Source organism: Mixophyes fleayi, chromosome 2 (genome assembly GCF_038048845.1).
Source record: "Mixophyes fleayi isolate aMixFle1 chromosome 2, aMixFle1.hap1, whole genome shotgun sequence".
In the NCBI taxonomy this organism is placed as follows: Eukaryota; Metazoa; Chordata; class Amphibia; order Anura; family Limnodynastidae; genus Mixophyes; species Mixophyes fleayi.
Genome location: NC_134403.1, coordinates 122872225 through 122974402, shown reverse-complemented (window position 1 = coordinate 122974402; position 102178 = coordinate 122872225). Strand labels below are relative to the sequence as shown.

Genomic DNA, 102178 nt, shown 5'->3' with positions numbered 1-102178 from the left:
AGATTTGGTCACCCCTACTGCTGATATCTACACTGATGATTATGTTAGATTTTTAATCTTATTGTTTCAGATGTCATTTATTTGTCAACTTAAAAGCCAAACTCCACTTGATCTTTCCTTTCCCCACAGCACATTATGCGCCTAACAGGGTGTCATTGTGTTTCTAATACGAAACAGAACCTCCAGGACGTGTTTACGATGTGATACTAAGTCTTGGGAGAAGATATCCTCTAAGTAGATGACCACGAATTGGTACAACAGGTCTTGAAAGAGTTCATTCATGAAACCTTGAAAGACAGCCGGGGCATTGCATAACCCAAAGGGCATGACCAAGTATTCAAAGTGACGGTCCCGGGTATTAAAGGCTGTTTTCCATTCATCACCCTCCTTAATGCGTACCAGATTGTAGGCTCCTCTGAGGTCCAGTTTAGAGAAGATAGTGGCCCCCTTAATACAGTCAAATAATTCTGAGATTAGTGGTAACAGGTGACGATTCTTTATGGTGATGGCATTCAGGCCTCGATAGTCAATACAAGGGCGGAGACCCCCTTCTTTCTTTTTTACAAAGAAGAAGCCTGCCCCTGCAGGAGAAGAGGATTTCCGAATGAAGTCTTTTCCTAGATTATCTTGAACATAGTCCTCCATGGCCTTAGATTCAGGAACAGAGAGAGGATACACACGGCCTCTAGGCACAAGGTCTATACTACAGTCCCAAATTCTATGCGGAGGGAGTCTCGTGGCCTCCTGTTCACAAAAGACATCGGATAAGGTTTGGTAGGGTTCAGGTAGAAGTGCCAAGCGTAATTTCTTGTGGCATTTGGGACTTCCCTTGGGAACCACCTTTGGAAGACCATGAGTAAAACAATGTTGCCCCCATGATAAAATATGATTGGACTGCCAGTCTAGGGTAGGGGAATGGAGACGAAGGCACGGAAGTCCAAGGATGACTGGATTGGTAGATATCTGGATTACGAGGAAAGAGATATTCTCCTGATGGAGTGCTCCAATCTGGAGAAGGAGAGGAGTGGTACGTACCAGGATGGATCCCTCAGGAATTCTTCCCCCATCGATGGCCAGAAGGGATTTAGGTTGTTCTAAAGCTTGTGTGGGAATGGAGAATTGCTTTACCAAAGCAGCTGAAATGAAATTCCCTGCGGCTCCAGAGTCAAGGAGTACGGACTGAGAGAAGGTATATCGTCCTGACTGTAAAGAAATGGGAATGGTAAGGCAATCATTACTACAAAGAACTGAGGGAGACTGAGTAAGGAGGCCCAACGACACAGCTCCCGAACACATTAGGCCCTGTCGTTTCCCGGACGTTTGGGACAGGAACTCAGAAGATGGCCGCTCTCTCCACAATATAGACACAACTTGTTTCGGAATCTCCTCTACCTTTCTTTGGCCGACAAGGGGTCCTCCCCAATTGCATCGGTTCTTCGGAAGGAAGAACACGTGCTTGGAGCTAAGCGAATCATACTGCGCCGAGATTGTTCCCTCTCGGAATTACGCTCCTTGAAACGTAAATCAATCTTAACGCAGAGGGAGATGAGATCATCCAGAGACGTAGGGAGTTCTTGAGATACCAGCTTGTCTTTAATCCGATCCAAAAGACCCTGCCAGAACGTAGCCACGAGAGCCTCGTCATTCCAACGGAGTTCAGAGGCCATAGTTCTGAAGTGGACCGCATACTGCCCGACAGACTGGTTTCCTTGGCGAAGACGCAATAAGCCGGTAGCGGCATTAGACACCCTTCCCGGCTCATCAAAAATCTTCTTAAAGGTGGACAAGAAGGTGGAGAAATTATGCAAAATGGGATCATTCCTCTCCCATAAAGGGGAAGCCCATGCTTAGGCTTGACCAGACAGCAGCGATATCACATAGGCCACCTTAGCTTTTTCGGAAGGAAAATTCCCCGGCAGCAGCTCAAATTAAATGGAGCATTGGATCAAGAATCCTCTGCAAAATTTTGGGTCTCCATCGAACTTAGGCGGATTACGTATCTGCAATTGAGAGGAAGAAGCTGCTGCTGCAGGCAGGGGGTCCAGGGCCGCAATCACCGGTGCAGGAGGTCCAGTAGCCACCAAGGTGTTTTGAATGATGTCCAACCGGGTAGATAAACTCTGGAGAAATTTTAGAAGTTGCTCTTGGTTAGCCTCTTGCTTCTCCATTCTTCCCACTAAATGCTCCAGTAGTTTCTTTTGCCGCTGAATCCATAGACAGAGCTAACTGTAACGGATTAGCTGGATTATGTACTATTCTTGATTAGCGCAGGCTTACCTGAGGTGCGGAGTCTAACGAACTCCCCGGTGTTTACCAAGAACCGCCGCAAGGCGTGATGGGCTTAGCTGCCGGGAGACGCAGGTATATATATAGACTAATAATAAACCGAATACTATCTGCTCCTGAATTACAGTGTAACAGAACCAATATGAAATTATATAAATAACTAACTGTTGTAATGCGAGTGTGTGCGTGCGTATTTTACCGTGCGATCGCATCACGCCACGTAACACGTGGCGTACACTTCGCAATACGCACGGCAATATACTTTCGTTCATCCAATTATACGACTTCAACAGTCCACCCTTTGATACTATAATAAACTATCACCTTAAAGATGTTATAAGCAGGATCTCAGTACCACGTTTCATTGTTATGTAATACAAATCCCCTTTGGTGTATGTCCACGCTGTTTATAGATCTGAACAAGTTATCATAAGAGAGAGTCTTAATCCTCTAAACGATTTCTTTTTTCTTTTTTTTTTAAACCGTACACTTCTGGAGCTTGGAGATAACCTTTTATATGCCCTTCAAGGGTGCAATAAAACACTTAATACATTATTTGGAAAGGTACAAGGTACAGTAGAACATGTATCAGCTATACAGAATTCTCTACTACAGTTCTTCAAGTTTAACAGGTTCTTCTGTCCAACGCATGTCTTTAAGCTCAGAATACATTTAAACACTTCATGTTCATCAATAGCATCATCCTATGTCTATCAATAATGTCATATGCAATCTCCTTCAGCCTGCGTTAAAATACACACTTCTAATAATGTCATGAGTTCTTTTCATCAACACTTGTGGGCGGGCTATTGTCTGTTCGTTCTTCCCAGTCTCCCAATACTCAGATTGAACAGTGATCGGTTTGCAAATCATTGGGAGACTTCAGACTAAGGGACCTAGGTGTCCTACTTTTTCCCTAGTGACCTCCCACCTATAGTTCGGGTACCTCAAGAGTATTTAGTGGAAAGAGAACTAATCCTACTTGATATAATCACTGAGGCACGTGTGAGCACACCCAGCACTTTGTTTGGTCTAAAACCTTACCCTCCCAAGAATGATAATCATTCTCAAGGATGCCTGCTCAAGTCCGAATATTACTGGACTGGCATCGCTGGGTGTATCTCTTTTCTAGCCATGGGGTCACCGTAATTACGGACGTAATGCTACTCAGACAATAGCCCCTTGCACTTTCTCCAAGCTCCAAGGTTTCTAAATTTTCCTTTACCCCTGAATTGAATAGAGTAATTGACTGGACTGATTATGCTACTAACTTCTTCCTCCCCAATACCTCCTCATCATTACCTGAACCAGTCTCTGTCACCTGCTAATAATCAAAAGAATTAACCGCCCTGAGAAGAAAATGAAATGAGAGAACACAAAACAGAAAAAACTACAACTTCATGCTGGACAACAATCTTAGCCTTTGGCTCAGGTGCTACTAACTGCATTCGAGGCCTTCCAGTACAGACTCATGAGTGCCCTTGGACCCTTCTCTGAGTGTTGGCCCCTCTGCAGTGGGTGGAATGGGCACCAGTGTGTCTCTGCTACCCTTGAAGCCTTGACGCTGGTAGCCTACACCTGGTACCTGTCTGTCAAATAAACTAAGCTTAAGAAATTTCTGCTCCACAGCTTACTCTCCTGATCCAACATCCTGACAGTTAGTGTGACCTTTCAGGAAACAGTGTTTTGGACGTTCTTGGTTGCTGTCTCACTATTTACCTTCTGTCAAGGTCTAACCTAGCCTCCCAGTTACAATCTCATCTCACGAGGGGTCAAGAACATTTCAAAAACTGACAGGTTAGGAGTCTGCCCAGGAGTGATCTTTTGGTAGCGGGAAAGGACTAGTGGCCGAAGCTATCAGTCACTTCAATCAAGTTCCAACTCTTATTCTATTCAATTCGTTCTACCGAGTACCATTACTTTATGTTCACACTGGTTTATGGCTAATTGAAAGTATGTGATTTGTTACCACTACTCATACATTATACATCTATTATTAATAACATGAATAACCCTATCATCTATTATAACTCTAGGACTATCACATTGAATAACAAAAGCTTTGAGTATGATACAGTAATACATTAGACACATTTCAATACACCTCTACCCAGACATATTTCATTGGTACACCAGTGTATACTTGAGGATCCTGCATGGTGGTAATTGGATGATGTGTATTTGTTTTACCTGGAGGAAACCCATCAGCAGGAGGGATATGGGATGGCTCTATTGGTCTACCTTGTCCATCTCTCCAGAGTCCACCAGACTCCTCACCACATCTCTTCACCTTCCAGACAGTTTATCCCTCAGGTAACACAAATCTTCCTATATTAACCAATATGTGTATGCGTGCATGTGTGTGTGTGTGTTCACATTTTAAAACTAAAACAATACAACGAAAAACAAAACAAAACATAGATTTGTTAACTGTCACATACAACCCTGCTGTCTATTTGACAGCTATGTTCGCCCTGGTGTGACAGCCATGTATTGGTCGTGTGTGTAAGTGTGGACGTTACTAGCAGCTACTTCAGTTGGTAACTGTGTCACTGTATAAAGTCCTCTATGTAGTGTCCTAATCATGTGCTGGTATTGCTATACAACGATTTCTCAGTCCCCTCAACATCGCCCTCTAGACTAGAAAATGCTAAAGACCAATGTATATCAATCGATTTTCCCTCTGCCAACTCACATGTCATTCTCAGTACCTCATATTCAGCTACTTGACTAGGTGGGAAAGGCAAAGGGGTCTATTTCTATAACACTTTCTTCAAATATAACAGTATCCAGTACATGTCTGTCTAACAGTGAAAAATATAAAACACGAAAATTCTACATTTTCTAGGGTTTCACATTATGTCGTATCTTGTAGTAAAAATCCTACTCCAATGTTCTATACAGAGATGCATATCTGTATGCCTAACCTCTAGCATTCTTCTGTCCTCCTGTCCTTCCCACCCTTTGTGCATCCATATAAAGGCACAATTTTGTACAGGAGGCACGAATCATAAAACACCAAAAAAAAACAACAAACCAGATATGCAATCTTTAAAACATGAATTGTATTTCCACAACAGAACCTTTCTGCTTAAAAGTCAGCAGTTTCTATACACATGAAAACAAAACCCCTGACTGTTTCTGTAACTTATGTCAATCTAGTATGTGTATCTCTGAATTTGTCTTATGTAAAAAAAATAAAAATATGTTTTAGCCCCATTGTTGAGACTGTGTCTGATTTTATCTCTACAAGAGCAGAGAGAGAGAGGAGGGGGAGAGAGAGAGAGAGAGAGAGAGAGAGACTAGTGTTTCTGTAAAGAATGAGAAATAGGAAAGCAATGAATGATGGGAATACAAAGATTTGAATACAAACATACATGTAGAAAGGGAGATTTTTACAACAAAATGACAGCTGGATTGGACTCTGACTCTATGGGGAAATGGCTGTATTCATTCCACTGCTCCCCTTAGCTATTTGCTAACTATGACCCCTCCCCATACTTGACGAGGGGGTCTTAACAGTGCAATCCAGTGTCGTCCGTCATTTGTTCATTAAGAACTCGGTATCTCATTGACTACATACCTTTTCAACGGACTTTTCTAACTTATGATAGAGAAATGTAAAAATTTACTCTTAGTGACTCATATTTTCTCTGAAATACATAAAACAATATCTTGGAGCAAAGTATGTACATATTTCATTGTTGGATAATGATTCTCAGCCAAACAAATTATCATGAGACACTGCAGCCTAAAACAAAAGAGTGTTCCAATTGTCTATTGTTAATTTGTCTTTCAAGAGTGATTCTTCTATTTCTCTATCTCCCCTTTTTATCACTAAGTCTATACTCCTTTTGTGTCCCCTTTACCTGTGAGAAGAAAGACAAGATAGTTATCTTAAAAGAGCAAACAAAACAAACATTTCTATTCTTTGCCATCGGCCAGCGATTTAGGAAAACAAACATGTGACAACATAAAACGAACAAACAAAATCAACAAAGATTACCTTTTTAAAGCCGTTCCCTGCACACTAATACTTACCACAGTTTAACTCTAGAGTCGGCTATATTTCTCCCCCAGAATATTAGTTGTTACAGAGTGTGCAATCAATTGTAGGGGAACCTCTGAGAGAAGTGTACGCCTCCTTTGTGGATGTCTATGTGATTTCCAACCCAGGTATCCATTCTTCTCTCTACACAGTTCCTACTCATGTGTCCCTTCTTACGGCAGTAGAAACACATCCCTGTCATGTCTGCACAATGTTTTGCTAGGTGTCCTATTTTATTGCATTGAAAACACTTCCTCAACTCATGTTGTTTCTCTTCCTTTTTACAATCTCTTGCGAAATGGCCTTCTTCGTTACACTTAAAACACCTGATTTTTCTATGTTTCTTATTATGTGGGTTGTATGCTGGTGGTCGGGTGTGCAGTCCCTCTAGTGCTGGGATACTTACCATCATTACTCTATCACTTAGTGTCTCTTTCTGTTTATTCATACTTTTATCATGTCCTATAACTGACTCCCTGAAAGCACTTACAGTGATTCCTCTCCAGTTTGGTAATGAAGTTTGCACCCTTTTTTTCAAGTTTTCCCTGAGTCCACCCATTAGAACGTTAACAGCAACCTCTCTGTAATCTTCATTATCTTTTATGTTTGATACCCCAGTATATTTGACCATCTCCATCAGAGCCCTGCAAAAGTAGTCTGTTGCATTTTCACTATCCTTTTGCCTGATAGTAAAAACTTTACTCCAGTCCACTATCACTGGAAAATATATGGCCAACCGTGTGATTATTTGTCTGATATTGTCCTGATTATCATCCTCGGTTAAGGATTCATCCTCCTCCAACATACAATCCTTAATGAACTTTTGTATATCAGTATTGAGAAGAAGACAGGTCTTCAATAATACTCGCCAATCGTTATTAGTTGGGTCGTACATATTACCATAATATCTAATAAACTGCTGACATTTGGCCAAATCTTTCCTAGGATCAGGGAAATCAGACAAAATTGAAAATGTTTCAGACCTAGTGCATGGATCATGCTTTGCTACATGTTTTAAGGGAACATCACTATTCCTGTCTGCTTTCCCATTGGGAACTGCTGTTGTGCAGACAGGATGTAAGTCTACCAAATCACTAAAACTAGTTGCTGAAATTGCTGCTGCAGTACAATGGATGTCTCCCCCTGTGTTAACCTTTTCATTATTCTCACCCTGGTGGGACCGTTCCATTTCTTTGTCCTGAAACATTACTTTTAACAATACTTAAAACAACATACACGTTACTAGTTACAGTTTTCACATTTTTGGTATTGGCTGTACTTCCCGCCCCGACTGAATTTATCGGGGGCGTGTTTGCGCTCAGTTCGCCATGCTTTGCAAAGCACACTTCCGGAATGCTTGTTTCCGGTACGCTTACTTCCGCTGAACACGTGTTTTTCCTTACACTCACTTCCGCTGTGCTTTCGCTGCTCTGCCACGTGCTACCTTCCATTTGCCACGATTTTAAACACTGATTATGTGCATTTCTCACTTTCGTTGACTTAATCAACCGTACTTTATCTTTTACGTTATTTAGTACCTCTGCATTAAAACTCCCTATTGTTGGGAAAGGCCTATCAGAGTCTTTGGTCATCTTGACCCACGTGTCACAATACACAGTTGCGTATGCACCATATTTCTTACACATGAGACATCTCGCTGAATCAATAAGGCCTTCTTTAGGCAGTAAATTGGCCATCTCTAGCGTATGCTTAGCACCCATGTTGAGCAATAGGGTTCCAGAAATATAATACAATATCCTGCCACAAAATAGGGTTCCAGAAATATAATACAATATCCTGCCACAAATTTCAACACTACCGCTAGAGATATTTTACCGGCCTGTGGACGTATTTGCTACAAGCCGCGTCCACTCGCTTCCTCTTGTATTAAACAAGGACCCCTAATACAGAAATATCAATGCGGACTAAGGGGTTATCAGCTTCCTGATCACCCCTGACTCTCCAACAAAATCTGTTGAGTTTATTACAACTGGTAGCATCCGGTAAAGTCAATTACCAGCCTTACCAACGTAATTCCTCCCCGTTGCTCCCAAGTCGCAATTACGGCTTTCAATATTCTGCCACCATATCGGGTCCCAGAAATATCCGTGCCGTGCGGTGCAATTGCAACGCTTACAGATACTAATTATCAGTAAACGATGCAATTACCCTTGGGTGCACGTCGCAAAAACTTATTCAGTTTCCGCCCCCCGGTATACCTGCCTTGTATACCGTATACCAGTTGGGCACCTGCCTCGTCAAACAGCAACTGACACTCTATTTTGCAATAGATAAACCCTTAGTGTATTTAAAGTCAACAAATCACACGACATACACCTTTTCTGCGCAGAAAATAAAAGAATTCCCAACAATAGTCATAATGTCCCAGAGGTTTTCACAAGTGATTTATACTATGTATGTATAACTATCAAACCGATTGTTTAACCACGTGGAAAATCTACCGGAAGTTCGCGTACGCACAGCAGGAAATACACATACGCTCAGCAATGCAATACACTTTAAAACATAAAACGACAATAAAAAGAAACATTTTTCTTTCTTGTCCCTAGATTCTAATTAGCGATCCTTCAGTCTATGCAACAACGGACATTCGGTTTCGCAACACACAGTGAACCACAGGTATTAAACGCATTACGTTCTTTCCTGCTTTATGAGACGCGTCCATCAATCCACCCTTTGTTGAGGAACCGAATATCGTAAGCGTTGCATACCTGCCGGTATCGTAAGCGTTGCATACCTGCCGGTAACGTAACTCCTAACTCACGAGCCCCCAAATTATTAAAGTAATTCTATCGTTTTAAAATAAGCATTGCCCAATCAATTGTATGTGTGTCCAAAGCACAAAGTGATTTATTTTAGCAGATGTAAATAGTCAACAATTCAATACATTATTATATTATGATAAAGTACAGTACAGCACAGCCAATACCAAAAGATAAATACATACCAAATGCAATTGCATGCGCTCGCATGCGCACCCACGGGACCCGATGGACAGTAATCTGTTTAGAATACTGTGTCAGAGTTGACTGAGGCCCCAGTGAGATGCAGCATATATATACAGTCAGTGTTTCATTGTGAACAATAGAGATGACGTAGATTGTTTCTATAGGTCCAGATGTTGGGTGGGTCCAGGCCAGACAGGTAATAGGTTGATTCAATCTAAGGAATCCAAAGGTGGGGGTCTTCTCTCCAGGGGGTCTGCTCCTTTCATAGCCAGTATCATATAAAGGTTTACTCTCTAATATCAATAACTAAAGTATGCAATGTGAGATCTCTTCGCCGACTGCACCATACAGCTGCTGATGATTAGGGCTTCAATATGATATCAGGCATGACACCTTTCCTATTACCTAAACCTTTAATAACACTACAATGTACATATAATCACTATATATATATATATATATATATATAGACTAATAACAAACCGAATACTATCTGCTCCTGAATTACAGTGTAACAGAACCAATATGAAATTATATAAATAACTAACTGTTGTAATGCGAGTGTGTGCGTGCGTATTTTACCGTGCGATCGCATCACGCCACGTAACACGTGGCGTATGCTTCGCAATACGCACGGCAAACCAATATTAAACCAATATACTTTCGTTCATCCAATTATACGACTTCAACAGGTTCTGGATCTTGCTTTTTGCCCATTACACAGTTGCTCCAGGGTGATATGGCAGACATGCTTTTACAAGCTCTTGCATCGCCTCGTTATGCATCATTCTGTTTGAATAATCTTTGGATTTGGCTTTCCACAAACATGGGTGAGCATTGTAGGTCCCAATAAAACCCTTTATTAGGTCAGCATTTGTGTTCTGTCCGGAAAGGACATTGGAACAAAAATATTGAACGGTATGACCAACCTAATGAGGCAACAATCGTCCATTTGGGCAAACTTTCGACCATCGTGTGACTGACTCGACTTTCGAACAAGCAGTCTTATGTCGGCTGGTTGAGCCGATTATTGGGCAAAAACCCTGTAGTGTGTACCCAGCTTTAGACAGGTCTAATTCCCAGTGTAGATTATTAAGGAAAATTTCTTGGAAGCCAGGTATCTTAGATAAATAGTCTATAATCACAGCAAGATAACAGAACCACAGTGCAGTGTCATGCATGCATATTCATAAACAGCATCAAACAGTTATGAGTGTGAGTGAATTAGCAGTTTGTGAGATGTCAATATTGTAGGAGATAAATGCAATTAAATATCAACTAGACATTAGCATTACATACAAATGTGTGATATAAAGGTTTCATAGCAATTTAAGTACCATTCTTGGATTGTTAGAAAAACAAACAAAGGAACATTTCATTACTAAAGTCCAAGCAAAAAACATGAGGTGCCTTATCGAGAGTCCTTGAAATTCCCACAAACTCCAGTCTCTCTGGAGACACTGGATCTTGTAAAAGACTAATTCACCGATACAACATGTAAGAAGAATATGCATCACAAACAGTACAGACTTGACATGATGATTTCACTACAAGCTTACTATTACCTCTTAGCTTGCCTCATCAAAATAATAATAAATGTAAATTATTAATTGGTACAGATGATATATTATTTAGAGTAACAGTATATAAGGACTAAAATGTTTTAGACAAAGAGTTTTTATTGTATACATGTGAGGATCCTTGAGGGATCATGAGTTTTGTTGCCATTTTTGTTTTTGTACGTGAACTCATATTGGACTATGCTGCAGCATTATGTGGATACGATGGTCTAGAAAGAAAAATAGTGTAAAGCTGTTATTTCTTTAGTAAACATTTACTTTGATTTGTGTTTATCTCCGAGTCTATTATTATAGCAGATGCTTGGTGGCTTCAGGTCATTTTGAAAGGCATCACAATATAATTCAGTGTTCAATGCAGTGACCCCCTTTTTGCCTCTTGATTGTTTTTAATACTTGTCAAAGGTGAAGAATCAGCAATACTTTATACATTTCTTAATTTCCTCAACTTTTACTTTACTCAGATATTCTGTGATATCTGATTGGAAAAAGGGTCAGCACGGTTGTACTTTGTGAGCAGTAGAGGCAGAGGGTTATTTAGAAAGCTGCAAAAATATAGATCCACAGCGCATTTATTTCTTGTGCTAATTTGCCTATTTGTAGTGTGCATACAAAGGTGTTTCTATGACCATTTGCAGAAATGCGGGTGAAAGGCGGGAATGCGCAAGATGGAGAAAGTAAAAATGCAGGGGCAAACGCAGGATTTGTAGAGGGGGGTTTCCACACCACGCCGCCAGTGGGCATGACCAGCATGCATGGGAGCGTGGCTATAATTATAGACAGCGCTTGGCTGCTCTCCAACTCTTCCTATCCCCATAATATACATGGGCAATGCTGTGTGCACTACTGTTAGGTGCATGCAGCTCTCCCTTTTCAAGCAGAGCTGTGTGAAGCGGGGGCAGGGTCCAGCCACCTCAATTCTACAGTGCACCAGGCTTGGAGGGGGTTTCCAGGCAATAGGAAACCCTCCCTCGGTTTGCCTATGAAATGGCACCTTACAATTCTGCCCATCACTTTGGATCACCTTCTCAATTCAGCTTTTACATTTTCCCTTAAAATGTTTGTTCAAGGCTCATTTCCATCTTTAATAAATTATAAATGTAAGCAAGCACCTAGAATGTGTTACATTGGTGTCTGTATGCATATAATGCACTTTTAATATGAAGTACACTTGATTTGTGCAGAATATGCTGGCACAATGATGTTTAAAAATAAGGTCTCTTTGTGCAGGTAAAGCTCTCTGGTCACCCATTAAACCAGAATAACATCCCCACCTTAATGCACACTTTAAAGCTATTAAAGCTAATTTAAATAACTTATCCTATAGTATCCTATAGTATGAAATCTTAAATTTAGCATGTGGGCCCAGAGGTAGATTTTGTGCATCTAGCTTATATCCAGTAATCTAAGCCTCAATCCATCAAACTCCTCCCATCAAAAGGAACAACATTTTAAACCCTTCAGCCGCCGCTGTCTTGATACAATAAGCCATGCCCCTACAGAGCCGCCATCAGGGGATACAGGGAGTACAGCAGTACAGGGCTCCACCAGGTCTGGGCCCAATCACTTAATAGGGAGAGGGGGCCTCTACAATCAATTAAGGGACATTGCAGGCTCCATTATTAAGCAGCAGCTGATCATGAGGGCTAGGTTGTTTTGAAGCCTCATGCTGTATGTGGCAGCGGGTGCCCTTGTAGGCAGCATGTCCACCTCCACTCCCTTTCTGTCAGGGCCCCATGGCTGCCGCCAATTACTCCAGTCCCAGCCCCCCCAGGTGCACATCTTCCTGAGAGAGGTGCCCGTCTCCTGGACAGAGAGCCACGACAAGGCAAAGAGGCTCCCTGCAACATTGTTGATATGCAATTAATAACGTCACAACGCTGTCAATGGAGAGTAGTCAAATGGAAACTACAAGAAGTGTTGACGTAAGCAAACTACTACAGGGGTTAGATAGAAACTGGAACTGGGGGGGGGGGCAAATGTTAGGTAGAGGACAATTTAAAAATGGGGGTGGGTTGTATGTCCCATTGGTAAAGGGCCCTGCAAATTCTGGTGGCAGCCCTGTGCCTCTAACTATATAAATATGTGCATAACTCTCAAAAGTGGCATTTGTGCTCTGGGGCCACAGTTTTGTAGTTTTGTAAATTACTCTTAGTATGTACACACAACAAATTCTGTAACATTCATTACAATTTTTTTTTTTCATTAATATTATGCATTTTACATTTTGATCCATGATACTATAAAATAAATATAATTTATACCTGTAAAAATGTTTTCTGTTGAAAATGTGCAGCAAAGCATAAATCCACCAGCCATGCAGAGAAGAGCTCCAGCCCACCCTACAAACAGTGCTGTCCCCAACTCATATCTGCAAAAGAAGAACAAAACATGCACAATGTGAAACAGTATTTTCTCAAGAGCCTGTAATCCAGAAAGTTCCAAAAACCAGTAAGAAAAATATGTTTGATGCAATTTGGTGCTAATGCCATGCAAACTAATGTAAGTGCCACCACCAAAAGTCACTAGAAAAACACCTTTAACTTTGCATTGATTTTACTGTGCTCAGTGCTAAGTGTAGTCTGTGAAAGTAGCTGTCTTTATTTTGCCCAAACATATATTTATGTCCTGCCCACCTGTACTTAGCAACCAGATTGTTTCAGGAGTTATAATTGAATGCACCCTGCATCCATCATAACCGATCGTGTATCTACAAACCCCATGGTCCATTGGAAGTTGCATAAGTCATTGTACCTTTTATCTTTAAATTTTAATAGCTTGTTACTTTTTACTCTGCTGTGAACAATTATTATGGCTAAGTAGCTGATAGTGTTATACTGTATGTACCGTAGTTAACATCATCCAGGCAATTTGAATCAAAGGAGCATTTCGGGAAGCAAACAGAAACATATAGAAGAAAAACATGCAATAATATTAACAGAAATAAAAGCAGAAGGAATTATTACTCTTGATAAGTCTGAAACCTAGTTTAATGTGGTATTTTATAACCATGTGGTTAACCACACATAATATTTTAATCTAGAGTGGCACTGCACCAGACATTTATTTTACTTCCTTTACTGCTTGCATATCATTCTTTTTCTGAACTAGACAATAAACAATTACATTATATACAATTTTCTTTGCTCTTCCTATACAAAGAACAACAAACTCAGAGAGCTCATCATTACAGCTCCCAGACAGGTGAGGCAAAGATTACAATACTAATGTAAATTAATATAAAACACTCTTTTAACACCTTCACATGGGCCTTTATGTGCAGTTCCTCGGTAGCAAAGGCCCGATCTTCTTATAGGTCAATGGTCTTGTCAGTGTTTAGTAGAGAAAATGAAAGAAACTTTTCACTTCCCTGCATTATATCAGTGTCTGTAACCATTCTAGGAATAACAGTTGTTCTTGTTATCAGAGACCATGTAGAGGACCATGACCAATTTGCACAGGAAACTTGAAACAATAAATTAATTGACATTGGCCAAAAACTAAAGCTGGATACATACTAATGGTTTTTCACCTAATTATCGTGCCAATCACACTATAACCGACTGTTAGGTCCGATATTGCATTAGTGTGTAAGCATTTACTGAGCGACGCCGGGGACGGAGGACTGCACTGACAGTGCTCAGCAGCATTGAACGGGCTGGGGACGCCCCCGCCCCCGGACCGATCAATAATGCTGCTGAGGACTTTGAAGGGCCCCCTGGATGCCCGAGGCCCCTGGGCTATAGCCCAGTTAGACCTCGGGTTAATCCGGCCCTGATTGTCCTGCTGAAGAAAGAAACCATTTTTCCACAGTTGCGGCCGTTTCTTTCTGACTCTCTCAGCTTTTGCAAAACTTCCTTATAATAATGCTGATTAACTGTTGTGCCTTCTGGAGCCCATTATTCCAAAATTACACCCTTGATATCGAGAAAAACCAATGAGCATTAATTTGAATTTTGACTTGTTTTGAGAAGCTTTTTTCATTCTTGGTGATGATGGTGTTTTCCAGTGGATTGACTATCTTTTGGTTTCAGGATCGTACTGGAAGATCCAGGTCTCATCACAAGTGATTACTTTATGAAACAGGTTTGGATCCGTGTCAAGTTGCAGCAGAATGTCAACACAACATTCCTTGCGACCTTCTTTTTTTGCTCTTGTGTTAGAACATAGCTTTTTTCTGTATTCACAAGTCATACATAAACACCTAGATGTGGAAAGTAATTTCTAACCAGGAACCAGACCCTGAATAACATTCTCAGACTGAAATGAATGTTCAATAACTTAATAATACAATAAGTATTATTTTCTAGTTTTAGAATCTTGGAAAATGTCACTATCATATCTGTGTCAGACGCCGTCCCCGCTGATTCCCTGTCAGACTGGGAACGGACGTCTGATCCCCCCGTCGGCTGCCGCGGACTTCCGGATTGCGGGCGCATGCGCCCTGGCCTCAGTCCCGTTGCTGGACAACGGGACGCTGCTTCAGTTTCCGCCTCCGCTCTCCACCAATCACCTCTGTTTGGATTCTATTTAAACCTGCCTCTGGCGCCATTAGGGTGCCAGAGTAACAGGTTCACCACCAGTGTTCCTGGCTTCCCTATTCCTCCACACTCCTGAGTATTCTGATTCCTGATTACCTGTTGTGACCCCGGCTTGGCGACCATTCTACTCTTCTGTGTGACCCATTCTGTACTGTGATTTCGGCTTGGCGACTATTCCTTTGGTTTACCCTTTTGTACCTGATATTCCTGATTGCTGTGACCCGGAACCGTCTGACCCCTCTACGCTACACTGGTAACTGTCTAATAGGACCGCGACCTGTGTGCTCTCTGCTGCGAAGTCCAAACCTCCTTGCGGGGGTCCCTGGTGAACACCAGGGGTACTTTAGACTCCGCGCCTGTTTGACCAGTGGCACCAATACCGGTTAGTGTGTTATTATCTTCAGCCTCATAGGCCTACAGCGTGACAGTTTACTCTGGCCATGACTGACGGTACCGGAGAACCCTCATCCCGAGACCTCCTCATCCATTTAGGAGTACGGGTAGAACGCCAGGAGGCCAACCAAGCACAACTCTTGCAGTGTTTACAAGGAGTGATTTCCCGTTTGGATGCCCTGAGCACTTCTCAGGCAGCAGCCCCAGTTCCTGATCCTGCTCCGGCCGCTGCTCCACCAAGCGCAGTACTTGCTACCTCTAGAACACTACGGATTCCAACCCCAGAGAAATACGACGGTAATCCCAAAGGATGCCGTGGATTCCTAAATCAGTGTTCCATCCAGTTTGAACTTTCACCGGAAAACTTCGCATCTGAGAGAGCTAAGGTAGCCTATATTATTTCCCTCCTGACGGGACAAGCCCTAGCTTGGGCCTCGGCACTGTGGGAACGAAGAGATGGATCTCTCCTTCATTCTGATACTTTCATTGAGAACTTCCGGAGGGTATTTGATGAACCTGGTCGTGTGTCCTCGGCTGCATCCAGTTTGTTAGCTCTTCGCCAAGGTTCCTTAACTGCAGGTCAATACGCGGTTCAGTTTCGTACCTTAGCCTCAGAATTAGGCTGGAATGATGAAGCTCTCTCCGCCACCTATTGGCAAGGCCTGTCAGACCCTATCAAGGACGCACTGGCTTCGCAAGAGCTTCCATCCAAGCTTGACGACTTGGTCTCTTTGTGTGTCAAGGTAGACATTCACCTTCAAGAGCGCTCTCAGGAGAGGGTTCAAGGTCGTCGCACTGTGCGTTTGGCTCCTCGTTTTCAATCTCCAGCTCTCCCGGCGGAAGAGCCAATGCAAATTGGATGCTCTCGCCTGTCACGGGATGAGAGAGAACGCAGGATCAAGAATCGTTTGTGTTTGTACTGTGGAAAACCCGGCCATCTGCTATCTTCCTGTCCCAAGAGGCCGGAAAACTTCACCGCCTAGGCAACACCAGGGAGGTTGTTCTAGGTTCATGTCTCCATTCTTCCTCTCCTTCCAAAGATAACAGTTTTCTGATGCCTGTCACCCTCACATTTTCGGACTCTTCCCTAAATTGTTCTGCTTTTGTGGATTCCGGATCTGCAGGAAATTTTATCTCTGCCACTCTGGTGTCGAAGCTTCACATACCCTGCACTCCATTGCCGCAACCTCTGGTTCTTACTGCAGTTGACGGTAACCGTGTCAGCAATGGTTCCATCACTGACACTACTGCTCCAGTTCAGTTGCAGGTAGGGGTTCTCCATCAAGAGTGGATTCAGTTCCTGGTTTTCCCACAGTCCGTTAACTCCATCATTTTAGGGCTACCATGGTTCAGGAAACATTCACCACAATTCGATTGGGCTCACGCTCAAGTTACCTCCTGGGGCTCCTCATGCTTCAATCAATGCCTCTCGAAAATACTTCCTCCTAACCAACTTCCTCGTCTCTCTCTGGACTCCCACCTCAAACTACCAGAGCCGTATTTAGACTTTATTGATGTGTTTAGCAAGACCGCTGCAGAGACTCTCCCTCCACATCGAGCATGGGATTGTCCTATTGAGATAATTCCCGGCAAAACTATTCCCAAAGGTAGAGTCTATCCTCTGGCTCTCCCTGAGACTAAGGCAATGTCTTTATATATATCAGATAACCTTCAAAGAGGATTTATCAGAAAGTCTACCTCGCCAGCAGGAGCTGGATTCTTTTTTGTAAAAAAAAAAGACGGCTCATTAAGACCGTGCATAGACTACCGCCGTCTTAATGATATTACCATCAAGAACCGCTATCCGCTCCCATTGATCACAGAACTGTTCGACCGGATTAGAGGAGCCAAAATCTTCTCTAAATTAGATCTCAGAGGGGCCTACAACTTAATCCGCATTCGAAAGGGCGATGAGTGGAAAACGGCATTTAACACCCGTGATGGGCACTATGAGTACTTAGTCATGCCGTTTGGACTTTGCAATGCCCCCGCAGTGTTTCAAGATTTTGTCAACGAGATCTTCAGGGATCTTCTGTATCAATTTGTGATTGTCTACCTGGACGATATTTTGATATTTTCATCTGACTTACATGTTCATCGTCTCCATGTCAAGACTGTTCTTTCTCGTCTCCGGAAACATTCCTTATATTGCAAGCTGGAGAAATGCCTTTTTGAGCGTCCACAAGTTCCATTTCTAGGATACATAGTTTCTGGCACTGGCCTGCTGATGGATCCGCAGAAAGTGAAGGCCATTGTCAACTGGCCATTACCTATTGGTCTCAAAGCTACCCAATGCTTTATCGGCTTTGCTAATTATTACCGGCAGTTCATTAAAGGCTTTTCATCCATTATCTGTCCTATTACAGCTTTAACTTGAAAAGGTGCCTGCAGCAAACCATGGCCTGTCGAAGCCATATTGGCCTTCAAAACTCTTAAAGAAGCATTTCTTTCGGCCCCTATACTCAAACAGCCAGACCAGAGGAGACCGTTTTTTATTGAAGTGGACGCTTCTTCAGTCGGGATTGGAGCAATACTTTCCCAGAAATCTGCTTCAGGAACATTAGAGACTTGTGGATTCCTGTCTAAGAAATTCTCTAGCACTGAACTAAATTATGGAATCGGTGACAAGGAATTATTAGCCATCAAGATTGCCCTTGAGGAGTGACGTCACTTACTAGAGGGTGCCTTACATCCCGTCACGGTCATGACAGATCATAAAAATCTTACTCATCTCCAGGAAGCACAATGTCTTAACCCCCGTCAAGCTCGTTGGTCTCTTTTCTTTGCCAGGTTCCAACTCATTCTCACCTTTCGTCCCGGTTCTAAAAACTCCAAGGCCGATGCTCTCTCCAGGTCCTTTGATAATGATGGTATTCTCACTTGTTTAGACAACAAAATGATTCTAAATCCAATACAAACAGTGGCCATTACCAATTCTTCAGTAACCTCTCCCCCTCCAGGGCGTTCATTCGTGGAACCTCATCTCCGCTCTAAACTACTATGTTGGGCTCACGAGTCCAAATTTGCCGGCCATGCCGGTTACAAGTGAACCAAAGAATTTCTCTCCAGATATTATTGGTGTCCTAAACTGGCTTCAGATGTTCAAAAATTCGTATCTGCATGTTCGGTTTGTGCACGCCACAAGGTGCCTAGACAAAGCCCTCCTGGTCTTCTCCTTCCTCTGCCTATTCCGGATTCTCCCTGGACCAGCATTACGATGGACTTCATCACCGATCTCCCTTTGAGCAATGGCTACAATACCATCTGGGTCGTGGTACACCGCTTTTCAAAAATGTCACACTTCACTCCTTGTAAAGGTCTCCCTTTAGCCCCTAAACTCGCAGATTTGTTTCTAAAGAACATCTTCCGTCTTCATGGATGCCCTCAAGAGATCATCTCTGACAGAGGAGTACAATTTGTCGCTAAGTTCTGGAAAGCTTTCTGTAATAAGATCGGAGTCAGTCTCAAATTTTCTTCCGGATATCACCCCCAAACTAACAGACAGACAGAACGAGTGAATCAAGACTTGGGGTGTTTCCTACGGTGTTTTGCTTCTGATCATCAAACGACATGGAAGGATCTTCTGTATTGGGCCGAATTCGCCCACAACAATCTTCTACATTCCTCCTCTGGGCGTTCTCCATTTTTCATTATCTACGGCAGACATCCCACTCCTCCTCTCTTATCCGAAGCTCCTTCTTCTCTAGTACCAGCGGCTGATACTCTCATCCATGACTTCTCTCAAATCTGGTCTCAAACCAAAGAAGCACTGTCTACTTCTGTACAGAGACAGAAGAAAGCGGCTGATCTTCATAGAAGAGTTGCTCCAGTACTAAGGGTAGGAGACCGTGTTTGGTTGTCTACGCGCAACCTTCGACTTCAAGTTCCATCCATGAAATTGGCTCCTAAGTTTATTGGTCCCTTTTCCTAGCACAGTCATCAATCCTGTTTCCTTCAAACTTACATTACCTCCGTCTCTTAAGATCCATAACACATTTCATATTTCATTGCTGAAACCACTGATTCTCAACAAATTCTTCAGAGAAACTGCTCCCCCTCTACCTATTAAAACATCTTTAGGGGATGAATTCGAGATCGAGAGAATTCTGAAGAGACGTTTCTTCCAGCGCAAACCTCAGTATCTAGTACACTGGAGAGGTTACGGTCCGGAGGAGAGATCGTGGGTCTCAGAAGCCGACCTTCATGCTCCTTGTCTCCTTGCAAAATTTCTGAGGAAAGGCAATCCTTCTCTGAGAGGGAGGAGGGGAGGGGGTACTGTCAGATGCAGTCCCCGCTGATTCCCTGTCAGACGGGGATCGGACGTCTGATCCCCCCATCAGCTGCCGCGGACTTCCGGATTGCGGGCGCATGTGCCCTGGCCTCAGTCCCGTTGCTAGGCAATGGGACGCTGCTTCAGTTTCCGCCTCCGCTCTCCACCAATCACCTCTGTTTGGATTCTATTTAAACCTGCCGCTGGCGCCATTAGGGTGCCAGAGTGTCACGGGCACTAGGAGTCTTTGCCCAGAATATCACCAGATGATGGACTTACCAGAGTAATATAGTTGGTAATATGGTTCTCTGGTAACAGGGTGACAACGGAACAGGAGAAACAGCAGATGGTGAGAGAATGCTTGAGAAAAGTCTATGACTAGCAGCACTGGTAATGAGTAGATGAATGTACACGAGGAACCAGATGGACAAGGAAACGTGAGGAAAGTCAGTGGTCTGCGTATAGCAAGTTGTACCACTGCTATAGTGAGAAGGAATGTCCAGGAGTAGCGAGGAGGTAGTGAGAGTCAGCGGTCTGCGTATAGCAAGTTGTACAGCTGTCTAGGTGAAGGAATGGAATCCAGGTGAAGGTAGGTAACAGGGAAGTCAGTGGTCTGCGTATAGCAAGTTGTACCACTGCTTATGTGAGAGGATACTTGAAACTGGTGTCACAGGGAACAGGAGTCAGTGGTCTGCATCAGCAAGTTGTACCACTGCTATATATATGTGAGGAGGGGCACGAGGAGATGAATGTAATGCAGAGTATACACGGGGCACACAGAACTTGATCCCACGATGATATCCACAATACAACGATAACTGACCAGCACTGCTTAAGTATACAAAGTCACAATAACTATCCAGGCAATAGGAAACAAAGTCAATGGTAACAATAGCCTCAGTGGATAGGAGACTCCAGGGAGGAGAACACAACTCAGTCCAGATGGATATGCAATACACAAGCAAAGTCAATGAGAAGTATGCATACCGCGATTCAGGAGAGCAGGCTGTCAGAGAGACGGGCAGGGATACCTGAACGGCTGAAGGCCGGCAGGAGGAGAGACCACTGGAGGGTGGAAGCGGTAATCAAGTTGGTGCAGCGCACGGCAGGTAAACCAGAATGAACGAAGCAATACTCAGGAAGCAGTAGTAAGTGGAACTGGAAACATGAAGAACACGGGAGAGTTGAGGCGGTCTGGTATCCAGTAGTAGAGATGGAAGCAGCGGAGCGCTGACACGATGAACACAGGAGAGTTGAAGTGAGCAGGAACTCTGTAGAAGCAACGGAGGCAGCGGATAGGAATCAGCTGAGTGCAGACACGATGAACACAGGAGAGTTGAAGTGAGCAGGAACTCTGTAGAAGCAACGGAGGCAGCGGATAGGAATCAGCTGAGTGCAGACACGATGAACACAGGAGAGTTGAAGTGAGCAGGAACTCTGTAGAAGCAACGGAGGCAGCGGATAGGAATCAGCTGAGTGCAGAAACGATGAACACAGGAGAGTTGAAGTGAGCAGGAACTCTGTAGAAGCAACGGAGGCAGCGGATAGGAATCAGCTGAGTGCAGACACGATGAACCCAGGAGAGTTGAAGTGAGCAGGAACTCTGTAGAAGCAACGGAGGCAGCGGATAGGAATCAGCTGAGTGCAGACACGATGAACACAGGAGAGTTGAAGTGGTCTGGAAACCACAATAGCATTAACAGGAATCAGCAGGAGCTGAATACACGAGGAAACACAGGAACACCTTCAGAGGCTCATGGGGAATGAGACTCCAAGATCAGGCAACCAGGTAATGATCACAGGTGGTTTAAATAGGGAGGGTTGCCTGATCATCCAATCAATAAAAAGCAACAGGTACTGAAGGCTTGAAAGGGCTGCACATGCGCAGACCCTCAGGATGGCGGACGGCCACGGTTCCTGAATACACGGGAAGTGGCACTCACAGTCCGGTGAGTGACACAGAGTAACAGGTTCACCACCAGTGTTCCCTGCTTCCTTATTTCTCCATACTCCTGAGTATTCTGATTCCTGATTACCTGTTGTGACCCCGGATTGGCGACCATTCTACTCTTCTGTGTGACCCATTCTGTACTGTGACTTCGGCTTGGCGACTATTCCTTTGGTTTACCCTTTTGTACCTGACATTCCAGATTGCTGTGACCCGGAACCGTCTGACCCCTCTACGCTACACTGGTAACTGGCTAATAGGACCGCGACCTGCGTGCTCTCTGCTGCGAAGTCCAAACCTCCTTGCGGGGGTCCCTGGGGTACGTTAGACTCCGCGCCTGTTTGACCAGTGGCACCAATACCGGTTAGTGTCTTATTATCTTCAGCCTCATAGGCCTACAGCATGACAATCTGTTGTGAAATTCTTATTATTTTAAGACTAAATATGACTTCACTAACTATAATCTTTCTATTTGAAGAGTTATCTGTTTCTAAGTGACCAAAAAGCCAGATGTCAACATTGCCTGAGGGACTGAAAACAACAGACGCCATTTTCATCCGAGACAGAGACAGAGCTTATTGCATATCGTAATTGATTTATTTTTGGAACATTGTATAATTGTATTATCCTTTATATACATTTGTGAACCGTTTTTCATTGTTCAAATGGTATGAAAGCTTCCCTTTGCTGACTATTGGGGGAGATTTCAGTATTGAAGCTCCATGCCAACATATTGGCTTTGCTGCGTAAATTCAATCTTAAAATAATGTTTTATTAATTAAATGTATTAATTTTCCCTTTAGGAAACTGGATTGGATAATCAATTATTGGTCTTTATTAACACATGTGTCCGGTCAGGCACAAAAGGGTAGTAAACATTATCAAAGAAAGGATGAAACAGAAAAAAGACAAAAGTCAAAAATAAACCAAATGCAGTCAAACTAAATGAAAAATAAATACAACAAGCAAACAAACAACTATGATAATTTTTACAAGTACATTTAGGTTTGGGTTCTTTTATAATTAGGTAACGTATTTCTGTAATTATTTTTCATATGCAAATATTATATTCTTAGCATGTCCATGTAAAGGTTAGATCAGTATATATACAAGATAATTTGTTAGTGGGATATCAAAATTTAACCAGCAGTGTTACTTATGGTCACCTAAAGAGCTGTGTTTTATTTTAGATATATAAGATCAGAAATATTGCATGAAAGATCTGAAGCATCATTTGGCACATTCTGGATTAAAATGTTTTACTCCAGATGTCCCTTTTCCTTTTTTACATTGTCTACACAAATAGGCGTACAGGTAGTGAGGAAAAAAAATGGAAACGACAATATCAAGTCACTTAACAGGGTTTTGGGCCACCGCAAGTGGCCAGTACAGCCTGTATGCTTCATGACATTGGGCCTGATTCATTAAGGAAAGTTAAACAAAAAAGTGAGTACGTTTTCTTACTTAAGTTTTCTGGACAAAACCATGTTGCAATATAAGGGTTGCAAATGAGTTTATTATATTGCACATAAGGAAAATACTGGCTGTTTTTTCATGTAGCACGCAAATATTGTATAGCTTATTTGTACACTGAAATTTAAAGTTGATCTAGGACATGTACTATTCCAACTATAAATCTGCCCTCAAATTTATATTTACCTCCCCCTCCAATGCAACATGGTTTTGCCTTACTTACTTACTTTTGCTTAACTTTCCTTAATGAATCAGGCCCATTGCGTTTACCAACATCTGGAATTGTGCAGGAGGGATGCATCACCATTCTTTGCAAGAAAGCCACTCAAATGACGCCTGGTTGATAGCGCTTGTTCCAGAATATCCGTTAAATGGTCAATTGGGTTTAAATAGGGTACAGATAGGGTGACTGATAAGGCCATGATACATGGATAGACACACTTGTGTAGTTTCCTGTTATCTCAAGCAAAGGCACTTAGATTTGCTCTTTGGAATGCACGCTCTGTTTGTAACAAACTTACCTCCATACATGACCTCTTCCTCTCAAACAACTTCAACCTTATGGCAATAACAGAAACATGGCTCACGCAATCAGACACTGCCTCACATGATGCCCTTTCACATGGTGGTCTCCATTCCACCCACACACCCAGACCTGAAGGCAGACAAGGAGGTGGGGGTTTGACTACTTCTCTCCCCACCGTGCATGTTCACAGTTCTACCAAATGTCCCTTCACTCACATTCACATCTTTTGAAGTACATACAGTTAGGATTTTTAACCCGTTCTCTATGCGTGTTGCTGCCATCTATTGCCTCCGTGGACCTCACCAACAATTTCTTGAACACTTCTTTGCATGGCTCCCTCACTACTTATCTTTTGACATCCCCACCATCATCATGGGTGATTTCAACATCCCTATTGCTAATCCACGTTCCAATGCTGCTTTAAAACTGTTCTCTCTAACCTCCTCACTTGACTTCTCCCAGTGGATTGTATTCGCTACTCATCAGGATGGCCACTGTCTTGATCTTGCTTTCTCTAGACTATGCTCAGTTTCTAATTTCCGTGACACTCTTTTCCCCCTCTCGGATCATCACCTTATTAGTTACTTGCTCACTCCCAGTTCTTTAACCTCCCTGCTGTCAAATTCTTCCAAGCCTCCTCCCTGCAGGAATATTAACTCTATTGATTTTCAACAGTTTTTCACCTCTCTCCAACACCTTCTCTCCCCAATTCTCCTCCCTCTGATATGGCAGTTTCTCATTTTCACCAAAGCAACTAGCAACTGCCCTTGATCAAGTGGCTCCAGCGACTCTTCATACTCCGTGTAAACTTCGTTGTCAACCGTGGCACACTAAAGTAACACGAAATCTACAAAAACTTTCTCGTAAAGCTGAACGTCACTGGCGTAAATCTAGTACCTCTAATGATTTCAATGCATATACTGCTATCTATCACTACTATCGAAGTGCTCTGGACACTGCTAAACAAGCATACTTTCACTCTATCATCTATGCTCAGGCTTCTAACCCCAAATGCCTTTTTAACACATTTAAATCTTCTTCTTCTCAATCCTCCCACTCCAAACCCTCCAACTACCATCAGTGCCCAGGATCTTGCTTCCTATTTCAAGGACAAGATTGATAAAATCAGGCTTGAAATGGTATCATCTCCCTCGACTAGCAATCAGCTCAATTCCTTCCCAGCATCCTCTGACACCCTCTTTTCATTTGATCCCATAAATGAAGATGAAGTTTCTACTCTCTTCTTATCTGCCTATTTCACCTCCTGTCCTCTTGATCCCATACCCGCACAAATTGGTAGGTCCCTGTCTCATGTGCTCATTTCACCTGTAACTAAAATCTGTAATTTATCTCTCTCTACTGGTATCTTTCCATCACTATTCAAACACGCAGTGATTACGCCTATTCTAAAAAAAATTAATTCTGACCCAAACTCTCTCTCAAATTACAGCCCCATCTCTCAGCTCCCATGCCCATCCAAACTTCTCGAGCGAATTGCTTACATTCGCCTCACATGTTTCCTTTCTGCAAACAACCTATTGAATCCTCTTCAATCAGGCTTTCGCTCTTAACACTCCACAGAGACTGCGCTGACCAAGGCTGTCAATGATCTGATCACAACTACAAATAATGGTGATTACTCTCTTCTAATTCTCCTGGATCTCTCTGCTGCATTCAACACTGTTGGCCACTCTCTCCTCATACAGATGCTACAATCCCTTGGTCTTCAAGACACTGTCCTATCCTGGTTCTCATCCTACTTATCAAATTGCTCTTTCAGTGTTAATTTCTCTGGAACAACCTCCACTCCGCTTCCTTAATCAGTTGGAGTACCACAAGGCTCAGTCCTAGGTCTTCTGCTATTCTCTATCTATACCACTTCTCTAGGAAAACTAATAAGATCCTTTGGATTTCAGTATCATCTCTATGCGGATGATACACAAATTTATCTATCCTCTCCTGATCTCTCACATTCTGTGTTGTCTCGCGTTACTGACTGTCTTTTCTGACATTTCATCTTGGGTATCCTCTTGCGAACTCAAACTCAATCTTTCAAAAACAGAATTAACAATATTCCCACCCAACAATAGAAGCTTACTGGCTGACATTTCTATTTCTGTTGACAACATGACCATAAATCCCACCCCGCAAGCTCGCTGCCTAGGTGTAATCTTTGACTCGCAACTATCCTTTGATCCCCACATCAACTCTATATTTACATCATGCTGCATACATCTAAAAAACATTTCCAGAATACATACATATCTCACACAAGACACTGCAAAAACTTTAATTCATGCACTCATCATCTCCCACATCGACTATTGTAATTTCCTCCTTACTGGTCTTCCCAAAATCAGACTCGAGCCCCTGTAATATATTTTGCATGCAGCGGCTAGATTGATTTTCCTTGCAAATCGTTTTACATCTGCTGAGTCACTCTGTCAGTCTCTACAGTGGTTGCCTGTGTTTCAACGAATCCAATATAAAATTCTTCTACTAACATACAAGGCCATCAACAAAATTGCACCGACATACATCTCCTCACTTGTTTCAAAATATCTCCCAACTCGACACCTCTGTTCTGCAGAAGATCTGCGTCTTCTACTCTCATCACTTCCTCCCCTTTTCAGTTACAGGACTTTTTTCGGGATACACCCACTTTCAGGGCCGGACTGGCCATCTGGCACTTCTGGCAAATGCCAGAAGGGCCGATGGCTAGATGGGCCGGTCCCTACACTGGCGAATTGGCTGTCACTTATTGTAATACTATATTTCCATGCTGGCTATCGGCATGGCAGTCTGTGCACCCTCTGCGCGCTAGCGGGGCCGGCCATAGCCTATTAGTGGCCGGCTCCGAGATTGACAGGCTTCTGGGTGGCTGGCTCCTCCCCAGGAACCAGCCACCCGACTACATGTCCCGCTCGTGCCGTCACGCCTCCCTTTCCTGGTTCTTCATCCATTCTTTGAGAAGGGGTCACGTTGGGTGCGCAAGACTGCCTGAATGATGAGCTGACAGCTGCGACTCCCGGCGCGGCCTGTAGGAGTACAGTCACATAATCAGGTATGTTAAGATATCGTGTCCTGTGCAATGTATTTTGATTATTTTTTTTTTCCCTTTCAGTTGCGCTCTGACCTGTGTGGTATATGATTTGGGGGACATTACTGTGTGGCATATGATTTGGGGGGCACCACTGTGTGGTATATGATTTGGGGGACATTACTGAGTGGCATATGATTTGGGGGACATTACTGTGTGGCATATGATTTAGGGGGGCAATACTGTGTGGCATATGATTTGGGGGGCACTGCTGTGTGGCATATGATTTGGGGAACATTACTGTATGGTATATGATTTGTGGTATATGATTTGGGGGACACTACTGTGGGGTATAATATGATTTGAGGGCACTTTTGTGGCATATGAATTGGGTGCACTACAGTGGGCCATAATATGAACTGGGGGCACTTCAGTGTGGCATAATGTGAACTGGGGGCACTATGTTGTGGCATAATATGAACTGGGGGCACTATGTTGTGGCATAATGTGAAATGGGGCACTATGTTGTGCCATAATGTGAACTGGGGGCACTATGTTGTGGCATAATGTGAAATGGGGCACTATGTTGTGGCATAATTTACAATTTGGAGATAATATTGTGGAAAAATATGATTTGGGGGCACTACTGTATGGCATAATGTACGATTTCAGGGCACTACTGTGTGGCATAATATATGAATTCGCGTCCCTATAGTGGCTTAATATCATTGGAGGATATGTACTCAGGAGTGAGGGGTGTGTGAGGGAAGGGGGGTGTTAATATAATGTGGGAATGTTTCCGCGATGATACCGGGAGAAGGCCAACACAGGGCAGGTAACAGACAGCAACCAGTTGATCCACAGAGGACTATAGTGACATACCCCAACATCCTGTAGCTCTCCAGCTGCTGTGGAGCTAGACGTCTCAGTATACCAGAAAGCCTAATGTGGGGCATGCTGAGACTTGTTGTTCCACGTAAACTGGAGAGCCACAGAAGGCATAAGGGGGCTGTTTCTTAAGCATATTTCTATTTGACAGCAGCAGGTTTTCATAGATTCTGTGATTGCGATACTTTGCAAAAAGTACTGTGTGCTTTAAATGCCAGGGTCGATTTTTTTGTCCCAGTTCGGCCCTGCCCACTTTATGGAATTCACTCCCTCGCACCACAAGACTTTCCTCTAGTCTTCAAACCTTCAAGCGTTCTCTGAAAACCCACCTCTTCAGACAAGCTATAGTATACCTCTGCCATCCACTTAATATCCCTAGGGTACCCTATTATGACCCTCTACACAGCTAACACAAGACAACAACCCTCCGACCAACATTGTTGTGTGACTGAGCATACAGCTCACTAAATACTTTGTAACCTTTGCATTCTAGCTAGACAAATATTCAATATGATGTAGCACTTACCCAAGTGTATCAAAGCATTGTCTCATAGACTGTAAGCTTGCTAGCAGGGCCTTCTTACCTCTACATATGTATGTATTACCCAGTATTGTTTTGTTACTGTTTGTTCCCAATTGTAAAGCGCTACGAAATATGCTAGTACTATATAAATAACTGTTGATGATGATGATGATGATTTCCTTTCCACTACACACAAGTAATTATTCTGGATAAACAAATTCAGATAGAAGTGATACATTACACAGTCTGACACCCAGGATCTGAGCTCTGCAGTCAGCAAGTTGTTTATGGTGTGTGTGGAGGAGTGTCACAAGTTTTCACAGGCTGAAAATACCTGCTTACCTCAGTTGCTGTATTGGGATAATTGGAGGGGCGGGCGCCTATGCATAAATCAGTGTGAGCGGAGTGTATCCAGTGGCGAATTGGCCATAGAATCCGCCGGGATTTTTCCCGGTAGGACGGTGGCCACAGGAGGCCGCTGAATGCTATTTAGGGGGTGGTGTTTAAAAAAAATAAATGAAAAAAAATAAAAGATATTTATATGTAGCACGATTAACATGTGGGATTGGTACTGGGTGGACTGGGTGCCGGCTGTGAGGAGAGGGAGCAGTGTAATGGTGGGTGGCTCGCCTGTCCATCACAGATCTATCCATCCGTCCGTCCGTCCCCCCTCCAGTGTGGCCTCCTCCGTCCAATGTGGCCTAGTGCAGTACCCGTTCTGGCAGATGTCACATGGGATGTGTACCACGTGACAGGTGCTGTCCCATGTGTAAATGCTGCAACGCAGAGTGAGGAATCTCCAGCAGCGCTTCAGTAAGAAGGTAAGTATGAGGGAAACGGGAGGGGGGATTCCTTAAATTTTTTGCTGGTGTAAAAAATATTTTACCCCTGCAAAAATTCCTTTTACTCTGGTAGAAAAAAATATTGTCCCAAATCTAAATCCAATTTTCAAAGGATGTAAAGTAAAAGTACCAATAAAAGTAATATTTTCCCCCCTCATCTGCGGAGAGGCAATTATTTAGCTAAATTTGAAGGCCATAAAAAGGGTATAATTATATGAATTAATTAATACAAATGTGGAAAGCATATCTAAAAACCACATTTGTGTTTTATAACTGTTTCCAATACAGCCTTAATGTAAACAGCTTGGGAGGACTGGGGGAAGGACTACTGAGGAAGTAGTAGTGGTATAATTGCTGTTGACATTGCAGTTATGGGAGCCCTGTTGACATAATTGTTATGGGACAATGCTAGCACATCTTTTATGATCAGCATATGAGGACAGGTGGAACAATGAATATGCAGGAACTTGTGACGTTTATCAACGTGTGAAGTTGTGATGGCAATTGTCATGATGGGGCACTGGTGACATATTGCTACGAGAGAACCTTGTAGTAATGATTACAAGAAAAAGCATGATACAGCAAGCAGGTATACAGTTAGGAGTATTGTAGATTGGGTGCAGAATAGCTAAGAAGATAGAGGTTGGTAGGTGGGCTCAACGTTTGCACTGTGGCTCTAGGGCTTCAACCCATGTCACTGCCAGGGACATGTGTTTTCCATGCATTACGCAGAGCACCATGAATTCATTCTCAGAGCATCAAAAGAGTATTAATAATGCATGTGCAAAGCTATTGGTTCACTTTTTTACACATTCATCAGGACTCCATTCAACTGACGGCTGAATGCGTTTATTATTAGCTGCCTTCTTACTATGCATTGATTTCTCTTCAAAAAATGATCTGCCCCAAATCTGATTTGAGATCCAGAATCAGCAAAAGTCAGGTGAATTTTTAAGGGGGTGCTGCTATAACCTGTAAAGGAAATGTGTGATATGAGGGAAGAGAGGAGGCTCTCTTAATAGTACATGTGTGGTAGGCTATTAATATAATGGTGGAGTTCAGGTGGGGGCTAATTATTTAATGGGTGCTAGTTTGATTGTGGGGTGATTGTGGGGCAATTTTATTTATTGGTGGGTTATTTAAATTAATAGTGGGGCCTATTAAATTAAGATGGAGTAAGTTGGGGATATTAATTGAATGTGGGGCTGAGTTTTTGGAGGAGGGCTATTTATTAAATGTGAATATAAATTATTTTATGCCGGGGATGGTTGTGGGAAATGGTAATATTAAACGTTAATGCTATTCATTTTTTGCTGGGAGGGAAACATCATCATCATCATCATCATTTATTTATATAGCGCCACTAATTCCGCAGCGCTGTACAGAGAACTCATTCATATCAGTCCCTGCCCCAATGGAGCTTACAGTCTAAATTCCTTAACACACACACACACACACACACAAAGACTAGGGTCAATTTGATAGCAGCCAATTAACCCACTAGTATGTTTTTGGAGTCTATTTATTAAACAGGTCTATTTATTAAATGGGAATACTATAACTTTAATGTCAGGGCTGGTTGGAGGGAAATAGAAGTCCAGTCCAACTTACAGTTTGTCCCAATATTGCAGAAGGCTTTTATTTATCCTTCAGTGTAGCTGTTGCTAAGCAACGTAACTGTGACATCACCAGGTCATGAGGCTGCAGCAGTCACATGGTTTACAGTGAAGCCGGACTACTGGAACTTATACTGCTGTGTAACTGGAACTGTCACTTGTGAAGAAAAAAGGTAAGAAGAAGGGTAATGTAATGAGGAGGGGTATGTGTGTAAAGTATGTGTACAGAGGGGGCTGGGCAGATGTATGTAATGCATGTGGGCAGAGGGGGCATGTGTGTAAAATATGTGGGCAGAGGGGGCAGCTTGGGAGGACTGGGGGAATAACTACTGAGGAAGTAGTAGTGGTATAATTGCTGTTGACATTGCAGTTATGGGAGCCCTGTTGACATAATTGTTATAGGACAATGCTAGCACATCTTTTATGATCAGCATATGGGGACAGGTGCAACAATGCATATGCAGGAACTTGTGACGTTTATCAACGTGTGAAGTTGTGATGGCAATTGTCATGATGGGGCACTGGTGACATATTGCTACGAGAGAACCTTGTAGTAATGATTACAATAAAAAGCATGATACAGCAAGCAGGTATACAGTTAGGAGTATTGTAGATTGGGTGCAGAATAGCTAAGAAGATAGAGGTGGGTAGGTGGGTTCAACTTTTGCACTGTGGCTCTAGGGCTTCAACCCATGTCACTGCCAGGGACATGTGTTTTTCATGCATCACGCAGAGCACCATGAATTCATTCTCAGAGCATTAAAAGAGCATTAATAATGCATTTGCAAAGCTATTGGTTCACTTTTTTACACATTCATCAGGACTCCATTCAACTGATGGCTGAATGCGTTTATAATTAGCTGCCTTCTGACTATGCATTGACTTCTCTTCCAAAAACTATCTGCCCCAAATCTGATTTGAGATCCAGAATCAGCAAAAGTCAGGTGAATTTTGAAGGGGGTGCTGCTATAATGTGTGAAGGAAATGTGTGATATGAGGGAAGAGAGGAGGCTCTCTTAATAGTACATTTGTGGTAGGCTATTAATATAATGGTGGAGTTTAGGTGGGGGCTAATTATTTAATGGGTGCTAGTTTATTTGTGGGGCGATTGTGGGGCAATTTTATTTATTGGTGGGCTATTTAAATTAATAGTGGGGCCTATTAAATTAAGATGGAGTAGGTTGGGGATATTAATTGAATGTGGGGCTGAGTTTTTGGAGGAGGGCTATTTATTAAATGTGAATATAAATTATTTTATGCCGGGGATGGTTGTGGGAAATGGTAATATTAAACGTTAATGCTATTCATTTTTTGCTGGGAGGGAAACATCATCATCATCATTTATTTATATAGCGCCACTAATTCCGCAGCGCTGTACAGAGAACTCATTCATGTCAGTCCCTGCCCCAATGGAGCTTACAGTCTAAATTCCTTAACACACACACACACACACACACACACACACACACACACACACACACACACACACACACACACACACACACACAAAGACTAGGGTCAATTTGATAGCAGCCAATTAACCTACTAGTATGTTTTTGGAGTCTATTTATTAAACAGGTCTATTTATTAAATGAGAATACTATAAATTTAATGTCAGGGCTGGTTGGAGGGAAATAGAAGTCCAGTCCGACTTACAGTTTGTCCCAATATTGCAGAGGGCTTTTATTTATCCTTCAGTGTAGCTGTTGCTAAGCAACGTAACTGTGACATCGCCAGGTCATGTGGCTGCAGCAGTCACATGGTTCACATTGAAGCCGGACTACTGGAACTTTTACTGCTGTGTAACTGGAACTGTCACTTGTGAAGAAAAAAGGTAAGAAGAAGGGTAATGTAATGAGGAGGGGTATGTGTGTAAAATATGTGGACAGAGGGGGCATGTGAATAATATATGTGGGCAGTGGGGACATGTGTGTACGGCATGTGAGCAGGGGGACATGTGTGTGTAATGCATGTGGGCAGAGGGGGCATGTGTGTGTAATGCAAGTGAGCTGAGGGGGCATGTGTACATACTTCCTAACTCTCCACACCCTGCTATATCCCCCTCTGCTCCATCTAAATATATTCTCTACTCCTAATGTATCCCTTTCTACATACCACTGTACTCCTATACATGCCTCCCAACTGTGTTGCTCACAGCCCGTTGCCCAATGAGAGGTGAGGATTGTGGCAAGAGGTGGGGCCACGTACAACACTGTGTACTGATCGAGGCCATGAGTTTGTAGAAGAGGCTGTAGCCTGGAGTGGCCATAAAGCGTGCTGTATTGTGCCCTTTGACCAGTGTTTCTGTCCAGGGGCGTCCCCGGGGAGTCTGTGGGCACAAAGTGGTTAGCATGGTGTCAAAGTTAAATAATTCTATGAAAGAAACTATATTGATTAATATTTGTTTACCATGCAATTGCGATTGCAATCCATCCGTCCGTCTCCCCCCCCTTTCCAGTGTGGCCTCCTCCCTCTAATGTGGCCTACTGCAGTACCCGTTCTGGCAGATGTCACATGGGAAATGTAATATGTGACAGGTGCTGTCCCATGTGTGAATGCTGCGACGCAGAGTGAGGAATCTCCAGCAGTGCTTCAGTAACAAGGTAAGTATGAGGGAAATGGGGGGACTACTATAATGTGTGAATTTTCCCCTTAAATTAAATTAAAGCATATCCAAAAACCACATTTGTGTTTTATAACTGTCTCCAATACAGCCTTAATGCAAACAGCTTGGGAGGACTGGGGGAAGGACTACTGAGAAAGTAGTAGTGGTATAATTGCTGTTGACATTGCAGTTATGGGAGCCCTGTTGACATAATTGTTATAGGACAATGCTAGCACATCTTTTATGATCAGCATATGGGGACAGGTGGAACAATAAATATGCAGGAACTTGTGACGTTTATCAACGTGTGAAGTTGTGATGGCAATTGTCATGATGGGGCACTGGTGACATATTGCTACGAGAGAACCTTGTAGTAATGATTACAATAAAAAGCATGATACAGCAAGCAGGTATACAGTTAGGAGTATTGTAGATTGGGTACAGAATAGCTAAGAAGATAGAGGTGGGTAAGTGGGCTCAACTTTTGCACTGTGGCTCTAGGGCTTCAACCCATGTCACTGCCAGGGACATGTGTTTTCCATGCATTACGCAGAGCACCATGAATTCATTCTCAGAGCATCAAAAAAGCATTAATAATGCATGTGCAAAGCTATTGGTTCACTTTTTAACACATTTATCAGGACTCCATTCAACTGACGGCTGAATGCGTTTATTATTAGCTGCCTTCTGACTATGCATTGACTTCTCTTCAAAAAACTATCTGCCCCAAATCTGATTTGAGATCCAGAATCAGCAAAAGTCAGGTGAATTTTGAAGGGGGTGCTGCTATAATGTGTGAAGGAAATGTGTGATATGAGGGAAGAGAGGAGGCTCTCTTAATAGTACATGTGTGGTAGGCTATTAATATAATGGTGGAGTTTAGGTGGGGGCTAATTATTTAATGGGTGCTAGTTTATTTGTGGGGTGATTGTGGGGCAATTTTATTTATTGGTGGACTATTTAAATTAATAGTGGGGCCTATTAAATTAAGATAGAGTAGTTTGGGGATATTATTTGAATGTGGGGCTTAGTTTTTGGAGGAGGGCTATTTATTAAATGTGAATATAAATTATTTTATGCCGGGGATGGTTGTGGGAAATGGTAATATTAAACGTTAATGCTATTCATTTTTTGCTGGGAGGGAAACATCATCATCATCATCATCATTTATTTATATAGTGCCACTAATTCCTCAGCGCTGTACAGATAATTCATTCATGTCAGTCCCTGCCCCAATGGAGCTTACAGTCTAAATTCCTTAACACACACACACACACACACACACACACACACACACACACACACACACACACACAAAGACTAGGGTCAATTTGATAGCAGCCAATTAACCTACCGGTATGTTTTTGAAGTCTATTTATTAAACAGGTCTATTTATTAAATGGGAATACTATTAATTTAATGTCAGGGCTGGTTGGAGGGAAATATAAGTCCCGCCCCAACTTACAGTTTGTCCCGATACTACAGAGGGCTTTTATTTATAATTCAGTGTAGCTGTTCCTTAGCAACGTAACTGTGACATCACCAGGTCATGTGGCTGCAGCAGTCATATGGTTCACAGTGAAGCCAAACTACTGGAACTTATACTGCTGTGTAACTGGAACTGTCACTTGTGAAGAAAAAAGGTAAAAAGAAGGGTAATGTAATGAGGAGGGGTATGTGTGTAAAGTATGTGTGCAGAGGGGGCTGGGCTTGTGTATGTAATGCATGTGGGCAGAGGGGGCTGGGCATGTGTATGTAATGCATGTGGGCAGAGGCGGCATGTGCATAATATATGTGGGCAGAGGGGACATGTGTGTAAAATATGTGGGCAGAGGGGGCATGTGTGTACTGCATGTGAGCAGGGGGACGTGTGTGTAATGCATGTGGGCAGAGGGCGCATATGTGTGTAATGCATGGGAGATGAGGGGGCATGTGTACATACTTCCCAACTCCCCACACCCTGCTATATCCCCCTCTATTCCAATTAAATATATTCTTTACACCTAATGTATCCCTTTCTACATACCACTGTACTCCTATACATGCCTCCCAACTGTTCCTATTTTGGCGGGCCAATCCAATTATAAGACCACAAAAGGGGTGGGGCTTAGCATAAAGTGGGTGGAGCTTTACAGGAATGTGTCATTTGTGGATGGAATTTGGGTGGACCAGGGTGGGGCTTATTTTGTGCCTCTTTTGGGATTCTAAATGTTGGGAGGTATGCCATAGCACCATCTTGCTGTATGTCAGCATGGACTCCTTTGTGCCAGTCATGCCCTGTGCACAGCTCTCCTGTTCTAACACCTCAGGGGTGAAGGATTTTGTAATAGTGAACCAAAGTGGTTTGTTGTTATGCTAAGCGACAGCAACCAGGTCTAGCAGCTGTATGTCTACAAACGGTTATGTGAGTAAACTTCCCCCTCTCGCGGTATGTGACGTGCATCACCTCTTATTAGTGGAAGGTTCCAGCACGCAGGGTGTTGTTCACAGCCCGTTGGACAATGAGAGGTGAGGATTGTGGCAAGAGGTGGGGTCACGTAGAACACTGTGTACTGATGGAGGCCAAGAGTTAGTAGAAGAGGCTGTAACCTGCAGCGGCCGTAAAGCGTGCTGTATTGTGCCCTTTGACCAGTGCTTCTGTCCGAGGCGTCCCCAGGGAGTCTGTGGGCACAAAGTGGTTAGCATGGTGTCAAAGTCGAATAATTGTATGAAAGAAACTATATTGATTATTGTTTGTTTACCGTGCGATTGTGATCAATACGCCACGTGTCATGATGCAATCGCACGATAAATAACGCACGCATACTCTTACACTTACACATTCACTTGTACATAGTTCATTTTATAATAGTTCCAACCCACAGTTTTTTATGAACAGATGTTATTGAGTTTATAGTTAAATATAATAAGGTTATATGTACTTTAGTGAGATCTAAGGTTCAGGTTACAAGAAACATATCTTGTTTGGTGTCATTTATCCCCTATTTATCCTTAGTGATCCAGTTCCATCAGCTATAAGATCGCACTTCGTGTATGCTAGTTATGGAACATAGGGAATTAGTGATCAGAATGGTATTGTGTGTATAATGTAAATAGACCAGTTTGAACTAGCTGTTGGTGGGAAGATTAGTTTGCATCTGACCCCCACCCTTGGAGGGTGTTGTTTGAACTGACCTATGAACTACACTATACTGGACTGTCCTGGAGCCTGAACCTATGAAAACATGCTAAGTCATCTGTATTGTATTTACTGTAACACCAAATGTATATGGATCCAGCAGCAGGGCGCAGCATATGTATCGGCTGTACTTATTTATTTAATTTAATTAATTGTTATTCTTTTGCTTTTGCTAATAAATTACTTTGTGAGTTGGAACCACACAATTCGCATAGACAATAGTTATTGGTAAACGATAAAATAAGTTTAATAATGGAGCCTGAACAGAAGGAAGGAAATCCAAACCCCCTGCAGACTGCTAACTTCTACTCCAAACTCTTCTCCTGGTAAGGAGCTTGTGATTTGTACGTTTAGTTCTGTTTATTGCTATATTTATGGTTAATGGGTCACAGGGAAAATCTGTCAGTTTTAGGGGCTCTTTCTGTAAAAAGTAACTACAAGTCCTCAGTAATAAGACTAACTGCTGTCTTTATTATGAATGTTATTGATACGGTTTTATGTTACCTGTGCCCAGTGCTTTTTTTGTAAAAAAAAAAAAGGTGGTGGAACTCACATCTTGTTAATATTTTATGATTTTTTTTTTTATATTCATGTCTTAACATACCTTTAATGTATTATATGTATTGTATGTCCCCCTTCAGCTTTCATCCTGTGTCAGTGCCCCTAATAATTTTTTACCTGTGTCAGTGCCCCTAATCATTATTTGGTCCCCCTTGAGTTTTTATGCTGTGCCAGTGCCAGTGCCCCTAATCATTTTTTTGTGCCCCTTGAGTTTTCATCCTGTGGCAGTGCCAGTGCCCCTAATAATTTTTTGGTCCCCCTTGAGTTTTTATGCTGTGCCGGTGCCCCTAATCATTTTTTGGTCCCCCTTGAGTTTTTATGCTGTGCCAGTGCCCCTAATCATTTTTTGGTCCCCCTTGAGTTTTCATCCTGTGCTGGCCTTTTTCTTTTTTTTTTGTCACCATTTATTTTTCTGACCACTTTCTTTTAAACGGCGCCCCATGTTTCCTCTAACTTACCTTGCTATCTATTGCCTCCTTTCTCCTTTTCACTTCTTTTCAGTTTTCTTTTCTGTCGCTGCACTCCTCTTCTTGTTGATTGCTCCTCACAGCTCCGTGAATGACTGTCGGGCGCGAAGTGCGTGATGACGTCACGCCCGACAGCCATTGTAAATAGAGAAGGGAGGAGGGCGCGGCCGCGCCGGACAGATGGTATTGTTTACTTTTTTTTTGCATTGTGTGTGTTAAAGGCCGGCGGAGAAGCCGCCGCAAAGCCAAAAAAAAAGGTCCCGAAACGCCATTCCCAGCGTTCAATGGGAAAAAAAGCACTGCCTGTGCCCTTTTAAAGTCATACAGTTCTCCAGGTGAGAGCTGCAGTTTTATAAACACTCTTTGTTATTATTTGCGATGAAACGTTTTACAAGTTATTTCAGGTTGCAAGGAGTTAAAGAGTCGTGAACACAAAGTTCAAATAGCAATCTTTTATTGCAAACAAGTAAAAATATAATAATAATTTAATTAGCTTTGATAGTTCTCTTAGAAATATGTTTAATCAGAAATTATGCAGGGCACCACTCTCTCCCGCTCGAGCTGGATTGGCAAATGTCTGGCACCGTTACCAAAAAAAGCAGCTTTTATAGAGAGGAAACTAAGACGCAAAGCACTGGACTTTCCAGTACATGCACAGTTAGCACTGGGATAACGTCTAGCTGATATTTGTATATAGACTTATCCCGGCTTTGCCTTGGTTACATCAGCATTTCATAATACACACAATAAAAGTACAACAACAATAAAATGGAGTTCAGCGGCCATTTTGCTTGGCCTGTCACAATCCACCCTTACTTTTATAGGTGTATGGCATCATATTTTTTTCACAGGTAACACCTTGGAAGAAACATTTTGTCACATAATTTGGAGTAAAATTCATGAAGTCCCAATTGTCAATAGTATTCAATGTTTCCTCTGACCAACACAAGTTCGCTACCAGTTTTTCTACTCTAGCAGAAATGCCCATCATTATCAGCAAGATCCCGATACTCAAACAATTTTTCCCGGGATGTAGCCAAGGGCTTCTTCTAATCACTTGCCATTATGTGGTTCATAGGTACAACCTTTGGGACGGAAAATAGACAGGAATAGCATCACCTTCCAGTAACACATAATATGTCTGTCCTAAACCTTGAGCCACAATTTCTCCCTTCAACTTCTCTGTCTGCTGTCCTGCAGTGAGCACCCAAATCTTCCCACCAGGTATTGAGTATTCAATCTTAAGAGATATGCACTGTTTTGGGTATAACCAGTATAGAACCTATGGGCTCTCCCACTATTAACTGGAGGTGAGCATGAACTATGAGAGTAATACACCTCATTATGTGTAGCTCTATCTTCCGATTCAAATGTTATCTTTATTTTTGGCATGGGGATGAAATACAAAACCTCACTGTCCTCTACCTGTAATATACCTGTAGCAAAAACCAAAGCAAGTACTCCTTTATCCCTGAATTCCCCTGGAGGTATATCTTCCCCGTATGTTTGTGTAAACAGTGAATACAGTGAAATTGCATGTTGACAATTAACGTGTAAATGTTTCTTTCTACGTATGATTACAGCGTGTGGGGGCCTAGGATTTGGAGGAGTGAGTAGTCTTTCAAAGGGTGAAATGTCTCCTCCCACTGACCTTTCATTCAACAGACACACTGCATCCTGAAGGACCTTATCCCACCCCTTCAAAGCATGCATGGGCATTCTTTTCTTAATCTGGTCCTTCAGGAGTCCATTCATTCATTCATTCATTCAATTAAGCCTGCTGCATGAGAATAATAGGGAATGTGGTACAGCCAGTACACTCTCCGATCAGCTGCCCATTGCTTGACTTGTCTGCCAGTGAAATGAGTTCCATTGTCAGATTGGATTTCTTTCATAATGGTCTGTCAGATCTTCCAGCATTTTGATTGTAGCACCTTGATCTGCACTGGTAGAGGGCTTGACAACTAATACCCTTGAGTAGGTGTCTACTGCAGTGCAACAGTATTTCACTCCCCCTCTGCCTGTTGGTAGTGGTCCGATGAAGTCGATTTGTCACACCTGTCTAGCTCTTTCTCCTCTATATTTGGAGCCGATATCACCAGTGAATTTCTTTCTATAATTCAAGAGTTGACATGTTTCACACTTTTCCACAATTTCTCTTGCCATTAACTTGGTCATTGGAATACCTTTTCTTTGAACCCAGACACACCTGCCTTCTGCTCCTCTATGGCCACATTGAGCATGAGCCCATTCTCCAAGGTTGTACAGCTCTGTCTTTTCTTGAGGTGACAGTTCTACTGTCTTGACTTCAACCAATGCATCAGCAACTTCATTTCCTTCAAGTCCAGTGTGAGCATTGACATGGCCCACTGACACTTGTCTCTGACTACACTGATACCATATTTCAGTCCATATCTTTGTTCCTCCCCAGATCACCTTGTCATGGACTTTCCAGCTGTTTTGTTGCCACGTTGGCATCCAGGTTGTCAGACCTTGGAATACTTCCCAGCTATCGGTGTAGATTATCACTGGGCCTTCTCTTTCTTCCAATATCATCAATATAGCCTTAAGTTCTGCATAGTGGCTGGAGCTTCCTTCTCTGATGATCTCTTGTGTCTGTGGATGGTAGGCTGCTGCTGTCCAGCTGCGGCCATTTGATGTCCCTACGGCCGAGCCATCTGTGAACCAAGGATATTTCAGCTGTTCTTCTGGAAGTATAGCAAATGGCTTGGCCACTTGCACTGGCCCTCCTCTTAACTGGAGTTAAGGTAACTTTTTCTCAGTGCTCTCAAAGTTCACCATTCCAGCAATATGTGTGGAAACCTGTGAAGGTTATTGCCTTGATACTCTTCCTCTTTCTTGTAGGTACCATTTCCACTTCTGCAGAGTCTGCTTCTGATCTACAACAGTATTTGCTCCCAATCCTTCTTGTCTCACCCAACCAGGTACTGGCAATTCTGTTCTTACAGTCACTGGTTGTTGTTTAGTAGTACTATCAACATGTTGTAAGGCTGTGTATGCTGCTAGAAGAGTCTTTTCGAGATTGGTGTATCTTCTTTGTGAAGATGCAAACTGCTTGGCCCAAAAACCAATGGGTATCTTCTTTTCTCCACTGTTTGCGCTCTTCTGCCATAGGTCCAAGGACATACTATTATCTGTTACCGTCATGTCCAGGTAGAATGGCTGATCCACATGGGGCCCTGGGCGTTATGCGCCTGGATTGCTTGCTTGTCTGCTTGGAAACCATCTTTTTGTTCTGCAGTTTATACAAACTTTCTGGTAACATTGTATATAGGCCAAAAGATGAGGCTCAAATGAGGAACAAATGATCCCCAGTAGCCAAGTGTACCCAACACTTTCTGTGCTTCTTTGGCACTGGTGGGAGTCTTCATCTGTGATATTGCTTTTCGGACTGGCTCACGTATTGTTCTCTTTGGTCCTGTCCAGATCATCCCCAGAAACTTTACAGACTGGGTTGGGTCTTGCACTTTGTCTCTGTTGATTGCCCACCCTCGGCTCTCCATGTGCTTGATCAGTGTCTGTAGATCCTCTGCGACTTGCTCTGCTGTATGTCCTGACAGCATGATGCCATCAATGTAGTGGTAAACATTGCAGCTGAGCTCCTGACTGACCTTTTCTAAATCTCTGGATACCAGCCCATGACAGATTGTTGCACTGTGTTTATATCCTTGGGGGGCTAACTGAAAGGTGTATTTACTTCCCTCCCAGGTAAATGCAAACTGATCTTGATACTCTGGTGCTATTGGGATAGAGAAAAATGCATTAGTCAGGTCAATCACAGCATGCCATTCTCTTGATGTGTCTTGTATTTTCTCCACAATAATTATCATGTCAGGAACCGCTGCTGCCAGAGGGATTGTTACTTTGTTTAGCCCCCTATAGTCGATAGTGAGGTGGTATGTTCTGTCTTGTTTGCGGACCGGATAAAGAGGTGAGTTATAGGGGCCACTTGTGTCTCTGAACACCCCGGCTTTCAACAAGTTCTTAGTAGTCTGTGTCATTTCTTCATGACCTCCATGTATGCGATTTTGCATGAGGTTCACTGGTGCAGCTGGTGGTGGAATGTAAATTGGTTCCCATTTAGCATTAACTACATGGCCAACGCTATTAAAATGTTGTGTGGTTCAGATAATTGTTTGCTTTTGTATAGGAGAAGCCCATAAGCAGCTTTTTAGCCTAAATACATGACTAAACATTATTCTATAGATGAAACCGGGATTATGTCAGTGTCAAGACTTTTTTCATTCTATACATCAGGTGAATACACATAAAAATAGTCTTCTTGTCTACAAATGTAACAGCACACAAATCCTCGTAGCCTTCCAATTTTTCAGTCAGTCCAGCGGGAGCCATACCTCCTCGCTAGTCCTGATGTCCAGCTCATGAACGCCTAGGAGAACAAGATGGTACACACACAATTCAGCAACTTGTGGGCTTTTTACAGAGCCAAAACCAATCCCGACACTTGCCATAAATTCAAATAAGCACTTGAAATACTGTGCAAATCCTAATGGATGTTTGAGTATGGTAGCCAATCTGGTAGAGGGTGTAAACTATATTGAGTCCACCAATCAGGAGTAGACTTGACTGGGCCAATGGACAAGGCCTTTATGAGCATGTGTGGGTAATTTCTTCCTTTGCTTTGCAAAGAGACACATCTCTTTTCCTTATAACAGCATATCTTAGCTTAACACAGAGATCATTGCATATTAATGTTTAGTGTCAGATGGAAGCTCTAGTCATAGGATGCAATGAGTAATTAAACTTAGATTCAAACAATGTAAATAATAATAGTAGAATATGAATTGCACTGTAGTTTAACAAAGAACTGCATCATTCGAACATTTCCCTACTGTCTTAAAATAGGCACAGAAGGTGGTCTGGTGTGAAAGAATGCAGTTGTTGAGATGATCCCTCACCACTACTCCCAGCTCAGGAGAGATGCTATTTTACACATGACCTCCTGTGCTCAGCATCACATAATATGTTGTTGGTAGATCATCACCTATAGTGTAGACCTGGTACTTGCGCAAACATAAATTACAGTTAACACCATGTATAGATCCCATGGGCAAACATATATTGTAAAAGGTAGGAAGTTGTGGTCTTATTTTGCGCACGCTATCTCCGAATCCTGGTCCTAGATACTCTCGATACATACTCGCACTTTTATACATTTTTGCTTATATATCCTCACCTTCTCCAGTCCTGTCACCACATTAAATAACATTAAATCCTCACAGAAAAACTCATCCAATACTTATTGTATCAAAGGGATATTTCACAGTATATACATATAAACGTTATTAATAACCAATGCCCATACATGAGTATTCAAATTAAAGTATTTTACTGTTAAGCATTTGTATCTTTAAATGTACATATAAATGCAGAAAACCTTGCACTTCCAGTTTACACTTATGTCTATTCTAATATTGTTCAATATACACTATACACTATACACTGATAAACCACAACATTAAAACCACCTGTCTAATATTGTATAGTTCCTCCTTGTGCTGCCACAACAGTTGTGACCCGTTACAGCATGAACTACACAAGACTTCTGAAGATGTCATGTTGTATCTGCCACCAAGATATTAGCAGCAGATCCTTTAAGTCCTGTCAGTTGCGAGGTGGCGCCTCCATGGCTCGACTTGTTTTTTTCAGCTCAACCCACAGATACTTGATCAGATTGAGATCTGGAGTATTTGGAGGCCAAGTCAACATCTTGAACTCTTGGTCATGTTCCTCAAACCGTTCCTGAACAATTTTTTACAGTGTAGCAGGACGCATTAGCCCGCTGAAAGAAGCCACTGCCATAAAGGAATACCGTTGTTTAGGTAGGTGGTACATGTAAAAAAAAAATCCACATGAATGCCATGACCCAAGGTTTTCCTGCAGAACATTGCCCAGTGCATCACACTGCATCTGCCAACTTGCCTTCTTTCCATAGTACATCCTGGTGCCATCGCTTCCCCAGGTAAATGACGCACATGCATCCGGCCGTCCACATGATGTAAGAGAAAATATGATTCATCGGACTTGGCCACCTTCTTCCATTACTCCATGGTCTAGTTCTGGTACTCATGTTAGCATACACACTCTGATCAGTCTGCGGCTAAGCAGCAAGCTGCAATGCACTGTGTATTTTGACACCTTTCTAGCATAGTTAGCATTACGTTTTTTAGAAATTTGTGCTACAATAGCTCGTTAGTGGGATTGAACCAGACAGGCTAGCCTTCGCTTCCCACGCGCATAAATCAGCCTTGGGCGCCCATGACACTGACACTGGTTCAACGGTTGTCTTTCCTTGGACCACTTTTAGTAAGTATTAACTACTACAAACCAGGAACACCCCACAAGACCTGCTGTTTTGGAGATGCTCTGACCCAGGCGCCTAGCCATTACAATTTGGTCCTTGTCAAAGTTGATCAAATCCTTATGCTTACCCCTTTTTCCCTGCTTCCGCTTCAACTTCAAGAGCTAACTGTTCTTTTGCTGCCTAATATATCCCACCTTTTGGCAGATGCCATTGTAAGGAGATAATCCATGTTATTCACTTCACTTGACACTGGTTTTAATGTTGTGGCTGATCGGTGTAAGTAATACAGGATAAAAATACCAAAGTTAGAACTTTCTTCAGAACAGATTTTGAAATTTATTCTATATTCAACACCAATGCGTTACATTACCCTTGATGCTATCCTTTATCCTATTCTTACTCTATAATTTCTCTATACGTATATGTGAAGATAATGGATTTTCTGGCCCAATTCTACCCACTTCACTCTGGCTGGCCACCCACAGGTGCATTCCTATGCCAGGGAAGTCTAACCAGTACCTTGTAAGACTCTTATTAGTCACTCAGGCAAATGCAGTTAGAAAACTACAACAGTATATTTATTGTAATAAAAACAACGCTAGATTATTATATACACACAGTAAATAAATGCCAGGCATCATCTGTCCCTTACCCCACTAGCTTAAGGAGCTACAGTCACCTTGATGTCCTGACTTAAAGGCCCATGGAGTTCTTCTCTTAGCTGCAGCTGTAGTCCATTGGTAGAGAACGAAATACTCAAAACCAGCTATACTGCACCTTTCATGAATCAATCCTCACAATGAATATCACCTCCCCCCCTGGTGTGGCTCCTTATATCTAGGGTCATATTTCCACAGTTGTTTCCCCTCCCTCTGGGTCTATCCTTCTTAACCATTTGTGGATGCTGTATCAGAGGGTTGGAGCGGGAGTGGTGATGAGCTGAACTTCCACAAAAGGTCCCCTGCTGGGCTCTAGACAAGACGTCTGAACTAGTCTTGTGAGAACAATGGACATTAATTTATTTTCCCCCTCCAGTATCTTGCAACCTGATCTCTACCGATAACCCCCTGTCTTCACTTTAAGGACAATAAATTACAACCTGACTAACACAACACTAATATACAATAAACAATATACATATTTACAATGAGCTACAATGTCCCCTTATCCACATGTAATTAGACACTGCATTTGTACTCTGTTGGGCTGAGGATCAAAAGCAAGGACAATAAAAATTGCATGCTATAATCCACATTTTGTGAGAACGAGGGGCAGGCTGATTAGGGTGATATTAATACCTCGTTTCACCACATTCCTCCCACACTTTTTTAGCCCTTGTTCCCCAGTGGCTCACTTGCCCCAAGTAAATCTTTCTCCCCTAAGTCCAAAGTCTCTGACCTGCTGTGGTTTCACCTGGGTCTGATGGTAAGGTAGACAGCAGTTCACAGTTCCTTATTCTCCCCCCACGGTCCCATGGGTGCGGGCATATTATCCCACCCAGCTGGAGTGGGGCTTTATGTTGTCCTGTGTCATAAGGTGAGACAACAATAAAACTGGACCTCTCCTGTGCACAAATCTGAGAGTTGTAGTCCAGCATCCCTTGGGTGCCTTGTCCACCTTTAAATGCCCAATTACAAATAGTCCCTTGGCATGTCCTCTGTTTCTGTAGACCATGCTCTCCTTCACCACATACTTGAGTGAAAAATGCCCAGAGGCAGGAAAACTTTGGGGTGCCTTGTCTTTTTTTTTCTGGCAAAGATCCAATCCCCCCTCCCCCAAACACTCAAGGGACAACTGCCAATTGGCAGGCAAACATGGGGGCTCCATTAATTCTTTGCTGCTCGTGAATCCTCTGTCCCCCTCCCAAACCACATGTGGGTGCCCCTGTTTGTATGTTGGAGGGCATCTCCCCTCCCCCGCTACCACATCCAACTGTTGCACTACTTCCCTCGCTTCTGGCACAGGGACTTGTCCTCCTGGCAACAAACCAGAGTGGGTGGTCCAGTGCGATGCTTTAAAGCTTGTGGGGCTGGTGAATCTTGCTGTGCTGGTGCCCTCTCAGACACCCACTTAGTCAACATCTCCTCATCTGCCAATTCTGCATAGGGAAAGGTGCAAGAGTAGTCTTCCCAGGACCACATGGTAGTGGCCCCTGACATGACAATTCCTTTATCCTCTCCCATTAATTCTGTCATACAGTCTGTTATCATGATTTCTGCTGAGATCATATGTTGAGCAAGTTTATGTTTCTCTTCTGTCACAATTGGGTACAGCTATACATCACTTGCATCGGAGAGCACACATGTGGTATCTTCATTAGATAAAACATTTTCAGACACAAAAGGGTTGGATAGCTGGCCTTTTATGTAATTCTGTTCTAACTCAGACACAGTCTCAGTTGCCAATAACACTGGCAAATTATCAGAAAATGCTACTACATGGCACTTACATGGTAGCTCTTTTTCATCTACGTCTCCAAATGGGAGGATTTCTCCTAATCCTTTCTGAGTAGTCAGAGGTACAACATACTCACAAAGCAGTCCTTCTCCAGCTTCCTCCAAGATAGTAGCTTGGGCAGCTGTGTATAATCCACTGAGATGGATCTCCCCCTGATTAACAGACTGAGCAATGTGACAAAAGATATTGAAATTTACATTTTTCAGAATTCATTCGATAACACTGATTCTGCCACATTTCAGTGTCAGTAAGTCCTTGTCGCCATACCTCATCCTCTGCTTCTTCAAAACTCTGTTGCAGACATTGCATTTGTTCCAAGAGAGGTATGTGTGGACCTAAAGTGAGCATCTATTTCCTATAGACACTAAAGGCATTGATGGGATTCTCCTGATCTTTTAAAAGACGTTTGAGTATATCCCTGTGCGTGCAGTACAGGTATGGTACACCAGGAATCTGGCATTCCACCATCAACTCCTCCATGCTCATTGTCTCTAGTGGGTCTGTAGAATCTGCTAATGGGACAGATTCTATTAGTACATTTGTAGGAGATTCATCAGGCATGTCCATGTGTTGTAAGAGTCCATTTTTGTCTTGTTTGTACTAATGATTATTGTTGTAACTGGATTTTCCCTTGGCCAGATTCTGCATAGTACAAATAACTTCATCTGTAAATGTCCTCTTTCAACATTAGGAACACATCCAACAGGTTCTCCAATTACTCCTGTAGACTGGCTCATTTCCACATAACAATCTTTGGGCACTCCTCATCCCAATAATCCAAAATGTGCTGCATTGTGGTGGGGTGGTACAACATATTCATATCCCCATCCTGCAGACACTGCCGCAGTCCTTCATCCCAGAAAACCTTTCTCGTGGTTGCACTAGACTGTTTCATCCCTTCGTTTGGGACCTTTTTCAACACTGGACTGTGATCTGCCCTCTTCTTCCCAGAGCTCACACCCATTCTACTTCCAGGGATCACCTCACTGTGATTTCCCCTCCTTGAGACACGATTCCATATTCTGGTCTCCACTGGTAGGGTGTGCCTCCCCATTACAAATTTTGCCCTTAGGCGGCATCTTCCCTTGCCTAAAGCCCACAATGCTTTTTGTGACACTTTCTACCTTAAAGTCTTTAGAAGTAAGTTCAGGATAATGTGGTAACCGGTTTCTAGTGCTAACTGCTTTGCAGAGCCCTGGAATGTATCACGATACAGTTCACCTGCAACGCTACACAGAGAGGACCTGGGACTGGGTGACCCCTCTGCTTGCCACCAGAAATGTGAAGATACCGGGTTTCTGGCACAATTCTACCCACTGCACTCTGGCTGGCCACCCACGGGTGCCTTCCTATGCCGGGAGGGGGGGTCTACCCAGTTCCTTCTAAGGCTCTTATTAGTCACTCAGGCAAATGCAGTTAGAAAACTACAACACTACATTTTTTGTAATAAAAACAACACTAGATTATTATATACACACAGTAAATGCCAGGCAGGTTTACCACATCATCTGTCCCTTACCCCACTAGCTTAAGGAGCTACAGTCAGCTGGATGTCCTGACCTAAAGTCCTATGGAATTCTTAGCTTGGTAGAGAGCAAAAAACTCAAAACCAGCTACACTGCACCTTCCATGAATCAATCCTCAGAATATCACCTCCCCCCCCACCTGGAATGGCTCCTTATATCTAGGGTCAAATTTTTACAGTTCTTTCCCCTCCCTCGGCAAACCCCTGCATCTCTCCTTCTTAACTATTGGTGGGTGCTATATCAGGGGGTTGGAGGGGGAGTGTAGATGAGCTGTACTTCCACAGAAGGTCCCCTGCTGGGTCTAGACAAAACGTCTGAACTAGTCTTGTGAGAACAATGGACGCTAATTAGTTTACCCCCTCCAGTATCTTGCAACCTGATGCCTACCCATAACCCCCTGGCTTCACTTTTATGACAATGAATAACAACCTGACTGCCACATAACCAATATACAATAAACAATATACATATTTACAATGAGGTAAAATGTCCCCTTATCCACATGTAATTAGACACTGCACTTGTACTCTGTTGAGCTGGGGAACAAAAGGGCTATAAAAAGTACATGCTATAATCCACATTTTGTTAAAACGAGGGGCAGGGTGGTTAGGGTGATATTAATACCTCGTTTCACCACAGTATATCTTTAAATTCCAGAAATTAGTTATAATATCTATATTTATTAGTCTTTTGTAGTTAGAATTATAATAGATATATAGCTCGGTATAGATTTATAGCTGTATTTAGTTGTATAGTTCGGTATAGGAAGTTCATATATAGATATATATCCATAAATGTGGGTGCCAGGTAATATATAAGCCATGAAATTTTCATCCTAGTAAAGTCCATGAAACCAGCACTCCTATTCTTTCCACATTTATTGACAATGTAACATTACATAGGCAGCAACGAAAGAGCAATGTATACTCATCTTGTGCAATGTCATATACCAAAATGTTGTACAGCCATTTTAGTGCTCCCCTGGCAGCCATTGAAAAGGTGCCTGGGGAGCACTGAAATGGTCGTAAACTGCTCCCTGTAAAACGAGGGTGAGGAGCACAAATATGGCAGTAGGGGCTCGATTTTACTAGTATGAATCCTACATGGTGTGTATTTTACCATTTTTTTTTTTTTTTAAAGGCAAACATCATGCAGGTTGTGGACAAACATGAGGCCCTTTTGTGTCTGGTTTCCCTCTGATATGATAGCTCATACTTACAAGCTTCTATAGGACTTTAGGGTTTTTCCCCCTCCAGCATGCGTCTTAACATCGGAGAGGGACTAAGAGAAACAATATGCACACCTCCAATGGGCTGGATGCTTTTGTTCTATCTATAAGAGCTCAACTAATTAATTAATTATGAACTAATAAGGAGATTGTCCCGATGTCCCACAATGCTCCACCAGACATTTCCTCATCGTCCTGAATAATGTTGGCGATGTAATTCTGCCACAGGTTCATACATCCATATTTGCTCATGTCCTGTTATTCAACAATTTTGCCCAAATTAATAGACATAGTCCTTGTGTTCCCAATAAAAGCTACATAAGTTATAAAATAAATAACTTTGGTGGTTATAGTTCAACAGGTGAGTTTTCAGTCTAATAGCTAATATTTAGCTGTATAAAAGTGGGCTAAGTGGCTAATGTTCCACTTTAATTTCCTTGTTTTAAATCTGGTATCACTTCCTAGTCTTGCAGCAACTTTTGTGGATGTGAGTTACTGAGGAAGTACAAACAGGAAGTGTACAATTCTGAGCAGGTTAGTTGAAGTTTTGACATTTCAAAGAAGAACCTGGCTTGCAGTTTGCAAAAACCAAATGAATGTGTCTAAATTTGGCCAAAATTCTAGAAAGAATATGGTTTCAGATGTAGTCAGGATAGCATCAGTCTAGCCATGTCATATATCTTCATGAAAGCCTCTTAAATTACAGACAAATCTTGTAAAAAGAATATACAATTTCCTTAAATGCCTAGTCCCCCTAAATTATAATGACCACAGATCGTTATTTATATGTTTCTCAGGTAGATCAATTCCTCCAAATAAAGAATCTTCCAACAAGATTGTAGTTTCATATCAAGTACTTCTTTTGCAACAGTTGTGTATTTGTATTCTCAATGTAGTTGGTAGTATCGATAAAATATTTATATTTAAAATAAAAAATTGTCCTGTGTGTTTTATTTAAAGAGTGATGCTTGTACCCATTCCATCCTGAATACAAAATCAATAACTTTCTGCTTCCTTTGCAAAGTTTTCAATAACTCCTAGCACAGCCCACTCCTGTGAGAGACAGAGGAAACTGCCTAACAGTCTTTGTCAGCACCTCACAGGTGCAACTCCTGATTAGACTGCTGTGAGACTGGGAGACCAGAAGACCCAGACTGGGCCTTATGCATGGAGCCCACCATTCTCTCTCCATACATAACCCCAGGTGCCCTTACCAGTTTTTCCTGAAGCTGAATACACTCTTTGGGAATAGTGTATTCCCATACATGATAATCTCCCTGGTGTTTTAGAACATACAAGACAGAAAGCCTGGAACATATACTTCTGCCATTCACCACTTGCCGAGTAGTTGTGTCACATATCCCCCCCTTTGTTTCGACCTATGGGCAGAACACTTATAATGCCTAAACTTTTGTCTGATTTAAGTGGTAGGGATTGACTTGGGGAATATAAATATATATTGTATATATGCTATTTTTCTGTGTGCGTATATGTGCATGCCTCCCGGCCATGTATTTTTCGCAGGATTCTGCAAACTTCATCTCTACAACTGTTGGCTGTGAAGCTACTACTAGTTTGCTTGTACGGATAGTTCCACAACTGCTAGGTACCTTTCCAATTACTAAGCTATACACAGATGCCCACCCCTCACACTGATTTATACATAGAAGCCCGCTCCTCTTACTGCCGCAATACAACAACTGAGGAATTTTCAGCCTGTGGAACCTTGTAACACTCCTCCACACACACCAGAAACACAGCTCAAATCCTGTGTGTCAGGGCTGTGTAATGTAGCACTTATATCTGGATTTGTTTATCCAGAATAATTACATGTGTGTAGGGGAAAGGAAATCTTAGTATCTCTGCCTGAGATCACAAGAAACTACGCAAGTGAGTCTATCCATGTATCATGGCCTTATCCATCACCCTATCAGTACCCTACTTGAACCCAATTGAGCATTTATCGGATATTCTGGAACAAGCACTATCAACCAGGCATCATTTGAGTGGCTTTCTTGCAAAGAATGGTGATGCATCCCTCCTGCACAATTTCAGATGTTGGTAAACACAATGTCAGGAAGCATACACACTGTACTGGCCATTTGCGCTGGCCAAAACCATTATGTGACTTGATTATTATTATTATTATTATTTTTTTTTGCTCACTACCTGTACACCTATTTGTCTACACAATGTAAAAAAGGAAAAAAGGGACATCTGGGGGTAAATGTATCAAGCTGCGATTTTGAAAATCCTGCGATTTTCTCGGGAGGTTTGAAACTCGCCGATGTATTAACCGGAGATTTGATATAAAATTGCCGGAGATGAGTTATTGTAAAAATCGCTGGTTTCAAACTTGCAGCAAATCGCTGTCCCGATTTTTTCCTCACTCTAGCTATACAACTCTCCAAATGTATAAAACTGTGATTTTGATAACCCGAGGAGTTTCAAATAAAAATCGTCAGGTACAACACGTCGCTTTCTAGATACGAGATTGCCAAATACATCACTGTTACACTGCTCCGGCTATACAGCCGTAGGTCCTAGCGGCTGTCAGAAGTTTAAAAATATATGAGTGTTTAAAAAAAAAAATGTGTGGGATCACCCCCGTCCGAGCACTATTAACCCTAGCCTACTGCTGGTTGTCTGACAATCGGGAAAAATATTGCATGAGGTCCCCCCCCCCCCGATTTTCACACAACCAGCACTAGGCAAACCAGCTGGGGTGGTTAGCACTATAACAATGGGATACTCGGCACGGGTCCCCCTGCCATAATGACAAACCAACCCCAGGCGGTTCAGTGCTGAGCTGGATTCCCTAGGGAATGGGGCCACACAAAAAAAGCACCCCCCCTCTAGGAATAGCCAGCCCAGTGCTGAAACAACTAGGGCTCTTCCTACAGCCTTGGGCGCTGGGTATAAGCTAATAACGGCGATTAAAGTGTAAAATAAAAACAAACAGATGCCATTTTTGTATGTGGAACTACAAGTCCAAGGCTGGGCTGCCCTAAACAATGTGGGCATGCTGATTATTATAGAACTACAAGCACCAACATACCCATGGCAGCCAGGTCTTGCTGGCACTTGGAGAACCACAAGTGCCAACATGGCCTGACACCCATGCCTTGCTGCAACCTGTAGTTCCACAAACAAAAATGTTAAAAAAAACACAACACCCTCATTAAAACCACATCAATTTCTTAAAAATAATAAAACCCCCTTATACTCACCAATATGTGTATTTTCTTTGGACAGCAGCTTTTACTTCAAAGCTGCTTGTAAACCATGTCCATAGAAAATTATATTCCAAAATAAGGTCCATGAAAATGTCCCCATAATATTTGTATATCCAAAAGTCCATGCTTGAATAAAATCTTCTGATCTTCGGGTCATATAGACCCCCATATTTAATTTCACATGTCCATGCTTGTAAACAATCTGCTGACAAAAGAAGAAGACATCATATAAGTGAGTATATAGGGTTGTATTATTTTTAATAAATAGATGTGTGTGCTGGGACCTGTAGTTTCACAACACTTGGAGAGCCACAGCTTTGCCAGTCCTGCCCTAGGAAATCCAGCCCAGCGCTGAACAGCCTAGGGTTGGTTTATCATTATGGCAGGGGGACCCCTGCCGCGTGCCCCCCTGCTATAGTGCCAACCACTCCAGCTGGTTTGCCTAGTGCTGGTTTTGTGAAAATTGGGGGGACCCCACACCAAAAATTTTCCCGAATTTCGAGCAAACAGCAGTTGGCTGGCAGTGCTAGGGTTAATAGTGCTTAGAGGGGAAACCACATGCATTTTTTTTTAAATATATTAAGCATTCATATTTTAGAGATCACTAAATCGCGCTACTTTTCATTGTAAAACATTCAACCAATCACAAATGATAAGTGGATTGTAAATGTCAATTTTCAGCTAAACACAGCAAATGAGAGATGAACAGTGGTTTTGAAGTTCAGACATTAAATTTGCTACTTAATACATCTAGTGACTTTGGGACTCAAATCACCAGTAATCTCCCACGATTTGCCACGATTTTAAATCGCTGAAAAATTCAGACCTGGATACTTTAACCCTTTTAAACCAGAATGTGCCAAATGATGTATCAGATCTTTCATCCAATATTTCTAAAATAATATAGCTAAAATTAAACACAGCTCTTTATGTGACAGTAAAAAACACTGCTGGTTAAATTTTGAAATCCCCCTACCAAATTATATTGTACATATACTCATCAAACCTTTACATAGACATGCTAAGAATATAATAATTGCATATGAAAAATAATTACAGAAATACGTTACCTGAATAAAAAAAGAACCTAAATGTATTTTTAAAAACTGTCACAGTTCTTTGTTTACATTTATTTATTTTTCATTTAGTTTGACCATATTTGGTTTTAGTTTTGACTTTTGTATTTTTTCTGTTTCAGCCTATCTTTGATAATGTTTACTACCCTTTGGAGCCTGAGCGGACACATGCATCTCCTGTTTTACTAAACACTCCACGGGTGCCACATTCTACAACACCTACCAGTATGCCTTCCTCCAACCATGGCACGCTGTTCAAATTCAGATCACGCCATGAAGGCGTGGACTGGAGAAGGATTGGAGCTATTGATGTGGACAGGCTAGCAAATGAGTTGGACTTTGCAACACTTCAGGAAAACATCATGGGTATCACTTTTTGCTGCATAGAACGTGAAAAGTGCCCACACTGTCACAACAGCCTGGATCCTATACTGGTTAAACTGTTTAGACTTGCTCAGTTCACCATTGAGTACCTGTTACATTCTCAAGAGTACTTGACCTCTAATGTGCAGAAATTGGAGGAGAAGGTCCATGCAAGCCTATGCGAGGCAGAGCAAGTAAAACAGAAAATGATCAAGCAGTCTGCAGAAATGAAGTCACTCAAAGAGGAGTGTAAACGGAGAAAGAAGATCATTGCCACACAGCAATCACAAATGATGGTCAGTGCTGGTGCTGGATCCTATCACAAGGTACAATTAGAAGAAAATGACAAGTACTACTTATGGGAAAGATCCAATCCATTTAGCTTAAGTAAACCTCCATTTTCTTCTGGTTCTAGAGAAGCCTTTTGCTTTCATGCTGCACGGGTACTGTTGTGGATATCCGTCTGCTTGGAGTAACTTTGCGTCTGGTGTGTTGTTTTTTTATAAAGACAATTTTAAATCACAGCATATGCTGTTACAAATTGTCTTCATAAAAGAGTAGGACACCAGGAATACAGCTACTCCAAGCGGCCACATCAGTACCGTGCAGCACAAAAGAGAAAGAGGTTTAGATAAGATAAATGGTGAAGGACAGTTGACAGCAATTGTTTGTTTTAAGATTTATATAGTGACTGGTTTATGTTTCGTGTCTCCGTCTTCCGCTGTCAATTCGTGTTCCAACTGTGACCCCTCACTGTTAGCTGCACAGAAATGACAATCGCTAATGACTGCTTTATTATTGCCGGCTGATAATACATCTTCCTTACAGTAGTCACAAACACTTATCACCAGCAACTACAATTGTTATTCTGCTATCTTATGTTTAATGTGTTCCACACACCTCTTAGATTGTAAGCTCGTTTGGGTAGGACCATCTTTACCGTCAGTTTCATGTCAATGTATGTAATTTGTGTCATGATCTCCTCAATGTACAACCTTGTGTGTTAGGTCAGCGCTTTATAAATAAAAACATAATAATAATAATAATAGTAATTTTGTACTCCACACGATTTAAAGCGTTTGTATTTGTCTGTATAAAGTGATGGTATGTGTTATATCTAACACATCAAATTCTACTAAATAATATTAGTAGCAGAATTAAAAATTATTATGATTATCATTAATATTATTATTATTTGTATTCTTTATAAGGTGCCGGTATATTATGTAGCGCTGTACAGTGAGGGGTTTGTGTTACATACAAGTTTTGTAGAATGACATGAAAAAGAAGGTGGCCTTGTGCAAATGAGCTTACAATTTAAAAGGTGTGGGGAACACTTAATACAAAAGGTAGCGGAATAACAGTTGTAGCTGTTGATGGAAAGGTGTGTGGCTACAGTAAGGCAGATCAATATTAAAGCTGGCAAAGGCAACTGGCATTTTGTGCAGCTCTCTCTGGTTTGTACCATTGAGTGGTGGAGAGTATAAGGTGGATACATGGAATTGAAAGTTGTGACGAAAGCTGCTACCAACATGGAGGCTGCGCAGATCACCAAAGTGTGAGCTCAGCTGCCCATAGGTGATCCGTTCATCAGAGCATGTAGAGAAGGGGATACAATGCTTGTTCTGTTGATTGGGGCTCTATGCATTCACTTCTGGGGGAATCATTGGTCTTTAGTAAACCATTATGTAGTAGAATACCATTCACCTGCTACCCAATGCTGTAATCTGAGCCCAGGCAGTATGCAAAATCCCTGCTCCCTTGGCTGCTCATATATACAGAGCCGAATTTTCCCTGACTGTGATGACTTATAAATAAAGCACATTCTGGATTGAATGCTCCATATCTAACCACAGATTGTATTTTCTAGTTGGCAGCAGGCAGATAAGATGCCCTTAGATATCAAAATTATGTACAGAGATTGATAGCGCAGATTAGTTAGGTTTGTCTGTCAGCATGTACTGAGACTCAGTGAGTCCTGCGGCCTAACATAGAAGGGAACAGCAATGATCATTGATCTCTATGAGTCCAGCAGTTGAGCAGGGACTGTAGTCCAATAGATCCTCAAAACAGCCCTGCCCTTGGAATGAGGACACCCTCAGTACCACTATGTCACCTCTCCCCGTTTTCACATATGTGTAACTGCTTTATAGTCGGAGTAGGGTGTAATGCAATGTAGTGTAATAGTGATAAGACCACAGGCCAGTAGTTGTTTCAGTTTTGCACCACTTTTTGAAACTTTCACAAATAACAGTATATTTCTTGTTTTATTTATTTTTTAATGATTATTTGGAAAAATAAAAACATTTTTATTTCTATCATCTCATTTGCTTAATATTTAATAATTACCGACCCAGTTGTATTTTTATTCAGTGTTCTACAGAGTCGCTTAAAGTTTAATTATAATATATTTTCTTATTTAAAAAAATATATATCAGTTTTCTATACTTAGTTGCCTTCTCTTCTGATTTCTCACCATAAGCTGTTTTCCTGGGGCTCTGCCGTTTCTGTCATACAGAACTGACTAATCTATTTTAAAAAATGGGGCAGAGTTAGTAAAGCTTGATTATTAATAGCAACAATAATATTCATCAGTTGAGAAACCTAATAACATTCATACAATAAGTACAGAACTATAAATATATATAACATTTGATTTAAAAAGTTAAACAAGGCATCATCCTGCAGTTAGCACTGATTCAGGTGGAAATGAATCCTCTGTGGAATAGGAAGGTAAATAAAGAGTTGATCTCTGCTTTCCTGCTTTTGACTATACATAGGCTTTAGTGCTAACAATTGCTGAAAGACTGTTATCTAAACAAAAACAATTATATATCTGCAAATATTTGCTCATCTGCAGCAGCTATTTATATAGCTCCACTTATTCCGCAGCGCTGTACATTGAACTCACTCATATGAGTCTCTGCCCAGTGCTCCAGAGGTATTGCCGAAATATTTTAGAATTACAGCCTTACAGAATATGGTATGCTTGTAAGCCATCTTTAAAGACCATAGTAGGCATATAAACATCTATACATTTGTTTTATATGTGGCACAATTTTATCATGTGTCCATTGTAAAGCGCTGTGGCATATGCTGGTGCTATATAAATAAATGATTATAAGGATATATCCCACTTTCTCTCAGAATTCACAAATACAACTTTTTCTATTTCACTGTTACACAAAAACATTTTATCTGAATGATAGCGTTGTAGTTTGATTTTAAAACTAATATCTTAATTAAACGGAGGTATGTACTTTTCTTTTTTCGATTACAGTGTCAACATTGTGAGAAGGCTTTTATGAATAATTCATATCTACAAGATCACATAAAGAGAAGGCATAATGAAGGTACTACATAGGATAACAACTGTTGATTTTTACAGGGTTGCAAATGAGGAATGATATGTTTTGATTTTTTTATTCGGGGGGAGGGGGGACGATAAAATATAATATAAATAGAATATAGAAGGCCCATCTAGAGTGAAAGAAATATTTTGGTGGCTGAACCAATTTACATGGAAATACAGTCTAACAGCCCGCTAGGAATTAGTGACATCAAGGAAAACACATTGGCACAGCTAAGGGCCATGGACCTTATGCAAAATCCAAGCCAGTTCTCCCCTGACAGTTTCTCACAATTGGTAACATCTCCCAAACATATCGCACCTTCCTCTTTAACAGACGTTCTGCCCACCCTCCTAATGGTATTGGACACTTGACTGGTAACTAGCCCATACAAGTGTTACAGACCAGACCCGGCATCCGCCGTTCTTCTCTCCTTCATTTCGCTGCTCTGCTGTATAGAGGAGGGCTCGCAGCCTTTTCGCTTATTTCCGACCGCTGATGTCAGGGTTCACCAGTGATTCAGACCTCAACTTGTCAGACTACTCTTCCAGTTGCTGATTTGGTACCTCACTGTAATCATTAGTGATTCAGTGTCTTCATATCTTTCTTAATATCCCCACTCAAAGGTTTCAGGAAATTCCCAAGTTATAGCTTTGGTGGGGAAGTTATTAAAGCTTGTCATACAGTACAGTTGTGCCCAGTCTGTAGTCTGGTATTAGAGTCCTCAGCTTTCCTCCTAGAAACCAGTATACATCATCACCTATAATGTGTTTTATGGGACTCCGCCCACCTTCTCCAACCCACCAAATGTGACACTGTGATGGCTGAAAATACTGCATTGAATGATTGAGGTTTAACAGTGGGTTTGACAAACACATGATTGTGAAGTCTGCATACAAGTGAACAGATTTTGAGTATTAGACCTTGGATTTATTTAAAAGCGGTATACACTATGACAATTGTCTTTCCATATCCTGACTTGTGCTGGGTGATTTCTGTGAATACCCACTATTAGTGCAATACTCTGAAAGTGCTCTGGCTAATGGTTACTAGTGAAATGATAGACTTACTTTCCAATTTTAATTCAACCCTCAAAATATCTGCCTTGACTGTGGGGCATGTTTAAAGGAACATTATATTAAAAATATTTTTGAAAAGTCAGTGGTATTGTTCATTGGAAGCTGTGAATGATATGATACTTTAAAATAAATAAGGTGGCCTGTTATTGCTGAAAACATTTTCCTCCAACACCTAGACATTTTTAACGTCCTGTGCCATTTGCACGAACAATACAGTGTCAGTCAAATGAAGTGAGGCATCCTTCCTAAAGTGTTGCATGAAAAATCTGCAATACAGTTGTTAGTACTTTCTGTAAGAGTTCTGCTCCATTGGCTGTCTTCCTCATATCAGACATGAATGCTCCCTTTGAGGAAGCAGAACATTTCATTAGTTGTCTGTCAGCCTTTCTCGGCCGGAAGCCTAGTCACTAGTTGGCAGCACAAAAGAGATGAAAAATATGTCAGGAGAAGGTAGATCTGGTTGTGCAGATAACTGACATCAGAGGGAAAAAAATGTAACCTCTGCATATCATTTAATATGTCATGGTGTGTTATTCACAAGGAAACTTTCATCTTCACTCTGTAAAGTGTTCGTTTTGTCAAACACTTATGTTTCTGTCAAGTACATCAACTCATTCTTGGAAAGACATTAAAAATATATTAATATTGACTGCACCTACAGTGTGAAATATAAGATTATGCCTACCTAGGCTGGGTACACACTACAGAATATTTCTCCCGATGTGATATCTATAATGATTTTACCAACGGCTGAAAAAAAAAAAAGTCCCGATCAGAATGCTGATTTTACAAGATTTACCTTCAGATCTGTGCTCTTCATCTGTCATAACCATCTGCTGAAAAGATTGTGACTTGTGTGCACACTCCACAGAGATCTATGGACTATGGACACGATCGTGAGTGCATACACACTGCCGAATCGGCACAACCTCGTTCCAACGTTGAAAGAGATTTCTAGTTCAGTTGAAAAATCAAATGAAACTATACGATGTGCTTTGGAGCGATAATCGTTCATCATAGGAGCGTACACACTAAAGGAAAATCGGGCCGAACGATCGTTTATCGTATGATGTGCACGATAATCGGCTGAAAACACTGTAGTGTGTACCCAGCATTAGAGCCTCAAAGAGTTAGAAATAGTAAAAGAGTGGAGGGAGAAAGGAAGTGATTTTGCAAATGTGATGATATTTGATAAGCTAAACCCAAGGGACTTTTGGCAATGTGAAAATAGTGTTGTGTTGTATTGTGACAATTGTTTTAAAATAAAGTCAGGTCTTCCTTGAATTAATAATAAAATTGTAACACTGTGGCATGCCTGACTATTTTGTTTTATATGCAATGTAAAAAGTAAAAAGAACCTATGATGCATTATACACCCCTCTATTAGGGCGATTTATTTACTTATTCAAATTAGAGATTTGGGAAGTGTAATGGATTTTCATAAAAGGATGGCAGCATGTAGTAAGCAAGTGATTGCTGATATTTTTGCAAATAAACAAAGCAGCATACACACTTCATACCTCTGGCATATCATAAATGTATCCTTCTTGCTCTGTATTTCACAGCGAACTTAAGCTAGTGGTGAAAGGCATTGTTTAATTATATTGTTGACATGTCACAACTTCCCACATGATCAGCACACACATCTTCATCATCATCATCATCAACTTAATCATTATCTTAAGTATTCTGTGTTGTTGTGAGTATTCTGATTATCTGATTGGCTTCAGAATGTTTTATGCTCAGCCATTTCAATGTGGCACACACTGATGAGCAGGAAATGAAGAGTGATAACAAAAAGATGCTCAGACCCTAGTCCAATGCAGGGGCAGGCTTGGCTGGAGGGGCGGGGGGGGGGGGCATCTGTTCACCGGGCCAGTCCCACAGTGGGCAACTTTGGGCTGGGTCACTGGGCCATCTGCATTTTTTACCTTTAAAATAGGATGCTGAGTCGAGTCTTGCACCCCGGGCTAAAATTTGCCAGCCCTCCCCTGGTCAAATGTACCTTACAATGGCCATTCAACTTCTGTTTTCTGAATGTCTTGAACATTGACTGACATAATACACAGAATAGTTTTTCTGCTTATAGGCCAAATTTACAACTCTCTTTTTATTTTATGAGAGCAAACATTCTGTTGTCATGGAAGCTTATTGTGATGGGAACATTATATAATATATGTGTGTTCTATCATTCTTTTTAAAAAAGTAAAGGACAATCTTCAATCAATTGAGAAATTCCAGTATGAAATAAACTGTCTGAAAGAAGAACTACAGACTGCCAAAACTCAGCTGGATGCTGAACACGCTGCTCATATTGAGAAACTTTCACAGGTAAGGTGAATTCAACCAGGTACATTAAACACTCCGAAAATACTATAGTACTTGTGTTTGGGTTCTTGTTGATAAATGTGACATTCTACTATTTCAGTAAGATAAAGTGCTTCTTATGTAGCTAATATAATATATACAATAATTTATGCTGCAGATAGCCATATAAAGATTTGGTAAATATAAAAATTAATTGTATAAAAATAATTGGCTCAGTAATAATAATAATGATAATCTGCATTTGTATATAAAGTCTGCTAAGTAATGTTTAAAGATCACAATCATAAGTTAGAGTTTTATAAACTTTATTAAGATACAGGACCACATATTGAGTCAGGCTACAGGAGAAAAAAAAAAGTTTCTTCCTCCCTGTTATGGACAAGAGCAAAGTTCTTATGGGAATCCACGCTTCCCTTGTGTCAGTCAGTATGCTGCCAATGGGAATAAATGAACGGGGAATGGTCCCAATCCCCAGTAAAATACACTAATTCCCAGGTGCAATGTAGAAATGGACGTGATGTTAATGGTTTGGTGATAACGTTAGTATATAGCAAGTGTGCACGGTAGTTGTGTGGATGGAGAGAGTATACCAGTACAAATAATTAATGCGCAATGTAATAAAAACAAACAATATTAAATGGATAAGTTCAGTGCACTAATAAACACAAGAAAAGAAAATGAACAAAGTAAACAAATCTATTTAAATTAAACCAAATAAAGCAAAAGCCGGTAATATGTCAGTCCAACAACTAGTGTTGATTAAGTAATAATGTCCAAAACCAGATGAATATGCAAACTAACAAAGCAGATGTGTCTGAATACCATAAACTAGGCTTGGTTGGCACTACCAAACAGAGTAACAGTGTCCAAAACCCAACAAATCTATGAGGCCAAAAAGAGAGCCAGAATGATCCATATTCAATGATGTGGCTCTTAATGTTGAAAAAACATGCCAACAGTCTAGAGGCTAGGTAGTGGATGCGGAAGACTGCAGTCTCCAATATATCAACCACCTCTGTTAATGTCTCTATGCGAGAAAGGTTTTTCTTTATGAACTTTATTTGTGTCATCCACATCTTCGTAACCATCTATTTGTGTCATCTGCTATCTTCGTATACATATGAGAAGTAACCAACACGTGGATTACATAAGGACTGAAAGATCACTTCTACCTAGCCTCTAGACTGTTGGCTGGGTGGTGAATACAAACAGCTGGGTGGATCACCCGGAAAATATGTCCTGGGGAGAACACTGAATATATCATCTGCTTTGCAGTAGGGAGAACGATCAACCCCATTGTCTTAATTTAGGTGTTGAAAGCTATGTGTGCTTTGGTCTACCTTTTATTATCAATTTTGCGAACATTGACTTTTTTTTACCATTTGTTGTTTTATTTTTACTCTCACAGATTGTTTGAACTCCATCAAAACGTTAAATTTAGTTTAAGCTAGAAGTTCACTATGTTTTAATAAAATATGTCAAGTTTGTCTGTATCGCTGATAAAGCATAATGTGACCAGATTGAGAGTGCAGTGGTGAAACAGCTTCTTGTGCCATCTTTCAAATGTGTATGACTCATTTTTATACAGATGCAGGAAAATGAGCATAAGAAATATGAACAAGAAATTCTAAACAAATTTGACAACTGGAAAAAAGAAGAAAGAAACAAATTTGAAGATGAATTAAAAAAAGTAAAAGAGATGTTTATGAATGAGCTTAAAGAGTTAAAGGCTAAGAACAGCTTGTTAGAAAACGTAAGCGACAACTTTTTTTTATTTTATTTTATACTCTAACACTTGCCAGACATATGCCCTTATGGTCGGCTTATTTGATCTTTATATATTATTAGAATATAGAATTTTGTGTATTCTACAAAACCATTAGTTATTACACATTTAAATTGTGACTGGGTTTCATTGTGCACAGTGAAAGATCTGTAAGGCAAATAATCACTGTGGCATGATCGTGGTAAATGGGGCATCTTGTAATGGGGACTTTCTTCTCAGCCACGATACAGCTGGATCTATACAAACTTGAATTCTTTGTGTGGTCAAATTGGAGAGAGAACTGGTCATTCAGTAACTATACCACAGGACTGCATCCACATATGTATGGTGCATCATTTGCAGCTACTCCAGTAAATTACTCTAGTCACTTTTTTAATTTGGTGATCAGGACTATAGACATTGGGCAGCAAGCATAGGAACACATAAGTTGGGATACTATATTTCAGTCCAATCATACATTATAACAGGGGTAGAGGTATGAGGTACATGTATTCTCGGGTATGATCACAGTAAAAGCGAATATTAACAGATTTCCCGTCTCAAGCAATGTGCGATTTTGAAATGTAATATGCAAAAACTTACTATAATGAGAGCTTCTCCATAGAGTACTACATTATGGAGTTATTGTACATTGGACTTTTCCTAACTAGCCCCTTTTAAAAACTATAATTTCTAGACCACAGCTTAGGGGAAAAAATGTTCCCAAACTGATAACAGCCTTTGTGTCTTATGAAATACAGTCATGCTGTGAACAAATGGGTTTGTATTCATTGAAACGTGATTGGTATGTTAACTGCTGAATATTAACCAAGGTTTAGCAGTGGGTGTACTGTACATTGTAGGTTTTCTGTAGTTAAGCACATGGTAGACACTGAAAAATAAGATCTCCTACAATCCGGTTACTGAGAGGTGAAATATAGGATAAGATGGGGGTATTGTTATTGTCATCATACTTGTAACATTCTAGTTTAATATTTACTCTTAAATTGCATACTGACATGAAATCAGTTTGATTCATAAAATACAGTGGTACAAAATGAATATGACAAGTTAATGTTTTCCCCTTGTAACTTTGGAATGTGCGTGACAAATGTCTCCTTACAACAGTTTTGGAATCCTTGAATACTTCAGCCAATGACTGCGGCCTATTAGTGTGGTCAGAAGATGACTGCACACCTAAGCTAATAGCTGTCATCTGCAGTCATTTTCAGACCACATTTGGCAACTTCCCTCATCCAATCTGTTTCAATTGGATTATTATATTGGATACTAGCATGACAATAGCAACACGTTATACTATATGAGGCTATTTGTCAGATATGCCGCTATTGCAGCATGTGTGGTCAGCATAGCAGGGGGATGTTTCTTGCTTCGGGTTAGTGGTAAAATAGATACTTATTATTTTGCAGCACAGTGAAAGATTGCATTAACCAACGTGGTGTACTAATTCTCAGCATGCTAGCCACAGGAATTTATGTATATAGTAACTTTTATGTACGGTATTATAAGGACATAGGTAAACTTTGTTTGACAAAGGGGAAATTAAACATAGATATTATGTCCTTGTTTCAAAGATTTTAATATCTAATTATTACCTTTAATATCATTTTGGCTAATAGTGATCTTCCAGTTGATTTTTTTATGTTTTGCCTTTTTCATTGATAGGAACTGCATGAAATGAAAAAAGATGGTCTACATGGGAGGTCCGCCTTGGGTACACTACAAGAAAGCCCCAGTGACACAGACGAGGGCAAGTCTAAATGTACACATGATATTCAGTCTGCAAAGGAGCTTTTAGAAATGCAGGTAGAGTTATTATTTCACATTTAATTGACACCCATTATATTTAGTTTACATTTTTCCATCCATGTTTTTGCTTTTCTTTTTCATGAAGGAAAATAAGTGGACAAAACGCATAAATCGACTTCAGAGAAAGCACGAGAGGGAAATAATCCAGGTAATAACAAGTAATTTTGTACTACTGGAAAGTGAGTTTTTCTGTGTTTGTTTAAAATTGAAATGTAGTACTGCTGTATACTAAAAAGAGTCCTGAAAAAGAAAACACACACAAAAATTACACAAGACCCTCACATTCACCCACCAATCACTAGGCCATTGCTAAATAAATTACAGAGGGATTCCCATTGAACACCGAGCCAACCAATCAAAACATTGGGAAAGATCTCATTCATTTAGTGCGACTACAAATTCGGGTACAACTGAATATTTAAGGCTGTGTGCATTTAGGCCTTTGTGTGCAATTTGCAGGACATCTCTGCGATAGCAGTGCGTCCTGTATGCAGCAAGTGTCCTCACATATTTAAGATCAGAAACTTTGCCATTTAAATTATCATTAATTTATCAGCTGTAAACTGGCTGCACAAGTGTCTATATGGTAATTAGCACCATTGCTGAATAACTAGATCTATGGCTTATTTGGCCACTCGCAGTCCAAATGACTGCATCATAGGGTGCTCATTATTTTGGCCTCACTCTGTGGTCATCCATCAATTGTTGTTTTTTTTTAACCCACCCAGTCTGATCACAGTTTAATTCAGCAGATCCAGCCCAATTTGATAAAAGACCTACCAAATTCACTCACTACGTCGGCACATGTGTAGCCAACATTATTCTCTAAATATGATGCCCATTCATCTACCCTATACACTCTTATCTATATTTTTAGCTCAAACTCCAAACTGAGAAGCTGCAAATATCAATAAATGAAGATCAAAGGACTTCTAATGATTTCTGCAAGAAAAAATTAGATGAAATTGGACACAGGGTTCAAGAACAAAAGAAGTTAATTAAGAGACAAAAAGACCAGGTATGCATGTTTAAATCTTCATGTATCATAGTGAAAGTAAAATGTAGTTGTTTTTCTATTTATTTTGTATAAATATTATCATTTGTTTGTGGTTGTGTAAAAGGCTTATTACAAGAAACAACTACAGTGTCCTTGCACAGCATACACAGCCATCTTTGTGGACAACAAATTTAACCACAGTTGACCTGTTCATATTCAGCAATACCTAAAGTATCACAGGTTCAACAGTTATGTCCTAAACAATGGCTTTAAAAATTGCATAAATGCCTAGATAAGCTATTTTGTCCATCCAATGTTTATATTTAGTTAATATGTCTACAGAATATTGACCACTGCTAGCATGTGTTATCATTACTAATTGCAGAAATACTCAATTATGTATGCAAATTGCTGATTTGAAAGGCAAGTACACCTAAAGTATTAAAACAGCTGTTCATAACAATCACAAATATATTATGTAAATGTTTACATACTGTAGAACTTCTAACACCTTGTGACACTGGCACCCCGCAGACATCAGACACCGACAGCTTCTTGCATGAAATATAAGGGTGTTATATTGTTCACATCACAATAACAGCATACATTATTTTCAGTATGACACCATTAAACAATACTAAGTTACACCTCCTGGTGACCCTAATGCTAACTATCACAAAACCGCTGTTTATCCACTGGCCGACTTGTTCAGCATCAGTCACACCTAACAGCTAAAAAGACAGGCTTATATACACAAGTCTCCTCCCTTTGGTCTAATTACCTTATTAGACCACCTGTGTGTGTGCAGATTAAGAGTTTGTCTGTGTACGGATATAACCCTGTACGCAGCTTTCCCCTGCAGACTTCCCTTGACCTCAAATGTCTCTATACAGGAGAGGTGTGGCAAATAGGCTTCTTTGCCACAATACCTTGACAGAAATGGGATATATTTGACATTATATTTATATTGGCTACACAGATGAGTGCCAGCTTGCCATTTCAGAGAATGATATGCTTGCAGAGTCTTGCAGTTGGACTCTTGACAGAAAGTCTGCTGCACAGAGGAAAATATCTCCCCACACTATAATCACAAGTTTATGTCAGATATTTTTTTAAATATTACTACTTATATTTTAGATATAGTAGTTCCTTTAAGTTTTAATCTGATTCTCTGTGATATTAATGCTCTTTATAAATTGACACTGGGATGTTATCAGCACTTTTCATCTTCAGATAAAAGAACTGTCCATGAAACCACCACCAGCTGGCAAAAAATATTCAGGTAAGAAATGTCAACATTGTCTTCAAATTCTATATTGATAATGTAGTTGCTGACATAGTCAAGTAGAAACACTTTTGCAGCTGTTGTACACCGCACCCCTTTTTCTCAGTTTTACTTGCCCATCCCAAATTTAGCAATTGCGGTTCCCCAGAATCCCCTCACACTCTGGGAACTCCTCATTACCCATAGCCATGAGTTGCCAATCCGTATAGCATTTCGTAATGCAGGGCCGGTGACACTGAAGCTCTCCAGTTCTCTTAAATAGAACGAAATAGGAAGCTCCTATTCAGCTGTGTTGAAAAGCAGTGGAAAGGTTTGTCAGTGAGATGCAGAGTGATACAGGTAACCAGGTGGCTCTAGTAGAGAGATCCCCTTCCTGTTTGCTACATGGATGGCATGTAAAGTGGACAAGTGGATGATGCGAGTCACAGCGAATCGCGTCATTTTGTGACGGCACTAGCGGGATGCGGGAGATTTGCCAGCTCTCCTGGGAGTCCGTGAGACTGACCCGAATTTTGGGAGTCTCCCAGACATTCCAGGAGAGTTGGCAAGTATGACATTAAAAGGTGAGTCTTTGTTTCTTTACCAATACAATTTTTTTTACAGTATCTTAAATAGTCTGTTAAAGTTTGCTTCATCTCCCTGTTCATTGGCAGAAATGCCACTTAAGCTTTTTGGCCCTTTAGTGGGCCAAATTAAGATTAGAGATGCTCAGGCTCTGTTTCCCGAGAACCGAACACACCTGAAATTAGCAGATCCGAGTCGCGCGCCCTCGGAATTGAATACGAGGCAAAACGTCATCGTTACGTCGTTGGATCTTGTGAGTTTTGGATTCTATAAGTACCGTCCTCCACGGCGATCCAGCGCCATTTCACAGAGGGACACAGAAGGAGTTGCACTGTTCTTGGCAGTCTCTAGTGCAGTTGGGCAGCGTCATAGGTAGAAGAGAAAGAGGAGGGGTAGCAGTGTTCTTCAAAGTCTCCAGTGACATTCAGGAGAGCTCCATTGCTCCATTGCTAATTGTCATTGCTGAAATACAAATAATAGAGCCGGCAGTCTTGGTCTCCTAAATCTGCAGTCACATTGTACTGTGTTATATAGGTAACACACAAAGAGGAGAGTTCCATTGCTAATTGTCATTGCTGAAATACAAATAATAGCGCTGGCAGTCTTGGTCTTCTAAATCTGCAGTCACATTGTACTGTGTTATATAGGTTACACACAAACAGGAGAGATCCATTGCTAATTGTCATTGCTGAAATACAAATATTAGGGCTGGCAGTCTTGGTCTTCTAAATCTGCAGTCACCTTGTACTGTGTTATCAAAATGGATTCACATCAGTACACAGAAGACCAGGAGCACCAAGCAGCTGCTGGCACCAGTCATGATGATAGTAATCCCTCTATGTCATCTGCTAAAGCCTATGTTAATGTGCATAATGTTTTTAAGTCAGGGTAACAAAAATGTAAAAAGCACCTTTCACCTTGGTCAAGAAAGAAAGACCTGTAATCCAGGCAAAGTTATATGCAGAAAAAAAAAAAATTGCCAACGTGCCATTCTACACACGCAGTGGCAAGGAAAGAATGAGCCCTTCACCTTTCTCTATGAGTGGTAGTTCTGCAACTGTCACTAAGGCATCTTCTTGTAAGGTCAGTCAGGGCCAAGCAATGCATAAAGAAGGCTCCTTTCAGCATTTCTGCAGATGTGTGCATGAACAGCCCAAGTGTAGCCGGTGATATACAAATTGAGAATGCCACTTGGGAATTGCAACAGGATGAGGGGGATATTTGTGTAGCTGACAAGGGCGCTAATGAGGATGTTGATGAGGATGATGCTGTTTGTGTAAGTCCTGCACCAGTGGAAGGCTGTTATTTTAAACAAAATCCTGACAACAGTAGTCTAGCCATTTGTAGCGTTTGTAAAGCCACAGTTAGTAGAGGTAGGGACCATAACCATCTAGGAACCTCATCCATGTTACGCCATTTGAAGCGGGTTTATGGCAAGCTGTTTTGAAAATTGGAAACTTATGCTAAAAAAATAACCGCAAGCAGTCCAGCATCAGCTAGGTCTCTTCTCTCAGCTAGATCCCGACACCTGCAATCTACACCCACAACACCGTCCTCATCAATATCCTCAATAGCAATCGGAGTTCGACCTGCATCCAAGTTGCTAAGGCTAGATCACTCCTCCACTATCCTGGATTCCTCAGAAGAATTCTTGAGGGTTAGTCCCACTGCTGCTGCTGCTGCTACTGCTAGGGGTGAATCTTCATCCCAGAAGCAGACCAAGAAGAAGACTACTAGTAGTTTACAACAATTGACTGTTAAATAATCCTTTGCAACAGTAAGCAAGTATGAAAGCTATCACCCAGTCGCAAAGCGGATCACAGATGTCATGGCGACTATGCTAGTATTAGATCTGCATCCAATATCCACTATTAAAGCAGCTGGTTTTAGACAGTTACTTGAGGTCTTGTGTCCCCGTTACCAAATTCCATCACGACACCATTTTACTAGAAAAGCTATTCCTCACCTCTACCAGAAGGTTCATAAAAATGTAATTATTGAGCTACAAAATGCCATTCTACCCACTGTATACTTAACCACAGATATGTGGACAAGCGGAACTGGGCAAACTAAAGTTTATATGATTGTGACAGCCCACTGGGTTGGTGATTCGCCTTCAACAGCAGGAACAGCAGCAGCATGTACCCAAGTACGTCACATTTGTCAGAGGCAGGCTACTCTGTGTATCACCGGCTTCACTAAGAGGCATAAAGCTGACAATCTGTTAAAAAAATTAAGGGATGTCATTGCAACATGGCTTATCCCGCTTGGACTCTCTTCAGGATATGTCATTTCTGATAACGCCACCAATATTGTGAGAGCATTACAGTTGGGTGAATTCCATCACATTCCCTGTTTTGCTCACACAATAAACTTGGTGGTGCAGAGCTTTTAAAAAATGACAGGGACGTGCAGGAGATGTTGTCTGTGGCCCGTAAAATATCTTGACATTTCTGGCATTCGGCAACTGCATGTAGGAGATTGCAACAGCTACTAGAGCAACTTAATTTGCCCTGCCACCAACTGAAGCAAGAGGTGGTGACAAGGTAGAATTCCACCATGTATATGCTTCTGCATATGGAGGAACAACGGAGAGCCATCCACGCTTACTCCACAAGCCATGACATTGGCAAAGGAGGGGGGATGTATTTTACTTAAGCGCAATGAAGAATTCTTTCCATGCTGTGCAAGGTGCTGAAACCATTCGAAGTAGTCACCTGTGAAGTGACTTCAGACACTGCTAGCTTGAGTCAAGTGATTCCTTTAATTAGACTTTTGGAAAAGCAGCTGGAGAAACTGAAGGAGGATATGAAACAAAGCAATTATGCTAAGTATGTTGGACTTGTAGATCAAGAACTTTATTCACTTCGCCAGGATGCAAGAGTTATCAAAATCTTGAACTCGGATCACTACATTTTGGCAACTGTGCTTGATCCTAGGTTTAAGAGCTATGTCTTCTCTTTGTTTCCAACTGACCCAGATCTGAAGAGATGCAAGGAGCTCCTGGTGAGCAAGATTACAGCTCAAGTGTTACGTGACAGGACGGCTTCTCCTCCTTCAGTTTCTGCTGTTAGGAAAAAACTTAGCTTTCCCAAGAGACCCAGGGATAATGCAGATGACTCAACACAACATTTTGAAATCTGGTCTGGTCTAAAAGAATTGACCAAAAAACGTGACACCTCTGCTGTAACTCCACCTGATCCTGCTATCAACATCCAAAGGATGGTGGAGGATTATTTTAATGACGGCATAAAAGTCGACACATCAGACAGTCCTATTACATTCTGGGAGGAAAAAAAGGGAATTTGGAGACCCATGTACCAACTCGCTTTGCACTGCCTAAGCTGCCCACCCTCCAGTGTGCACTCAGAAAGAGTTTTCAGCACAGCAGAGAACCTTGTCAGTGATTGGCTTAGGAGGCTGCTTCAATTTCCACGAGGAAGGCCTTTCCCGCCAATTACATCAAAATACTGAGACTTCTGTAATGGTGGATTCCAGCGGTGATGAATTAATTAATAATTTGTGAGGATGATGTACAAACTGATGAGGATGAAGCTGAGGCTGATGACAACAACATCTTGCCACAGTAGAGTTCATTAACAGCACTGTTACCTTAGGTGCCTTAAGGCCATTGTTAGCTTGTTTTGTGGGGGCCCAAACAAACAAAGTACATCAGCCTCAAAAGTGGCACTCCTTGTCGCTGAAGTGCTTGATTTGTTAAAGTGTGCATGTCCTTTTTAAGATCCAACATAAGGGTGAGTGGTAGGGCCCAAGGACAATTCCATCTTGCACCACTTTTCCTTTCAGCTATCGCTGTGTGCCAATGTTACCTACATGTGCTATATACTGTTGTGTGCTTTGCTAAAATATTAGACACCCATTGGTGATGCAGATGACTCAGCACAACATGTTGACATCTGGTCTTGTCTACTGTAAAAGAATTGATCAGAATTAGTGACACCTCTGCTGTAACTCCACCTGATCCTACTATCAACTATCAACATCCAAAGGTGGAGGATTATTTTTAATATTTTTGAATATATGGTATAAAGACAACAGTTGTATTAACAAAGAACAACGTTGCTTGCAGAAGTAATGTAAGCATGAATGTCTAAATAGATGTGTATATGTATTACCTTCCACTTTGCTGCTGTTTCATCAGTATTGCACAAAGTGTTTGTAATCTGCACTTTATGTCAAAGATAGCTGACTATATTATATTTTTTTAGAAATTGTGGCTGATTCGAAGTTCAGTGATGAACTTGCTGTTTGCTGTGAATTACAATGGCTCTTTTAGTGCATTGTCTGGCATCCTGGATTGGTCTGGGTCTGATAAAAGCACACATCCCGGGGGGGGGGGGCGGGGGAGTCAGGGGAGTCAGGGCTCATTGTCATGTATTAGCTGTAGAACTACTACAGTTATCCAAGGAACGGGTGGAGCAATCAAATTAACCATAACTGATTTCATGATCCAAGGACAATTCCCTCTTGCACCACTTTTCTGTTCTGCCTCTGCTGTGTGGCAATGTTTCCTAGATGGTCTATGAACTGATGTGTGTTTGTGTCATTGCTCTGTCGCTTAGCATCCAGCCAGGTCGCTTCAGTCATTGTTTGAAAGTGTATGAAAACAATATTGTGACCTGTGAGGTGGTCAAAATTTACTGCAAATGACTTGAAATTAGTGTTATTGAGGTTAATAATAATGAAGTGAAAAAAAAGAGCAAAATTATGTGATTTTGGCAAAAAAAAGAAAGAGATTTTAGAAAAAAATAGGGATCCAAAACCAAAACCAAAACACGCAAGGGCGGTTTTGCCAAAACCAAAACACGAAGTTAATCCAGATCCAAAACCAAAACCAGAACACGGGTGTCAGTGAACATCTCTAATTAGGATTGACTTAAGCTAGGTACACACTACAGTTTTTTCGTCCAATAATTGGACAAATCAGCTGACATCCGACTGTTTGATCAGATATCGTGTAGTGTGTATACTTAAACAATAATCTAAAGTCGCCCCAAAGTGGCGATCATCGTGTCGTTTGGTTGCTCGTACTTTTTAATTTTTGCCGACCAATCACCTTCCAATACTGCAGTGTGTATGAATTCACCCGACTATCGGCCAATAATGTATCTCAGAGTGACAGGTCTCAGTCTGCCTGCTGCTGATCTTGTCATGATCCACGGTCTCTGTGAACTGTCTGCGGCTGTTTTTCCTTAGAGAAGAGACTGATATGGATGGTACGGGCTGCTCCCCCCTCTCTCACCCCCTGCACATGTAGTCTTAACCCTCTGTTTGCTGGCTGGAACGGATAAGATTAGTGCAGCATGAGAAGATAAGAGCAGTGTCCATCCGTTCCTGGGGTTAAACTTCAGCTGCCGGAGATAAAGCTGTCACACAGAATTTACGGCCTGTTTGCAGCTACTTAACACAGTGCTGTGTCAAGATAGGCTGTCCAATACAATTGCCGGGCTCCGCTGAATATCTCTCAATGAATTAAGACCTAAGCTGTCACTTGCCTTTTATGGACTACCTTGCAGCCGATAATTTTGACAGATGAAGAGCAGAGATCTGATGATAATCGTGTATAGTGTGTACACGTCAATCGGTATTCTGATCTGGATTTTTTTAATTTATTCTGTCGTTGGTATATCATTAATCGTTTACTTCTCTGTAATGTGTACCCAGCTTTACTTAGTGTGTACTAATATACAGTAATCATTAGTAATAAATAGACATTTCCTTTCATTAGTCTCATTTCCTCTAGACCAGGTCTGAACAAGATGTGGCTCTCTAGGGGATGTGAAACTACAAGTTCCAGCTTTCCCTTCCAGCTACTGGCTGGAAAAGCATGCTGGGGCTTGTTGCTTCACAACAGCTGGAGAGCCATAGCTTGTTAAGGCCTGCTCTAGACCAATGAAAAATTATTATTGACTGGTTGTTTTAAAATATGTGATAGTAAATAGAAAGCTTTATAGCCCTCATGTTAATGTAAATGGTAGCCAGATAGCTAATGCATTTGTCTGTTTATTTACTGCAGTTTTATTGCATTATGCCACTGTTTTCTTTTTAATGCACTTAGGTTGCATACCACTAATATAGAATCCTTATCAATAGATTAAGGGGCACATTTATCATTTATCGGGAAAAATGAGAAATACTTATCAATCCTTATCGCATGGATAAGGATTGATGTATTTCTCAAATTTATGAAAAACGGATCACAGAAACAGCAGTTCCGAAAAACTGCTGTTTCTGTGACGAAAAAAATCACACTTACCCCCCTCTCCGGGACGCGCTGTCTCAGGATCTCTTCCAGGTATTCTTCGTTCCTCTTCTTCTTTCAATTGCGCATGTGCAGTTCGAAGATCCCCGCTCTGTCGTTGCAGAGAGAGAGCTGTGAGTGACAGGGAGGGATCATGTGATCCCTCCACACATGCGCTGTCCAGCTCTGCTCTTCGGAACAGAGTTGACAGCATTGGATTTTTTCAATTTTGATAAAGTACGCCAGCTTCAGCATGACAAGTTCCCGAAAAAAAATGTTTTTCGGGACTTGTTAGATGGTGACTGCTCGCAAAAACGATCAGGAGTGCAAAGCAGCAGATATCCATGATATCTGCTGCGATGCACCTTTAATAAATTTGCGGAGGGCACATCGGGACCTGATTTCCACGGTAAGTGCACGATAGTGCACTACCATGATTTCTTAAATATGCCTCTAAGAATCTCAGTGACTTGTTATTTGCCAGTGTTACATTTTCTGAATCTTCTTTCCCTTATCTCACAAGTTTGTATGTTTTACAAAGTCCATTGCTACCGCTTTGTTTGTCTGTAATGCCCACTCTTATTTTAATACTATATTTGTTCCCAATTGTATAATTGTATTATTATAATAATAAAAATATGACAAAGAGACTTTAAGGATGATTTAAACTTAAGGTAAATTTTGCTCAGGTGCAGAATTTGCAGACAGGCAAACTATGTTTCACCGCGAGGGGTACAAATACTGCATGATCTTGCATGCTGCACACATACTGACAAGCCCTATTTTTACACTGCATATTAGAGTTGGACTAGACCACGTCCCCTCACAACTCTAAACCAGGTTGAGCAGTTTACATATCCTTCCCTATAGCATTAACAGAGCTTTCCAGGTGCATAGGCTTTGAGGCTCATAAGATTAGAAAGTCAAACTTTTTTTTCTGAACCCTGTAAATACTTTTTCGCATCCAGTAAAGTACGTATATTTGGTTTCTCTTAAATTAAGGCAACTAGTTGGTTGATATTTTTAGATTATTCTTGTAGGGTACCTACTTGTGTAACAGAAAATTTGGACAAAAAAGTAGAAAACTGTAACATTTTTTCCCAATGTAATCCAGATGAAGTGTATACCTTGTCCAATGTGCTATAAAATATATAAAATCTCTAAAAAAAAATATATACAAAGTGTTCTTGGATAGAATAAGTAAAATGGATTTTATTGGTAGAACAGCCTCTTGTGCAAATTGGTTTGGTCACAATGATGTGCAGCCTTCTTGATACATTTTCAATAAATATAAATTAATACAATAATGAAGAATTACCATTCATTGATCTCATATATTTACAGACTTGGACAAAGAAGAAGCAGAGAGCACCAGTAAGCAGCATGTGTTAAATGCTTTGACGAAGAACCCTACATTAACCAAAGAGGTTTGGAAACTCTTGGAACAGGAAATGGTGAAAAGATTAGAGTCCTTGGGAGTGAAACCGGTAAATTTGTGTACTTTTCTCAAATTCCTGGCGGTGCATACTACATTAGTGACTGTCCCAATGCAAAGATGAGAACAATGGTTTCATAGTTTAGCAGTTTCGCAAACACAGATTGATTTGTATTCTGTTGATGTGTGTGATTCAGTAATTGTTAAGAGCACAGATGAATTGTAAATTATGACAGTATCAATGTAATTTGCCAGGATGTACATGAAATCTCGAATGACCACTTCAATATAGTTATGGATGTAGTGGAGTCTCGCAGAGAAGAGCAGGAGAAATACATGCCAGAAATTATGAAACTCAGGAAAATTCTTATAAGACAGGTGATACTAACGGCAGAGGAACATGCATCTGCTGATGGTAAGATGTCTAAGTGTCACTGCATGTAATATACACTTATATTTAATCTATATCTAGTGTAATCATAGGATTAACTGTTTATTTTATTACTGTGACTATTTGGCCTAGCAGTTGTTAAAATCAACGCATGGTTCTTTTGTGAATTTCTATATTCCTTTTAATTATACTACTATTGTTTACATGTTAAGAATGTAGGGCCTGATTCATTAAGGATCTTAAATGAAGAGGTATCTTATTTCAGTCTCCTGGACAAAACCATGTTACAATGTAAGGGGGTGCAAACTCGTTTTCTGTTTTGCACATAAGTTAAATACTGACTGTTTTTTCATGTAGCACACAAATGTCAACTTTAAATTTCAGTGTACAAATAAGCTATCAAGTATTTGTGTGCTACATGAAAAAACAGTCAGTATTTAACTTATGTGCAAAACAGAAAACTAGTTTGCACCCCTTGCATTGTAACATGGTTTTGTCCAGGAGACTGAAATAAGATACCTCTTCATTTAAGATCCTTAATGAATCAGGCCTGTAATTTTGATTATACTATAAGTTTTACTACATGCGGTAGCTGTAGAAAATAATGTTTAATCATCAATGCTAATTATTTTTTTAGTTAGTTGTATAGAAGATGATATTGTTCAATTCTGTATCATTAATTTTTTGTAAAGCGAGGTGCATTTTCAGGTGTCTGAACAATGTACCAAGAAACAAAAATCAACCACGTATAAATATGAATATACTACATTTTATGACACGTATTCATCAATAGCAAAAACACTTCTGTGACTTTAAATGAGAATATAGACTTTTCAATTTACATCTTTTGTACAGAAAACATGCATGCTAGCTTTTCCCACACCAGGACAGTTATATAGTATATATACTTTCATGGAACTGAAGCTCACCTGCTTTTATTTTTATTTAGTGGGGAAATTTTCCAAATACTACACTATACTATACAGTGGCAAGAAAAGTATGTGAACCCATTTGGAAGTACCTGGATTTCTGCATAAGTTTGACATAAAATGTGATCAGATGTTCATCTAAGTCACAAGAATAGTCACAGTCTGCTTAAGCTAATAACAGACACGTTCCAGTACTTTTCTTGTCCATGTTGTATATATATATTTAACATTCAGAGTATAGGTTTGAAAAAGTATGTGAACTCCCATGCTAATGATTTTTAAAACAGCTAATTGGCGTCAGGAGTTAGCTAACCTGGGGGTAAATGTATCAAGGTGCGATTTTGCAAATCCAGCGATTTTCTCAGGAGAGTTGAAACTCGCAGATGTATGAACCTTAGAATTCATGTAAAATCGCCAGAGTTGTGTTTCTGTCAAAATCGCTATTTCCAAAATCGATAGGGATCAAACTCCAGACTGTTTGCCACTTTAGCAATACAAGTCTCATATGTATGAAGCTGCGATTTAGCAAACTCTCCTGAGTTTCCTTTAAAACACGCCAGATACAACACACTGCATTCTAGCAGCGTGTTCAGTAAACACATCTCTGTTACACTATCCTGCTATAGAGCCGGAGATCCTGGCAGCTGTCAAAAGTGATAAAAATTAATAACAGTAAAAAGAAAAAAGTGTGGGGTCCGCCCTCTATTCACTATTAACCCTACTGCTGCCAGCCTACTGCTGGTTATGTGAAAATCGAGGAAAAAGTTTGCGTGGGGTCCCCCCGATTTTCACATAACCAGCACTAGGCAAACCAGCCAGGGTTGGTGGCACTATAGCAGGGGGGGATACGCGGCAGGGGTCCCCCTGCCATAATGACAACCAACCCCAGGCTGTTCAACACTGGACTGGATTCCCTAGGGAGTGGGGTCTGCCCAAAAAATGTGCGGGCCCCCCCTCTAGTGCCAACATGCCCTGACACCCACGGCTGGCTGGGATCTGTAGTTCCACAAAAGTAATTGTTAAATAAACCACCACACCCTCATTACAACCACATACATTTAATAAAAATAATAAAACCTCAATAAAGACACGAAACACCCTCATTTATACCACATATTTTTATTAAAAATAATAAATCTCCATATACTCACCACTGATGCTTTCATCTGTTGTCAGCAGCTTTTAAACCTAAAATGGCTGTAAACCAAGTCACAAATAAATTTGTATCCAATAGTCCGGCTTGAACAAGTCCAAAATAAATTTGTAATTCCCAAACCCCGGCTTGAAATGTCCACAAATTATTTGTATCCAAAAGTCCTGCTTGAAATGTCTTCTCTTCTTCTTGGGCAAAAAGCCCCACTTGTTGATTGAAGTCTTCAGTTCTTCTTGGCCAGGAGGTTGCTTGGCGTCTTCTTCTCTCCAGTCAGAAGGGCCCCAGATTTGTAATATCCACTCTGGAACATGCTTTCTTGAAAAAAATAAAAAAAGATGAGAGCCGCCTCAAACAGCTTGTACAGTGTAGAAGCTCCGATACGCAATGAACTTAGTTCATGCGCTAGGTCTATTTATAGTATTAGGGGATTTTCCCACACTGTTACCGCTCTACCTAGGAGTGGCTGCCTGCAAAGATGACAGCAATGATTACTGAGGAGCCCCACCAATTGCAACGGATGTTCAAATTTAAATATTTGGGGATCTGGATTACAAATTCAGTAACAGTCTATATACCAATTATCATAGGGCCAAGATTTCTAATTGGAAGAGACTTCCTCTATTTGTATCTGGTAGAGTAAATCTAATTAAAATGGTCCTTCAACCCAAATTCATATATCCATTACACCATTCCCCTACCTATATTCCGAAACGACTCTTCTCCTAAATTAACAGGTGTCTATCCTCTCTGGTCTGAGGGGAGAGGCGGGCAAGAATTAAACTGACCTCTCTATGTCATTACCGTACAAATGGTGGCCTAGCCCTTCCAGACTTTAGGGCTTATTACTTTGCTACACAAATGGCGCATCTGCAAAAGTGGTTGGGAGACTCCTCTACAGCTGACCTGTTAAATCTCCTGAGAAGATGGACAGGATGTGATAGAACACCCATGCAAGCATTGTTGGCTACCTGAGCCACGAGAAAAGTCCCACCATTACTTAGACAGGCCTTGCTGATATGGAATGCAATAAGGGGGCATTAGAGAAACTGTGGGAATAGATGCTGACACTTCATTATGGGCTAATTCTAATCCTCCTAAACAATGTAAAGTAAAACAATTCCCTCAATGGCAAACTGCAGGGATGACCTCCCTTGGACAGATATACCATAATGGCAGTGTGAAATCATTTGCTCAGTTACAATTGGACTTCCCTCTACCAAATTGCCTATTCTATACTTAAATTCAGCTCAGACATGCCTTGGTGACACAATTTGGCAGCACTCCCCTCGTCTTCGGACCAGATCCTCTCCGCTCACTGCTTAGGTGGGCTCCACCAAAACCATTTCTAAACTCTATGCTATAATCTTCTATCTCCTTACCACTGATAAGTTAGAGTGCGTACTCCAAGAATGGAAGACATATTTGGGTCCTGTAACTGACGAGGATTAGAGTTATATGTTAGATAGCGCTAGTGAGGCTACCTCTTGTACCCGATACAGACAAGTTCAACTGTATAACCTACATAGAGTAAATTACTCTCCGCGCAGGTTGCATCAAATGGGGGCCAGATCGGATGCTAATTGCTCAAAATGCGGAGATACTGATGATACCTTCTGGTACTTACTCTGGAGTTGCCCTATCATCGGGAGCTTTTGGTCGCGAGTAGTGAAGGGTTAGAAAATACAGGTATCAAGATCCCATTGCTGTTCCCCAAAAACATATATCTTTGGCTTGGGAGTGAATCTTATGATGGAAAAAAGCGCTACCAGACATGTTCTCAATCTCCTTACCTTGGCCAAAGTAATTATTGCTAGAACATGGATGGCCCAAGAGAGACCTCAATATAGCTGGGTGGCCCTGGTCAATGAGGCTATAGGGCATGAAAGATTCACGTTTCATTCACAAAATACCATGCCAAAATACTTGGTCCAGATGGACAAATTCAAAATATGTGATGCAATCTCTGACTGCCGACTTTGATCCAGGTTAAGCACTCCCACCACCACCACACCCCCCCTCATCTTCTCTTCTCTCCATTACTAAATACATACTCATATACATGTTCTATAAGACTAAGCCATACTGAGACACTTGACTCATTGTCATTCATGCTCTTCGACATCTCTCCTCCAAAGCTGAAGACATCCAGGATAGATATGCATATACCTCTTAACACATCACATTACAAATCTACTTTGATATTAATACAAGGTTTAATATCTAGAATTAATCTACTTATTACTCATTAAATGTGAGGTAAAATGGTGACAGCAAGAGCACAGCGCAGAATGCTGAAAAGGTTAAGAATAGTCCTATTGTGTCAGCTAAAGACTTACAGAAATCGTTGTAATTTGCAAACATATCTGTTCACAAGTCTACAATACATGAAACACTGAACAAGAATGGTGTTCATTGGAGGACACCATGGAAGAAACCACTGCTGTCCAAAAAATATTGCTGCGCATCTGAAGTTTGCTAAGGAGCATCCGTGTTTGGGGCTGATTTGCTGTCTCAAGGCCTGGATCACTTTCTCTAATTGATGGAACAAAGAATTCCAAAGTTTATTAAGACACTTTGCAGGAGAATGTAAGGCTAGCTGTCTGCCAATTAAAACTCAACATAAGTTGGGTGCAACAGGACAACAATCGAAAACACAGAAGTAATTCAACAACTGAATGGCTTCATCATAAGAAAATTAGCCTTCTGGACTGGCCCAGTCAGAGTCCTGACCTCAACCCAATGCTGTGGCATGACTTGAAGAAAGCGGTTCACACTAAACATCCCATCAATATTGCTGAATTAAAACAGTTTTTAAAGGAGGAATGGTTCAAAATTCCTCCTGACCATGGGGCAGGTGTGATCCGCAGCTACAGGAAATGTTTGGTTGAGTTTATTGTTGCGAAATTAGGGTCAATCACTTATTAAATCCAAGTGTTCACATACTTTTCCACCCTGCTCTGTAAATGTTTACATAGTGCGTTCAATAGACACATTAATACATATATTTGTTTGCGTATTATTAGTTTAAGCAGACTGTGTTTGTCTGTTTTTGTGACTTGGATGAAGATCAGAACACATTGTTTGACCAATTTATGCAGAAATCCAGGTAATTCCAAAGGGTCATATACTTTTTCATCCTACTGTATATAGCATTATTTTTGTGGTGGATGCTAGGATGTTGCTGTTTTTTGCTTGTTTGTTGTACGTAGTAGTTTAGCAAAAAGAGGATGATGAACAAAGAGGATCATGGTGTCCCTCACTCAAAAGCATTAGGATCCATTTTTTATTGTAACCCACTGGTTATGAGCTCTTGATGTAGCTTACTTATTTATTTTTATTTAATTATTTTTCTGTTTTCCACAGGCAAATCTTACACTTTTGGAAGAACAACCTCTGATTCACTCCGTAGACATACAAAGTTCAAAACTTCAGCGTGAAAATCTTCACAAGAAAAATTACATGCTAAACCAAAATGCCCAATCCCAAAGTAAGGCACCAGTAATTAAACATGTATTTTTGTAGAACTATGCGATTCTTTTGGTCTCTGATAAATCCTCCTAACGCGTGTGAAGAAGGTTTTGCTTTATGAAAGATGTAAACCTTTTATTACATACATGGGAAAATGTAGGAAAATGTTATTGAATTGATATTTCATCAAAAATACGTTTGCCCTAACAAATCTCTAATTTAATATTGAATTATAGTAGTTTATATTAGTTACAGATGGACTGCATCTGTTTTAGACAAATGTGCTCCGGTAAAGGTGTGATGTAAATGCGCCCTCTTTGCCCACTCACATATTCTTTTATGTGATTGTAACGTGGCTAAAGGTACTTGGCAAAATCAGTGTTCCCTGTAAAATGGTAAAAATATATAGTTTATTGTTGATGTGAGTGCAGATGAGCTGTTGTTTGACTGGATCAGAGATCCTACAATTAATTTGTATTTCCTTCTCTAGAGTTAAGTTGGTTTCCTCAAATGAACGGGTGGGGTAGATTATTGCGATGTTGAGATTTCCGACAATAGTTATATCGATACTAAAATGGTGATCACTATAATCTGGATATGCATGACATACAGACTTACCAAAAAGTGACATTCAACATTTCCGATAGATCTGCTCTAAGTGCCGACAGGAGAAAATGCAGTAACTGTGATTGTGATCACTTAAAATGGCGACCGCCTGATTGCCGGTATTAAGGGGGCAATGCGAGGACGTGCTGGCTGTATAATGTAAAACCCTTAGTAAAGAAACATAAAATAAAAATTGTGGGGGTGCTTGCTGTAAACACTATTCCCTTGGCAACGCTAGGGTTTTTATTTGATGGGTTGTTTATTTTTTACTAAGGGTTCTACATTATACAGCTGCCGGGTCCTCGCATTGCCCCCTTAAAACCGGTAATCTGGGGTATGGTAGGATTTATCGGCGTTGACTATGCCGACACAGTTTAGAATGACTAAAAAATACCGAAGACCGTCAAAGCAACATGCTGAAAATATGGATTTACCATATCACAAACTGTCACTGTTTCCGGCAGGGTTATTTAGCTCCAGACATAAAATGCGACAAATATCTACAGGAAGAAATGACATCACTTGCAATGACCCTAGTGAAAACTGCTCTTTAAAGCGGCAATGGTCGGACCCACTGCCTGGATTACATAATAGAGATGGTGGATCCGGTCATTGCCGCTTTAATAGCAGCGCTTTCACTAGGGCCATTAAAAGTGATGTCAGTCTTACTGTAGATATTTAAGTCGTATTTTAGGTCTGGAGCTAAATAAACCTGGCGGAAACAGTGCCTGTCTGTGATCTGGTGAGTCTATATGTTCAGCTTGTTGCTCTGACAAGCATCTGTATTTTTTAGTTGTTGTAAAGTTTGTCGACATAGTCAGTGCCGATAAAATGACTACCAGCGGGCAATCTGACGGCCGAAATTTTAAGTGATGACAATCACGATGACTGCATTTTCTCCTGTCAGCATTTATAGCAGGTCTGTCGGAAATGTCTGACACTTTTTTTGGCAAGTCTGTATTTCTCCTTCCTACCTGTTATTCCTAGCGATTTCAGGAAGCAGCAACAGAGGCATAATAAACCAAATGTCTTTATTCAGGCAAAATACATAAACAAGGATTCAGTTCGTGGGATATGCAGATTTCCAGGTAGCAGTATAAACAGGTATAACTCAAATGAGCAGGTGTGATCAATGGCAGGAAAGTCCACAGAGCAACAGGTTCCAAGTAATGACAGATACAGTTAAATAGAAGGGACCAGTATAATGAGTTACCCAAGTCCAGGAGGCACGAGGCTGTCCAGGGAAGCAGACAAACTGAATCCAGTGACCAAGCAGAGATCATGGTAAGAAGAATCCAATAGCCAGGCAAAGGTCAGGGTCACAAGCGAATAAGCATAGTCCAGTAATCAAGCCGAGGTCAGTGCAACAGGCAAACAAGCAGGGTCCAGGAATCAGCCAGAGGGTCACAACAGGAGGTCAAACAGCAGCTAAGCAAAACTGGAACAGGGATTAACAGGAGACAAGCAGCAGCCAGGTAAAAACGATGAACTGCACAGAGCACAGACTGAGGCAGGTATTAGAAGCTGTGAGACAGGTGCAGTTCTAATCAGAAAGGAAGATTAACTCCTAAAGGCATGGTGGAAAGTTCAGAGGTAGAACAGCAACACCTCTGGTGGATTTTAGGTACTGCTGCCACGTACAAAATATGTACTAAGAAACGCATCTGCTGTGCCAGATTGAGCAAGCACTTGGGTAGCTTCAAAACCCAGTCTTGTGCTTCGAGAAAATGGATGGAGATCTGGATACAAAATAAGAGAAGCTGACGGAGCCTTCAGAAGGCTCTGTCAGCTTCGCTTATCTTGTATCCAGATCTCCATCCAGTTTCTTGAAGTGCAAGGCTGGGTTCTGAACTTACCCAAGTGCTTTCTCAATCTACAGGCTCTGTCAGCTTCTCTTATCTTGTATCTAGATCTCCATCCAGTTTCTTGAAGCGCAAGGCTGGGTTCTAAACCTACCCAAGTACTCGCTCAATCTGGCACAACAGATGCATTTCCCTAGGCCTCAGCTTCTATACTGTGACTCAAAGGATCTTTCTACCGGAGGACAGGGTCCTCTCACTTCAGCGCAAGACCAGGATACTCTTGGCGAGGAGGGAGGTTTTCTCTTCTCAACTGCATAAAGCTTCTGGGTACCATGGGGTCAGTGTTTGAGGCTGTACCATTTGCACTCACGACCCCTCCAAAGGAAGATTCCACAGAAGTGGTCCAGTTCCCATGTTCATTTAGACAGGCAGATCATCAGTCTGTCCAGACCCGCTCGTCTATCCCTCGCGTGGTGGTTAAACAGAGACAATCTGGAGACAGGTCACTCATTTCGCACCTGGCCCTAGACCCTAGTTACAACAGACGCAAGTCTACTAGGATGGGGGGGGATCATAGGATACTTATGATTCCAGGTCCTGTGGTCCCCCAAGGAATCTCTTCTCCCAATAAATGTCCTGGAGCTCAGAGCGGTGTACAGGGTTTTGATTCAGGCCCAGGTGTTCCTGACCGGGAAGCCTCTAAAAATTCAGTCAGACAATGCCAAGGTCGTGGTGCATCTGAATCATAAGGGAGGAACATGCAGCTCAAGGGCAATGCGAGAGACGGCCAGGATTATGACCTGGGCGGAGCTCCATGTTCCAATAATATCAGCCATTTTTGCCCCCAGAGTGAAAAACTAGGAGGCAGACTTTATCAGCAGACAGATGGTTCACCCAGGAAACTGTCTCTCCACAGAGAGGTTTTTGCCCTCCTGGTGGAGCATTGGAGGCCCAAATAGTCAGTATGGACTCCCAGTAAATTATTATTAACTTTTATTATTTACCCTTATTTATGTAACACCTATATATTACATAGCACTTTACAAAGCATATGTAATCATTCATCAGTACCACCTATAATATATAGTCTAGATAGAAGTATTGTCCATCCCTTCTAGTGCATTAGACATTTTCCCACAAAATAAACCAGACATATTATTACAAATATACCACATAGTCTGGGGTGGTAGACAGAATAAATTGAAGAGTGACAAAGAGAACAGCACTAAAATGTGTGTTCAAATGTATAAATATATGTATATGGCAAAATGTATATTGACTACAAAGAATTGCTTTATTTTAAAATATATATTTATTAAAAAAACCAAATATTGCTAAACAAAGATGATATAGATATAAAAATATTGATGGGATATAGAGAATCATACAGCTAATCTAAAAGCAAAAGGGAAGCTACTCCTATTTAAGCAGTGTACAATAAAAAACACACCCTTATTGTATATGTATATGTAAAGAGATTGACTACATTAGAAATTAAAAAGTCGCAGCTGTGTCCAGAGGCAAAGCTGAAAATAAAAGTACTTAGGAGCAATGATACCAAGGTAGATTACACTTTTATGAATGCCAAATCAGTATAGTTTCCTAGGTCCAAAATAGTTGTGCAAACAAATAGGTAAGAAACAATACTCATCAGGACAAATAGTGAGGCAAGCTTACTTATAAATGAAGAGCAGCTAAATGTAGTTGCTTCCCAAACAGCAGATCAAATTTACAAAAGCTACATACGTTCAATTGATGTAGTCTTGCCTGCTCTTCCTCACCATCTGGCACATTTCGTACTAAGATTACTTTCTCAAGGAGTTGGTATATTGCAATATCCTCTATATTTATGTCCTCCTGATGACCTCTCCCAATCCATAATTTACTCATTAATTGGTAATTGTTGTTACAGCTCAAAATTATGTAATACTACATCTATAATATATGCAAAAACACATCCACTTCCATATAAAAACAAAATAGAATATAAAAGTAAATTATTCTATATTCTAATTAATAGATCAAAAGAATCATCATTTGGGCAATGAATAATTAGATGGAACACACCGACGTTCCCGGCTCTAGGGTAATCATACTATACAATTGAACAAATTGCTACTATTATCATAACAAGGAGTATAACCAAACAGCTATTAGTGGCAATTTGTTTAAAAAAAAAAAAAAACATTACTCCAACATCCCTATGTGTGGGACACTACTATATTGAGGTTGTGATGAGGGTGCTGGAGTTGGGCACTCAAGAGTTAATTATCTGAAGACAGATGCTCCTCCGCTCTCTCAGCCCATGTGTACCTCCGTTTTTACTTCAGCGCCCAAGGAGTTGGGCAAATGTTAGTGAGCCTATTTTAAAAACAATTTATTTTATTATTTATTTTGTACAGTAGTTTTAAGAACAGGCAGTGCTGCACTCCTGCCCTCACACTCCCATGCAGGAGTGTGTATTGTCAGAGTGGAGGAGGTGGTGCAGAACAGGCAATCCGCCTCTCTCAGTTATGAATACGCTGCTTTCACAGCGTGTCACAAGGGATACTCAATGCAGCTGTCAGATTGACCTAGTGAGTCCCCTCAGAATTGTAAAACTAAAACGGCCACCGCAACTGGCAGAAGATGCCATTCTAACCCCCGCTCCCAGGGGAGTTCTGGCCAAAGCTAAAATAAGTGACCCCAGTCTGGCAAGCCAGTGCTTTACGGGCCACGTGACCATCCTGGCCAGGGGCTGAGGTCTCTAGGTGTAAGGGAGCCACTGGGGACCTTTTGGCAGAAGGCTGAGAACTTTTTCACTGGATCTCTGAGTGGAGGATCCCCCCCGCCCACCAAACCCCCATGCCTTCGGGCTAAGTACCTCTAATTTCTTTGTATTTAATACTTGTATTTGTTATTCCATATAAAAATAATAATAAATACTATACTTGCACCTAAGTTCTTTGTGTGGAAGATTGTACAGTCTATTGTTACTGTCTTAATTCGGAGGTATTTTTTTTAGGGAATATACCAGAAATATTTTTTCAAGCTCTGATTCATTCGCTAGTTTAACCCCACTTTAACCCTTCTAACATAGCTGAAAAAGGGACATGTTGGAAGGCTAAGCCTGGAGGATTGAAATCTATTTCCTATATCACCTGTTCCAGGTATCAGACAAAATTACCCAGTGAAGAGAAGGCTCTGGATGCCTGGTGTGGGTACTGCGAGGCAGAGGACCGTGATTCCCGCCCGTCAAGGAGGTATGCAACTGATTTGACGGAACCGGCTTGAGCAAGATCCCTGGCTGTCCATTGGGGAGTGGACAGGGCTGGCTGTGCCTTCTAGAGGTCAGATTTGCTACTCCTTTGCCACACAAGGAGCTGATTTCCTCCTGAGGGAATCTGTCTCTCTGGTGGGAACAGGCTCCACAACTATGGTTCAGAAAGTGCCAGCTGGGACAAAGACATTGGAGCAGTCTGTTTTAGGGATGATTAAAGTTTCTTCTTCTTTAGAAAAGCTTATTGATGCTACTAGGACTCAAAGACCAAGAAATCGCCAGTTGTTTTTTCAAGCTCACAGAGGTGATTTTTCGGATTCTGAATTATCTTCTCAGGAAAAAGGAGCACTCCTGGGTGACTCTGACCAGGAGGATCAGGTGGTATCTGAAGACAAATCTTTTGGAGGCCAGGGCATTGACAAACTGGTCATGGCAGTACATCAGGCTCTGGATCTGCTTGAGATAGACAATTCTCAGTCTACTAAATCAACATTGTTTAAAATAAAGAAGAAAATAATTATTGCTTTTCCTTCATCTTCCCACGTATCTGAGCTACTAGGGGACGCCTGGGTTAAGCCAGATAAAAAATTTGTGATTCCTCACAAATTTCCGGTGGCATATCCTTTGCCACGGAGGAAATGTCTAGGTGGGAGCAGCCACCTAAAGTAGATATGTCAGTTGCTCACCTTACCTACCTGTTCCGGGTGCAGCTTCACATTTAGGAATGGCAAGCCTGGAAGTGGGAAAATATTTTACAATACATCTATATGGCTGCTGATGCAGCCCTCAGACCCTTCTTGGCATCTGCATGGTTTTCCAAAGCCATGGAAAAATGGTCAGATTAACTTTTGGAAGGACTGCAGTCTGACCAAGTCCCAACTAAGAATTGCTCCAGTTGGTGGAGCATCTCAGAGAAGCGTCCGAATAGCTCTGTGATGCAGCTCTGGACGCAGCATCTCCCAACTCTAGCATGTCTGCGTGGTGGCTAAGCAGGCTCTTTGGTTCAGTTCATGAAATACGAATATTGAGTCCAAGACGTCATTATAGGCCCTGCCATACGATGGCTCATTTTTTTCAGGCCCTTCGCTGGACAGAATGATCTCTCAGGCTCCGGGAGGAAAGAACTCCTTTCTCTTGGTCAACCCTCCGAAATCAAAGGGACGGAGGCTCCATTCTTTTTGGGTGTCCTTTCCAGTACGTGTGAGTCAGCAGAGAGGAAGACAGAGCTGGGCGGCCAAATGCCCAGCTTCTAAACCCTCTGACAAGCAGACAACATGACAGGCCTTTCTCCATCCCAGTTCTGACTGGGGTAGGAGCCCGTCCTTTGTTGTTCATGGACGTATGGATAACCTCCTCCTCAGCCCAGTGGGTAACCGGTATCATAGAGAGAGGAGACATACTGGATCTTCAGGGGCATCAAGCATAGAGATTTTTTCCAACGGCCTTACAAAGGAAAAGGAAATGCAATTTGATCCCAGGAAAGTTTTCTCCTCTCTTCTTTCTTCATTATCATCCCCGTCCCAGAGCAAGAAAGGACGCGGGGCTTTTATTCAAATCTGTTTCTGGTACAGATACCAGACAATTTGTTTCAACTCGTCTTGAATCTAAAGTCCTTGAACACCAGTCTTCGAGTGAACAGGTTCAAGATGGAGTCACTCAGATCAGTCATTCAGGGCATGGAGGCCAACAAATTTCTGGCTTCCATAGACATCAGGGATGCGTATCTTCATACTTCGATCTGGGAATGGCACCTCAGTCTACTCAGATTCACAATCCCGTACTCTCATTTTCTGTTCATAGCCATTCCATTGGTCTGGTGACAGCATCTCGTGTTTTCACGAAGATCATGGTGGTAATGGCAGCACTATTGAGATCTCAGGGCATTACCATTGTGCCATACCTAGACGATTTTCTCATAAAGACAGAGTGAGCCCACTTGTGGAAAATTCACCTCCAGAGAACAACTCCAGATTTGGAATTGCATGGGTAGAATTTGCATTTTCAAAAAACCTGTCTGGTTCCAAGCCACAGGATGATAATTTTGGGCCCCAGCCTCAACACCACAGAACAGAAGATCTTTCTTCCGGTGGACAAAATCAGGTCCCTTCAGGCATTAGTGAGGCAAGTACTGGCCCTCAAACGGCCATCAATTCTGCTATGCATTAAGTTTATGAGGAAAATGGTGTCCACTTTCGTGACGGAACATTATGCCATGTTTCACTCTCAGATTTTTAAACTGAATGTCTTGAGGATGTGGTCGAGATCCGACTACACTTAAATTTCCTGCTCATTTTACTGTCACCAGAGACGTGTCTGTCTCTCAAATGGTCGTTGAGAACAGACAATTTAATAAGAGGTCGCCCATTCACCATCCTCAACTGACGGACGCCAGTCTCCTGGGATGGGGTGCGGTAACATTGCATCTTTGCTTGCAGGGTCTGTGGTCCAAGGACGAAGTCAGGCTACCCATCAATGTTCTCAGCTCAGAGCGGTGATAAATACCCTATTGAGAGCCCATTTTTACAGCGCAAGCCTGTCCAGATTACGTTGGACAACGACACGGCGGTGGCGTGCATAAACCATCACGGCGGAACCAAGAGCTCCCTTGCGATGAGAGAATCCTTCCATAGCCTGTCTTAGGCGGAATGGTTTCTGACAGCAATTCTGGCAGTGTACATTCCAGGAGTGGGAAATTGACTTTCTAAGCAGCCACTCCATTCTACTGGGAGAGTTGCTTCTATATCCAGAAGTATTCTGTATGTGTTAGGAACTCCCAAGCCAGTACAATGAAACTCGGGGTCTACTCCGAAGGCCCGGTGTTCGCTGGAGCCCCTAGTGGTGGGGACAGACTGGGCCGCGGGCCGATAGAGGGTCAAGTAACGTATACTGACTTAAGGAGAACCCAGGAGTGGAGTGATTGGCAGACAGTAGCGGGCAGGAAAATCAAGGTCAGAGGTCACAAGCACAGGTTTGAAATCCAGGGACAAGCGAAAGGTCAGGAGCACTAGCGGAGGAGTAGAATCCGGTTTCCAGGCAAATGGTCAGGGTCAGAAGCGTTGGTTCAGTGGTCCAAAAACAAGCAAAGGTCATACACGGGAAGTCAAACAAAGGTAATAATCACCAATCACAGGGAGAACAAGCAGGCAGCAAAACTGAGAACAGGACGCTATAACCGGCAGTGAGGCTCAGTCCTCACTGCCCTAAATACCACTGCTAGCCAATCAGAGCCTAGCTCTGAAACAAGTCACAGCCCCTGCCTGATTAATTCCTACAGATTGTGCTAGACTGTGCATGTGCCCAGCTGTTTATTGCACCCAGAGCGCCTGGGCAAAGTTCTCGGCGTCCGGTCGTTGCCCTGGCAACGGTAGGGCCGGATTTCTGGAAGTGACGTCCCGGTCGCCATAGCGACAGCCGGGACATCAGAAGAAACAGGAACTGAGTTGCGGCGGTGCCCGCGGCCGCCGCGGCTTGTGACAGTATGCTAACAAAAAGATGGGAACAACCAGAAGTGGAAATTATGGCTTCCCGACACAACAACAAAGTGCCCAAGTTCTGTGCCAGAACTAAGGACCCTTTGGCATTTCTAGTAGATACTATGTGTCACGAACGCCCTGCCTGTCCACAGCAATTTGAACAGCTGGCCGTGACTGACGTCACTTTAGTCACTTAGCAATGAATACACCTTTTCTGCCACCACAAAGGATTTACTATGGTGTCCTTAAGTTCACCAAAACCACTTGTTAATGTTTCACACTTAAATCACATACACATGTAGCATGAGCCTCCCTGGGCTTTGTAAATTCACAAAGAATCATGGGGAACACACTAGATTAAATTTATTTAATCTGAAAAATGGTTCAAAGGCTTAGTTACAAAAATTAATAACAAGACACACAATATGTATGCACAAATAAGTTTCAGAAAATAAAATAGGAAATAAATTCAGAGTCACTACTTACTAGTTAAGACCTGGGGATAAATGTATCAAGGTCCGATTTTGCAAATCCAGCGATTTTCTCGGGAGAGTTGAAACTCGCAGATGTATGAAGCTGAGATTTCATGTAAAATTTGTTGTGTTTCTGTCAAAATCGCTTTTTTCAAAATCGATAGAGATCAAACTCCTGACTGTTCGTCACTCCAGCTATACAAGTCTCAAATGTATGAAGCTGCGATTAAACTCAGGAGAGTTTGCTTTCAAACACACTAGATCGGCGGTTCCCAAACTGTGCGCCGCGGCTCCCAGGGGTGCCGTGGCGCTGTCTCAGGGGTGCCGCAGGCCATCCATAAAAAAAACAAACAGAAACACTTACCAATCTGCGCAGCGCCGGGACCCAGCATCCTCCTCTCTCAGTGAGAGGATGCTGGGTCCCGGCGCCGCGCGGATTGGTAAGTGTTTCTGTTTGGTTTTTTTATGGCTGGCGCGCGGCAGAGGAGAGTGACATCAAGGGGACAGAGGAGAGTGACAGCAAGGGGACAGAGGAAAGTGACAGCAAGAGGACAGAGGAGAGTGACAGCAGGGGGACAGAGGAGAGTGACAGCAAGGGGACAGAGGAGAGTGACAGCAGGGGGACAGAGGAGAGTGACAGCAAGGGGACAAAGGAGAGTGACAGCAGGGGGACAGAGGAGAGTGACAGCAAGGGGACAGAGGAGAGTGACAGCAGGGGGACAGAGGAGAGTGACAGCAAGGGGACAGAGGAGAGTGACAGCAGGGGGACAGAGGAGAGTGACAGCAGCGGGACAAAGGAGAGTGACAGCAAGGGGACAGAGGAGAGTGACAGCAGGGGGACAGAGGAGAGTGACAGCAAGGGGACAGAGGAGAGTGACAGCAAGGGGACAGAGGAGAGTGACAGCAGTGGGACAGAGGAGAGTGACAGCAGGGGGACAGAGGAGAGTGACAGCAAGGGGACAGAGGAGAGTGCCAGCAGGGGGACAGAGGAGAGTGACAGCAAGGGGACAGAGGAGAGTGACAGCAGGGGGACAGAGGAGAGTGACAGCGTGACACGAGGGGGACAGAGGAGAGTGACAGCGTGACAGGAGGGGGACAGAGGGCAGAGGAGCTGGGACAGAGTGACAGAGGGCAGAGGAGGGGGACAGCGTGGCAGAGGAGCTGGGACAGCGTGACAGAGGGCAGAGAAGGGGGACAGCGTGACAAGAGGGGGGACAGCGTGACAGAGGGCAGAGGAGGGGGAACAGTGTGAGAGAGGGCAGAGGGGGCAGCATGAGAGAGGGCAGAGTGTCTGGATGCAGTGGGGGCAGAGTGTCTGGATGCAGAGGGAGCATTTTTGCATACAACTAAATAAGCATTTCTGTCCTGACCTAAATACTTATTACAATTTTTCGACCCAACTACTTCTAAAACAGGACTGCTCGGTAATTATTTTGGAGGGGTGCCTTAAAAAAATTATGGAGACTCTAAGGGTGCCGTGAACTGCAAAAGTTTGGGAACTACTGCACTAGATACAACACGCTGCTTGCTGAGTTCCGGCAGCTGTCAAAACAATAAAAAATAGATCAAAGTTTAAAAAAAAAAGTGATGGGTCCCCCCTCTATTTAGTCTTAACCCTAGTGCTGCCAGACTACTACTGGTTCTGTGAAAATCGGGGGAAAAATTTGCGCGGGGTCCCCCTGATTTTCAAGGAACCAGCAACAAGAAAACCAGCCGGGATTGGAGGCACAATAGCAGGGGGACACGCCGCAGGAGTCCCCCTGCCATAATGACTATCCAACCCCAGGCAGCTCAGCACTGGGCTGGGTTCCCTAGGGAGTGGGGTCCGCCGAAAAAAACGAACGGGCCGCCCCACAGGGACACCCAGCCCAGTGCTGATAGCACTAGGGCTCTTCCTACACCCCTGGGCGGTGGGTGTAGGGTAATAACAGCAATATAAGTGTTAAAAAAACAAACATACGCCATTTTGTTTTGTGGAACAAGTTCCAGCCAGCCAGGTTGCCCTAAATAGTGTGGGCATGCTGCTACTTGTATAACTGCAAGCACCAGCATACCCACGGCAGCCAGGGCATGTTGGCACTTGAAAAACCACAAGTGCCAACATGCCCTGACACCTACGGCTGGCTGGGACCTGTAGTTCCACAAACCATAATGTTAACAAAATCACAACACCCTCATTACAACCACTAACATTTATTAAAAATAATAAACCCACAATATACTCACCAATTAATTTTCTTCACAAAAGTCCAAAATAAATTTGTATACAAAGTCCACGCTTGACTATGTCCAAAATAAATTTGTAATTCCAAAAGTCCTGCTTGTAATGTCTTCTGTTCTTCTGCCCAGGGGGGGCCCATTGTTGATTGCAGTCTTCTGTTCTTCAGCCAGGGGAGCCCCATATTTGTAACATCCCCGAATCTTGTTGCTTGATTGAAGGAAAATAAAAAAAGTGCAGGACCGCCGCAAACAGCTCTACTAGCTAGAATCTCCGATAAGCACAGAGCTTAGCACATTGCGCTAGGTCTATTGATAGTATTAGGGGATTTTCCCACGCTAATGGTAAAATCACCTAATACTATAAATTTATTTTGGACTTTGATGACAGTCACTTTTGGCCTAGTGCTGGTTTCTTGAAAATCGGGGGGAGGGGGACCCCACGCAAATTTTTCCCCCGATTATCACGGAACCAGCAGTAGGCTGTCAGCACTAGGGTAAAGACTGAATAGAGGGGGGACCCCACGCTTTTTTTTTTACACTTTGATCTATTTTTTACTGTTTTGACACTGTTACACTGCCTGTCATACAACTGCCGGAGCACCGGCAACTGTATGACAGGCAGTGTAACAGTGATGTGTTTATAGAACTCGCTGCTACAACACAGGAGAGTTAGCTAACACGGGAGTGTTTACATCGCAGCAAAATGCCAGAGATGACCAGCGATTTTGAAGATCAGGTTAAAAATCTCAGCTTGATACATTTGAGAAATTTTCACCTGCGATTTGCCGTGATTTTAACACGCTGAAAAAATCGGTCCTTGATACATTTACCCCCTGGTGTGTGAGGGAACACAACTGAGGAAAATGAGACATTTCAATCTTGATAGACCCCCTCATGAAAATGCACATGTTATTGTCGAAGTCAGAAGATTTTAAACCTTTTCCCACATAGCTCTCACCCCCCACCTTCGGAGTTTAGCTGTCAATAAGGACAGATTGATCTCCCAAATGTCACATGGCTTTCGAAGTGAGCTAGGGATGTCCTGAGAGAGGGAATGTTCACAGGACCTTGAATTCTCACCTCTGCTCGTTCTGCTTAAGTGGTTTACAACTTTGGGACTTCAAACTCCTCCAAGATCCTATCTCTCCTTGGACTGGCTATTGAGATTACATTACAAGGTTACATACAATATACATTGTCATACATGAATTCAGCAGAGAATAACAATCAGTCATTAGATATACTACATAATTGTCACACTATGACTGTCTTTTTGAACTTCAGATTGATTTATGTCCCCCAATTCCGATGCTTCCCCAAGTCCACAAGAAGGCCAAGGGGGAGGGAGCTCCTGTCATCCTTATGGCTCTAGATTGGTTACGGACAGCCTGGTATACAGATGTCCTAAAGATGGCATCAGGTCCAGGATGGTGACTTCCTCTGCGGGAAGATCTTATATCACAAGGTCCATTCCACCACCAGAACCTTCGTTGTCTAGCTTTAACTGTTGAAGCCAGGATCTTGAGAGAAAAGGGATCGTCTGAGAGTGCTATTCAGACTATGCTCATAGCCAGAAAGTTAGTGTCATTATGTAACTATCATAGTGTTTGGAAGACTTATGCGATTTGGTGTGAACGAAAAAGTTCCCATACTTCTTCCTTTAGACTTCATGGCTTCTTTCTTTTCTCCAGGAAGCACTGTGAAATTAGCGTACACACCCTATCCATCGAAATTACAATATGCATTTTTGGTGAGACCATATTTTAGTAGGCTACACCCTTTAGTCAGTTAAAAATCGGACTATGGACAGGTATGTGTTAGAAAGCAAGAGCAGGAGACACTAGGAAGAGATAATCGCCACAGAAACTAGACCTTGAGAGGTAGCTGCTCTAGCCCACAACTATCTACTTGATCTCCCTGTAGCCTCTGACCAGTCTACAGAGTCTTAGTTGTTATAAGGCCCAGCTCCGCCTTTCATACAGAGGATATTGGAGAGATGTTGGGAAAGTTCAGGAAGACTGACCTGCCAGGGCCAGGTTCTGTGAAGCAGTAAGTGTCTGTATAGCTCTATGATAAGTAGCATATGCAGGTTTCAGTGTAAATGTTCTAGACCATAAGCCATAGCTAATCTCCAGCTGTTGTGGGATTATAATTACCAGCATGCCCTGCCAGTTTCTTGCCAACAACTCTTGTTGAGCAGGAGAGCCACATGATGGCATCCTCTGCTATATACACACACACATTTGTTTTGTTAAATTACCCTATTTCCTTTTCAGTTTCATCCAATCTGGGGAACACTGCTACCATGGGGTTGTATAAGGGCGCATTGAGTTGGCACTTAAATAGTTAAGTAAACTTAATGTGATTGTTGACAGAAGCAATTCCCCTCTGCAACCCCTGTAGCTCCTCAGTTCCCAAAGAGTTGGGCTGTTTTCAGTACTGCTCTGCAGTACTTGCTGTTAGTTAGATTAGATTTTATTTATTTTTTTATCATTGTTTATTTTTACTTAGGACGGGATAAGTGCTGTAAGGCTGTCACTGATTTCTCCTGACAGGCCCGCGCTGCCTCAGGCATAGAGCGTTGTGCCTTGATCAGTGAGCGGCCATAACAGGGAGATACCAAGTCCCTCGCTAAGGCGTAGGGGGTAGCTTGGATCTCGCTGGCCAGAAAAGTGAGAGAGCAAACTGTGCAGGGAGTGAGAGCAGAGAGGCTCCCCACACAACTTGGTATCCCCAGGTCGGGAATTTTTCGGCCCTAAATGACAGATGCACAGTTTACTGCTCACATCACAAAAGAAGGGGATATCAACTATTAAATTACAGCGGCTGGCTCCTTCCGTCTTCATTCTCATACAGGCTTTGGGTCCTCAGCAGCTAAGCACCCCACTGGAGAATAACTAGTTAATGAGGTTCTTTGTTGTAATAGAGAGAAAACTGTATATATATATATATATATATATATATATATTGTGGCAAGAGCCCGCTACTGCAGAAGCACACGCGTACAACTTCTTCCTTTTTATGGTTCTTTATTGTCAGGATGGTAATAATGTTTTGACACAGTATACTTGCACAGCAATTATGGAGCCCCTTAACGCTTACTATACATAGTCCAGCTCTCTGTCCAGATCAGCCAGCTAGCCCAGCGTTTATCTCCCTGAACAATGAAACAAGCAGGGTTTTATGCCTGACACTCCTCCCATAGGCCTAGCTTGATGGACAGGTGACACACCCACCTTCTCTTTAAAAGAAAACGCCCATCCCTGGCTCTGTTTAGACTATCAGACCCACCCTGTCTGTTTGCTGAGAGGAAGCAGCTTTTAAATCATGTAAGTAAACCAATTTTAAACTACACATATGTTTTTACCTGGTTTAATCTCCACCTAGGTACATAACTGTGCCAATGTTTTACTCTACTTCCCTGCTTTCTCTGCATATTGCCAGCTAAATGCCTCCTTTTGTTACAATATATATATATATATATATATATATATATATATATATATATATATAACTACAGTTTAGAGATTTGTTATAGAAGGTTCTAAAGTAAATAAAGACAGCATTTTACATGATTTATATGCTCAGTTAAATTATTCTCAAACATTCATTTTATTATCCAAAGATTAATTTCCATACTGTTTTGAGGCTTAAGCCAGGATCAAAACAAAAGTGATTATACTATCTATTATCTCTGTGGTGTGACTGTATATGGCCTGTCTGTTTTCCTTTTCAATAATAACACATCATTTTCACTGGACAGATACAAGTACTATTACACACATATTGTGGTTAAAAACTGAGGAGAGCATGTTCTTTTCATATAGGACTGCTCCTCCGTCGCAAATTGGTATGTTCCTTGGAGCCAGTTCAGTAGAAGTGACAGTTGGACACAGTAGAAGAACCTTCTGAGCAGTTTTAGCTTATAGCAGGGTCGTCTTTTCCACTGGGCACCATGGAAAACTGCCCGTGGGCCCCACGGACAAGGAGGCCCCATGGGCAGGGCTCTTTCTTAATTAGAATAATTAATCCTGCAAAAAAAACCCTTACCTTTTGTGGTTACGCGATCAGGTCAGGTGGCGATTTGGCTCCCTCCCCGTTCCTCTCCTCCGTGCTGCGCTCGCACTGTATGTTGGGCGTGACATCATCGCGTCCGACCTTTTTTATTGAGGAACGCGGCACAGAGGAGCCACAACGCAAGAAGCAATGGAGAAGCAAGTGAAATGGTAGGCTCCGGGGGTTGGTTTGTGTGGACTATGATATAGATTGGGCAGGTGTGTATGAGGCCCCCTCCCTCAGATAGGGGAACTAGTATAGGCGACTGCATTGGAATAGTCAGTGGCAGCGCTATTTCAGTTGCTCGCCCATCCTGCAGAGATACCCGCTTTGGATGGGATTATCACTCTGGTTCAAAATGTATCAGTGCAGCCTTCTATGACTGTTGCCGTTACGACATCTTCAAAGGTTGCAGGGGAAGATTCTTCTGTCCTCCCAGCTCCTCTTGGTTCCCAGGATCAAATCCAGGCAGAAGTTTCTAGGTCTACTTCATTGGAACAGGACTTCAAAAAATTAAATACATTTCTAGAGTTCATGGGATCTCGGATTTGCCGTAAAAGGCATAGGTCTGCTCATCCTCTCTTAGTGGTCTCTGATTCAGAGGCCCAGTAGGAAAGAGACAGAAGAGGGGTGTAGTCTGCTTCCCTTTTTCTGAAGAGCTGAGGAATCTCAGTGAGTCAGCATGGAAACAGCCAGACAGAAAATTCATTGTACCACGTAGGTTTCTTAGCCTCTTTTCACTTCAGCTGGATGAGATGGCCTAATGAGAACAGGTACTATTACAGGTTACACCTTTAACACGCTAGGCATGCCATACCACTCTTTCTGTACCCAGCTCGGCTACTCGTAAAAACAGTACTGATAGTAAAATGGAAAGTTCTTTGGAGACTATGTTTTCTTCCACTTTGGTGGCTAGAGAGATAGAGACCTGGGCAGTTCAGCTTGCTGATGATCTACAGGAATCTGACTTGCTTCCTCTGGCTTTACTTCTGAAAGAAGCCTCAGGATATCTATTTGAGGCAGCTCGGAATGCAGTCTCAGTGTCTTCTTCCATCTCCGCATCAGTAGTTGCAGATGGAAGAATTTTGTGGTTATATTCATGGAACTCCTTGGAATTTCTCCCTTATGCCAGCTCGGTTCTTTTAGTTGCAGATTTATATGACATCATAAGTCAGGTTACAGTAGGATAAAGTTTCTTCCTCCCTGTTTAATGTCCAGAAGCCACAAGGATTTTGTTTTGGTACCTTTCTTCTACCCTCTCAAGTTGGCTCTTTAATCCGCGGGCAGTCTTACAGAGGTAAGTCTATCATGTCCAGGGACCAGTCACAGAGGGGCAGGCTGTCCGATTCCAACAGGTGTCAAGGGCTTAAAAGCCCTGCAACCAAACGACATTCCTCTCCACCTCACGGCCATTGTGGATGGATGCCTCTTGTTGTTCTTGAACCAATGGGCAGCTTTGACTCAAGATTGGTGGATTATGGGAATCATGCAACGTAGCTACATGACAGATCTCAAATTCTGCCACCTAACCGTTTCTTTTCCACCACTTCGCAAGACAAGAAGTAAAGAGATTGGCTAAGAGCTTATTGATGACTTCACTTCTTACTGCGGGAGTTATCTACCAGGTCCCGGAGGGACAAAGGGGCAGAGGTTTCTCTTCAAACCTTTTCCTGGTTCACAAGCCAGATTGCTCCTTTTGTCCCATCGCAAATTGCAGTGGGGGACTTCCACTTTCAATTCCATTCCAAGGCTTGATTAGTTCCTTGTAAAGACCACGGTCCTCTGCTAGTAACAGCGAACTCAGATCGGCTCCATATTTCGCTGTCCAAACAAGTGTAAACAAATTTACAAAAATCCCAGATGGTCCCCTTTCAGAGGTTCCTTGGCCTTATACTGGACACCATACTGTAGAGATTGTTTCTACCAATCAACAAGGAGCATTTTCTTCAGGTCTACATCCTACTATGTATGAAACTAATAGGTGAGATGGTCTCCACATTCGAATAGTTTCCGTACGGTTCCACTCTCGTATAGTTCAGTGGGACCTCTTATTCAACTAGTCAAGATCCCACCTTCAGCTGGCCTCTCAGATGCTCCAGTTGTCTTCCAGGATGCACCTTTTCCTTGGTTGGTGATGGGTCACTTGACAGTGGGCAGGTGCTTTGTCTTGTGGTCCTGTACAATAGTCACGATGTATGCCAATCTTCAAGGTTGGGGAGGGGTAGTTCTTCACTGCCACTGCTTGGGAGGTGTCACTTCTTTTAACCATTTTGGAGCTCCGAGCCATGCTCCTGGTGCCAACAAGGCTGCATCAGGAGTGTTGGAGCTGGATGAAGGAGACGCTCCTGATATTGTTCTGGGTGGAAATGTATGTCCCGGTATATTCTGCGATATTCATCCTGGGTGTACAAAATTGGGAGGCCGACTACCAAAGCAGACACATCATTTTGCCAAGGGAGTGGTCTCTACTCACGGAGGTGTTTCAAAGGTTGGTCCAGAAGTGGGAACTTTTGGATGTGACCCTCATGGCGTCTCACCGAAACCGCTCTGGGCCAAGGTTCTGCTCCAGAACCAGAGACCCCTTGGCGTGCACAATGGATGTCATGAACATGACATAACAATAGGCACTGCGGAATTCCAGTGATCCTGATTGCTCCCGATTGGCCATGTCGAGCCTTGTATGGACGTACTGCGCATGGCAGTCAGTAAAGGGTGGCAACTTCTACATCAAGATAATCTGCTTCAGGGGCCATTTCAGCACCCTGACCCCCAAGGTTTTTGATGCCATGTTGAAGATAAAATAAACCAATCTCTGCCCTAAATTGCCATAGTGTGGCAGACCTACGTAAGTTGGTGTGAACGCAGAACTTGTCATACAGCAGTCTTTCGACTCTCCAGGTTCTTAGCTTTTTTGCAGGATGGTTTGGAGGCAGGCTTTCACCTTAGTTCCATGGAGGTGCAAGTATCAGCCCTTTTGATATATTTTGAGAAAAGACTTGCAGGTATACTGGAGGTGCAAACTTTTCTCCAAGGGGTTCTACACATCCAGCCTCCTTATGTACCAACTGAGGCACTTTGGGACATGAAGTTGGTACTTAGGTATTTTAAATTATTTTCCTTTGAACTGTTGTAGCTGACTAAACTCAAGTTCCTAATTTGGAAGGTGATTTTTCTCCTCGCCATCGCTTCTGCGAGGAGAGATTCAGAACTTTGGGCTCTCTCTTGTTGTTCAACTTATCTAGTATAATATTCTGACAATGCTGTATTTTGCAAAATACCTTCCTTCCATCCAAAGTGGTCCAGTTTGCATCTTAATCAAGAGATTGTGGTCCCAGTATTCCAGGAGGTGACTGCCTCTTCGGATAAAGGATCCTTAACTTCATTGGTTGTGGTCCATGCTCTAAGAATGTATGTGGACAGTATGTTCCCTATGCGGAGGTTGGATTCCCCTTTCTTCTTGTGTGATGCTCACAAAAGGGGCTGGCTGGCTACATATCAAACTGCTGCTAGGTGTAAAATGTTCTCCGTCAGGCAGGCTTATGTTAGTTCTGATTGGCGAGTACCTGATCGTGTTGCCGCTTATTCCTTCCGTTCTGTGGAGGACCTTTTGGGCTGCGCACAAAGGTGCATCGGCAAATCGGCTCTGTCTGGCGCCAACCAGTTTCTCTTTCCACACTTTACCTGGTTTTACCATTTTCATGGTTTTGCGTCTCCTGGCACAAGTTTTGGGCGCAAAATTTTGAGGGCTGGATTGACAGAGCTTTCCCTCTATCAAGGGGCTACTTTAGAACATCCCCATTGTAGCAGTGTCCCCCAAATTAGATGAAAGATAAAAAAGGATTTTTGTACTTGCGTTAAATCCTTTTCTGATTCCATCTGGGGGACACTGTGTTCCCGCCCTTCGCTTTTCTGTTGCTTTTGTTAGTTGCATGCTATTCTGTTTCCCTTCCTTGGGGCTATTCAATTACACTTAGGAGCTACAGGGGTTGCAGATGGTAGGAGCTTCTGTCAACAGCTATATTAACAGTTTAATTATTTAACTGCCAACTCCTGTGTCCTTATACAACCCATGGCAGTAGTGCCCCCCAGATGGATTCAGAGAAAAGGATTTAACGTAAGTACAAAAAAATCCTCTTTTCCTTGCTGCAGAACATTATCCTCTTAGGTAACTTATTTCCATATTTGCCTGTTATTTTTTTCTCCTTGCTTCTAGATTTCTACATATGCCTCCCTTTCAGCATTCTGTTCAGGGCCGTCTTTCACATTAGGCACAATGGGCAGGTGCCCGGGGGCCCTGCAGCCCAGGGGGGCCCGTCGAAGGCAGCACAAAAAAAAAACCTGAAAAAAAAGAAGAAGAAAATACTTACCTTGCTGTCAGCTGGCGATCCGGCTCCCTCCCTGGTCTCCTCCTCCGTGCGGCGCTGGCAGTGCATGTCGGGCGTGACGTCATCACGCCCGCCCGACATCCATTGTGGAGCGCGACAGAGGAGGAGACCATGGAGGGAGCTGGATCGCCAGCTGACAGCAAGGTAAGTATTTTCTTCTTCTTTTTTTCAGGTTTTTTTTTTGTGCTGCCTCCGATGGGCCCCTCTGGGCTGCAGGGCCCATATATATATAGCCACTTTTTATATATATATATATATATAGGGGCCCCGGTGCACTGCTTTGCCCGGGGGCCCAAAAGGTTGTTAAGAGGGGGCTGATTCTGTTTGTCAGCTTGTACTCTAATTTATTTTGTGTTCCCCCCCCCCCCCCCCATACAGTGCATGCTGTAGTCAGTCACATTAACATAAAGTTCAGCTTTCTATAACCCCTCCTCTTTCTAAGCTGTCCAACATGTAGCAAATAGGAGTCTCTCCACAAGGAAGGGTCTTGGGGGAAACATTGCACTGTGAACTTGACGTCATGGAGGAGGAAGTCCCATAGAGCTGAATAGAAACACTCTATTTGGCAAAGCCATAGAAACTCAAACAGACACATCACAATACAGCTCCTGTCAATGTCTGGCTTCAGGTAACGAAAGATTGTGGTCGCTAGAGAAAGATTATACAACCTAGAGGGAAAAAAAAGCTAAAGCCAAGAAAAATACACCATAGGTTAAGTGTTGAAAGTTTTTGTGTGTTTGTTTGTATTTGTTACTGTAAGAGCACCACTATAAAACCACATTGAAATATTCTGTTTCAGTCTATTTTTATAGGTTGATTTCTACTAATAAAGAAATATCTATGAAATGTATCCTGAAATTATTTTGACATTGCATGAAACACAGTGAACAAAGTTAGTCATGTACAAACCACAGAATGTGTATAAGCACAGGGCATTTGATTATGCTGAAATGCCTCCAAGCACATAACATGGAATGGCTCCCACTTTCTGGTTTAGGCAGTGATCATGTGCATATTGCTCCGCATAACCTAAATTTCAGGCCCTAAATGCACATGCAGAAAAAAATTATAGCTTCAAATTTCTG

At 42.0% G+C, this 102178-nt stretch overlaps 1 protein-coding gene across 1 annotated transcript; it reads left to right on the top strand.

The window, feature by feature from the left end:
- Positions 1–915: 915 nt before the first annotated feature.
- LOC142140578 (cilium assembly protein DZIP1-like) lies at positions 916–80885 on the top strand. The gene is made up of 14 exons (XM_075198285.1): positions 916–1027; positions 35092–35188; positions 49782–49842; positions 53743–54309; positions 57264–57336; positions 60619–60743; positions 62329–62493; positions 64192–64332; positions 64421–64483; positions 65213–65353; positions 66566–66614; positions 74788–74930; positions 75134–75293; positions 80715–80885. Exons 1-14 carry the CDS (start codon positions 916–918, stop codon positions 80786–80788), a joined length of 1971 nt encoding a protein of 656 aa, XP_075054386.1. The 3' UTR covers positions 80789–80885.
- The last annotated feature ends 21293 nt before the right edge of the window (positions 80886–102178 follow it).

Excerpts from the sequence above, each read along its gene's own strand:
- LOC142140578 (XM_075198285.1), top strand. The coding sequence starts at position 916 with ATGGAGACGAAGGCACGGAAGTCCAAGGATGACTGGATTGGTAGATAT. Across the intron at positions 57,337-60,618 it reads AAAGAGAAGGCATAATGAAG|TAAAGGACAATCTTCAATCA; the intron begins GTACTACATAGG and ends TTTTTAAAAAAG. Across the intron at positions 64,484-65,212 it reads ACGAGAGGGAAATAATCCAG|CTCAAACTCCAAACTGAGAA; the intron begins GTAATAACAAGT and ends CTATATTTTTAG.